General features: G+C 34.3%; 1 pseudogene; it reads left to right on the forward strand.

Annotated features, from left to right (window-relative positions):
- The first annotated feature begins 23798 nt into the window (after nucleotides 1–23798).
- LOC149546748 (ketol-acid reductoisomerase, chloroplastic pseudogene) lies at nucleotides 23799–78608 on the forward strand (annotated as a pseudogene).
- The last annotated feature ends 65571 nt before the right edge of the window (nucleotides 78609–144179 follow it).

The raw sequence follows: 144179 nt of genomic DNA on the forward strand, positions 1-144179 counted from the left end.
CTATCTCATAGTATTTGCATATTTTTCAAGCTTATAGGTGGACAAAGCACTTGGAATTCTTCTTCCTCTTCTTGTCTATATTCTTCTTATTCCATCTACTTCTTCTTCTTCTTGTGGGAGATCTTGGCCATTTTTTTTTTTTAAAGAAGAAAAATCATACACACTTCTTTTTAGTGCTTAAAATGAACCCCCAAATCATACTTAAATCCATTAAAAAATTAAAAATTTGCAAAAAAGAAAAAATCTTTTAACAAGTGAAACTAAACCAATCTAATCATTTGCATCCTTGCAACATCAAGGTTTTAGATGCATTCATGCAAAGTTAGGAACACTTCATTTTTGGGAATTTAAAAAGGACTTCAAGTTTCCATTTCAAAAGGTTCAAAATCAACACTAAGTGCACACTAAATCTAAATCAAACTCAAAGCATCAATCAAGGATAAAATGAACCTCATTTGCAAATATATTAAAGTTCTTTTAAAAATCTCATGAAAACTAAGAGTCCTAAATGGTTGCCAAAATTGTCCTAAAAAGCTTTTTTATTTGTTCCAAACAAATGTCTTGTTGCAAAATCTTGAATGTTTCTTAGGTTTTTTATGCATCAAAACAATCTAGGAATATCATTTTTGGGCTTAAAACATGCAAACTAGAACACAAAATCTTGAATGAAAAGCAAAGTCCAAAGAGTCATTTTCACTTTTGAGTCCAAAAACAATCTTGAATGATCTAAGGTTAAAACAAAGCACTTCAAAGTTCTTAAAACAACACACAAAATCTCAATCTTGAATGCTCAAAGGAAAAAACTTGAATGTTTAATCACTTGTCTTTGAATGCATGTTGCTAAAATCACTCTTGAGTGCCATGGATTAAAATCAAAGTTTGTTTTTTTATGAATGCATGATTAAAACAACAAATCCAATCTTGAATGCCATAGATCAAATAATCATCTTTTGGAGCATAAAAAGAATCTACATTTTTGTAATCTTTTAAGTTATAAAAACAAATAAAAATGCTTTGAGTGAGTTTGTCGTTGGACTCACCCTCTTTAATCACCCATCAATTTAACCATTGGCTGCAATTTCAGTGCCATCTATGGGGATGGGTCCACCTAAGAGGGTGTTAAGTGCTCCACGCAAATCAAACTCCACTCACTTGGGTTTTTAGTGGTTTTTCTAAGTTAGAAAATTCTTTGAATGTGCATTAATCTCGCTCACACTTCATTTCAGCATAAAAATTGGACAAATCTTGACGTGGAGGTCCTCCGGGCGAGCGCTTGAAATCGAATCTCACACACCTTTGTTTTGGGCTTAAAATAAACTCACACTCAATCTTGAATGCCTTAAAGAAAAATCAATCGATACTTGACGTGGAGGGCCTTCGGGCACACGGGTTTACCTTCTTGTTGACCCTAACTCTTCTTCTTGTTCGCATTCTTCGATCAATTTTATTTTTGTCAACGCTTCAAAGTTGGAATAAACATTGTATCTTAAACATGAGTGCTTGCAAAGTCTAGATCAGAAAACTTAAGAGTCAGTTGGTAAAAGAACAAGCATTTTTTTTAGCCCAAGGTCATCCAAGTCTTCTCTCCCCTTGTCGTCTTTCGAGGCCATCTTGGGTGCATAAGATTAGGATCCAAAACCTTGTTTCTTTTTAGGAGGCCTACTTGGGGATTTCATCACCCCTTGGACGACCTCAACTCCAGCGTTCTGGCAGAGTATAAGAATCGGGAGGTGAATCAAAAGACACCTCTCTTGGGATCAAAATTTTGTCACTCGGGCTAAGCCTCAAGGAACTTTATACCCTTGAGAAGTGAAAGAGGAGAAGTGGGTTACCGCTCCTCTCAGCTGTGTGACATCTTTTTGGTTTGATCTACGGATTTGGGCCTCACGTACCTTGCGTATATCGAGGACTCCCTAGCTAAACCAAATTTCATCCTTGTAGAAAGCTTCCTAGGATGTTGGTGTGTTTGACGTGCTTGCTGAAAACTTTTGTCTGCTTGTTTGTTCATAGCTTTTGAATGAATGTTTGCCAATTTTGGTCGAAATCCCAAAAAAGTAGAAATCTCCTAGCTCAAGGCATACTTAGCGTAGTCATTGCCTTATCAAAAAATTATCCAAGTCCCCCGCTGCAACTAAATCTATCTAGTTCCTTGCTTTAGAACAATCCCAAATCCAAAGTCCATCCAAATCATCCCCCTTAGCCAGCTACCAACCCAATCCAAAATCACACCCAAGTCTTTAGAGAGTTGTTGTCATTTTGCTAGAATTTTCTATCCTATCAATCCGACCAATCAACTAGCCTCACCAAGGTTATCCCTTTGACAGAGCTTTCTCTAGGGTAATCTAGCTTTGTCACTTGTTATCCCTCATCACCTTGAGCTAAAGGTTGGGATCCATAAGTGGTCAATCTTGTGTCATGCCATAGGATCACTAGTCTATCCTTAAGTTGACACAATCTCCACCAATCCAGTGCATAGGAAAGCAAAACTCTCACTTTTTGACAGCATGCCCTTGAAGTCTTCCATCCACAGGAAAGCCAAAAATCTCCAGCCAATCCTCCTTAGGTCTATCATATAGCTTTGACTCTCCCTAGGAAATCCTTCATCAGCCAATCCAAAATTTGCGCTTAATCCAAATCCAACCATGAGCTTCCGTGTTCATCCATATGCAAGACCCCATCCCCATCTGACTCATCATCAAAACATGAAATACCAAACCTATCATGATGTGTTCGGTCGTATTGTCCTTGCTCCTGCCACCTCCTATTCCAATGATGATGAAAATCTTGTTGACTATGACGAGTATATTGAAAGCCTTAGAAACATTCCCCCAAGCATCCCACAAAATCCAAGAGTTATTCCAAACTATCTAGTCATGCCATCTGATATCCTAGCTTCTCCTCCATCACCCAATCAAGCAAGCTTCCAATCTTCCACCCTCATCACACCAGCTATTCCTATCAATCCACCACCTCCACCTCCGACACACAAGTCTCCAAGGAATCTCCTAAAGGAAATACAAGAAAAGCCACCTCCAACAGTCGATAAGCCATGTCATCTAATCCAACCATGTAAAGTAGTTAGTAATGAAGCTTCCCCATCTATAATATCACCCCCATCTCCCATAGCTATCATCCCCATACCATCCATCAAGTTTCTTAAAATCCTTCCATTTACCCACAAGCCTTATGTCTTTGCATCCATTATCTGTCAAATTCCCACCCACCATTCCACTTGTTCAATCTAATTCTTTTTCATCCATCCTACCAACATCTATGAGCCAAAAATAGCTGAAGAAAGCCAAAATCATTCTAGCTAAGTCCAAAATCAAAAAGTCAAAAAAAGAAGAAGAAAAAAGTAAAGAAAAATAAAGCGTCCACTGGTGAAAACTTGGCAATTCAAGCGCCTTGGACAAGTACCATGATGAAAACTTGGCAAACAAGCATCATGCATAATCTAGCCATCCCCAGCTTAGCCTATCATCCTCATGCTTTTGGTCACATCTTGTCATCCAGCTCCATCTTTCAATTTATCCACCTATCTTTCATCCTCTAGCTTTTATCTATCACTATCCACCTATCTTTTATCCTCCAGCTTTTATCTATCACTATCCACTTATCTTTTGCAACCTCACCCCATCATCCTAGTTATCATCCATCTCCCTAGTGCCTTCAGCTTTTCCATCCTAGCTTCAATCCTATCACATCCATCATAAGACCTCCTTCTGCATGTTATCTTCTGATTGGGGGCACTATATTCCTTGGAGATCTTGTCTTGTCCATCTTCCCTTGTCATTGGTATCTAGCTCTAGGCTATCCTCATGCAAGTCCAATGTCATCTCTTTATATCCATCATAATCCTAGCTATCTACCATCCTATCCAGCCATCTCATCCTGCTCCTCTAGCTATCCTTGGTCACAAAATCTCTCATCATCATTGGATGCATCCTGCCAAATCCATATCTTTCGCTATCACCCCACCCTTAGCTTTTGCATCTTGCACAACATCGAACCATCCCGCTATCCTATCATCCTAAGCTTTTGCTTGCTTGTAACTATCTTGGTCAGCTTCAGCTTGTAAATATCTTGGTCTGTCAGCTTGTACATCCTCTTTAGCTTTGTACCATTGTATCTATCCAGTGTTCGTGTCAGTTCGTCCTTGATCAGCATCTTGCACCCATCACACATCTTGGTTAGCTATTCCAACGCATCCTTTAGCTAGATTTCCTATCACCAAAGTGTTATCTTTCTTAGTTCAGCTTGCCAGACGCATCACTCATCCAAATCCACCAGCTTCGGTGCTCTTCGATAGGTCCTTGCAGGATATAGCTTTCCTCATGTCTGATCTTGGTCCGTTAGTACCTTGTCCTACCCATCTCATTGGCAAACAACTCTCTTTTGGATTTTCACTTTCTTTTGATTTGGGATCTTCCCTTTTGGGTCTTGAAGTATCTTTTCCAAGCAATCTCCTTGTTCCCTCCTCAAGGTTGCCACGATCTTCCATATCATGGTATGCTGCGAATGGGGCAATTAGAGCGTAAGGTCTTGATCAGGTCTTTCATTTGTTTTTCTTTTCTGCTTGTGGGTTCTCCAGTGTCGTTTCCACGCTGCTTCCTCTAGGATTCATGTGTGATGCTGGGGCAATCCTTGCGTGTTTGTTTTGAGTTAGTTTGTCAGTCCTTTGGACAGTTGGTGAAAAGGCCTTGATGTTCTTGGTAACTTTGGAAATTAACCAATAGTCCTATAGCAAATCTAGTGCTCAACTACATGGTGGTACTTCTCTTTGAAGTATCCCCCCGCTCAAAAAGCTTCAATGGTTTTCCTTCATCTCCATTATCCCCCATCCATATCCAGCATCCGTCTCTCCTACCCCAGCTTATGCATCAATATCTCTTTGAATCACTCCTCACCTTTAGCTTTAGGGATCCACAATCCTAGTCTTAGGGATCTACCAATCCAAATCAATCCACCAAGCCTCATCTTTCGAGATCCACAATCCTAGTCCTAGGGATCTCTGAAACCCATCTTTCGCCAATCTGACTCTTTGAAATCCTATTGCATCAACTTTTTAATCCCCTCATCCATCTCCCCATCCTAGATTCCTTTTATAATGCTCCACTCCTTCATCCTCTGCAAATCCATGAGATCTTAAGCTTGCTTCCTCTTGTGCCTCTAATTCTCCCTTTATCATTCTCCCGTAGTGAGAGTTTGAGCTAACCAAACCACTTCTCTTAAGAAAATCTGAGTCTTCTTGCTCATCTCGGATTCTTGTACTTTTCAAGAAGTCGTCGAGCCTCGCTTTCTCTCCCCACCGCCTTCTTGAGGGGGCATCTCACAGTCCATTCTCTCCTCTTCTGCTCTAGCCTTGGGCATCTTATTTTCTTATCTTTGATGCCATGCCACTTGTGGCATCACATCAAAGAGGGGCAAAATGTAGACACCTAAAAATCCTTTAGAAAATAAAGTATTTTTATTTTCTGAAAAAGTCCTGATGACATCATCATTTATTAATTAATTATTTATTTAATCAATTTATTTATTTTTATGCCATTAAATCCCTTTATCTTAATTAAAAATATTTAATTAAGGAATCCCTCCCAAAAATGTTTAAATCTTATTTAAACATTATTTCCTTATTTATTAATTATTTAATTAATAAATTGACCAAAAATTCTAAAATAAATAATTTATTTATTTTTTTCCAAAAGTTGGCCAATTTCCTTAAGACCAATAACCTCTTCCAAAATCTTCTAATCCTTCTTTAATTTCGATTAAAGGCTAATCTCATCATTTCCTACCCCTAATCCCAACTCAAAATATTTAATTAAGATTAAATATTAATCCTCATGTTTATTAAAAAAGTTTTAATAAATATCTCCTCAACCCAAACCCTTGAAATAAATAAAACTTTATTTATTTCTTAAAAATCTAATTTATCCTCATCCTAAGAAGTTCTAGACTCTTCTAGAAAGTCTTCATCCTCATCCTAGAAAATTCTAGACTATTCTAGAAAGTCTTTATCCTCATCCAAAGTCTAGACTCTTCTAGAAGATGTCTTTAAACCTAATCCTAATCCCCTCCTAACCTTGTCACATTCCCTAAACATGGGTTAAGACTTACTAACCCAAGCCAAAGTTAACAAATATCTCCTCCTTCACCCACCCTCATTAAATGCCATCCACTTGCCTATCCCTAAGCTAATCCTAAACCATCCTAATCCATCCTCTAATCATTTGTACAACCCTAAGCAAGCTTAAAACCTTCCTAATCAAGTCCAAGTCAAAATTGCTCTCATCACCCTCAAAATATCTCAACCATAAAACTTTATGAAGTCCACTAGGTCATAAATGACTCTTACAAGCCCTTTTATTGCTCTTACAAGTCATTATGAGGGCCTTTATGAAGATTTTATCCCTTGAGCCTCCTTTGTTGACTCATCCTTCCCCTTTCCTCCATCCTCTCACCATGTGACATGTGTCACTCCTTGATTGGCTATAAGGAAGCACAATCCATGTGCTCTCTTCTCATGCAATCTGAGCCTTCCATGAGCTTTTTCCCATCCTTGCATCTTAGCCCTCAATCCCTCAAGCCTCTTGCCTATAAATTGGATCCTTCCCCTTTGCAAAATAACACAATCCATGAAGTAAAGTTATAATGCTATTTTGAGAGCCAAATCCATACTAAAGCCATCTATCCACACCAAAAATCCACAATCATCCATTGAAGCCTTTGGAAGCATATTGAGCATACATCCTATCCATTTAGATAAAGCCACTCAACAAGAGAGCTTCTCATTGAGAGAGTCCATTAATGGCTCATATTCTCAATTGAGAGCTCATCTTAGTCTATCTTGAAGTTTATGAATTTTTTTTAGTTTCTAGAAGCTTTATTTAAATTTGGTTTCTATTAGCATACTAACATTGCTCATATACTGCTGCCACATATTCTACCTCTTGTATGAATTGAGATGTACAATTTTTCTTATTTCTTGTCCAAGACACTAGTCTTTTACAAAGAAAGAATGCTCCACCACTAATGCTTTTTGTGTCATCAATACTTCCTACGCAATCAACATTAGTAAATACTTTCAAGTCCAAATTGCCTCCAAGTTTATATCATAAACCATAGTCTTCAATACCTTTGAGATATCTCATGATTCTTTTGATTGCCATCATATGATTTTCTTTAGGATTTGCTAAAACTCTTACCACTATTCCAACTGATAGATCAATATCAGGCCTTGTGTGTACTACATACTACAATTTTCCAATCATTGATCTGTATGTGGTCTGATCTACTTCTTTGGAATCATCATTTTTGGAGAGCTTATGTCTAGTAGCCATAGGGGTTCCAATTGGTCTTGAATCTTCCATTCCAAATTTTTTTATTATTTCCTTGATATACTTAGATTGAGTAATGTAGATACTATTTTTGTTCTACTGTATTTGTAATCCAACAAAGAATTTTATCTCACCAAACATAAACATCTCAAATTCTTTATTCATTTCTTCTAAAAATTCTTTGCATAAGTCATCATTTCCTGTAAATAGAGGATCATCAACAAATATTTTTGCCAACACAATCTTCTTGTCTGGTCCTTCCTTGATATATAGAGTACTGTTATCATTTGTCCTTTGAAAGCTAATCTGTACCAAGTAATTATGAAGTCTTTCACACCAAGCTCTAGGAGCTTGCTTGAGACCATATAATTCTTTGTGTAACTTACAAACCATGTCTCTTTTGTTGGGATCTACAAAACCTTCTGATTTTTCAATGTAGACTTCTTTATCAAGAATTCTATTCAAGAATGTAGTTTTGACATTCATTTGATATACTTTAAATCCTCTATGTGTTGCATATGCTAGTAAAGTTCTAACACCTTCTAGTATTGCCATAGGAGAAAAAGTCTCACCATAATCAATACCTTCTTCTTGAGAATAACCTTTGCACACCAATCTTGCTTTGTTTCTTGAAACTTTTCCATCTTCATTTAGCTTATTTCTGAATACCCACTTTGTACCAATTAAATTTTTATCCTTGGGTTTAGGAACAAGAGTCCAAGTTTTGTTCTTTTCTATCTCTTCTATCTCTTCATTCACTACTTCAATCCAGCTTTCATTTTTCAGAGCATCTTTAACACTTCTAGGTTCAAATTCGATAAGTAAAAATGCACCTTTTAATTTTCTTCTTATCATTGTTCCATTTGATTTATCTCCAATGATTTGATCAGGTCCATGATGCCTTCTGACATATCTTGCTAATTAAAATTATTTGGGCTTTGAATGAGTTCCACCATCTTCATCTTGAATTTTAGTTTCAAGCTCAGGTCCTTCTATCTATGACTCAGGTCCATTAGGCTCGGCTTGAACTAGCTTGATAGTCTCTAATTGTGACTTGAGTTCTGCTGACTGTAGCTTAGGTTGCACTATCTATAACTTGGTAACTATTGGAGATTTTGGGGACTTCAGAGATGAAGCTTCCTTTCTTTTAGATAGATTTGGTAGGGTATCAGGTTCATAGTAAACAAATCTTCTGTAATCTTCTAGCTCCTTGTTGCTTTCTTCTTCACTCTTTTCTACAAACTCATCAATTCTAACATGTGCACTCTCTATATTTTTATGAGTAGAAAATTTCAAACATTCGTATGCTTTACTTTTACAAGAATATCATAGAAATATGCCTTCATCACCTTTTACATCAAATTTTCCTTTTCTAGATTCTTTTAAGATATAACATTTTTTGCCAAATACTTTTAAGTAACTTACATTAGGTTTGTAGCCATACTATAGCTGATGAGGAGTTTTGTTTGAGTCTTTCTTCAACTATACTCTATTCAAGGTATGAACTATAGTGCTGATAGCTTCCTTCCAATATTTGAGAGCAACCTTTTTTTCAATCATTAGGATTCTTGCACAATCCATGATAGATCTATTTCTTCTTTTAGCTATACCATTCTACTATGGTGTATTAGGAGCTAATACTTATCTTTTGATTCCTCTTTCAATGCAAAAATTATTGAATTCATTGGAGATGAATGCACCACCTCTATCTGATCTTAAGAATTTCAACCACTTTCCAATTTCCTTTTCTACTCTTGCCAGATACCACTTGAATTTTTGAAAGGCTTTTGATTTTTCTCTTAGATACATTACTGTCATCATTCTAGAATAGTCATCAACAAAAAGAATGAAAAAATTTTCTTCACTATAACTTTCTATTCCAATAGGACCACATAAGTCTGTATGAACAATTTCCAAGACTTTTTTTGACTAATAGTTTTTTCTTTTGAAACTAGTCTTTCCCATCTTACCAATTTGATAATTCTTGCATAGACCCATGTCAGGTTTTCTTCAAACTAGGAATACCTCTTACCCTTTAATTTTTTATCATCTTAATTAAATTATCAAAGTTTACATGACATAGAATTTTGCGCCATAACCAACTTTCCTCTACTTGAGTAATAAAACATGAACGATCACTAAGATCAAGATAAAATGGATTACCTTTTGTTTGCCTACCAGGTCCAACCAAATTTCTTTTTCCATCTAGTAGTTTGGCCTGCCTATCCATGTGTAATACCCCAAAATTGGCTCATTGCCATTATACCAATTCTGGTTTATTTTTGATAATTTCTAAGTCCTATTCTAATAGGCAATTCTCATTTTGCTATTCACTACTTGGCTTAATTGTCAGATGCAGAAGACCCTAATCTATATTCATCATATTTCTTATTTAATTCCTATAGTACGTACTCATGTTAGTCACATTAAACCTATTGATTAATATTTAATTTAATTACTAAGTATTTATACTTTAAATTATATCCTAAAGGCTAATGTACTACGGAATTAAATTTATTTAATTTAATAAATACGCCTATCTTGATTAATTAAATGTAATTATTTAATTAAATGGGAAAGGTATTTCTAATTAATCAAACGAAATTATTTAATTAAATGGAGTACTTACTTCTAATTAATTAAACAAAGTTATTTAATTAAATAGGAAGCCATTACTAATTAATTAAATGAAGTTATTTAATTAAATAAGAAAAGTGTCTCTAATTAATTAAAGATTATTTAATTAAATAGAAAAAGTAATTATGAGAGCATATCTCATTTTATTAAATTAAATATCTCAACAAAATCTCTCTTTAGTTCAAAAAGGGAAATTTCTAGTTCACTATTGATAAAAAATGAGTTAAATGAGTTAACTCCTTTTTCTACTCAAATTGAATTAGTTAACTCCTTATTTTTCTCAAATTAAATCTGTTAACTCCCTTTAATTTGGGAATCTCCCTTTATGACTGAACTTCACCTTTAATCCTTACCGTTGATTGAAATCGATCTCAACCATTGATGGATTCTAGAAAAGTCTATTTAAGAGACCCTCATCTCTTCATTTTGGGAGGATGAATTGATTTTCTATCGAATTGCTATTGAAATTCATGCTCATATTTACTTACATTTCTTGCATGTATTCTCATTCTTAGTTTAATCTCATTTTAGTTTAATCATGCATATGCTTAATCTAGTTTGCTTTATTTGTTCTTAGATTACATTGCATCTTTCATTCTAGATTAATCTACATAATCATATAGATTAGTCACATTATCTTTCAAATCTTTCGTTCTGAGAGGGTCTAGTTGCTTAAACACCTCAAATCTAAGGATATCTAATAAGCAATTCCCTTTAGATAGAAGGCAACAGGTCACTTTGCAAGGCAAATTTTGGATGGATAATTCAATGTTCATTTCAGGATGAATCCACATAGAAAGAGCATGTTGAAGTGTGTGTGTTAGTAGAGGCCGCATATTCACGCATACATTTTTGGCACCCACCGTGGGGCCGAGAAAATCAACTTTTCTAGCCTCTTTCTACATTTTAAAATCATTTTTGTGTTTTCTGTCCGTACAGTTCTATACAAATTCTAGAATCTTCACGCAAGGATCATAATCTTCGTGTGAAGATTCTGTATGTATCGCACAAGAAAGTGTCTAAGCACACGAAACTTCACGTCGCCACTTTTTTCTTCGCGCGAGCCGTAAAATAATTTCATGTGGGCTTGAAATAATTTTGCACAAAACTTGTTCCTTCGTGCGACACTGTGCAAGATTTCGTGTGAGCATTAACAAAATTTTGCACGATCCTAAAACAATTTTGCGCGAGACAGAAATAACTTCGCACGAGACTCTGCTGACAGATGCTATTTTTTGCATTAATTTTCATGTTTTCTGCTAACTGCTCACCGTTTCTAGTTTTTTCTGTGTTTTCTAAAATTTTGCAACAACAATACAGAAGACCGTTTTTTTTCCAATTTTCTAGATAAAATAATGTAACAAAAAAAAAGAGAGAGTATAAAACGAATTTTGACTTTTGATGTTTTCATAGGTTTTAGCATTTTCTAAGCTTTTTTATGGGTATAAAAATGAACAAAAAAAGTTAAATTTTATTTTCCCATAGTTAAGCTTCAGTTTTCACTGAGATGCTTTCTCTTAAGCATCTTTATTTTCATTTTCTTGATTTTTTTTGCAGCATAACAGCAATTTGCGGGACAATTGGAAAAGCGTGATAAAATTGCTAAAAACAAGTAAAACATCTACTAAGCGCATTGCGAGGATTACCAAGTAATTCTCTTTGACTGATAACACCTCATTTGGAACTAAAACGAACATCTCTTGTGTCAAGCTTGTGTGTATTTCCTTCCATGTTCTCATTTTACAACACATGCATAATTTGATACTAGGTTGTGATCTCTATTGGTTTCACCTAGCAGGCTTAGTTATTAGTGATAGATCTAATTAGCTATATTGGGTTATTGGACTCGCTAATCCATCGGCCCCATGTTCGACCCTGTGGTTGCAAGATCAACACCACGTTAAAAGGGGAGGGGTCTATAGGACATAAGCGTTAAATGCTCCACAAGGCAACTCTTTTGTGCTTTCTAGAACTCACTAGTTTTTGAGTTGTGGACTCATTTTGGCTTGTGTGAGGGGTTAAATGTTCCACATCTTTGGACTCACCTCGCATTTGTTAAAGCGTTAAGTGTACCACCTTGTGCTTTTTGATTTCTTTTGGATAGATTTGCTTTGGAGAATTAACATCTGTACACACATAGTAATTAGGCCCCCATGAACACTATTCGTGGATCTTGAGGGAGTGGGTTCCTAGTGAAAATCCTCTCTAAGACAGATTCCTTGTAGGTGGGGAGGATACTTTGAGCATCTTGTAGATAAATGAGTCTTCAACTTGTTGATTGAGGCACCCTTTCTCCACAGAGGTTGATAGATCACTAGGAGATGATATCATAGATCTTTAAGAGATACTCTTAGTTTAGCGTGTCAGATTAATCTGTCTGCTTTGATTGGGATAAAAGTGAAAAGGTGTCAAAAACTTGAATCTGGAAGCTAAGTCCTCTTGTGGTATACTATTGTAAGTCGGTCACCTTTAGAGAGGGTTAACCATAGTAGGCAATCCCTCTACAGGGAAAATTGCGTTGACGAAACCTCAAGCGGTAATAGCCATTTTTGCCATGGTAGTGACAATCACTATATAAATGTCCTTGTGGAAGAAATCTCAATGGGTGTGGTTCATTGTGGGTTGTTAGATCTCCATATCTGCTCTTGAAGATTAAGTTCTTAGACTGTGTCAAAACCTCGGTGCGTTGGGATTGGAGGTCACCCCTGTGAGTCATAAAAGTTGCAGAGTCAAACCATTACTAAAAACCTTAGAGGCCAAAATTTTATTTTCTAGGAATGTGTGCAATGATTGCAAAATTCTTTGAAAACATACACAATTAGCTCTCTTAGGAATCAGTGCATACTAAGTCACTTGATTGTTCATGTGCAAGGTTACTTTTGCCCTTGCTCATTATTTTCAGACATACTTGATATCACCTACTTGCTGTTCTACATGCCTGTTTATCTACTTGCTTACAAAAACAATCAAATTTGTTGTCTGTTAAATTGAACTTGTCTCGAAAATCTACCCAATCTGTCTGAAAAGTCCAAAAATCTTGCCAAAATCAATCACTATTTTGATACTAATCTACTTTCTTGCACGAAAATTTTTTCAGTCTCGCGCAAAATTATTTGGTCCTCACACGAAATCATTTTGTCCTCGCGTGAAATTAAAATTCTATCATGAGTCTTCGCACGAACCTGTGAGCTTTCTCATGCAAAATTAAACCACTATTACTAACTTTTGTGCGAGACAGAAACATCTTCACGCGGCCTATAAAACTTCTTCGCACGAACCATAAAAGTTTTTCGCGCGAGACTTTGTATTAGCATTACCAACTTGGGTCTATTCTAGCTATTTGCGGCCTGCACGCTGCCCTTTTTTGTGTCCTTTTATTACTCTCTGTCTGCAAATAGTCCCAAACATAGGCATCCTACTTAGCTTATGACAAATCCATTTGATCAGTTTTCAAACGTGATTCCAAACGCAATTTGTAACTTTTTACTGGTGTCAACATTTGCAAATTTGTTAGTACCCCTGTTCGTGGTGTTATAACTTGAAATTCATGATTGGAAAGATCAAATGAATTGTACCACTATGTTTTCCTCTGAAAATATTACAAGTGTGCAAATTTTTAGAACTTGATGAATTTGTCTTCACACTTTAGCAGGTCAATTCCATTCGCAAAAAAATGCTTTCTGTCAATGTTTCCAGTTTGCAAAATTCCAAGTAGCCCACTTTGAACGTCTGCCATTTGCATCCTATTATTCGTCATGACACAACATCATAGATTCATAATGTCCTCATGATAGAGAACCAATTTACCATTTTTCATTTCCCCATGTGCTCATTTGCCCAGTTTTCAAAGTCGAATCCAAACCTAGTTTGTTGTTTTCTGACATGTTCTTGTGTAGGTAATTTTGAAGGGGCAACTTTGATGGTCAATATCTTTTCACCCTAGATTCATCATGAGATGAGATCTGACAGGGTACAAGAATGTGGTATAGAGAGTCAGTGTGCCGATTTTCAAAGCATGGTCAAAGGTTTGGGTGAGTTTTCAAAGGCAGTCAATGACCTCCTGACACAAAGTCGACAAGCTGCAAGAGAATGACAAAATGAATCTTCAATAACAAAGCATAGATTGAGTTTGCATCCACTCGATGTCAAAGGTTTAGTAGGTCAGTTTGAGAACTCAGTTGTTCAGAAATGAATTTTTTTTTAGTCAGACCCACTTTGGGCTCGACTGATTCCATCAGGTGAATCCGAGTTTTGTAGAATCTTGAAGGTTCCTTGATGATGTAAAGATGGGGTAGTATTGTGAAATGACCCCCAATCTATACGATGAGACACAAAGAAGCCTCATCAAACATGGGCAGTCAAGGGGTGTCCTCCTCTTTACAAAAACATTGTCCTCAAACAATTAAGATTTCCAATAATTCTTCGTTGCTGTCTCTTGTCATTCCTTAAAAAAGGTCTCCAATCCTAGCTATCCCAGAAAGATATCCTGATGTCCCTCACCCAAAAATTTATGGAGAATCAACAAAACCTATAGTGACAAGCAAGACATATATTCTGTGATTATAAGAGGTCATTTTTTCAAGTCCTTTGGGCACCGACACTATTAATTAATTAGAAGTAGTGGGAGAAAAAGCAACTATGTGTGCAACAAAAAGAAAACGTTAAACTATAGTTCTTTTTCCACCTACTTTGAAGCTTTGTATAAGAAAATTTCAAAACCAATATAAGTGTATTGATTAGCAATGGAAATCTGCATCACTAGAGTGTGTTTAATGCACATAGCCTCAAAGAATAGGAGCAGGGGCAGCATAAGTTTGAAAGGGCATATTATCTAAGTAGAGGGAGGCATCCAAGGTGGCAATGGTCACAGCATATAAAGCCATGTATCCCACACAAGAGACAAAAGAGCTCCCACAGAAAACAATGACTCAGTCTCCCATATTTAAAGAAGTTCTAGGTTTTAAAGACATCTCATGCCATGATCCAATCAACAAAGCACGTAGAATAGAAAGGAATGCTCATGTGTTTGCTGAAAAGGTCTCCACATCTAAAGAAAGGAGACTACAGGCATTCCACATGCTCAATCTGCATAGACCATAGACCAGTGAAATTGCATTCGTATTTTGGTGAGAAGGGTCTCATGCTCAGCGGAGATCTAACACATTCACTAGCTAGCACCTCATGTTTTAGCTGACGCAACTCGCATGGGATGAACATAGTTTAAAGATCAAATGAGCAAGAATCCATGCATAATGAAGTGAGGAAAGAGTCTATGGAGATGGATAGGGGGATCTATGAGGCAAAGATGAATATTTACAGAGGATCAGATATGATTGTGGAAGCCCTAGCAAAGAAGCAGAACTCGGTATGAGCAGGGGAGATAGATCAAAGGTAACATCTATTTGTAGGGTCCCCACGTTGAGAACAAAGTAGTCAGCACAATGAACAAGGAGGTGCAAAAGCTGTAGATAGAAAACAAGAGACCACACCAGAGGTAAAGATAAAGATGCCATTTTGAAAAAAGGAAACTCCATGCTTATAAAAAGGGAGTTCCCCATGATAGCAACAACCCATGAAGTAAATAACGCATTCAACTGCCGCATTTTAAAAGACTCCTCATGCATTAAAGAAGGACACCTACTTTTAAAGAAGGAATCTGAATTGAGATGAGGGGAAGTTGGAAACAATGAATTCTACATCAAAACAGAGCAGGGCAGTTCATGTGAAAGGCAACGAAGCTCACAACCATTCAACGCCATTGAAGATGCCTTGTATGGAGGGTGAGTCGTGAGTCAATTTTCAATGGAGAGGAATCCAAACCATGAGAGGAATAACAAGGGGGTGTGGATGAAGGCGGCATGATGAAAGATCTACAACAAAAAAGGGAAAATCGCAATTCAATCCCTTTATCCCACATTCGATGGGAGTGGAAATTAGGAAACCTTTAAGTACCTTTCCTTACAAGATAAATTGTGTCTTAAGAAAAAGGCTTTTGGAAGCCTTTCCTGAATGCGGGCCCAGTTACGTCAGCTAAGGATGGCAGTGCAATAATTTTACATGAAGATGTAGGCATGATGACATGGCGCTCAGACTGGAGATGCAACAAAATTGCGACATGTGTCCAGATCGAGGGAGTGTCGCTATCTCGCCAAATGAAAGTGCTCGCTAGTTAACCATGGTGACATAGCGAGGATAGAGGTGATGATGACATGTGGCAGGGGGTCTCACCATGAGATGATGTGACAAGAATTACCATAGCAACATAGCGATGCTAACATGGCGCTGACTGGTGTCGATGACATGTCATTGTGATGGTCAGAGCAAGTCAGAGGTTGACAAGTGACATTGCCTGATTATCTGGAGGATATAAAGGGAGATTTTTAATTTAAAAATATTCCCATGTGTGCATGTTGAGTCAAAGTTGAAAGTTTTTATTTTAGTTGTTAAATATTCTATAGTTCAAACTATAGATTATTTTTAATTTTTCAATTTTGCCATTTTAATGTGCAAACCTGTCAACAGAGGTATAAATTTTAGAGGAACATAATCGGGGCAATTTTTGTCGAAAACTAGCACTCCAATATACTGTTGGAACTAAGAGAATTCAATTTTTCTATTTTTGGAGTTAGATTATGCACAGGTGCTCACTAGTTCGAGCTATAAGCCATTTTTTTGAGCCCTAGGGTTTTCTTAGTGGAATGAGCAGATTTGATCATGGAGCATTAGAGTTGGTTGTAGGGCAGTTTTGAGAATCTTTTGAAGCCTAAAAATGAAGAAAATCAATTCTTAAATGTTTTATTGGCTTCTTGAAGTCATATTGAACTGATTTTTACTTTTACCTGGTGACTCATTTTAACATTAGGAATCAATTACGTTCTCATCACCAAATATCTAATATTCTTTGTGCTTCTAAGAGCCAAAATGATGAGATTTGATTTTTAGTTACAGAGAGAAGGTAGAGAGAGGTTTCTTCTACTTCTTGGGAAGGATTTCTGAGTGGATAGATGTCAATTGCAGATTGAATTCGGGAATTCCTTCTTGCTATATCTATCTTTTTCTTTCTCTTTGTAAGGGTTCCAATTTTTGCACTGTGAAACCATTCTTTAGCGTTTCTTCTTGTATTGAACAACATTTTGAGTTTTATGCAAATAGTTCATGTCTGTTAGGTGATTTTTGAAGTATTCTGTACATCTTTCATGTATTTGGTTTCAAAGAAAGCAAATAAAGAGCGGCAATGGTTTCAAATTCAGCCTGAATCTTGTCTCCTGTTTGTGGATCTGTAATCTTTTCTAGTTTATGATCAAAGACCACAGATTAGGTTGCATCTCATTTAGTGATGTATGTGATTGAAATACCTTGCTTATGGAACCAAGAGCCATGTAACCACTTGGTGCTTATCACAGGGTTTACTGATTGCACGATGGGATATTCTGAGTATGAGATTCATTTTGATGCAGATGTCAGTTCACAAAGTGAAGGATAGATCAGGGATCTTGATGTAGAGATATGTCTGAGATTTCCAGGAGATGTATGGTTATAATTCATTTAATTTCCCAATATATAAGGCATTGATCACACATAGGATCATTACATTTTTTTGCTCATACCTGGGTCTTACTGTCATCAATCTATTAAATCATTTTCATTTTATTGTTGAAAGGTATTCAAAGTACAACCTGCACTTAGCTTTTCAATTTTATGAGTCATGTCCTTAGCTATTTCATGCTTGTGATCTCCTGGTTAAGCATAGAAGAATTAGGTGTTTCATCTACTTTTATAGATCCTAAATATGGTTATTGCATTGGTCACATAGTCAGATCTAAAGAGGTTCACCCGCCTAGGTTTTGCAAAGCCTGAAGAAGAAGAAGGGTCATGCCTTATAGTTGGCCCCGTGTCTGAAATGATATGTTGATAATGGTAGTTAGCTACCCTAGATGTGTCATATTCTCATGGGGATAATTGGAAATGGGTAACATTTTCAAACACCAACAAAATGGCGACTCTGCTGGGGACTATATTGAATCAGATTTAAGACAAACCTTGAAAATTTGAAAAGAAGAGATTCAATACAGCAGGAGAAGTGCATTAAAAATTTTTAGCAGTAAGTTCTCTGATGTTCTTTCGAGTTTTCTTACTCCAAATCATGCACCCTAGTAAGTTTTATCCATTTACAATAGTATTTTTCAAGGTTGAATATAGATTGTGTTGCTAAGAGTGTTCATCTTCATTCATGTCAATCGGTTGTTGTTTTCAAAACATTGTTGTAATTCAGAGTCAGAATTGGTTAAATATGTTTTCTCTCTTTTAAATATTTTAAAAAGTTTTATGAGTCAGTTCAGATCTGTAGTGTTATGAATCATGTTTAAAATATTTCTCACAATAGTGAGTGGCGAATCTATCTAAAGGATCTTTGAATCATCGTAGATTAGTGATGTATAAATTGTTTTCAAGAGTTTTCAGTGGAATCAAGCAGATCTCAAAGTTAGATGAATTTGCAAGCAAGAAGAGAGATCTATTATAAGTTTCTGACAAATAAGTCTGGAAGTGTTGTTTGATCTATTGTCATAAGCATTTGTAATGATAAAGATGAATCACAGTTGTGATTTCATTTCTCTCTTCAAGGAGATGGCAACTTTGAAGGTTTGATCAGTGGTGTAAAGAATTCAACTTAGCACCAAGCCAATCAGCAGATCAGTGGTTTCATACAACAAAACTTGAGGTATTTTATACTTTCATGCAATTTTCTTTCCCATGAAAGTTAGTTCTACATATGTATTCTCCATCACGTGAAGTTCGAGCACTAAAAAGGAGGAGAATAGTTTTGTGTTTTATACATTTCACTGGATTTGGTTTCAATTGTTGTTTTAAAGTTGTGAAGTGTATTTGAAACATTCATTTGGTAGAGGGTTGTGAAGAATCTGCTACAAGTTATGAATTCTGAAAGTATTTAATGGTGAATGAGTCTTGAGTTGAAGAATGTCGAGGTTCATCTCATCTAGTATGCAGCCTGTTAGTGAAGTTCCTAGATCCATCTCTACCAGGAGGTATATGCCATTGAATTTTAATGGTATTCATGGTTTTCCAAATATTATGCCTTATGATCTCAAAAAGTATTTACCTAAGTTTAGTGGAAACCATGAAAATTCAGCCAGTCATCATGTTTAGTTGTTTATTGACTTGGTTGGTGATTTTGAAATTGCTCATGAAGACATTCAGATGAAATTTTTTGTTCAAACTTTAGAGGATGATGCTAGGGACTGGTTTTCATTCCTACCAGAATGTTCAATTTCATCCTGTGATGAATTAATGTCAGCCTTCATGATGCAGTTCGGGGAAAGAGTAAGCATCTCTGATTATTTTGATAAGTTTTTGAAAATTCAAATTAGGAATGGTGAGTTAGTTCCTAAATTTAATATCAGATTTGCAAAGATTTTGAGTGAATTTCTTGAAATTTACAAGCTGGATGAGCAAATGTGTCTAGTGGTTTATCTCGGTGCATTTGATAGGAAGATGAACTATCTATTGAGAGGTAAATAACCCAAGACTTTGCATCAGGCATTCATGAAAACTATAGAGATTGAGAATAACATAAAATATGGCTTAACCCGGAGTCACTTCTCTAGAAATATTGGCTGGCAATATGAGGTGCAAAGCACAAGTCAATATCATAAGGAGTGTTTGATTTCAGATCAACAAATAAGCACTCCTACTGTTGTAAATAGTTTTGTTGAAGCCTCAGAAATAAAAAAATGTGAACATGAAATCTCTCTGTTGCAAAGAAGAAATGATTCCATTATTGATGAATTAAATGCACATTTTTATGGTATTACAACATTAGAACATAAAGATAGTTCACTTGATGAATTGTACATGCAAGAAATAAATTCAGTTGTTTCTCCTCCTATTGATAATATGCCTTTGGTTGAGAATGTCGTAAACTTTGAAGTTGAAGGATATTCATCTCAGTATGAGGAGGAAGAAACCAAAAGTGATATATCAAGTGATAGAGGTGAAATTGCTGACCCGACATGCCATGGAGAGATGACACAATATAAAGAATGTAAATCATATGTATCTCAGTCATAGTTAGAAGAACTAAGCTCATATGTTGATAATATTTCAGCGGTAGAGATGCATTCTCTTGACCAACAAGATAGGCAAGAAATGAATGATCTCATTGAGAGATTGCATCATGTTGAGAACATTATTAAATCTAAAGTTGAAAGACAATCATATCAATGTGACTATGATAAAGTTGAGAGTCATCTTTCAAGTGATAATGAAGTTGCTGATCCAATATATTATCAAGAGGTGTCATATGAAGCTGATGATGAGAGTTATTACTCAAGTCAAGAAGAGGATAGTGCTAGCGTGTGTCCATCTTCATGTGAATCAGATGCTGATTGGGAAGAAGAGAGCAATGATGGAAGTGAGTGTTCTCTTGCTAGTAAAGGTACGAATACTATTTCTAAATCTGAAAGTGAGTTTCCATTTCAGAATTGTGTAAATCAGTTCAAGATTGAAAGTTATGAAGAAAATGTGTCTACACAATATGAAGACAAAGAGGTTATCCATAGAGACGTATTACCTAATTGTGTAGAAGAGTGTCTTGAGGATGAGTGCAGTGATGATCAGTACGTGATTGATCTTGAGATTAATGCATCAACACCTATTAGTAAGATAAATGATGATATGCTTGCAAGACATTGTAATCACCTATATGGAGACAATGAAAGTAACTTTGATTTGTATTCTACATGCTTCATTGACGGAGTGGATGTTGAGTCTTCCTATGATTTTGATTTTTCTTCTTCATATGCTGAAAGTCTCCATGACAGTGATGTTAGAAATGGTTTCAAAGTTTTCACTAATCCTTTATATGGTGGGGAGTTTGATGTTGATCAGCACATCACTTGTCCTAATGTCTACAAAGGCACTTTGCATGGAATTATTAATCCTCTTTTTGAAGAACACATGGACAATTCAGATTTAGTTAAGAATGAGTCTAATGATGATACCTTGTCTTACTACTGTAAGAGATCAGGATGTTCTTCTTTCGAGTTTGATAGTGAAACTAATAATTATGTAGCATTTGAGGAGGTAAATGACAAGGTGTTTGACGAAGTTGTTTTTGAAAATCAGCATGCACCTTGCAATGAGATTTATGATGAACTCTCTGATGTGAAAACTAATCTATTTGCTGATTGTGAAGAACCATTTGAAGATTATGGATTAGTTTCAAGTTCTGATGTGGATGACATTTGTGAATATCAGTTAGATTGTTCATTTTATTCCTATCTGGTTATGCAAAGGGATACACATTTTGAAGGTGTGAGTGGTCTTTTTCCCTAGGTTGAATATGAAGCCTTCATATTAAAAAATGATAGCATGTATGAGTCATTAAATGAAGAGAGTTTTTAGTTTCAGTCTAATATGTTTAAGCATGCTGATCAGTATCTTCATATTGAGCTAACGGTTGAAGATGAAGTAAGTTTTTATATGCATTATGAAAGTAAGAGTGATAATTTTTTTTTGCCGAGTGATTTGTCATATGATGATAATCTGATTGGTGAGATTGATAGAAGTAGAATTTTCAGTTTACCTCATGAAATTTCAGATGAGAATCATGTTTATGATAGAGGTAAACAATTTTGCTAAAGTTCGGTGGCCCGGGGCCATCGTGTGTACATAGTCTTGGTAGTTGTAGTTGTTTCCTTGCTTTCAATAAGCTGTTCAAGAAGAGTTTTGAAGTTTTTGGGAATGGTCTGCTTCCTCCAGAGATCTAAAATCTTGCCATGAACACAAGGGACATGCATCCCCAGATAGAGCCACTGTTGGCACTCAAAATTGACCATGCAATTTTGAGCACCATTGAAAAATTGAGCCCTACTAATGCTTTTAATGCCTATGTACCCGGCTGTCCATCTGAGATCCCTAAGGTGTTTAATGCTTCTAGCACTTTTCATTCAGCATGCCTAAGCATTTCGTGAAGTTAAATTGAGTTTTCGAGTCATTTGGCAAAGTCCTGTTTCGAGCTAGTTTCAAATCTGCATTTTACACCAAGTGTCAAACAGTGATAACAAGCCCTGTTTATGTCTTAATATCTTGCACCCAGATTTGTGTCATGACTTTCCAATTTGGGAGTGTCTAATATCCATACCCAAGAACCTATGTTTCAGATTTCAAGCTATTTTGAGCTCATTTGACTAGGTTTTGAATCCCTCAAAGTTGGTCAGTTACCGTTTTCATGTTTTTGCAAAGTATTCAAATTTTTGGGAAGCCCTGTTTTACATGTTGTAAGTTTTGACCAGTTGACCCAAATGAGATTTTTTTTTTTTGCGTTGCATTGTAAAAATAATTTTTTTTTATGTTTCAAGTTTTAGCTTATGACAAATCCGTTTGATCAGTTTTCAAACGTGATTCCAAACACAATTTGTAACTTTTTACTGGTGTCAGCATTTACAAATTTGTTAGTACCCCTGTTCGTGGCATTATAACTTGAAATTCATGATTGGAAAGATCAAATGAATTGTACCACTGTGTTGTCCTCTGAAAATATTACAAGTGTATAAATTTTTAGAACTTGACGAATCTGTCTTCACACTGTAGCAGGTTAATTCCATTCGCAAAAAAATGCTTTCTGTCAATGTTTCCAGTTTGCAAAATTCCAAGTAGCCCACTTTGAACGTCCACCATTTGCATCCTATTATTATTCATGAGCCAACATCATAGATTCATAATGTCCTCATGATAGCGAACCAGTGTCCCAGTTTTCGTTTTCCCATGTGCTCATTTGCCTAGTTTTCAAAGTCGAATCCAAACCCAGTTTGTTGTTTTCTGACATGTTCTTGTGCAGGTAATTTTGAAGGGGCAACTTTGATGGTCAATATGTTTTGACCGTAGATTATTCATGAGATGAGATTTGACAGGGTACAAGAATGTGGTACAGAGAGTCAGTGTGCCAATTTTTAGAGCATGGTCAGAGGTTTGGGTCAATTTTCAAAGGCAGTCAATGACCTCTTGACACAAAGTCGACAAGCTGCAAGAGAATGACAAAATGAATCTTCAATGACAAAGCATAGATTGAGTTTGCATCTAGTTGATGTCAAAGGTTCAGTAGGTCAGTTTGAGAACTCAGTTGTTCAGAAACAAATTTTTTTTTAGTCAGATCCACTTTGGGCCCGACTAATTCCATCAGGTGAATCTGAGTTTTGTAGAATCTTGAAGGTGCCTTGATGATGTAAATATGGGGTAGTATTGTGAAACAACCCCCAATCTATACGATGAGGCACAAAGAAGCCTCATCAAACATGGGCAGTCAAGGGGTGTCCTCCTCTTTACAAAAACATTGTCCTCAAACAATTAAGATTTCCAATAATTCTTCGTTGCTGTCTCTTGTCATTCCTTAAAAAAGGTCTCCAATCCTAGCTATCCCAGAAAGATATCCTGATGTCCCTTGCCCAAAACTTTATGGAGAATCAACAAAACCTATAGTGACAGGCAAGACATATATTCTATGATTATAAGAGGTCAATTTTTCAAGTCCTTTGGGCATCGACACTATAAATTAATTAATTAGAGGTAGTGGGAGGAAAAACAACTGTGTGTGCAACAAAAAGAAAAGGTTAAACTATAGTTCTTTTTCCACATACTTTGAAGCTTTTTATAAGAAAATTTCAAAACCAAAATAAGTGTATTGATTAGCAATGGAAATCTGCATCACTAGAGTGTGTTTAATGCACATAGCCTCAAAGAACAAGAGCAGGGGTAGCCTAAGTTTGAAAGGGCATATTATCTAACTAGAGGGAGGCGTCCAAGGTGGCAATGGTCACAGCATATAAAGACATGTATCCCACACAAGAAACAAAAGAGCTCCCACAACAAACAATGACTCAGCCTCCCACATTTAAAGAAGTCGCAGGTTTTAAAGACATCTCATGCCATGATCCAATCAGCAAAGCACGTAGAATAGAAAGGAATGCTCATGTGTTTGCTGATAGGATCTCCACATCTGAAGAAAGGAGACTACAGGCATTCCACATGCTCAATCTGCATAGACCACAGACCAGTGAAATTGCATTCATGTTTTGATGAGAAGGGTCTCATGCTTAGCAAAGATCTAACACATTCACCAGCTAGCACCTCATGTTTTAGCTGAGGCAACTCATAGGGGCTGAACATAGTTTAAAGATCAAATGAGAAAGAATCCATGCATAATGAAGTGAGGAAAGAGTCTATGGAGATGGATAGGGGGCTCTATGAGGTGAAGATGAATATTCACAGAGGATCAGATTTGATTGTGGAAGCCCCAGCAAAGAAGCAGAACTCGGTATGAGCAGGGGAGATAGATCAGAGGTAACATCTATCTGCAGGGTCCCCACGTTGAGAACAAAGCAGTCAGCACAATGAACAAGGAGGTGCAAAAGCTGCAGATAGAAAACAAGAGACCATGCCAGAGGTAAAGATAAAGACACCATTTTGAAAAAAGGAAACTCAATGCTTATAAAAAGGGAGTTCCCCATGATAGCAATAGCCCATGAAGTAAATAATGCATTCAACCGCCACATTTTAAAAGACTCCTCATGCATTAAAGAAGGACACCTACTTTTAAAGAAGGAATATGAACTGAGATGAGGGGAAGTTGGAAACAATGAGTTCTACATCAAAACAGAGTAGGGCAGTTCATGTAAAAGGCAACGAAGCTCACAACCGTTCAACACCATTGAAGATGCCTTGTATGGAGGGTGAGTCATGAGTCAATTTTCAATGGAGAAGAATCCAAACCATGAGAGGAATAAAGAGGGGGTGTGGATGAAGGCGGCATGATGAAAGATCTATAGTGAAAAAGGGAAAATCGCAATTCAATCCCTTTATCCCACATTCGATGGGAGTGGGAATTAGGAAACCTTTAAGTACCATTCCTTACAAGATAAATTGTGTCTTAAGAAAAAAGGCTTTTGGAAGCCTTTCCTGAACGCGTGCCTAGTGATGTCAGCTGAGGATGGCAGTGCAATAATTTTATGTGAAGATGCAGGCATGATGACATGGTGCTCAGACTGGAGATACAAAAAAATTGCGACATGTGTCCAGATCGAGCGAGTGTCGCTATCTCGCCAACCAAAAGTGCTCGCTAGTTAACCATGGCGACATAGCGAGGATAGATGTGATGATGAAATGTGGTAGTGGGTCCTGCCATAAGATGATGTGGCAAGAATTACCATAGCGAGATAGTGACGCTGACATGGCGCTGACTAGTGTTGATGACATGGCATTGTGATGGTCAGAGTAAGTTAGAGGTTGACAAGTGGCATTGCCTGATTATCTGGAGGATATAAAGGGAGATTTTTAATTTAAAAATATTCCCATGTGTGCATTTTGAGTCAAAGTTGAAATTTTTTATTTTAGTTGTTAAATATTCTATAGTTCAAACTATAGATTATTTTTAATTTTTCAATTTTGGCATTTTAATGTGCAAACCTATCAATAGAGGTATAAATTTTAGAGGAACATAATAGGGGCAGTTTTTATTGAAAACTAGCACTCCAATATACTGTTGGAATCGAGAGAATCCAAATTTTCTATTTCTGGAGTTAGATTATGCACAGGTGCTCACTAGTTCGAGCTATAAGCCATTTTTTGACCCCTAGGGTTTTCTTAGTGGAATGAGCAGATTTGATCATAGAGCATTAGAGTTGGTTGCAGGGCAGTTTTGAGAATCTTTTGAAGCCTAAAAATGAAGAAAATCAATTCTTAAATGTTTTATTGGCTTCTTGAAGTCATATTGAACTGATTTTTACTTTTACCTGGTGACTTATTTTAACATCAGGAATCAGTTACGTTCTCATCACCAAATATCTAATATTATTTGTGCTTCTAAGAGCCAAAATGATGAGATTTGATGTTTAGTTATAGAGAGAAGGTAGAGAGAGGTTTCTTCTACTTCTTGGGAAGGATTTCTGAGTGGACAGATGTCAATTGCAGATTGAATTCGGGAATTCCTTCTTGCTATATCTATCTTTTTCTTTCTCTTTGTAAGGGTTCCAATTTTTGCACTGTTAAACCATTCTTCAACATTTCTTCTTGTATTGAACAACATTTTGAGTTTTATGCAAATAGTTCATGTTTGTTAGGTGATTTTTGAAGTATTCTGTACATCTTTCATGTATTTGGTTTCAAAGAAAGCAAATAAAGAGCGGCAATGGTTTAAAAGTCAGCCTGAATCTTGTCTCCTATTTGTGGATCTGTAATCTTTTCTAGTTTATGATCAAAGACCATAGATTAGGTTGCATCTCATTAGTGATGTATGTGATTGAAATACCTTACTTATGGAACCAAGAGGCATGTAACTGCTTGGTGCTTATCACAGGGTTTACTGATTGCATGATGGGATATTCTGAGTATCAGATTCATTTTGATGCAAATGTCAGTTCACAAAGTGAAGGATAGATTAGGGATCTTGATGTAGAGATATGTTTGATATTTCCAGGAGATGTATGGTTATAATTCATTTAATTGTCCAATAGATAAGGCACTGATCACAGATAGGATCATTAAATTTTGTTGCTCATACCTGGGTCTTGCTATCATCAATCTATTAAATCATTTTCATTTTATTGTTGAAAGGTATTCAAAGTATAACCTGCACTTAGCTTTCCAGTTTCATGAGTTATGTCCTTAGCTATTTCATGCTTGTGATCTCCTGGTTAAGCATAGAAGAATTAGGTGTTTCATTTGCTTTTATAGATCTTGAATATGGTTATTGCACTGGTCACATAGTCATATCTAAGGAGGTTCACCCACCTAGGTTTTGCAGAGCCTAAAGAAGAAGAAGGGTCATGCCTTATAGTTGGCCCTGTGTCTGAAATGATATGTTGATAATGGGAGTTAGCTACCCTAGATGTGTCATATTCTCATGGGGATAATTGGAAATGGGTAACATTTTCAAACACCAACAAAACCTAAACCAAAGCATGATTTCACACCTTTGGGAAAATCTTATGAATTAACCTTGGAAGAACTTCTTGAAGAAAAACTCATTACTTTACCTAATCTCACTTCGGCGGGAGTTTCCTTTATGAGTAACTATTGTGTCTATCATAGAAATAATTTACATAAAACTTCCCATTATAAGGAGCTGAAAAAAAAGATCCAAGATTTCTTTGACAATGGTATAATTCAAAAATCTAAGCTCTCAACTACTAAAGATTCTACTCTCAAGAATGATCAACCTCATGAAACCATGTCTAGTAACAGTTCAAACACAACTTCTACTTCCTTCGACATACATCCACCTTCTAAATTATCCAATCTTTCCAACCCATATTCACCAAAAGAACTCACTACTCCCCTAGTTGACTATGTGTACCCTCAAGGACTACCTTTAAAGGAAACTCAAGCTAATCTTGAATTAGTTGCAAACCTCTCCCATACTACACAAAGCAAAGATCCAAAACCTCCATGTGTTGCTCCTCCTATTATCCCCAATCCAATTATTTCTTCATTGTCCTTTCAAGAGCTTATTATGGAGCCTCCAAAAATATATTTGAATACAGATTCAGATACTCCCTTATCCTTGGATTTGGTTTCATGTCAAGAGGACCACTTAAATGATGAAGAAACAAGTGTTGATCAAAACCAAGATTCATTCATCCCCTTTCAAATCTTCCAAGATCTCGTGCCTCCATCTCAAAAGCCACATAGTCCTCCATCTCCCATGTCATGTACCTTTACTAAGCAAGATCAAGATATTCCTTCCACCAGCCTTAAGGAGATTATAAAAGATCAAGAGAAGGATGCTTTTCCTATGTTACCCAAATTTATTTTTGAAGAGAAAAGTGTTCCCTTGCTCTCTTATTCTACCTCGCTACATTCACTTCCAAACTATGCTCAAGCTTTAAATACTCCTGTCAAAGGTATTGCTCCTATAATAGTTCCTCATAAATCTATTGATGGCTTTGGTCATTTTGCTCACTCTAAAGATGCTGATATCCATACTCATGGTCCATTCATATCTGCTAAATCTATTCTTGGTCCTTATCAATCTAAGCTAAAACCTTCAAGTCTTCCATCCATATTGGGACCTTATGTTCCTCAGTCTCCTACTTCCATGCTCAACTCATTACATGTTCCTCCTACCCTACCCCAAGATCAACAAAGATGCACATACTTGAACTCTTCACATTCACCTTTCCATCTAAACTAGTCATATTGGCCTCATTCATCCACAAGTCCCAAGTCCTTTGGAAGAAATTTGGATGATCAACTCAAACACAAGTGCATGAATCCATCCTCAAAAGTTCACTATGTCTCCCCTAATCAACATGTGAATGTCAAAAAGGAAAATATGCAAAAGAGACCGCAAAAGTCCACTATTCAAAGAGCTCAACCAAAGAAAGTATGGGTTCTTAAATCTATTATTGAAGAAATGCATTCCAAAGCATCTAATGAAAAATCAAAAGCTATATGGATTCCCAAGTCTCTTTTGAAGGACTTGAATATTGAAAACAAATCAAAGTTGACATTCAAACTTCCAAAGGCTTCCACTCCATCTTCTTCCCAACATCTTCCTAAAAAGGTTTCAAAACCTTCTACTCCAGCATCCTCCAAAATGGCTTTGCTACCTCATATATCTAAGCCTCAATCTATTTCATCCATATTTCCTCCATAATTCGACTACCCTTCAAGGTGTGTGTCAATGTTATCTTTCCTAATATCTCATCCACCCTCATGAGATCCTCTAAATCTTATGCCTACTTGCCATCCTTGCTTGTTTCAATCTTCTAAAACCAACAACCTTATCCTCCATCTACCTCTCATTTTCCTATCTCCCTTCCATTACCCTATTAGCATCTTTAAGCATACCTTTCTATGATCTTGGCTTATCATAATTTATCCTTGCAATAGGAGCACTATTCAAATTGAAGAAGGCTTTAATTCTTTCCAAAAACTTTGAAAACCCCAAAAAAAGAAAAAAAGAAAAAAATGTGCCTCGGTGAAAACCTGGAAACATGCACCTTGGTAGAAAAAGTAAAGATAAATAAATCCGTACTATGGTGAAAACCATTTCTTGTGGTGCCTTGGATAAGTACCATGATGAAAACTTGGTAAATAGGCGTCATGCGTGATTCTTCCATCCATGACATCCTATCATGATCTTGCTTATCCTTCAGATGTCCTCATTCTTGAAGTCATTCACTCATAACCTCCATAAAAAACTTTGCTGTCCTATTCAGTTAATCCTTTGGTCTTGATCAATGAAAGAAAGAAGAAAAATCAGTTCTTGGCAATCTCTTGACATGGTCACTTTCTTAGATTACTTACGTGACACCCTTCATTACACCATGAGCTCATATTGTTATATCCTTTTCCCTAGCTTGGGTAATCTTGTGAAGACTTTCCTTGAGGGTAACATTCACTGCTTCATACTCCTTGCCTTTCCATCTCTACTTATTCACTCGCTTGCTACTACATCTCATCCTACACCTTGCTAGACATTGGAACAAAATCAAGGTAATCCTTCTTGAGAGCTTGTAATCTCTAAAAAAAATCTAAAAATCAGAAAAAAGTCCTGAAAAAAAATTGTTACCTTGGTGAAAACCTAGCAATAGGTGCCTTGGTAACACCAAGAAAAGTAAAAAATAAAAAATACAAACAAAAAAAAAGAAAAAAAAAGAAAAATACAAAACAAAAAAATAGTGCCATTGATGAAAACCTACAAATAGGCATCATGGTAGCAAAAAAAAAAAACTAGAGAATCTTGCCAAGAAAGTGAAAACCTGGTAAACAGGCACCTTTTGATCCCAATGCTCCATCTTGCAGTGCATCTTCTAGCTATTTTGTACAGTCGCTTTCATGCTTCCTACTCATGTATCCATGGATTGAGTCTTGTCACAGCTCGAGGGAATTCCCCCTTAGTATCACTCTTTTCGAGGTTCTCCTCATAGAATCTCCTACGTGATAGTCACCAATAATTCTGAATACATCTACCTTTTGTCACCAGTGTCACTCTTTTTGAGATTCTCCTCATAGAATCTCCTACACTACAGTCACCAGTTGTTCTAACTGTGTCTGCCTACTATTGCTAGTGTCACTCTTTTTGAGATTCTTCTCATAGAATCTCCTATGTGACAGTCACCAGTCATTTTGACTGTGTCTGCCTACTATCACTAGAGTCACTCTTTTCAAGATTCTCCTCATAGAATCTCTTTCACAATGGTCACCAGTTGTTTCAGCTGTGTCTGCCTATCGTTGCTCCGGTCATGTCTCAAGATTCCTTTTTGAAAGATCTCTTTTGCGTCAGTCACTAGTCATCTTGGCTGTGTCTATCTACTATCGCTTAGTCCTTCTTAGGTGCTTTATTGTGAAGATTCCTCTTTGACCTCAGTCACCAGTCATTTTGACTATGTCTGCCTACTATTGTCACCCTACTGAAGAGATTTCTTTCTTACATGTTCTAGACATTAGCACTTGACATCAATCTCGAAAACATTGAACTAAAAAAAATGATATACTTGTTTGGATATGCTGAGCATTTTCTTTGTTTGCTTTGTTTTTCTTTATCATATCTCCTTGAGCAACTTGATGATGTCATCTTTGACTAGAGAAGTAATGATTGGGGGCATGATCTTTTTCTTTGCTTTCTATTTGCAGTTTAGTTCCAATAAGTTGATCTATTCCTATAAGAGGGGTGTCCACTATAAGAGCCTCCATCTCGTATTGGATGGCCATGTGTACCTTGACTCCTTTTATATAGATACGTCAATGACATTAGTTTTCTCCTTTTTTGTTGGAGTGAACTCTTCATGCTATAGTAAATACTGATACTCATCCTGCTAAGTGAATGTATGGGTCACTGCGAGTATATCTAGCACACTTCTGTTTGAGGTTAGGAACGCAAGGGTCATTGCAGACAGAATGAATACTGAGTACTTAGCATAAGAGGGATCTCTCGTGTGTTTGGTGTGCCTGTTATACAAGCAACATTCAGGTCATCCTAGTGTCTATGCTTTGATGCTTATGTTAACTTGCTACATTAAAGGGACAAATGTTCTGGTCATTTTGGCTTCTTGTGCCTCGAATGCTTACATTTAATCCTGAAAAACCAATAACATATGTTATATTCATATTTACATGATTGCAATGTTAGTGGGAATTGTATGACCTACGAGCTTTGTTCTATATTTGGTGATGATTAAATATCGAGGCTCAGTAACCAGACCTAGGGTTGCATTTAACATAGTCTTGCATTACATACTTCACTTGCATAAGCATGCGATTCAATTGCAAATATACTTTCACCTTCTCTGATGAGGGATTGCTGATCTCTTCAAAGTATCATGTTCTTTCACGAACTGCACAATGATTGATTAATCACCCTCTTGGCTACTTTGGTTGCTTTGAACCCATTTTTCGGGATCAAATTCAAAATCTGACACACTTAAGTGGCTCAAAATGCATTTAAAATTTTTTTGTGCAATCCAAATCTTTCTGATACTTTGCAATTCTTGGAATCTTTTCAACTCAAACTTGGTCTTTTGAATCTCAAAATCACTTCGAATCAACCTCCAAATTTCTTTTGATCATTCTAATCTCTCCAAATTTCTTCAGATCGTTCTGATCTCTTTATATTTCTTTAGATCATTCTGATCTCTTCAAATTTCTTTAGATCATTCTAATCTCTCCAAATTTCTTTAGATCATTTTGATCTCTTCATATTTCTTCAGATCATTCTGATCTCTCCAAATTTATTTAGATCGTTCTAATCTCTTTATATTTCTTTAGATCATTCTAATCTCTTCATATTTCTTCAGATTGTTCTGATCTCTTTAATTTCTTCAGATCATTCTGATCTCTTTATATTTCTTTAGATCATTCTGATCTCTTCATATTTCTTCATATCGTTCTGATCTCTTCATATTTCTTTAGATCGTTCTGATCTCTCCAAATTTCTTTAGATCATTCTGATATCTTCAAATTTATTTAGATTATTCTAATCTCTTCATATTTCTTTAGATCATTCTGATCTCTTCATATTTCTTCAAGATCTTTTTGATCTCTTTGTATTTCTTCAGATCATTCTAATCTCTTCATATTTCTTTAGATCATTCTGATCTCTTCTTTATTGTTCAGATTGTTCAGATCTCTTTTACATTCTGTTGAATCTCAGATTTCTTCTGTATCTATTGCTATATTGCTTCACATCTATTTCTGGTGTGTCATCTTTCGATTTCGCTCCCGAGGGGGTAGGATGATTACATCATTGAATACCTATTTCTTGGGGCATCTGGTTCTCATCTTATTTCCTTATCACTTGGGGCATCTCATCACTCGAGGCATTTTGTTCTCTTCTATCTGGCATCTTTGCTATCTATCTTATCTTTTCATCAATTGATCAATCTTATATCTTATCTTTTCATCAATTGATCAATCTTATAACAACTCTTGTCAGAGTTTGATAGACAAGTATTGGGACAGTCTAAACCCTGACTCTTGATGATCAAGCCTCGTTCTAGGGATGATTCTACGACTCATGATTGGACCTTGTTATCTTTCTTTTATCAATCTTAGGTATCTAGGTGTTCTATCTAGATCCTTCAATATTACGCTTTGTTTTGGAGATAATCTTCTAAATGCTATTACTCTCGGGTATCTAGATGTTCTATCTAGATCCTTAAAGGTTAAACTTTGTTTTGAAGAAACCTTTTAAATGCTTATCAATTTTAGGTATCTAGACGTTCTATTTGGATCCTTAAAGATTACGCTCTATTTTGGAGATAGTTTTTTAAATGCTACCAATCTTAAGTATCTAGGTGCTCTACTTGGATTCCTTGGGATTAAGCTCTGTTCTAGAGATAGTCCTTAAAAGCTTATCAATTGGTCTCTGTGTCATCAACTTCAAAACCAATCTCATCTTGACATCATGCTTTCTGATTTTCTTTGAATTGAACATGCTGCTCACACATTCATTCAAAGAGGGGAAAAATGTAATACCCCAAAATTGGCTCATTGCCATTATACCAATTCTGGGCTATTTTTGATAATTTCTAAGTCCTATTCTAATAGGCAATTCTCATTTTGCTATTCGCTACTTGGCTTAATTGTCAGATGCAAAAGACCCTAATCTACATTCATCATATTTCTTATTTAATTCCTATAGTACGTACTCATGTTAGTCGCATTAAACCTATTGATTAATATTTAATTTAATTACTAAGTATTTATACTTCAAATTATATCCTAAAGGCTAATGTACTACGGAATTAAATTTATTTAATTTAATAAATATGTCTATCTTGATTAATTAAATGGGAAAGGTATTTCTAATTAATTAAAAGAAATTATTTAATTAAATGGAGTACTTACTTCTAATTAATTAAACAAAGTTATTTAATTAAATAGGAAGCGATTCCTAATTAATTAAATGAAGTTATTTAATTAAATAAGAAAAGTGTCTCTAATTAATTAAAGATTATTTAATTAAATAGAAAAAGTAATTATGAGAGCATATCTCATTTTATTAAATTAAATATCTCAACAAAATTTCTCTTCAGTTCAGAAAGGGAAATTTCCAGTTCATTATTGATAAAAAATGAGTTAAATCAATTAACTCCTTTTTCTACTCAAATTGAACTAGTTAACTCCTTATTTTTTTCAAATTAAATCTATTAACTCCCTTTAATTTGGGAATCTCCCTTTATGACTGAACTTCACCTTTAATCCTGACTGTTGATTGAAATCGATCTCAACCGTTGATGGATTCCAAGAAAGTCTATTTAAGAGACCCTCATCTCTTCATTTTGGGAGGATGAATTGATTTTCTATCGAATTGCTGTTGAAATTCATGCTCACATTTACTTACATTTCTTGCATGTATTCTCATTCTTAGTTTAATCTCATTTTAGTTTAATCATGCATATGCTTAATCTAGTTTGCTTTATTTGTTCTTAGATTACATTGCATCTTTCATTCTAGATTAATCTGCATAATCATATAGATTAGTCGCATTTTCTTTCAAATCCTTCATTCTTAGAAGGTCTGATTGCTTAAACACCTCAAATCTTAGGATATCTGACAAGAAATTCCCTTTAGATAGAAGGCAACAGGTTGCTTTGCAGGGAAAATTTCAGATGGATAATCCAATATTCATTCCGGGATGAATCCACATAGAAAGACCATGTTGAAGTGTGTGTGTTAGTATAGGCCGCATATTCATGCATACACCATGAATTCTACCTTGAATCCAAGGTTATTCAATTGTGTCACACTTAGTAGATTATGCTTTAGTCCTTCAACCCAATATGCATTGTCACATAAAAGTTCTCTAGTCAGTGAAATGCATCCTTTCCCTTTTATGTTATAAGGTTCATTGTTTCCAAATCTCACACTACCTCCATCATAATATTCCATGTGTTCAAATTTTGTTTTTTCTTCAGTCATATGATGTGAATAGCCATTGTCAATAATCCATAGATCATTTTTGCTAACATGAGAGATAAGTTCCATTTTATCTCCTTCATCATTAGATTCATCTTTCACAGCAAATTTTACCATTTCATCGTCACTTTTATCAGAATCTTTAGCTATAAAACAAGATTTCTTACCTTTGTCCTTGTAGTTTTTGTAGTTTTTAGAATTCGTCTTGCCTTTATGCTTATTGCTTTTCTTTCTCATCCTTTATTTCCTTATTTGGACACCTAGCAACAATGTGACCAACTTCTTCATAGGAAAAGTAGATTAGAGGAACTTTACCTTTGTACTTTTCTCTATGTTTGGAATACTTCCTTGCAAGTAGGGCTTCCAAAACTTCAAGATCACTGTCTAAACTTTTTTCTAATGTTCCTTCTTCTTTACTTCCTAATTGACTAGATTTTGATTTCTTACCCTTTTCTTTTAGTGAGAGTTTAGCTTTAAAAGTAGATTCAATAACCTTTGAACTAGGAACATAGTTATCAAAATTATCTAACTCAAAAGCTATCAATCTTCCAACTAGAGCATCCAAAGATATTTTATTATTTGGATCACATCTCATTTCTTGAATAGCAGATACTCTAATTGCATAAATAGGAAGAAGAGTTCTAAGTACCTTGCTTACAACTATTTTCTTTTCAATGTCTCCTCTAGATTCTTTGATTGCACTTACACTTGCTTTGATCCTTTTCACATATTTTGCAATGTTCTCATCTTCTCTCATTCTCATATGATAAAAATGACCTCTAAGACTTTCAACCTTAGCTCTTCTTACATTTTCATCTCCTCCATATATATCTTTTAGTTTGATCCACATCTCATAAGCTATCTTGCAATCTTTGACTTCATCAAATACAACATAACTAAGAGTAGATACAATATCAATCATCATGATGTTATGATTTTTATTTTCAGAAATATCTTCAACAAATAATGTTCCAGTGGGAGTCTTGTATTTAGTATCAAGATACTTGCATCCTAAGTCACTAATGGTAGCCAAGTGTAACCACATAAGTCCTTGCCATGCTACAAAATTGTCTTTGTTCAACTTAGGAATTTCTCTTCTGTAAGACATTTTGATCTTTAGCTCAGGTCCTTGAAACCTTCTCTACAAGCACCAAAAGATTTGATACCAATTGTTGAAAATATAAGAGGAGTAATTGAGAGGGGAGAGGTGAATTAGTTACTACTAAAATAAATCCTAGATCCCTTAGATGATAGTACAAAATGCAAACTAAAAACTAAATATTGCTGAAGCTCGATAAACGCATACATAATATTATAACTTGGTAAAAGCTTGAAATATAAAGTTTAGATGTTATCTATGATTATGATTACTTTAACTTGGTTTCAAACACATAAAAGAAAATAGCTTGAACACATTTGACACAAAGATTTAACATGGAAATCACCAATTGCAATTAGTTACTGTTTTTAGTCTTCTGATGTGAGCATTGTTAGGAGCCAACCCTATTAAAGATTACAAAACACACTATTAGGTGTGACCTTGTTAAAGGATTTAATCACCCTATTGGGAGTGGCCTTGTTAGATGACTTTATATAATTCAATATAATTTCCACCTTGTTAGAGGATTTGCAAATCGCTATTAAGCCAACTTTATTAGGAGATTTAGATCACTGCTACAATGGTTAGAGAGTAATAATGAGATGACCTAATTTGAATGTAACTGAATTTTTGATTACAGATCTCTATTCTAGCTTGTACTTGATCCTTCCTGATCAAATCTAGCTTTTCTACTTCACAAGGATATTCTACTTATCCTTCAAATTTTCTTCATCTTCTCATCATTAGATCTTCAATAAAATCTTTATGCACTGCATCCAAACCATTGAAATCACAACTTGACCTTATACTTATATCTTCCACTTTGTCAAGTCAGCTCAAATACAACTTAGAAAATAATTAATATTCATTACCTTAGTTGGTTGGAATAAATAGATAAATCAATTAAGCTTACTATGCCAAAATAAGAAAATCCTTCATTAGCTGACCTAGCTTGGTAGAAACTAACTCAAAAATGATTTCCTTTGTTAACTAACAGAAGCTTGGTTAACACTGCAAAGTTCACAAAAATCCTTTAGCAACCAAGTGAGCTTAGTTAGCACTAGTTCCATCCAACTTTCCTTCATTAACCAAGTGAGCTTGGTTGACACTCACTTTCTGCATGCTTTTCTTTGATACCCGAGTGAACTCAATAGAAACTGCCTTTTAAACTAGGCAATCTTAGGAACACTTGGTAGACATAGAAAACTGTCTTTACTACCCAAGTGAGCTTGGCATACATTGGTTGATAATGATATGACATTTTTGTAACATCAAAGACAACACACAAATAATCAATTGTATTTGACATTGATGTCATCAAACTTAACATCATTGAGGACAAATGAAATCTCAATCATTAGGCTATTATGATTTCTCTTCTTAGTCATTTGTTTAACAATCACAAGAGAGATAGGTGCTATGTGTTCATTGTACAACAAGTGTGTAGCATTATCTTCAATTCAAAATAGATGTAGCCTTACTCTATCTTTCCATTAGTATAAATTCCCCTTGTTCATCTTTTATACCTCTTACTTATATATCTTTTAATCTTTAGCTCAAGTTCCTTTAAACTTGTTTCTCCAAGCACTATACTCTGATACCAATTGCTAGATAACTTGGGAGAGTGGGGGGTGAATAAGTTATATCCAATATTATATAGTCCCTTTAAAAGAAATTGTGCTAATTAAAATTTCATAAACATCAAAATAAATTACTTGGTGACCGTATTCAACTTCATGATTAAATCTTATAATCAATCTACTCCCAACTAGTAAATTTCTATTCTTATTATTACCAAGTATCAAAAATATAAAGTTACTATTACCGAGATGTTATTGAGTTGTAGTAAAAAGTAAACATCATAAAAAACAATTTGAAATACAAAAACATTCACATATTTGACACCATGATTTTAACATGGAAACTTTATAAAGAAAAAAACCACTTGGGAATGACAACTCAAATAATTTCACTCTTCTGAAGTGAGCTCTTCTAGGAGTGAACCTTGTTAAAGGTTTACATACACATCCTTAATGTGACTTGGTTAGAGGATTTACACTATTCTCAAGTTTTTACAAATTTAGTAAGTCTCTAACTCTTCTTTCTAATAACCTTCACCATTTTCTCAAAATTTACATAACCCAACCTATTATTCCTGAACCATACATCTTCAAATTTAGAGGGTCAAGATAAAATAGATTATCTTTTGTTTTCATCCTGCTCCAATCATATTTCCTTCATCATCAAAGATTTCAACTTTTTTGTTCTAAAACTCCAACTTGTGACCTCAATTATTCAACTAAGCAACACTAAAAAGATTACACTTTAGTCCTTGTACCCAGTAGGCATCATCACATCTGATTTTATCATTCAACATCAATGATGCTCTACCTTTCACTAGAAATATAAAATCATTTCCTAACTTAACTATTCCACCATCACCAATTTCATCAAAATTTTCAAACTCACTTATGTCTCCATTCATGTGATGTGAGAATCCATTATCTATAATCCTTGCACATCATTCTTGCTAACATATGAAATAAGGAAAGTTTCAGTCTCATACCTTTCTCCATTAGGATCTTCCTTGATAGAAACATAAACTATCTCCACTACTTCCTCTCATTATCAATACTAATCTCAGTGTGCTCCTCTTCAACAATGTAGCATGATTTCTTTCCTTTTCCTTTATAGCCATTATTTTTCCTATAACCATGATCTTTCTTGTCATTTCGATCACTTTTTCTTCTATTAGGACATTTAGCTACAAAATGATCAACTTTATTACACGAAAAAAAAACTAGGGGCAGTTTACCTTTACCTCTTGATTACCTTCTTACAAGAAGTGCTTCAATTTCATTTAAATCATCTTTAGATTTTGTCTCACTCTCATCTTTACTTTCTTATTTTTTTTGAATTACTAATTGTTAGTGAATAATTAAAATAATTTCCAAGTGTAATCATTATCATAATTTCAATTCAAATGCAATCAACCAACCAACTAAACCATCGAGTGACAAAACATTTCTAGGAACAACTCTTATTTCTTGAATTGCAGAAAATTTTAATCATAGATAGGAAGAAGAGTTCTAAGAAATTTACTTACAATTTCAATGTCACTGATAATACCTCCAACAACTTTTATTTCTCTCACAACCTCTCTAATACAGTCCACATACTATGTAACATTCTCGACTTCTTTTATTCTCACGTCATCATACTTGCCTCTTGGATTTTTTTCTTTAACTCTCACCATATTTGGATCTCCACCATGTACAAGTACCAATTTATCCCACATATATTTATCATTAGTGTAATTCTTGATGTCATCAAACTTGACATCATTGAGGGTAGATGCAATCTCAATCATCAAGTGATTATAATTTCTCTTCTTTGTCATTTGTTTAACAGACATAGGAGCAACAAGTGCTGTGCATTCATTGTCTAACTAGTGTGTAACATTATCACCAATTCCAAATAGATGTAGACTCATTTTATTTTGTCACAAGGATAAATTCTCCTCATTCAGCTTTGGTACCTCTCTCTTATACATTTTCTAATCTTTAGCTCAAGTTCCTTTAAATTTATTTCTCCAAGCACTATGCTTTGATACCAATTGTTAGTTAAATAAGGGGGGGGGGGGGGGGGGTATAGTCCCTTCAAATAGTATATTACTAATTTAAACTTAATATACATCAAAACAAATTACTCAGTGATCTCATTCAACTTCACAATTAACTCTTATAATCAATTGACTCCAAACTATTAACTCGCTATTCCTATTATTACCAAGTATTTAAAACATAACCTTACTATTACCTAGATGTTACCGAGTTCTAGTAAAAAGTAAACATCATAAAAGTCAACTTGAAAAAAAAATTCATACATTTGACACCATGATTTTAATGTGGAAACCCTATAAAAGAAAAAACCACCTAGGACCAAAAACCCATATAATTTTGATCTTCTATAGTGAGCTCTACTAGGAGCCAAACTTGTTAAAGGTTTACATACACATTGTTAATGTGACCTAGTTAAAGGATTTACACAAAAAGATCATCTAGACCTTATCAATCCTTGATCCCATCTAAAGAATTGATTTCTCTAGAGGAATTACACAAATCACTAATTGATGTTACCATATGGGATTTCACATACTTGTTAGGTTCACTCAATTAAGAGATTTTTTTTGTACAATGGTAAGAAAGTAACAACCAAATGATCTATTAGGTTTAGCACTACATTTCTTATTCTAATATTTCTTCTTCCTTTTGTTCTCTACTTGGTTGATTTAGTTCTTCACACTTTCTCTTTTCTCATACTATGATTTGATTTTCCCTCTGCTCTATTCAGCCTAGCTTTCTTCTTTCATTCTTTCTTCTTTGCACAATCGCCAACTTAACAATACCAATTAGCAATCAAAAACTTGCTCAAGCATCTCCTTAAATAGTAGCCTCTTTGCTTCTAGATTCTTCTAGATTTTTCTACTTAAACACATCCATAGATCTTAGATTCATTGTACTTAGTCACTTACAAAATATAACTTTCATTTAACTTTGTGCTCATCCTTATCACATTTTAATCTCGATCATCAAATCATTGTTGTATTTTTCTTGCCATAGATCTTGTAACAAAATTTGAATCATACCTTTGAAATTCTTGAACATTCTTTATTTTTAGCAAACATTAGCCTCAAATTCCATCTTTCTTTACTTGTTCTTATAGCTCATACTCAGTGAACATTAACTCGCTCAGTTAACAGTAGACTTACTTGGTTAACACTATAGTAGCAAGTAAGTCTAGTGTTAATTGAGTGATGTATTACCCAAGTGAAATTTAATGTTCACTGAGTGTGAGCTATAAGAACAAGTAAATAAAGATGGAATTTGAGGCTAATGTTTTCTGAAAATAAAGAATGTTCAAGAATTTCAAAGGTATGATTCAAATTTTGTTATAAGATCTATGGAAGGAGAAATAGAACAATACTATACTCCTTTCATCTTCCCACTCAGTGTAGCTTGCATAGCTTAGTCAATACATAACTTCATCATTACATTAATGTAATTACTTGATTATTAAACAATAAAAAAAAATTACATTATCAGTGTCTAACTCATTCAATTGCCCATACAGTATCGTACTTATCAACTCTTTCATCAACATACATTCTTCAAATCCTCTTCAATCATCTTCATCAATAAAATGACATGGCACTCTACTAAATTAGCGTAATGTCTAGCCAACTAAGACTTGACATCAATGAAAACATAACAAACAATATGACTCTCTCACATACATTCATAACATTCTCAACTACATCATCTATTGGGGCTAACAATTGTAATATTAGATTTAGAGATATCATCATAGGGTCATATGGTGCTAGGTACATGTAGGATCATGGTGGAAAAAAAATTGTCAATTTGAAAAATTAGTCCAAAAATGCCCAAAAGTGCTTTAGAAATCATGCTGACATTTTTCCTCTAATCTTAATATCAAAGCAAAAAAACATTACCTAATAAAATCAGACACCCAAAGGATTAGGTACCTAATCCTTTGCTTCCCATACAAGATGAATCCCAAGGAAATTGGAGGGTTTTGATTCAAACTTAGTGAGAGGTTGAGATTCTCTCCTCCTTGATCCATGTGATTAATATTCAATTGGTCAACTCTACACCTTTTTGATTGTTATAGAATGAGACAAATCAAAAAATTTGTCTTTTAATTCTCTTTTTAATTACAAATTGTTACATATATTTAATATTATGAGTTTATAGCATTTATATAAAGGATAATATTATATAATAGATGATACTATTATATTACATTATATATTATATAGTATATAATATTTGTTACAAGTTGTTGTGGTTTCACAATGCATTCCCCATTCCCTAATAGGAATGGGGACCCCCTATTGAAGTCTTTTGGATCCAAGGTTCCCAATCTAGGATTCAGGAAGATTAATGGGGTCTTACCTAGTCCCCAGAGTTGCATCTTAGGATCTTGGAAAAGAGTCAAATTTTTGAAAGGATATGTCTTTTCAAACAGGTCTAAAGTCAAAAAATTTCAAAAATAGAATTTTTTTTTTTTCGCACCCATGTACCTGAAGTGGTATTTGGAGGGTGCACCACCCATCGTGATGTGCTAGTGCGCACCTACACACTTGCACATGTGTGCACCACTGCACAACCAAGGGTGGGTGGGGCTATATAAGCCTTGACCCCCCTCCCATTTACCCATCTTGCTTTCTTATTGCACCATCTTCAAAACTTCACAAACTCCTCTCCTCTGCATATGACCCCAATTACCTCCACGTGCATGTTCATACCTCAGTGGGTGTGCATTTCACCTTCACACCCATTTCCAAACATAGAAAAGGGGTGTGCAGATGTGCATCTAATCTGGTGCACTATTGTGCACCCACCCTTTGCATATACTTTGAAAGATAAAAACAAAAAATTACACACACCTATTGCCATGTATCCACTGTAGTGTACCCCACTGCTGTGTATCCACTACCACATATATGACTATTACGTACCCCACTACCGTGCATCTGCTACTATGCACCTGCTACCATGCATCCACTACCATGCATTCCATTGCCATGCACATGCTACCATGCACCTGCTACTGCACACTCCACTACCATGCACCAATTGTTGCGTACTACTGTGCCATGCACACCATATCCAAACTTTCTGCTCCACTTTGTAAAACTAAAACTTCATTGTGTGAAACCCTTGTATATGTAAAACAAAAGGGACACACTGTCATGCACCCGCTTTGGTGTGCAACCGTGCACCTCGTATATACAAACCCCTTAAAATGAACAAATGCAAACTTTAGGATGAGGTGCACAATTGCACACCTAGACAAGTGCGCTGGTGTGCACCTCTATTCATTAGAAATGTTTAAAAACTTAAAAAGAAAAGGGAAGAAATGTTAAGACTTAAAAGGAAAAATTCAAACAAAATGTCTGGTGCACATCTGCACACTTAACATGATGTGCAAGTACACACCTTATATTTTCAAATTCATTTAAAGGGAATATTAGGTGTTTGTCATGTATTTATTTTTTTGGGTTTTGTTTTGAGTAAGATTAAACACTTTCATAATCTTGTCATTTTGAACGACATCATCTTTTTTCACATAGATATTATGGCATCCTCATCTGGCGATAAAATGACACCTAAGCCTGTGGTTTTCAAGTTCCAAGGGGTCCCAACCAAGTCAAGATTTCAAGATGACTATGTAGAGATAAAAGACATTGATTTGGGACACACAAACTTGGGAGAATTTATAAGAATCTGTAACAAACCCACAAAGAGATCAACCTTGGTATATGCTTTGATTCAATCAGGGTTGGTGAGCATAGCTTCACACCCAACATCAGTACAATCATCTGAGCTCATCATGACACTGTCACAACACTTTTTTCTAGAGGAAAGGGTGGTGAAGAGCATGAGAGGAGAAGTTACACTTAACTTTCAACTCGACAACATTGAAAGGGTCTTTCATCTCCTGAGGGCGGATCAGTTCATAAGACTCTCTTATGAGGCTATAAAAGGTGGTATAGAGAGCACCTAAAAGAGGCAACAAATATCATTCAATCATCATATCTCATTGAGAAGACTCCTCTAGGAAGGATAATAGGAAAGGTGGACATGACAAGGGGGTACATGAAGGAGGATATTGGCTACTCTATTATTCTTCTGAGTAGGGTCATGGGTCTATCGGCAGCTAGACACTTGAATGTTCTCATGGTGAACTTTATTGAGACTATCAAGATGGAAAAAATGCCACTTGATCAAGTAGTGACATTACGAGCTACATGGAGTGATTCTTCAAAATTTACCAAAAAATTAAAAGAAGGTGACAACCCACTAAGATCCCTCAAACTGATTCTCTCATCTGGTCAAGCAAGTGATCGGTAAACAACCTTCGTGAAGATTCTAAATGGATGAATTAGGAAGGGTAGAAGATTGTTTCCATGTTATCAAAAAACTTTGATAAGGCTGCATCTTGAGCTGTCAAAGGGAATGAACATGTAATGCCCCACTCGGAGATCCTTGGAAACAAAGATGAAAAACAAGCAAGATAAATTTTTCTTGTTTACACAAGTGTAAGCGTACATGATAAAAATATACACGGATTTCAAAAATCACAAAGGAAGAATGACAATCATCCAAACATCAATGGATCTCCAAATTCCACAACTAACCAAAATAAACAAGAAAACATAAGAGATCAACCAAGTTAAAAGACAAAAGCTGACTCCTAAAAATTGGCTAAGTTTGAAATCCTGAAGCCTTGAAATTTGGCTAAGTCTAATTTTTTGAAGCCTTGAAATTTCCTAGAATCTTTATCTTAGCCTGTGGAGGTCTGGAACCTATATCAAATGAATTGTCACATATATTAAAATATATCTTAAGTACAAGGAAATAAATATATGTCAACTTATACTTAAACAATATATTTAAACCCTAGAGGATTGACTATGGAAAAACACACAACCAAAATCAAAATGCAAACCAAAGGATTGAAGAACACTGAAGAGGGTATCCGAAACAACTTCAAAAAAGTTTGGGTCTTACCAAAAAGTGCCTACTACCCACTACACAAGTTTCTATAATTTCCATGTGATAATTTAATACAACATTGGGAAATACTTTCCAGTACCACGTGATACTTCTAAAGAAGTAGGGCGACATCTTCAGGGATTCAGTGATACTTCTCTAAAGGGCATGTGATACTTTTCAAGTATCATACGATATTTCTCAAAAGGGGTTGTGATACTTTCTAGTATCACATGATATTTTTAGCTTAGGGGTGCGATACTTTCTAGTATCACACAACAAGATCCTAATGGACATGCGATACTTTATTGTATCACACCATGCTGACACATGGTTTCCTAGGAAACACAAGAAACACTTAAGGAAAACACAAAAGGGGAAAAACAAAGAATAAAACCTCCACACTAGGGAGTACCAGATCCACATTTCGAGGCAAGATCACTCAAACCAAATATGAAAGATAGAAAGAATAGTAACTAACCATCTAGCAAATAGTAAGTAGTAAAAGTACAGAAGGGAACATCACAGTCTACTAAAAACAACAACAAAATAACACAATTAATATTTCAATGAAAAAAACAACTAAGTACACTATTCCTCCCAATCATCAATGACATCATAAGACCATCATGGGCCTTAGCCATCCCGCATGAGTAACATCCCAAACCACCAACTAGATCATCGGTGCTTTCGTAATAGGCATGTCACTATTAAACATGCTACAATCATAAGCATAAGGAAATCTAACATGCTAGTGGAAAGCATAAGATAATCCTAAAAGTAAATAACATCACCTATCACATGCTAATTATCAATGTAAGGAAATGAATCAAATCTAACATCATTTAAAAATGATATATAAGCATCCCAATGAAAGCATAAGTTACCAAAAAGCATACTCCAAAAATTGAAGTAGCAAGTGAAACATCCAACCATAGTCACACTAGAGCAATAGACCGTCTATGTACATTGGTCCCTAGCAGTGGTGTAGGTAGCCATGCCTCTAAACCACATGGCACCTGAAGGTCCACACCCATTGTGCTAATGGAGATAATGATCTAACCAAAAACACACAAAAACAACATCCATGTGTAATACACATGCTAACCAATATGATGATTGAATCCAAGATATAGATAATGCATAAACTATAGGTCCTGGTCAAACATCTCAATCAGGGTTGGTATCTGCTTTGATTCAATTAGGGTTGGTGAGTGCAACTTCATACCCAACATTAATATCTACTTTGATTCGATTAGGGTTGGTGTTGTTGAATTAAGGTTGAAGATAGAAAGGGATGATTCAAACTCTAATTGGTTCAAATAGGAGGGGTCTTCTTAAAGGGTTGCTAAGATCATTGTTTGGTGTGAGAGTTTCTATAAGTTCTAAAAGAGGAACACAAGGGATGTTCACCAAAGATCAAATCCAAGAAATGAAACTGATATCCTAGCTACACAGTCTAAGTGTAGTCAAGATACAGAATAAAGAAAAAAAAGAGACAAAGAAAAAGAAAAGGATGATCTTAAGATTGAAGGATTCTAAAGATTTGAAATAGAAAAAAGATAAAATTTCAAAACAAAAAAAAATCTTCATCAAGTAGTTTCATTACAAGCTACATGGAGTGATTCTTCAAAATTTCCCAAGAAATTAAAAGAAGGTGACAACCTGTTAAGATCACTCAAACTAATTCTCTCATCTGGTCAAGCAAGTGATTGGTAAACAACCTTTGTGAAGATTCTAAATGGATGAACTAGGAAGGGTGGAAGATTGTTTCCATGTTATCAAAAAACTTTGATAAGACTGCATCTTGAGTTGTCGAAGGGAATGAAAATTTAATGCCCCACTCAGAGATCCTTGGAAACAAGGATGAAAAAAAAGCAAGATAATTATTTTTTACACAAGTGTAAGTCTACATGATAAAAACATACACAGATCTCAAAAATCACAAAGGAAGAATGACAATCATCCAAACATCAATGGATCTCCAAATGCCACAACTAACCAAAAAAAAAAGCAAGAAAACATAAGAGATCAACCAAGTTAACAAATAAAAGCTGACTCCTAAAAATTGGCTAAGTTTGAAATCCTAAAGCCCTAAAATTTGGCTAAGTCTAAATTTCTGAAGCCTTGAAATTTCCTAGAATCTTTATCTTAGCTTGTAGAGGTCTGGAACCTATCTCAAATGAATCATCACACCTATTAAAATATATCTCAAGTACAAGGAAATAAATATATGTCAACTTATACTTAAACAATATATTTTAAACCCTAGAGGATTGACTACAGAAAAAAAACACAACCAAAATCAAAATGCAACACCAAAGGATTGAAGAACACTGAAGAGGGTATCCAAAACAACTCCCAAAAAGTTTGGGTCTTACCAAAAAGTGCCCGCTGCCCACCCACATAGGTTTTTGCAATTTCCAGGTGATAATTTAATGCAACATTGGGCAATACTTTCCAGTATCGTGTGATACTTCTAAAGAAGTAGGGTGACATCTTTAGGGACTAAGTGTTACCTCTCTCAAGGGCATGTGATAATTTTCAAGTATCATATGATATTTCTTAAAAGGGCATGCAATAATTTCCAATATCAAATAATATTTTTACCTTAGGGGTTCGATAGTTTCTAGTATCACACAGCAAGATCCTAGTAGACATGCAATACTTTATAGTATTGCACCATGCTGACACATGGTTGCCTAGGAAACACAAGAAACACTTAAGGAAAACACAAAAGGGGAAAAATAGAGAATAAAACCTCCACACCAGGGAGTACCAGATCCACATTTCGAGGCAAGATCACTCTAACCAAATATGAAAGATAGAAAGAATAGTAACTAACCATTTAGCAAATAGTAAGTAGTAAAAGTACAGAAGGGAACATCACAATATACTAAAAACAACAACACAATAACACAACTAATATTGCAATGAACAAAACAACTAAGTAAATTGTTCCTCCCAATCATCAATGGCATCATAAGACCATCATGGGCCCTAGCCATCCCCCATGCATAACATCCCAAAGCACCAACTAGATCATTGGTACTATCGTAATAGGGATGTCACTACTAAACATGCTAGAATCATAAGCATAAGGAAATCTAACATGCTAGTGGAAAGCATATGATAATCCTACAAGTAAATAACATCAACTATCACATGCTAATCATCAATGTAAGGAAATGAATCAAATCTAACATTATCAAAACATGATATATAAGCATCCCAATGCAAGCATAAGTCACCAAAAAGCATACTCCAAAAATTGAAGTACCAAGTTAAACATCCAACCATGGTCACACTAGAACAATAGACCATCTCTATACATCAGTCTCTAGTAGTGGTGTAGGTAGCCATGCCTCTGAACCACGTGGCACCCACAGGTCCACACATATTGTCCTGATGGAGATAATGATCCAACCACAAACATACAAAAACAACATCCATGGGTAATACACATGCTAAGAAGTATGATGACTAAATCCAAGATATAGATAATGCATAAACTATAGGTGCTGGTCAAATATCTCAATCAGGATTGGTATCTACTTTGATTCGATTAGGGTTGGTGAGTGCAACTTTGCACCCAACATTAATATCTACTTTGATTCGATTAGGGTTGGTGTTTTCAAATTAATGTTGAAGATAGCAAGGGACAATTCAAACTTTAATTGGTTCAAATAGGATGGGTCTTCTTAAAGGGTTGCTAAGATCATTGTTTGGTGTGAGAGTTTCTATAAGTTCTAAAGAGGAACACAAGGGATGTTCACCAAAGATCAAATCCAAGAAATGACACTGATATCTTACCTACACAGTCTAACCGTAGTCAAGATATAGAATAAAGAAAAAAAAGAGAAAAAGAAAAAGAAAAGGATGATGTTAAGACTGAAGGATTCTAAAGATTTGAAATAGAAAAAAGATAAAATTTCAAAACAAAGTATCTTGTACTAAAACATTGCTTCATCAAGTAGTGACATTACAAGCTACATGGAGTGATTCTTCAAAATTTGCCAAAAAATTAAAAGAAGGTGACAACCTACTAAGAGCCCTTAAAATGATTCTCTCATCTTGTCAATCAAGTGATCAGTAAACAACTTTCATGAAGATTCTAAATGGATGAACTAGGAAGGGTGGAAGATTGTTACCATGTTATCAAAAAACTTTGATAAGACTGCAACCTAAGCTATCAAAAGGAATGAATATGTAATGCCCCACTCGGAGATCCTTGGAAACAAGGATGAAAAACAAGCAAGATAATTTTTTTTTACACACAAGTGTAAGTGTACATGATAACAACATACACATATCTCAATAATCACAAAGGAAGACTGGCAATGATCCAAACATCAATGGATCTCCAAATGCCACAACCAACCAAAAAAAACAAATAAGAAAACATAAGAGCTCAACCAAGTTAATAGACAAAAGTTGACTCCTAAAAATTGGCTAAGTCTAAAATCTTGAAGCCCTGAAATTTGGCTAAGTCTAAATTTATGAAGACTTGAAATTTCCTAGAATCTTTATCTTAGCCTGTAGAGGTCTGGAACCTATCTCAAATGAATCATTGCATATATTGAAATATATCTTAAGTACAGGGAAATAAATATATGTCAACTTATACTTAAATGATATATTTTAAACCCCAGAGGATTCACTACGAAAAAACACACAACCAAAATCAAAATGCAACACAAAAGGATTAAAGAACACTAAAGAGGGTATCCAAAACAACCCCCAAAAATTTTGGGTCTTACCAAAAAGTGCCTGCTTCCCAACTGCATAGGTTTTTGCAATTTCTAGGTGATAATTTAATGCAACATTGGGGAATACTTTTCAGTATTGCATGATACTTCTAAAGAAGTAAGGCGACATCTTTAGGGACTTAGTGATACTTCTCTCAAGGGAATGTGATACTTTTCAAGTATCATATGATATTTATTCAAAGGGGGTGCAATACTTTACAATATCACATGATATTTTTACCTTAGGGGTGCAATACTTTCTAGTATCGCACAACAGGATCCAAATGGACATGCGATACTTTATTGTATCGCACCATGCTGACACATGGTTGCCTAGGAAACACAAGAAGCACTTAAGGAAAACACAAAAGGGAAAAAATAGAGAATAAAACCTCCACACCAAGGAGTACTAGATCCACATTTTGAGGCAAGATCACTCAAACCAAATTTGAAAGATAGAAAGAATAGTAACTAACCATCTAGCAAATTGTAAGTAGTAAAAGTATAGAAGGGAATATCATAGTATACTAAAAACAACAACACAATAACACAATAAATATTGCAATGAACAAAACAACTAAGTACACTGTTCCTCCCAATCGTCAATGGCATCATAAGACCATTGTGGGCCCTAGCCATCCCCCGTGCATAACATCCCAAACCACCAACTAGATCATTGGTACTATCATAATAGGGATGTCACTACTAAAAATGCTAGAATCATAAGCATAAGGAAATCTAACATGCTAGTGGAAAGCATAAGATAATCCTACAAGTAAATAACATCACCTATCACATGCTAATCATCAATGTAAGGAAATGCATCAAACCTAACATCATCTAAGCATGATATATAAGCATCCCAATGAAAGCATAAGTCACCAAAAAGCATACTCTAGAAATTGAAGTACTAAGTGAAACATCCAACCATAGTCTCACTAGAAAAATATACTGTCTCTAGACACTAGTCCCTAGTAGTGGTGTAGGTAGCCATGCCTCTAAACCACATGGCACCTGAAGCTCCACACCTGCTATGCCGATGGGGATAATGATCCAACCAAAAACATACAAAAACAACATCCATGGGTAATACACATGCTAAGCAGTATGATGACTAAATTCAAGATATAGATAATGCATAAACTATAGGTCTTGGTCAAACATCTCAATCGGGGTTGGTATTTGCTTTGATTTGATTAGGGTTGGTGAGTGCAACTTCACACCCAATGTCCGTATAGTCATTTGAGCTCATCATGACACTGGCACAACACTTTGTTCCCAAGGAAAGGGTGGTGAAGAGAATGATAGGAGAAGTTGTATTTGACCTTTGACCCAACAACATTGAAAGGGTCTTTCATCTACTAAGGGTGGATCAATTCATAAGACTCTTTTATGAGGTTGTAGAAAGGTGGTATATAGAGCACCTAAAAGAGGTAAAAAATATCATTCAATCATCATATCTCATTGAGGTACATGAAGGAGGATATTGGATATTTTATTATTCTTCTAAGTAGGGTCATGGGTCTATCGATAGCTGGACACCTGAATGTTTTCATGGTGAAATTTATTGAGACTATCAAGATGGAAAAAATGCCACTTAATTGGCCACTACATTAAGTGAAAACTTGTGTGAACAATTGGGGACAAGCAAGGACAAGAAGAAGTTCTATATGACTTTCTACATGTAGCAAGGGCATAAAATTATCTTGGATTGTACAAGAGGGGAAACATGCAGGATCCTAATGCATGACCTTATATTGTCTACTATCAACTAGTGAGGAAATAGCTCTTAGGATAAAGCAAAGAGTATATAATAGTGAATGATGAATTCATCTTTGCTATCATCTGATTTATTGAAGGAGATTATACAAAAAGATTATTTGATGATGCAATAACATATCTAACATCTCTTGTGGCCTACTACATCTGGTTTAAAACATTCACATATCTACAGGTAGTTGGTGCCACTATCAACCCAGAGAAGCTCCCTAGATATCCAAGTGATAGACTAGTTTAGTTGGAGATTGCACAACAGATTGAATCTGCATATGACAAGGTTAGAAAACATGAAGACCATGTTGGACATGAACCCTAGTCATAGGACCATTTTAGGTGAAGAGGAAGCAAGATATCTTGTCTTTTGAATGGGAGTGGGAGTAGTATTCTCTTGAGGAGTACAACTCTCCTAGGCCATATTTTAATAACATTGGCAAAGTTGAGAGTCTAGCTGGCAGAGAATTTAATTGCAAAGGGACCATTTAGGACCACTAGATGAATGCAAAAAATGAATACGATGTCCATATTAGGGACTATTGTAGGATGAATTTTTATTTGTCAGAGAAGGCTCTCAAAATAAGCATTCCAAAGGAAATACTTCAGCAAGGTTTTGGGGACCTACTAGATCCCCTATTTAACTTAGACACAATTGGAGAGAGACTCATAATGAATGCTGAGGTTTATAGGGAGGAGGGTGATGACATTAATCATTGGGTAAGGCAAGTCATCACGATGACAAAGGAATGGATCATGAAACCCTTTCAACTTGATCCAATGCCTGGCACCATGATTTTTCATGTGCAAGCCCTCCTAGAGAAGGGTAGAGGAAAGAAAGTTATAATACCTACCTTTGTGGCCTAGTCTCCCATTAGGCTAGAAATAGTATGCCAACTTGACCACCCAGTTGGATACTACCACCCTATGGAGAGGAAAGGAAAAGGAAGGAGAAAGAGGAGCTCTCCTCAAAGGTCAATATAGAAGAGTGTCAAGAGCAAGAACCTCCTTAGCAACAGGAAGAAAATATACAAGGGTCAGAGGAAACTCTCAATTGCCTCCCTTTGTGTCTAGCCAATCAAAAGAGACAGAAATTCAATAGGTCTCTATCCCTGCACAAGTAGAACCAACATCCCATTCTACCTCTATGAAATAGGAAAGGATTAAGATTCATATGAAGAAGAGGCAAAGGGTGACTAAAAGAATGGTTCCTTGCCCGTCTATCCCTGAAACTATTCCTGAGGGAGAAGAAGAAGAAGAAGAGGAAGATGAAGAGGAACATGTTCCTCTATAGGGAAGAACATGACTAGCTAGAGCCATGGAACAACAAAGTAGAAGAAATTCCACAATAACACTACCATCCACCCTAGAGGAACCCTTGGAAGTCTCTTCTTTAGAAGATGAAGTACAAAAATTGGTGGATGAGTAGAGTGAGGAGGGTGATGACATATTCAAAATGTTTGATTTTGATTTTATGCCTGTGGGGACAGAATTGGTTGTGGACAAGATCAGGGATACCCCTATAGGTGAATCCCAATAGAAAGACTAGACATTGATGCCACTAGAGTCATAGGGTCTCAATCTTACTCTCCCATTTCCACCACAAGTCATGGTGGTAGATAAAGGCTTGGTTACTCCTCCACCCTAAAGTTTAAAAGAAGAATAGGTTAAGAAGCAACCTTCATAGGAGGAGGAGCCACAAAAAATAGTGATTGATGAGGTGTTGAAGGAGGGATAAATGGTAGAATATTATCAACCAGCTTCCCAAGACACTTAGGTGCAAGCTACAAGGTCTACAGAGATAGAGGCCATAGAAGAAGAGCCCTCACAAAGGGAAAGTACTTTTAGGAGGAGTGATAAGGGAAAGGAGGTAGTAGAACATACTTCTTCATCCTTGAGAGCCAGATCTTCAACTAAACAGGTCCCAAGGTGGCTCAAAAAAGAAATAATGAGGAGTAAAAAAACCTCAATTCCATATAGACCTTAAGATATTTTTGAGTTGGTTGAGATCTTGAACAAACTTGAATCCCCATTACATGAGGCAAGACCATTGGCATTTGTCAAAAAAACCCAAGATCAAGATTTGTTTGCTCAAGTGGTCGTCCCTCCTCATGATACAGATACATAAAGTCTCAGTGCATAAGATTATCAAATCAAAGAGGTCATGCTTAGGAGGCCCACAAGGGATACAACCAGATTAATGGTAACCATGGGGATTAAGGAAGTTTTCAAGAACATGGAGAAGGAAAAGGTCAAAATTCAAACATTTTGATGACAAAATGAGATCCTAAGAGGATATTTAGTTGAAGTGGTTGGTCCTCTAGATATCAAGCACCATGAGGAGACATTGAACACTATACTTAAAGAATGGGGAGCTATGCATGTAGACCCAATTTTGAAAGCCTGTCAACAGTGGTGAGAATGTTTTGAAGAGAAGGGCATTTTGATTATCTAGGGGAACCTAAAGTTACTACACACTACATAGGAGAATGTGAATAAAATGGTGGCAATTTTGAAGTAGGACTTCAACATTATGGATGAAGTAAGGGCCTAGAGCAAGGACTTACAAGTTTTGCAAGCAATAAAGGGGCAAAGATACCAGATTTTGGTAGATTTATATATAGCAAAGGAATTGGATTTGATTGATGATTAGATAGAGAAAATTGTGGATAGTAATAAGGTAATGGAAACATTACACAGAGAGATCCCCTTGCTCAAGGACTAAGCTCGAGAGCAAATTTTGGAAGCAAAGAAGCATTACAACGATACATGCTTAGAGATTTTTGAAGATGAGGAATGGAAGAAGTTGTTTCTTGTAGAGGTAGTAGTAGAGAGTTTTGAGAAGATTAGGAAGCTACTAATAATGAAGACATCCCCCAGGATTTTAGAATAGAAGAAGCCTTATTAGAATTGTATACCAAACTCGAAGATTTTGTTGAGACTCAAATTGAGGTAGACGATTATAGACAGAAAGTAAAAGATAAATATGAGGCTCTAGATTTACCAAATGTAGCTAAAGTTTCTGAGATTATAGAGAAATTCAAGGGCAAACATCCAAAAAATTTTGGGATGAAGGGAAACAAAACCCAGATTCTAGAATTTCAATTTTGACACTTAGTAAAATTTTGAGATTTTAGACCATTTTGAGGTCCATAGATCCATAGCTCCACAGGTGCGCAGGTGCATAGGTTTTCTTTTCTAGAGGTGCGCTAATAGTTAACTATTAATTCTAAAAATAGAGCTTTCTATGCATCAGAAATGCATTTTTATGATAGTTTAACTCTAACAAACACCTAGTGAAGGATTAGCTACCATTTTTGGCACTTCCAAACACTGCCACTTTGACTCAAAGCTTTCTCATTCTTTCTCCTTTCATAAATTCTTTGTCTCTAACATGTAATGGCTCATGCATCTAATTAATGAATAAAAAAATGGATGGAGTCTTGCTTAGCACCCATTAGATTATTAGTTTGTGTATAATTAGTTTGTTTTATTAATTAAAAGTATTTTATTGCATTAAGATATCTCTCACTCTCAACACAATTTGTGGAGATGATTTCTTATAAATACTCCATTGTAATATGTAATTGGGGCCATTGTTATTTTGCAATAAAATTATACTTTTGGTGCTCAAATTTGGAGTGTAGTAATTCTTGCCTGAATGTGTCATTATTTTGTGAATTTATGTTCATGGGATTATGATTGAGCCAAATGTTTATTTCTTTGTTTCTAGTTGTACAATTCATTAGTGTTGGTGTTTATTATGGTTTTGATGAATTCCACTAACGTAACTAGCTTGAGAAGAAATCATCGAATTGTGACTACATAACTTTTTGTCTCACATGAACGCACTTTCCATGGCCTTGTGATTTGATGAAGGTTGAAATATCATATGATCACTAAGTCTCTCACCAATGATTGCATCAGTGAAATCAAGGAATTGTTGCTCCTTTCATTGGTTATATACTAATTTCTTTGAAAGCTTAACTCATAGGTGTGTCATTTTCCATAGCTTATGTCTATTAGGATTTCAATTTCATTTTATTCACTTTAAAGTTTTGTTATTTGCTTTGCTAACCCCCCTGTTAGAAATAGGAATTCATACTAGTTGCATTGTTAGATTGCATTCATAAAAATATAAAAAATACAAAAACATAGTTCTTTTTTGTGTTATTTTGAAGTAGCATGCATGTTCTTTATCCTATCTGAAATTGAAATGAACTAGCAAAGGCAACCTTATAAAAAATCATATTTATCTTCAACTGAATGAATTCTAGTAGGTCACACGATAAACCCAAAATCTTGGAGTTGATTCACAAAATTATCTTTTCAAGAGAGGAGTTTGTAAGAATTCCTACCATTTAGCATCGTGCATAATCATAGCTCAACATGAGCTAGAGTTGCCATTGCACCAAAAGATTCAATCGTTAATACCCAATACAACTACTAGACTTATAGAACACAAGAGGTAGTTAAGCCATGTCATGAATCTTGAAGGGGAGGGCTAGTGGTTAGTCCAACAATATCGTCCTCAACATTACCTAAGAAGATTTGAACTCATGACCAAGCTTTGATGCCACTTGTTACAAACTAGAGTTGTTGTTGCACCAAAAGATTGATATGTAATGCTTGATACAACTACTAGACTTATAGAACACATAAGGTAATTAACCCATGTCATGAATCCCAAATGGGAAGGCTAGTAGTTTGTTCAACAATTCCCTCCTCAATGTTACTTGAGAAAATTTGAACCTATGACCAAGCTCTGATACCACTTGTTACAAACTAGAGTTGTTGTTGCACCAAAAGATCGACATGTAATGCTCGATAAAAGTACTATACTTATAGAACACAGGGGGTGGTTAAACCACATCATGAATCCTAAAGGGGAAGGCTAGCGGTTAGTCCAACAAGATATATTATATCATACATTATTATATAGTTTAGTTTATATAGTATAAATTTAACATACTATATACATATATTATATAGTATGTACATTAAAGTATAGTACTTATTAAATTATAATATATATTTAATTATAGGGTACTTACTATAGTATATTGTATTATAGTATATATTAAATTATAACTTAGTAATTAAATAGTATGTATTATGATAATTATATACAGATATATTTTATTTGTTTGAATGGGTTGAAAGGGGTCATCTTGCATCCTATGCCCTCTTTTGACCCATTCCATGAAAACTTACATTATTAGGGATCCTAGGACCCCTAGGGACAAATATAATGTGATTGAATGAGTTGAAAGGGGTCGTAGTGTACCTATGACTCCTTTCAATCTATTGCATGATGACATATGTCTTTAAGGGTCCAAGTAGCCCTAGGATAATATCTCATTTGTTCAAATGGGTTGGAAGGGGTCATATGACATCCTTTGACAACTTTCAACCCAATTAGTGACAACATATGTCCCTAGGGGTCCTATGACCCTTAAGGACACATCTCATTTGTTCAAATGAGTCGAAAGGGGTCATAGGGTATCTTATGACCTCTTTCATCCCATTCCATGACAACATACATCACTAAGGGTCCTAGGACCCATAATAACATATCTCATTGGTTCAAATGGGTTGAAAGGTAGCATAGGGTATCCTATGAACCCTTTCAATCTATTTCATGATAAAATACATTCCTAGAGATCTTAAAACCCCTAAGGGCATATCTTTTTCATTTGAATGAATGTTGTGGTTTCATAATGCACACCCCATTTCTCCTTGGAATAGGGATCCCCTAGTTTGAATTTCTATATTAGGCTCCTAGTCTAGAGCCCAGGTGATTGTGGACTCCCTTAGGAGTCTAGGTGAAACCCTAGTCTTTGACTAGGAAGAGTTAGGAAACTAGAGAGGATCAAAAATCATGTTTAGGGGCCCTATTGTGCTTTAAGTGTACACTAGCATAATTGTGCACATGCACATATGCACATGTGCACTTAGTGCACTTGTGCATACTACACCCCACTCTAGGGATGCACAACACCCTTGGAGGGTGTGCACCCATGGGGGTGTGCATTGTGTCTGGGGTTTATATAAGACCCCAAACCCCTCATATCCTTGAATTATTTGTATCCTACCTTTGAAGAGCACACCACCACACCCTTATGCCCTACAATCCTCCACTTTTTCTCTCTTCTATATACAGGATAACTTAGACAATGTTCAAACTAGTGGAAGGTGCACACATGCACACCCCTCTGGGGTGCACAAGTGTGCTCTCCATAACCTAAAACCATAAAAATACAAATAAAACCTAGTAAAAGCCTTCAAAGACTTTGTAAAGGTGTGCACATGTGCACCTCTGTAAAACTTAAAGCTAACAAAAAACTATCACACCTATGAAGGTGCACTCATGTGCATCTCCACACTTATCAAAAGGAAAGATAACTTAACTTATCCCCCCAATTATGCACTGCACATGTGCAGGTGCACAACTATAATAAGATATCCATTTAGGGGCTATTATAGTGCACTAATGCACCTATAAAGGTGCACTAGGTATGAAAATGTACATATCAGACCTATTGGAGGGGGATTATCCTTTTGCCTAGTTTTGATCATTTTCTTTATAGGTTTTGATAATATTTCGAGTCTTGTGGAGTCTATTTTTTGGTCAAGTTATACCTTTGGACTAATGTTTGCCTCTCTCATACAAATTAGATGGCATCCTCATCCTCTTCCATGGTGGAGAAAATGGATCCAAAACTGGTTGCATTCAAACATCAAGGAGCACCCAAAAATTCAAGATTTCAAGATGAACATGTGGAGATTAAAGACACAAAACTCAAAAATATTGATTAGAAAATCTTCCTTATAATATACAACCAGCCAAAGGAAATATTAGCTATGGAATCTACACTCATGCACTCTAGGCTAGTGAATGTAACATCTCACCCAACATTAGTTCAATCTTCAAAACTGATAATGATGTTAGTAGAGCACTATGTATCTAAAGAAAAGGTCATCAAGTGCATCATAGGGGAGATAGTCCTGGACCTCCAACCCTAAAATATAGAAAAGGTGTTTCACCTCCCAAGGGAAGATCAATACCTACGGATCTCATATGATGGGTTAGAGAGATGGTATAGGGAAAATGAGAAAGAGGAAAATGAAATAGTGCAATCCTCTTTCCTTATTGACAAGACACCAATGGACCATAGAGTGGGAAAATTTTATATGAAAAGGAGATACATAAAGGATGGTATTAGATATGTGATTGTCCTATTAAGTAAAGCTATGGGTCTCCTAGTAGTAAGTCACCTTTAGACTTGGATGGTCCATTTCATTGAAACCATTAGAATAACAAAGATACCAATTAACTGTGCTACCATCCTAAGTGACAACTTGGATAAGCAACTTGTAGCTATCAAAGCTAACTCATGCTTCTATATGGCATCATATACGGTTTATTTACTAGTAGCAAGAACCACATGTTACCTAGGATTCTACAGAAAGGGAAACATGTAGGAGACAAATGCTTGGCCCTATGTGGTATACCAACAATTGGTTAAAAAAGAAGCTCCCACTAAAAAGTGTGGAATACATAGTGGTAAATGAAAATTTTATCTTTGCAATAATTAGTTTTATTGAAGGTGGTTATGCAAAAAAAATTAATAGAGGCAACAACCAAAATCATAGAGATTGGCACCTATTACATTCAATTTAAGACCTTCACATATCTTTAGGTAGTTGCTACTCTTGAATTCACTAAGAAGATTCCAAGATACATGTCAGATAGGCTCATACTCTTTGAGATTGCACACTAACTTACTTTTGCATATGACAGAGTGAGAAAACAACACAAGAAGACATGGGTTTGGCCCATCATAATTGGTGCCTTTTATTAGAGTAAATAATTATTATTTATGCTTTTACTTAAGTTTACTTAGGTTGATGCATTTATTCATTAGTAGTGGTCTAGGAGTTGTTGACAACATGGGAGTTTGTTCCTATCTATGTCATACTTATCTCCTCACCTTGATCGAGGACATTCCACCTTTTTTGGATGTATGCTTAGTTGTCATTCTTATCTCCTAGAATCTTCTAGCTTGTTCTAGATGTCTCCTTGAGGCCTTTATATTCAAGCTTTCTCATTGTATTTCTCAACTCATATCATCATTCATCTCATATTGTACAAAAATACATTTTTCATTGTTGCGATATTTCCTCTCTTAGTTTGTTTAGTTTCTCCAAGCTCCACCCTTCCTTCTTTGGTTTCCCTTCAACATGTTATTTGCATGCAGGTGATCTTGGTGAGCTATGAAGTTGGCTTTCATCAACTTCTACATGGTATCAAATCCTCCCTACTGCTTCTTGGCTGAAGGATTTTTGAATCCATGATTCAGAGACACAAACTTTAGTTTGTTTGTGATTTTTTCCTTCAATCAAGGGGAAGAGTATTTTCTCGGAGCTACATTACGGGGCTCAGTGTTGAGGTTGGCACACTTCAGAATGGAGATTTTTCTATGGTGCGTTAATTAAAAATGATAGAAGGATACAAGAATTAATTAGTAGTTGTGAGTGGGAGACAATTGTCATCATTATTACTTTAGAAACAACTATCTTTTCTAGGTAGATTGGCATGACATTTTTTATGATGTCAAAAATCAAAGCTATTTTTGTGCCTGATAGGATACCAATCAAAAGCTTCACCATTGTATACCTCTAATGTATAATTTTTTTGCTTGTTTCTCATTACCTTCTCCTAATGCAAAACATGTTTGAGTCTGGCAAACAAATACTTTCGTAATGCTACACAAAATAACAATGCAAAATTTCCTCTAAATCTCATATTTTGGCAATTTTAACTCTCATGTTAACACTTTTTTAACATTGTAGAAGATTTAACTAGATGAATATTGCTAATATTTGAAAAAAAAATCTTTTTTTGTAGAAATTGATAAAATCTAACTTCATAGCTTGCCAATACCACCTGCATGCAAATAACCTATTGAAGGGAAACCAAAGAAGGAAGGGTGAAGCTTGGAGAAACTAAACAGATTGAGAGAGAAAATATTGCAACAATGAAAAATGTATTGTTGTATAATATGAGATGAAAAATGATATGAGTTGAGAAATACAATGAGAGAGCCCAAATATAAAGGCCTCAAGGATACTTCTAGAACAAGCTAGAAGATGCTAGGAGATAAGAATGACAACTAAGAATACATCCACAATAGATGGAATGTCCTTGATCAAGGTGAGGAGATAAGTATGACTTAGATAGGAACAAACTCCCATGTTGTCAATAACTCCTAGATTACAACTAATAAATAAATGCATTAACTGAAGTAAGCTTAAGTAAAAGTGTAAATAATAATTATTTACTCTAACACCCCCCCTTAAATGAAACTTAGGGGAATGCACTTAAGCATATGAAAAGCTAAGATGAAATGTAGAATGGGTCTTGTCAATGATGCCAATGTTAGGTACCCATGTAAAAATGCAAATAAATGCAATACAATCTCTGTAAATCAGAGAAAAAAGAGAAAACCTAGTGGGAAAAACCCCTCTCCAAAAAGAGATAACTAAAAATCTAGGACATTCCAAAAGTTGGAGGTGACTTCAGTCCTTCACCAGATTTTGAGTTATCTCTTTTTGGAGAGGGGTCTTTCCCACTAGGCAAAGAAACACAAGCATCCACATGAAAAAATAAAATCTCATGTGAGAGAGTATAATCTCATGTGAGCAAACACATCAACAACCAAGGAAAACAAAAGATGAAAAGATAGGGAAAACAATTCCTCCACACTAGGGAGTAGTAGATCCACAAATCGAGGCTTGAACAATCAAACACAAGAAAGGCCAAATGGAAAAGCAACTAACTATCATAAACATAACAATAAAGGAAATGTACTAAAAGAAATATCACAATGTACAAAAATAACTAAACACTCGGGTGGTTCCTCCTAACCATAATAACATCATGAGACCTCAAAGATTATAGCCGTCCCTTGCATGTGACATCCCAAACTACCAACCAGATAGCTAGAGTTGTCTTATGAGGGTGTCACTACAAAAATGCAATAACATCATAAGAATAAGTAAATCTAACATGCTAATCTAAAAAAGTAATATATACTCCAAATAAGTAAATTACATCATCTAATCATATGCTAAACATCATAATATAGGAATGGGTAAAATAAACTAACATCATCTAAACATGATATCCCAGAGTTCCAATAAAAACATAAATCACAAGGAAGCATACTCTAGAATCCCAAATATACCAAGTGAAACATCAAGCACTAGTTGCATTGGTATAATAGACCATCTCTGTACACCAGTCCCTAGTAGTGGTATATGTAGCTATCCTTCCAAACCATGTAGAACCAATATGTTTACTCCTATTGTGCTAATGGATAATATGATCCAACCACAAACACACATAAAGAAAACATCCATGGCTAATACTCATACCAGATAGTAATGATGACTAAAACCAAGATCGTGAGACAATGCAAGTAGAAGAGTTCTTAATCAAACACTTAATGGGTAACTATGTAGGGACTCACTTGGAGGGGAAAATACTTGGCATCTGAAGCCCAAGCTAGCACTTTGCTGAATCAACTTCCCAATAGAAGGCTCATGCACTGTATCCTTAGACTAACATGAAGTGCTCACAAAGTATTTTATTATCTTAAATTTATTACCTAGTTAATTTATTTAGTTATCACTTGTTAAGCCTTCTTTCTGCCAACTTGGGAAATGTCACCAAGGTTGCAATAGAAGCCCCTCCATGAAGCTACCCTACCCTACCCATGCTCATACAATGATGAGTTTTTGTAGGCATGCATATTCCCAACCCAACCCCAATGAACATAACTCAACCAAAATATAATGGGAGATCAGGCCTTGCAAGTCATTTGACAAATGCACATGCACATGCTCATGTGTGGGCACACCACCATCACAAATATCATAAGACAAGGCTAGATGAGAACATAAGAAAAATAACACTCAATTGAAACCAAGCTTAGGAGGATGAATTTAGCACACATCCCAATGCAACTTAAAAGTGAAATAATGGTCTAACTAACATCCTACAGATGATCCAAGTCCATGACCATCATCATGCTAAGAAAACTAGAGAAAACTTAGTGACACAAATTAAGGTAAAAACCTCAAAACTCAAAAACTTAAAAATTAAAACTTTTTTGGTCTTAGGGTACAAAAGCCACAAAAATCCATTAAAATTTAGGTTTAGACACCATATGTAAAAATGACCAGCATAACCATGTGAAACCCCAAACCCTCATTCCAAAAATTGGGAAAATGTTCATACCTATCCAAACAGGTAGAACTAACAATCAGAAACAAAGGAGAACACTAGTTCTCAGCCTCCTAATAAAAAAATACCAAAAATGAAAGTAGTAACAAAGCTGAAACATGAAAATGGGAGAGCCCTACCTAACATCCAAAGGGCTAAAATAGAAATCAACGAGATAAAATAAATATCTTGTGGAAGTTGTTGAAAGTCATGGCAAACTAGGGTCTCCCAAAGATGGATCCAACAAGACCAACCTCATGAAGATCCCATGCCCTTAGCTCTTAGAATGAACATAAATTCAATCCTCTAGAAGAGGATTTTGGAAAAAGCTCTCAAATTTCTAATTTGTGAAAGTGAGAAGTGAGGAATTAGTGTTCTCTTTGGATACTTATTCACTTTTTGAGTAAATAATCATTTAGGGGCAATGATAACTTAAGTGGCTAATATTCGCCAATTGGCTAATCTCACTCATTGGGGACCCAAGATTTGGCTAATTTTTTTGAACTTTTTGGGTGTCCATATTGCCTGCACTTTACCAAAATTGGGTCCCATGCTTAGGCTAATCACCAACAAAAATACATAAGTATTTATCTTTTAGTGATGACTTCACCAATGAAATCTAATTTTTCTATGTAGTAAATTAAATATTTTTGCCTACAATTTTCAAGGCTTTTCTTAATTGATGGTCATATTTGCCAATATTTGGTAAAATTTTAAGTTACACTATAGATTAAGTATGTAGATTTTATATGTGTCTCTATTTTGGAGACTTTTCACGAAACTTTTTATCCTTTCTCACTTTTCTACAAAATAGATTTGATTGGGGAAATGTGTTTATACTTTGGGAACTTTCTTTAAAACTTGGTATCCTTTTAAAATTTTGGCTTGAAATAGGATTTAGGCATTTGATTTAGGATCATCTGATGGTTACAAATTAATAGGGGTGCTTCCTCCAAACCACCATTCAATAATTTGAAGGGAAATTGCAATGATAAAAGTGGGTTAAATTTAACCTTAAAGTTTGATAATTAATTAGGCTCCATATAATAATAATACTAAAATCATTATTTCTAGGTTGTGTACTTTTTTCCATGATCCTCATCAATAATGAAAGATTCATCAAGGTTTTATAAAAATTTTATATGATTGAAAAACTATTGCCAATAAAATTAAAAGATTTCCTACTTCAAAAAAATAAAATTGCCAATAGAAATTAAAATTCTCCTCGAACCAATGTTTGATTCACCAAAATTTTGTACTTTTTCCTAAAGGAGGTTTTCTTAAAGTTATCCCTGATTAGGGGAAATAACCTGATGACCTAGTTAAACCCCAAATTGACCCAAACGAAAATAGGCTATTCCAAGTAATTGGAATTCATCTATGACAAAGATGCCAAAAATTAAAATCAATTAAAGATAAAGAGAAAAAACCCAAAATCAAAGAAATTACTTAATTACTTTCATGACAATGTGAACCTCTAAATGCATAGACACATTCATAGGTCTAATCACATAATGCAAATGAGTCTGGATTTAATCAAATCACTAGAAGGTTTAAATTAAACACTTTAAATAAGATACATTGACCATACAGAGGTGGCATAGGTTAAATATGATTGACTGAGTCACTAACTCTATGTGCCACTGCTAGGGATATAAATCTTGCACACTAAAACACATGATCAATTGCAATTGCATATAATAACATAGCTAAAGCAATAAATGCATTGAATACCCTAATTTAACCATTTATTTAATTATACCAAAATAATCCATTTACATCACTCACGTTTGCATAAAGCATCACAAGAAAGAATAAAGTAAACAATCATAACAATAAATCCAATCATATAACCAAATTAGAGATATGTCCAAATATTGGATAGCTCGATATCATAATAAACCTACTGTCATCTCAAAATGGAATCATCATGCAAGTATGATCAACTAAACATCATAGTAATCTAACATCTATGATATTGAAATCAAAGTATAACATCTAACCCTCAGGTCATCTCAAATGTAGAAATAACATGAGTAGCAAGTATCTCTTAGATCAAACTACAACAAGGTATAGATTGCAAACATGAGAGGCAATATATCCTCCCCCACTAGGCATAAGATTATTCTTGGAAGCTTGCAAAAAGATAGAGGTACAAATATCTCAACTGTGTAGCATCTTCCCAAGTATCAGAAGTCTCATCACTTGGGTCCCACTCGACCCTTACCTACTCTATGTCCCAACCTCTCAAAGTCAATCTCCAATTCTAAAGGATATGAATGGGCTCCAAAGAAAGCCTCCCATCCTCCACCTACAAAGAATCCCAATCAAGAACATGGGTCACATTGAAAATATATTATCTCAAAATAGAAACATGGAAAACATTATGGATGCATGATAGGCTAGGTTGCAAGACTAGTCAATTAGAAATTGGATCGATCCTCTTGATGATCTCAAATGGCTCAACAAAATGTGGTGCCAACTTAGAGACTTTCCCATAACAATGAGGCCCTTCCTTAGAAACACTATCAAAAAAAACCCTATCACCAACAAAAAAGTGACAATCCAACCTATGAGAATTTGCACACTTCTTATGCCTATCCTAAGCAGTAACCAAATGCTCTTTAATATGAACAACCTGCCTCCATATGTTGAAGCATCTCTAGACTTAAAAGTACACAGTCCTCCAAATTATCCCAACTTAAAGGGGTATGACATGATCTACCATACAAGGCTAGAAAAGGTGACATTCCAAGAGAATTATGATACCCACTATTATAAGAAGAGTCAAAAAGGTATAAGTAATCCTCCCACTTCACATGCTTGTCCATCACATACATGCAAAGTATATCTTCTAGAACCTAGTTCACTCTTTTTTTTTGACCATTAGCATCTAGATGATAAGCTAAACTAAAATTGAGCTAAGTGCCTAAAACATGCTGGAGAGACATCCACAGTGCTAAAGTAAACACTAGATCTCTATCCAAAATAATCTGATGAGGGATCCCATGCAAATGAACAATATCATCCAAGAAAACATGGGCTATAAAAGAAATTGTGTAAGATGTTCTCATGGGTGAAAATTTTTCTATCTTGGACAACTTGTCCATTATCACCATAATACAATCATGTCATCGTGATGACATAGGTAACCCCATGATAAAATTAATAAATATTTTATCCCATTTCCACTCTAGAATGGTATGTGACTACAAAAGACCTACCAGATGCTGATTCTCTACCTTCATTCTTTGGTACTTGAGACATCAAGTAAGAAAATTTGAAACATCAAACCTCATTCCTACCCAAAAGTACATTTTTAAAAGATTGACATGCATCTTCTTGATGCTGGGATGTGTGGAATATGGTGCACAATGTGTTTCTGAAAAAACCAAGGTACAATGATCACCTAAAATTGGTACATAGATACACCCTAAGCATTACAGTAGTCCATTGGACTGAAGAAAATAACTAAAAACCTCCCCTTAAGGGTACATCCAAATTTGATCTCTGCCCTCACCTCCTGATACCATGTGTCACTAGGCAAGACCTCCAAGATACAACCTTGCAAATCCACTCCCAATGAGAAAATTGGCATCTCATGTTGCCTCCTACTCAAGGAATCTGTGATGATATTTTCTTTCCATTTAATGTAATGAACATCAAAGTCACACTCACATAGGAACTCTATCTAGAGATACTATCATGCATTTAGGTTTAGCTGAGTAAAAATATACTGCAAGCTTCTGTGATCTCTATGCAACTCAAACCTATGTCCCAAAAGGAAATGCCTCCAAAAAACAAGAGTATGCACCACATCTACAAGTTCCAAAACATTAATGGGGTAGTTAAGCTCACGGTTCTTGAGTTTTCTAGACTCATAAGCAATCACCCGACCATCCTACATCAACAACACACCCACACCTTCCAATAAAGCATTTGTGCAAACCATAAAATTGCCTACAAAATTAGGCATTGCAAGGATTGGTGCACTGTTCAAACACTCCTTAAGAGTAATAAATTCTACTTCACATTAATTTGACCAAATATAATTCTTCTCTTTTCATTGAAGAGAAGTTATGGGATGAGCTACAGATGAAAAATACTTCTTGAAGCAACAATAATAACCCGTCAATAAGATGAAAGTTATGAACCTCAGAATAAGATGAAATTTATGAACCTATGAAACATTAGTGGGTACATGCCAATCCATGATAGCATGTATTTTCTCTAGATCCACCACAATACCATCACTAGTGATGATATGCCCCACAATTTACCTCTAATAGGAAGAATCCACATTTACCCAAGTTTCCATACAAATGATGATCTTGTAAGCACTGCAACACCTAGTGTAAATGGACCTCATAATCCTTAATAGTCTTAGAATAGATCAATATGTCATCAAGAATACAATGACACACTGATTGAGGTATGTGCAAAATACTCCATTCATCAAACTCATGAACATCAATGGTGCATTGGTTAACCCAAAGTGTATAACCCTAAACTCATAATACCCATATCATGTATGAAAAATTATCCGATGAATGTCAACTTATTGAATACAAAGTTAATGGCATCTTGAATTAAGATCAATCTTCAAGAACACTCGTGCTCCCTTCATCTGATCGAATAAGTCATTTATCCTGAGCAAAGGATATCAGTTCTTCACTATCACCTTATTTAACTTTTGGTAGTCAATGCATAAATACAAAGACCCATCTTTTTTCTTTATGAAGATGACTAGTGCACCCCATGAGGATACACTAGGATGAATATGGCCCCCGACCAATAATTTCTCCAACTATAATCTTAGCTCACTCAACTCTTGAGTAGTCATGTGGTAAGGAGCTTGTGAAATCAGTTCTACTCCTAATATGAGGTCAATCTAAAAATCAACGTTATGCTATGGTGACATACCAGTTATCTCATCAACAAACACATCTGCATACTCACAAAGGAGTGGGTGGTCATCAAGTGTCACCATATGGCTCTTGGCTTCCTCAAGATCACTAACATAAATAATGAACATCTAACATTCCTTCTACACACTCTACTTTAGCTAATTAGCTAAGATTATCTAAAGTGAGATTGGTCTTTGGACCATTGAAAGCTCCACCTACCCACATTTATCATCAACATATTGTACTAACTTACAAGAACAATCTATACTTGCCTGATCGTCAGCTAACCAATCCATGCCCAAAAAACTGTCATACGATCCTAACAGTAGGATACAAAGGTCCACTATGGTGGTGAAGGTACCCAAGTTCAAACTAAAACCACTAACCAAGGAGTCTACAACCACTTTGGATCATGTGACTAACTATAGTTTCCACCTATTGACTTGACATGCTACCACTAGCCCACATCGCTAAACAAGCAATGAGGAAATAAAAGAATCTAAAGCACCTGAGTGAAATAATTTTGAAGATGAAATACCATGCAACATACCTATAGCCTTGATCATGGTACCCTGGTGCTCAGCTTGATAGTTATCAACTACTGTGAAGACTTGATGGCTTCTTCCTACATCTTCCACGATAGGATCTAATCTAGCAGCACCTCTACCAGCTCCTAAAGGAGGCTTAATAGGAAATCTCAATTTTTTATGACCAGGATGGGCACAAGAGTAATAGCCTCTCACAAAGCTAGAAATAGTTCCATGACGACCCTAAGAAACACTAGAATATGGTGCACTTCCCTTGCTAGAGTTTTACTAAATACTTTGAGGAGGGTTATCCTACTAAGACTTTTGTGCATGACTCTGGTCATTCATTTTTATTCCAAGGCACTAGAATTTAGTCCACTCTTAGACAATAGATAATGACCCTGTCACTTCTAGTTCCCTTCGTCCCCTTGTAAGGGTGTAGATTGAGTTTGGCCCTTTGTTGTAGATTGAGTAAAGTATGCATTCTTTCCTAAGGTCCATGCACTTTAGTTCTAAGAACTGGATTTTACACTAAACCCCCTAGCCACATTTCTCTCAATAATATTTTCATTCTCCATGCCAAGTGCAAGCATCCTCGATTGGTGACCACATAAATCTCTAATGATAAAGCCCCCTAAGAAAGTGTTGTGTGATGAGAGCTTCATCGTGATGTTAACTCAAATATTACCTCAACCAAAGAAAACACTACTCATAGTGATACATTGATATATTCCCTTGCTTGAGCTCATAGAATCCATCAGTATAGACTTCACAATACTATGGAGAAAGGAATTTCTCTTTGAAAATCTCCTCAAAGATCTCCCAAGTGAGATCCCCTACATCGATATGGAGCTTTTCACTCTCCATATCCCACCATATAGATCCATGGTCTCCCAATTGTGTGATAGCACAATGGGCCTTTACATTACTTCTATAGGGTAATAAGGAAAAGTAACACCCCATATCTAGTAACCAAGTCTTAGCCTTGAGCCCTATCCCTTTGGCCATTAAACTATGGTGGCTTAGACCTTTGGAGTTCTTGCATCATCTCCACCTAGGTGAAGTTATCGTCATCCCAACCACGATCCCTTCATTGATTCCCTCTACCACCAGGTGGTGTATGAGAAGATTCATGCTTATGACCACACTCCTTTTCTTCCCTATGCTGTAACTAATGGGAATCTCCATGATGAGATCCCTCTTCTAGGCCATGGTCATGTTGGTTTTCCTCTATATGAGGTCCCAAGTGAGCTATGATCTCTTGTATCAAGGGCATTAGTGCCCCAATGCCACCCTAATCATTATTACCATATTCTCCCCCACCATCTTGATGCTCCTCCTCATGGTGTTCTTCTTCATAGTTATTTCATCAATTACTACCCTAACCACCAGGTCTATGTGCAAGAAGCATCACTATGGGAGAAAAATAGATAAGGTCAAAATCACATGTCAAAACATAAAAGTCACCAACATGAACCAAAATGAGATATCAAAATAACAAATATAAGATAACACCATACACATTAAAAACAATAACATAGTGGGAGCATAACACAGAGATCCCAATGTTGCAATATGGGCTCTAATACTAGATGTCATGCCTTGCCCAAAGATCCTTAGAACAAGAATAAATAAAAACCAAGATATTTAGGAAAAAAAAAACAAGTATGGATGTAGACGAATATCAACATGCAAGGAAAACAAAGATTGCAATGAAAGACTTTAACCAACAACCTTCACAACCATCAAATCTCCAAATGGAACTACCAACTAACATACTCAAACTAAAAGGAAAAAACCAAAGAAAAAAATAGAATGAACAATATTTAATTATTCAAAGCCTAGAAAATTAAGCAATCCCAATAGGTACTCAAAAATCCAAATTGCAATCTCCAAAAAATAGTGGAGATACCCCTTATTTTCCATGCAAGAAAACATAACTAATAGTCTTGTGTGAGGAAGTACACCAAGACATGCAAGGAACTACCTTCTCAAATGAAGGAATTCTTGGCCTAGCCACCAAAAAAACACTACACTAATGCCAAGGCTCACATGAGAAAGTGCAAGAAACCACGTGAAGAAATGCAAGCCTCCAAGCGAAACAACAAACTCTCGCACAAGGAAACACATAAGAAACCAAGGAAAAAAGAAGATAAAAAGATAGGGAAAATAATTCATCCACATCGGGGAATACTGGATCCACAAATTGAGGCTTGAACACTCAAACTAAGAAAGGCCAAATGGAAAAGCAACTAACCATCAAAAACATATCAGTTAAGGAAGTGTATTGAAAGCAACATTGCAATGTACAAAAAAAAAAAAAAACACTTGTGTTGTTCCTTCCAACCATAATAGAATCATGAGACCTCAAAAGTCCTAGTAATCCCTCACACGTGATATCCAAAACTAGCAACCAGATAGTCAGAGCTATCTTATCAGTGTGTCACTACTAAAACATAATAACATCATAAGAATGAGGAAATCTAACATGCTAATTGAGAAAAGCAATAGATACTCCAAATAAGTAAATCACATCATCTAATCATATGCTAAATATCATAAGTAGCACCTACTTAGACATATTTCCATTTCCCCTCATCATGCCACCACTAAAGAACTGACTCCAAAAGATTACCAAATCAAGTAGGTAATTTTGGGAAGGCCCACTATGGATAAAACCAAAGTGATGATCACTACTGGCACGAAGGAGGTATTTTGACATATGGATCATGATGAGTTAGAGTTGATTGCATTGCAAAGACATAAAAAATTATTAAGAGGCTATTTAAATAAAGTAGTGAGCCCCATTAACCTAGAAAATCCATAGATCACTCTTGTAGTGGCACTAGAAAGAAAAGGGACAAATACAAGAATGCAGTTGGATCCATTTTTGGAAGCATGTTAGAAATGACATGAATGTTTTGAAGAGAAAGGTGTGTAGATTGTATAGGGAAATTTGAACCTATTGCACTACATCTAGTCAAATGCCAACAAATTGGTTTCAATAGTAAACCAAGATTTTGCGCTAATGGATGAAGTACATACCTAGGTTAAAGACTTAAAGGCATTAAAATAAATAAAAGGCCAAATGTATTGAATGTTAATAGAAGTATTTGCTATGGATGAGCTAGTTAAGTTCAATAATTAGATTGAGAAGATAGTGGTAGGTAATAAGGTAATGGAGGGATTTCACAAAGAAACCTAGTGGATAAAGGATAAGGCTCAAGAGAAGTTTTTGGAGGTAGAGAAATACTATAATGCCACATGCCTTGATATTTTTGAGGATGAGTCCAAGACTGAGATTTTTGTGGTGTAATTAGTGGTTTAAAAACTTAGAGGGGTATTTGAAGAAGCTTCATTAGATGATGACATCAAAAGAGCCTTCAAGACTAAAGAAGCATTGTTGGAACTCGACACCAAGCTTGAAGATTTTGCAGAGATAAGGATAGAAGCAATTAATTATTGAAAAGTTGTAAAGAATAAGTATGAGGCTCTAGATTTATTAGAAGTAAGACAAGTAGCTGAGATTATAGAAAAGTTCAAGAATAAACATCCATACATCATTTTGGTGTAAAGGGGAAAAAAACCTAGATGCGAGAATTTTAGTTTTGACACTTAGGAAGACTTTTTGGATTTTTGGGTCCTATCACCAAGTTGTGAAAGTGTATTTTTCATAGAGGTATGCTAATATTTTTGAAGAAGCAATGCACTGATAGTTAATTGCCAATTGCTAATTTAGAGCATTCTATGTACCAAAAATGCATTTTGACAACATTTCAACTCCCTGAAACACCTAGAGAAGGCCAAGCTTCCATTTTTAGAACTTCCAAAAATTTCTAGATCATCCCACAATTCCTTCTTCTTACATTCTTATTATTTTATGTCATTTAAAGGTTCATACACTCATTAATTGATATAAACAAGGGTGGAGACCTACTTAGCACCACTTAGAGAGTTAGTTCAAGTATGTAATTAGATTTATTTTATTAATTTTTAGTATAAGTTTATATTCTAAGATCTCTCACTTCCAACACAAAAGGAAGAGAATATTTCTTATAAATACATGGATGTAATATGTTCTCCAAGTCATTATTTTGATGCAATAATATATGATATTGGTGCTCTCATTCTGAGTGTAGTTATTCTTATTGGACTGTGTTATTTTTGTGAATGCATATTCATAAATAATAATGGAGCCAATGTTATTATTGTGTTGTTATGATTGTGTGACCTTTTAGTTTTGGTATTTGTGTCATGTTAAAAAATTCCACTGATGTAATGAATTGGAGAAAGGATCATCATTATTCTTGCATAACATCTTTTCTCGTTTGAGCACACTTTTTGTGGCCTTATGATTTGATGAGACATGAAATATCTTTTGAGTTATTTTAAGTTCCCATCGATGATTGCATTAGTGGATTTAAGGAAGCACTGCTCCTAATTTCATTGGTTTCCTACCTGATCCCTTTGACAATTTAAATCACAAACATGTTGTTTCTATGGTTTATGTCTATTAGGAATTTCTTTATTAGTTATTTTCTTTGATCTCTTATTACCCTATTTTTTAAATTTTCTTTTATAACATTTGGTTAAGATAAGAATTCATATAGTTGCATTATTAAACTACATTTCATAATAAAAGAAGAAAAACAAAAATATCTCTCTTTTGTGGTTACACTTTTCAAATAGTGACATATTTATCTGAAATTGGTTTGAACTAGAAAATGAATCATCATAAAAATACACATTTATCTTCAATTGAGTGGATTACATTAGGTTGTAAGATTTCTCAAAACCTTGGAGTTAATCCTTGATTAGCTTTTCAAGAGGTGAATTCAAAAGTATTCCTATCATTCAACATCATGTAAAATGACAACTCAACAATGTTTTGAAATGGGTCATAGGGTATCCTCTGACCTTTTTTGATCCATTCCATGACAAGATACATCCCTATGGGTCCTAGGAACCATTGGTACATATCCCATTCATTTGAATGGGTTGAAAGGGGTCACAAGGTATCATATGACACCTTTCAACCCATTCTTTAACAACATATGTCCATTGGGGTTTTAGGAGCCCCAGGGAAATATCTCATTTGCTTGAATGGGTCAAAAGGGGTCATAGGATAACGTATGACCCCTTTTGATCTATTTCATGAAAACACATCTCCCTAGGGGTCCTATGACCCCTAGAAACATATATAATTTATTTGAATGTGTCAACTATTCTGTGATAACATACATCTCTATGGGTCGTAGAACCCTTAGGGACATATCTTATTCATTTGAATGGGTTGAAATGTGTCATTGTGTATCTTACGACCCATTTTAACCTCTTCCATGATAACATACATCCCTCGAGGTGCTATGTGTAGTGCCCACCTATAGTTTACTTTTCCATTATAATTATCAAATTCTTTTTATGCCTATTTGATGCATGTGTTAGCATCAAGGGTATTGGATTTATAATTATGAAATAATTTCATGACTTGGATTACATCTATATCAATAAAGAATTACTTAGTTGACTATATTTCATGTGTTGTTTAATGATTATGGTTACTGGTACATTAATAATGCTTTAATGATGATTACTTCATATTCTTAATGATGCATTATTTTATCTGAGCACTTGATGTTTGACTTATAATTATTATGGTACTTACCCCATACTTGCATGTCTATGGTGTGCATGTTTGTTTTACTTTTCTATTTGATGTGTTTGATGTGGTTAAGGGAGAGAGTCATAGTCACCTACTAGTCAAGATCTACATGATGTACCACTCACCTTCATTACCTATTTAGTTTATATTTATATACATGTACATGCTTGTCTTTGATGTAGAATGTAGGTACCGAACATCAACTTCCTTGAATTACCGAGATGAGCATGCCCTATCACAATAACTTAATGGTAAGAATGGGGAGATAATGTTCAGGTCCAATCCCAACCATAGCCTAAATACTTGTCTTGCAAGGAGGACTCGTAACTGACTTTCCACTATTTTAAAAACCCATTAGTTTATTTTTGTCTATGTTGTTTGATTTTGAGTTTCGGTCTATTTTGGTAATGTTGCTTATATGTAGATTTTGCTATGTGATTTATTTGGTAAATGATTTAACTATAATATTTGGGTTAATCATATAATTAAATATTATTTGATTAAAAAGAAATTATTAAAGTATAAGACTATTTAATTAATTAAAAAACTAATTAAATATGTACTTTAATTTAAAAGTTTAAATTTAGAAAATTTTTAAAGAGAAATTTGAATATGATGATATTTAATTAATTATGAATTAATTAAATATGTACTTCAATCTAAAAGATTCAATTTAAGAAGTTGGACAAAAAGAGAATTAAAATATTAAACTATTAAAGATTTAATAATGCTTTATTGTAATTATTTATTTAATAATAATTAAATTAGAGTTGCATTTAAACAATGAGCTTTGGTTATTAATCATTAATTTAAATAATAAGCTATGCTTTAATTAGTGCTTGCACTAATCAATAAACTAAAGGAAAATAAAATATAAAAGAATGAAATTTAAAGATAAAGTTCTAGTTCTAATTGTGGCATAGTTATATTTATTTAATTTAATGATAATTATTTAGGAGTTTTATTTTAATAATAAATTCTATATAATGTTATTAATTAAATTAATAAATATATTATTAAAAATGCTTCGAAAATAAATTAATGAGAGAAAGCTAATTAATTAAATTAAGATATTTTGTATTTAAATATCTAAAAGAGTTGTGCATGAAAAGGTAAAAGGTAATAAAGTAATAAATAGTAATTGATTAGTGAGTTCACTCTCGTGATTACATAGTCAAAGCCCCAATTTAGGGGAGAACTTTTTATCAGAGATCTAGAGCTCATTTTGCAATTACATAGATTTTGGGAGCAAAAATTTAGAATTGGATCAAAAGAATTGCTGAAAGTTTTAGAGGGTTTGGATTTGCATGCATTCACATATTGTCTCAAATTTTAGCAGTGGTTTTGAGGTAGGTTTTGAAAACTCATTGTAGAATTTTATTGAAAGACCTATCCACTTCATGTCTTCATAGGTGCTTGTATTATTCTTATTAATTTACTGTATTAATTCTAAATGAAGAATTATGTAGTAGATTTTGAAAAAATGTAAAACTTATTAATCAAGAAAACTTGACTAAGGAAAATTGTAGAAAAATTGTAAAAAATTGTTGTAAAACCCCTTTCTAATATAATTAAAATTTGATTATTGAAAATTGGAAGAAAATAATAAATTGAATAGTTAGGGTTTCACCTTTAAATTTGTCATTATAACTATTTGATTATCATGATTTTTTAAAAATATAGATGAATATTCTTCTTACATCTAAAATAATTTAATTGCAATATTTATGTGGAAAGCAAAAGCTTAATTGAGAGGAAAGGATGTTGTAACTAAATGTATACATGCATGTGAAAACAAATATGCTAAAAATAGAAAACTAAGTATAGTATAGTTACATGCATGTGAAAATAAATATGCTAAAAATAAAAAACTAAGTATAATGTGATTACATGCATGTGAAAATAAATATGCTAAAAATAGAAAACTAAGTATAGTGTGGTTAATGCATGTAAAAATAAATAAGCTAAACATAGAAAACTAACTATAGTATGGTTTCAGGCATATGAAAATGAATATGCTAAAAATAGAAAGCTAAGTATAGTAATGTGACATGCATGTGAAAACAAATATGCTAAAAATAGAAAACTAAGTATAGTATGATTGCATGATTTGAGAGATCAAAGAGATGCGAAAATACTAATTACATGTTTATTTTAATTTTATAAAAATATTATTTATTTATTTATTTAAAAATTAATTTTTTTTTTATTAATTTCTAAATGAAATAAATATTATCCATTTTTTATAAAGTGAATGTTATTATTAGTGATTATTTAAGTTTAATTAAACTCTTAATTGCATATAAATGATTTTATAATTATTAGTGCAATAGGGAAGTAAATACCTCTAGACACATAAATGGAAGTTGGAACGGAATTTAGTTGCCTAGATCTACTATATCCATCACACACTTTTTATTTGCAAATATAAATTAAGCAAGTCCTTGACCTTTATACTATCATTTCAGGTCAACAAATCAATACTCCAAAATCAAAAGTTTACATCTTCTGCACCAATGCAATCCTTTTAGACAAGATTGTTAACATTTTGGGCTTCCAACAAGAATTGTTACCATCAACATATTTAGGAATCCCCTTTTTTATGGGAACTAACAAGGCTGTGTATAGGAAATCAATCATTAATATAATCAAAAGTAGAGTATCAACATGGAAAGTTAGATGGCTTTCCCTCACAAGTAAAATTTACTTGTTAGATCTTTCCTCTCTGCTATACCAAACTATTTCATCTCTATGTTGCATGCTCCCTCTTCAGTGATTAAATAGATTAGACAAATAATTACTAAATTCTTGTGGTGTGGAAATATGTCTAGACATAGAAAAATCTTGTTAATTTCATTAGAGGACATGATGCATGACAAAAATTGTGGTGCAGTGGGTCTCCATAACTTGGCACTTAGAAATAAAGCTTATGGTGGAAAGCTAATTTGGTAAATGATCCACAAACCAAATAGTTTATGGTGTTAGATTATGAAATTAAAATATCTTGACTCCTTAGATCCTCTTTGAAACTTAACTACTTCAAACTTACCTTGAGGCTCTGAAATATGGAATTTTATAACTGTGTCTAGGCATGTGATACTTGATTATGTTTCTTGATAAATTAATAAAGGATGTCGAGCATTATTTTGGGAAGATTCATGGAATGACCTACCTCCTTTGGTTTCCAAACAAGAGTTTTCAATTTTTATTCAGATATTTAAAGATAATTGGGGAGACAAGGTTATGGATTATGTGTCTTGAGTGGACCCTCTCTCTTACAAGGTCAGTTGGAAAGATCCTTCCAATTTTCCTATACTAGACCATATTGCTCTTCTATTCAATCAAACTATTAGTGATAGGGATGTATTCTTTCTTGAACAAGAAGATAGGATTTTTTGGGCCCCTACTATTAATGGATGCTATTCAATCAAAGATGGATATTTGGCTCTTAGTAGTTTGGAGAATATTTTGATAAAGAAAAGGGCTTTTTTTGTTGTTGGAATGATTGTACATTGCCTAAAGTAGGCCGCTTCTCTTGGCTAGCTCTTCAAAAAAGGCCATTGACAAGTGATAGGTTAGAAAAATTCAATATTTTCCAACGATTTAAATGCCTTCTATGTGGGAAATTTTTTGAAGATGTTGATCCTGTTTTTCTTTAGTGTGCTTTTTCTCAAGATTATTAGTTGTTTCTTCTTGCCAAACTTAGTTTTTCAATGCCGCTGCCAAACTTCTTGTGGGATTTGTTTGAAGCCTGGGTAGTGTTACATGCAAAATCTCGCCTAGCACCCATTTGGAAAATTTCCCCATCCTTGGTTGTTTGGGCATTGCGGTGGGAAAGGAACAAGTGTATCTTTAGGCAAGAGCAATCTATAGTTAGTGCTGTCACTGACATAATTGAAAAATCAATTTCTAAACTAGTTATAACTAATATTAGGAAGAGGTCTTCACAAATTGGCTTCTCTAATTGGGATAATCAAATTCTCAAAAATAGGAAGCTTATATCTATTCCAAATCTTTTAAGCCTCGCATATACATTGAAGAAAGAAAGATTGAGTGTGAAATGGCAACCTCTAGTCCAAGGTGTTATTAAGATAAACTTCAATGGTGCATCTTGTGGAAATCCAAGGATGTCTGATATAGGTGTGTGTTTATGAAATCACTTGGGCATACCTCTATTTATAAAATATTCACCTATTCCATGGGGCACTAACAATAATCCTGATGTTTTAGCTTTACTCCTTAGCCTTGTCACAACATTACTTATGAAGATACCTTGGCTCCAAGTGGAAAGAGATTCTCTTATTATTATTTAGGCTTGTATTAATAGACAAATTCAAAGAAAAAGTCTAGCATATAGGCTAAAATAGGCCTGGTGCCTAATCAATGCTTTTGAAAATTCCCTCCTCAATCATACTTATCGTGAAGGTAACCAATTGGATGACTACCTTTTAAACTTAGGATGTGATGGAAAGGAACTGGATAGTTGGGATCCAACTACACTGGTGGAGCTATATCCAAGTTTACTAGATATCATTAACAATGAAACAAGTTTGTCATGATTTATCATTTGGCACTCTCCATGTTGCCATTTAGTACCTTGTGCTACAAATTACTACTACACTATGATTGATGCTACTGGCCATCATGATTTCATTAAGAATATGATTACTAGAACTATATGTATAGGGAAAAGAGATCAATAGTGTAGGAATAAACTCTAGTTTTGTTGTTCATCAGGATGTTGATGGGAAAGCAACTGATGTTACTTTAGGTTGGTCAGTTGCTTTAGGTTTTCCATTTACATTTGTACTACCCTAGAGGATGAGTACAAGAGCGATATATTTGGAGGGTGTGGAATTTTGTTATAGTTGAAGCCCTGATCAGAAGATATTCTAAACATGGAATGAATGAAGAACTTGCTTACAAAAACACTATGGAAGGCATAACGAGGATCATATCAAAAACTATTTCCACAAAGGGAATGCTTGCTATACTCAATTCTTTTAGTGAAGAAAGCAAGAAAGAATTTGAGATAGCATACAGTCCTTCATATTATCCATGCATGGAAATCTTGTACTGGTGTTATGAGGATGGGCATTGATTTGTCAAAAAGGATGGTCTTTTAGCATTTCCAATAGGAAAATTGATCAAACTTAGATGTGGAGAGTTGGTGAATAGATGCGTGTAGTTTGACCTACTGGTGATTTGGGTCCTCTTAATCTATTTAGTATTGGTGTTTATGTAGCATTGATGATGGCACAATTTGAGATATTGAAGAAGAAAGGTCATTCATACTCTAAGATTGTTAATGAAAGCGTTATTGAGACTGTGGACTCCTTAAATCCTTTCATGCATGCTTGTGGTGTCTCTTTTATGGTTGACAATTGCTCAACGACAACAAGGCTTGGGGCAAGAAAGTGGGTGCCTCGATTTGATTATATTCAAATTCAATAGGAATTTGTAGCTATTGATGGAGGCTTAGCCCATTAACAAAGATCTCATTAGCAACTTCCTCTTAGATTCAATGCACAATACTATAGAAGGTTGTGCAAAATTACAGCCAACTTTGGACATAGTTGTTACAACTGATGTAGACTATGTTAGGCCAAAATTATGACAGTGAACCCTACAAAAAATATAGGCTAGCTATTTGCCAAGGAGGCTACTAATTTCACATCTCAGGTTATCATCATGAACCATCTAGACCAGATTGGAAATGGGTGTGCACTAGTGCTGGATTGCCACACATACCATATTGCTATGAAGTTTTTTGAGATCATGACCTTATTGAGATTTTGTATGGAATCTTCAGGCATCTTTGTATTGGGTGATGATTTTAGGTTTTCTTTTAGGTTCTTTCCCGAATGAATCCTTGAACTTGTTTTTATTTTAAATTTTATATATAATGCCTCCATCCATTTTTTTTTATAAAATAAATAAATAAATGAATATTTAGAATTTTATTATATTTTAAGAGAAGTTGTGGTAGAGTTCACTTTGTAATCATTTAATCATTTAGTTAATAACTATTTGACTTTATGACATAAATTATAAATAATTAAATTAAATTTATAATTTTATCTCTAGTTGCATTATGAATTAAAGGAAAAGTAAATATTAATATTGGACTTAAATAGAAGTCAAATTTTTTTTTTACAAAAGAAATTGATATTAGTATGTAATCTAATAATATACATTTATATTATTAATTAAATAATTTATGATTTAAGATTATTTAAATTAACAACATGATAATATTGCATGATATTTTATATGCACAAAAAGATTGGATATTTAAATACTTATTATTTTAAATAAGTATATTAGCATAACAATTTATATTAACATGTATATTCTTACTTTATTTCTACACACATCCTTATGACCGAAACTAAACAAGAGAAATTGGTGGAATTAAATCATGTGGTTGAAAACTACATGTTTTCTTATATTTTATGTATAGTCTTGTGATGTTTATTTTCTTGATAGTTTTTCTTTGTGGGTTGTTTAGTTGGCCAAGTTAGGATGTGCACTAGAGGTGTTTTTGAGATTTCTTTTATGATTATTTGATTGGATGTCATGATAAACTTTATGATTTGAATTAAGATTTAAATTTTATGAGCTTTATACTATTGAGCATTTATGAGAACTTGAGTTTCAAGAACCAATGTTATTTTTTTGGGTTGCCTGTTAAGGAAGCAAATTCAATCAATATTACTCTTGTGGTATGGTACACTATTGTGATTTGTGATTTTGGGAAGGTAGTCTAGGTGCATTTCTATGAGAGTGGTTAGTAGTGAGTACCGGGGCTCAAAGTGGCTACCAAGGTAACTCATTGTAAGTTGTGTAACAAGTGATAACATAGTAATTAAAATATCTTGCCCATCCATTTTCCTTGAGATACATTAAAAAGATAAGTTAGATATTTTTTCTCATCCATGCCTTGAGTGCTTGTATAGACTAAGGATGAGATGAAGATGATACCTTGAGAGGTATGACTAGTTTCCTCACCTTCATAAGAGGGTATCCTAGTTTTTCCTAGAGTCACTAGGGGGTTGGGGTCTTGAGAGACTGCCAGGGTAACCTTAGAGTTGGCTCTTGTGATGATGCTTCATAGTATGTAGCTTGAGTCTCCTTCACAATTTTTTTATATTTACCTCTAGTGGTGTACTTATTGGATATTACTTTTGATGGTGCATTTGTTATGAGTTTTTACTCATTGATTAGATGTTATTTATTATTAATAGTTAACTTTTATTAATGAATGACTAGTTATTCATTGGTGGCATTTTTATTGTTGGTGTTAATGATTGGTAGTTTACTTTTATTGATGATAGTTGTTTTCTATTGGTCATTGTACTTGTGACACTTGACATTGATTTCAAGGTGGTTGTATATTTTTGGTCTTGCTATTTATATGTTGATTTGGTATGAGATGTTAGTATTGGAATGAGTGTCCTTTCGATTTTGAGTATCTCTTCTTCTTGAGTAGTTTGTGTAACCCTTGAGGTAGTTTTGGCTATCAAGATTCCTTTCCTAGAAGATTATTTTATGATTTTATTATCTATGTGTGGATCATACATTATCTCTCCTGCACAGTAGGAGTGGGATCTTGATTAGGTGACCATACGATCAAGAGGTAGTATATTTTTACCATTTGGGCCCCCCTTAGATTGATAGATATTGAATGCTTCTTGATATAGTGGTACCATTATCATTCTTCCTCTTATCTTGAAGACTTCTATTCATTTGATGTATCTATGTATAATGTGTTTTGAGATCCTATGGGATATTGTATTATATATTGATGTACTGGTATCAATTTTCACATATCTTGTGACATGTGCAGTGGATGTTATTCATTAGAAGTGATTTCATATTATTAGTTGTACTTATGCATTTTCTTACATGACAATGTATGTGTTTATTCATTTTATGATTATGGACAATGTAATGGAGACTTAAACTTATTAATAAAACTTTATTAAGTGTGACTCAATGTGAAGGAACCCTTAAGGAATTGAAATAGTATTTGTAATTGATTATGTGTTCTCGATGTGTATGTATATATTGCTTTCACATTATTATTACTTTGATGTTATTTAAACTTTTAAAAAAATAGTTCAGTAAACTTTGTAACATATTAGGGTTTTTTCTTTTAGGTTCCCAAGGGGGCATTACACAATGACCCATATGGACCTATCCCATTTTTTTGAATGGGTCAAAATGGGTTATAGAATATCCTATGACCCCTTTCAACCAATTCCATCACAACATACATTCATAGAGGTCCTAGGACCGCTAAGGACATATCTTATCAATTCAAATGGTTCAAAATGAGCCATGGGGCATCCTATGACCCTTTTTGATCCATTCCATGATAAAATACATCCCTAGGGGTCTTAGTATCCCTAGGCACATATCACATTCATTCAAATGGGTTGAAAGGGGCCATAGGCTATCTTATGACCCCTTTTGGCCCATTCTATGGTAATATATCTCCCTAGGGGTTGCTTTAGGCCCATTCAAATGAATGAGATTATTAGCCACATATATTTTCATCAAATGGGTTAAAATGAGTCATAAGATACCCTATGATTTCTTTCAACCCATTTAAACATATGTGATATGTCCCTCAGGTCCTAGGATCTCTAAAAACATATATTGTCATTAAATGTGTCAAAAAGGGTCATAGGTTATCCTATGACCCATTTCCACCCATTTGAACAAATGAGATATGTCCCTAGGGGTCCTTGGATATCTAGGAACATATGTTGTCATCAATGGTTTAAAGGTGTCATAGGGTACCCTATAAACTCTTTTAACCCATTCAAACATATGAGATATGTTCCTATGAGTTGTAAGACCTCTAGTAACATATGTTATTATTGAATGGGTCAAAAGGGGTCACGAGGTACCCTATGACCCCTTTTGACCAATTTAATAATAACATATATGTTTTAAAATGAACCCTTTTGACCTATTTTAACATATGAGATATGTTATAAGTTATATGTTAATCTATGAACCCTTTTGACCTATTTTAACATATGAGATATTTCCCTAGTGGTCCTAGAACCTCTAGGAATATATGTTATCCTCACATGGGTCAAAAGGGGTTATAGTGTACCCTATGACCCCTTTTGACCCATTTGAACATATAAGATATGTCCCTAGGGGTCCTAGGACCATTAGGAACATATGTTATTATTGAATGGATTGAATAGGGTCATATAATACCCTATGACTCCTCTCTACCCATTCAAAAAAATGACATGTTGATATCTAATTGAAAAGATCATTTGATTAGAAAGATTGTTGACGAAGACTATGTGTTTCAATCATTATTTTATCATTGATGTCAAATTTTCTATTTGTTGGTAAGACAGTTGCTTATATGTTTCGAGTACTATCACTTAGTTGATTGATGAGGAGGATTTGATCAATAATATGTAACAAAAGTACCTAAAGGAAAGGTTGAGTTATGATTATTAAATGAAGTACAAGAATCAATTAAGACAATGATAACATAATGTATTGATGATCTACTTGAGGTTACAAAATGGCTAGCTACCTTAGAAAGTTTAAGAGAATAAAGTTAAACAAAGTTCATTTTCCAAGCTTGACTAAGTGGATAGTAGATGCCAAGAAAAGTTAGTTCAAGTCAAGCAAAAAGTTAGTTGGAGCCAAGTGAAAGAAAATTCTAGTGGATGTTGAGCAAGTTAGTAGATGTTAAGTAACTTTTCAATTGATGTTGAGCACTAATAAAATCTAGTTGATGGTGAGTGATTTTATAGTTGATGCCGAGTGATGTAGCATGTGCTGAGCTGCTACATTATGTCAAAGATCAAAGATTCACCAAATCAAAGTCGACGAGTTTTTTTTCTTGGAACTTTTCAATTAAGAGGAAGATAAGATTGATGAGCTAGTGGCACAGAATCTTATATAAACTATTTTGGAGGTGAATTCAAATGGATTCTAAGAGAATTTTGTAGAAAAAAAAAAGATATGGGGTAGATACATTGTATCCTACCCGATTCATCAAAAAACTCTAATTTTGATGATGGATAATGAGCAGGAAAATATTCTAATTTCTTGTATATAGGAATGTCTGGTCATGAAGAAAAAGAGTTAGAGAGTTTGGGGCAAGAATCTAATAAGAAGAAGGAAAAAGGGTTTTTCTTCATCAAGTGACCCAAGAGAAGAGTCTACAATGGCATACTGAGCAAGAAGGCTTAAGAAGATGAATGTTTAAAAGGTGAACAAGTTGTCAGAGCTAGAAGGAATGGAAGCCAAGTAGACTTTAGGACTAAATAGAGATCTGTAATTAGCAAGTAAGGTTGTAAGTTGTATTAGATCAAAGCTCTACTGTTACTTTCTAACAATTGTATCAGTCTAAGGTAAATCCTTTGGAGTAAGTTTGACTTAATAGTCATTGGAAAACCCTTTAAAAGGGTGGCATTCCAAGTGAATGGACTAAAGTCATCTAACAAGTCTCACTTTTAGTAGGGTGACTAAAATACCTTAATCGGGTCACATTTAACAATATGTATTGTAACCTTTAATAGGGCATCACTTCAGAAGAGTGAAAAAGGAGTAGCATGTCATTGGTGGTTTTTTCCAAATTGGGTTTTCATATTAAATAATTATGTCAAAGATGCTAATGGATGTGTAGTATTTCATGGTTTACATTGATGCAAGTTGATTTGATAGTAACATATAAGTTTTAGTTGATACACTGAATGCATGCATGGATAAGGATGTTTTATGAGTTCACTAAATTGTGAAAAGTTTTATTTTTACATCTAGACCTTGAATAACTGATTCACCCCCTCTAAGTTATTCTAAAAGAATTTCAACAATTGGTATCAAAGCCATCTACTTAAGAGGATTAGTTTTAAGGTACTGGAAGCACAAAGATCAAGATGTCAAAAAGAGAAGCACCCAAGCTCAACAGAGATAACTTTCCTACATGGAAAAGTTTGATGATGTTACACCTTGGAGGACTTGGAGATCATGCACAATCTTGCATTTTAGTAGAGCATGCTGATCCAAAAGAAGCCCTAACTACTAAAGATATGAAGAAAAAAGAAGGAACACAATTAGGTGATGTTGGAGATTTCCTTTGCCCTAAGCTATGCCAAATTTGATGATATCAAAGGTCTTAATAGTGCAAAGAAGATGTGGGATGCTCTGGCCACCATCTATGGAGGAGACAAAAATGTTCAAAGAGCCAAGTCAGAAAGCCTCAATGGTAAGTTTGATGACATAAGAATGGAAGAAGGTGAGAATATTGCTCAATATGTTGCTAGGGTAAAAGAACTTGTCAGTGCAATAAAAGGTGCTACTAGTAAAATAGATGATGATATTGTGTTAAGGAAAGTTTTGAGGACATTATTACCTATCTATGCCATTAGAATATCTGCAATTCAAGATTCAAGATGTATACTAGGAAATGATCTAACTCTTGAAGGTCTAGTAGGTAGACTCACTACTTTTGAGCTATCTAATTTTGACAACAACAAACTAGAGAGTATTGAATCAGCTTTCAAAGAAAAATTATTATTGAAGTATTTTGAGGATGTAAAGTAGAAGAAGAAGAAGAAAAGAAAGATAAAATATACATCCAGTTGCATCAAAACAGATGAGGAAGACATTGAACAATTGGAAGCATTGTTCGCAAGAAGATTTCACAGAGGAAAAGGCAAGTTCAAAGGCAAGTTACCCATCATTTGTTTCAATTGCAATGAAGTTAGTCATATTGCTACAAGATGTACATAGAAGAAGAATGATTGAGAAGAAAACAAGCATAAAAATAAAAGAGAAGATGATGGAAGAGACTACAGAGACAAAGGAAATAAGTCATGCTATATTGGTGATGAACATTACTCTTGATGAACATGATGATGAAGTGGTATATGTTACAATGAAGGATGAATTTGATGAGGATGAGGCAATTGCCCTTGTGATTTGTGTGAACAAGAATGAAAAATGGATTATTGATGGTGGATTCTCACATCACATGATTGAAGACAATATTAAGTTCATTACCTTAACTTGTTATGATGGAAATAGTGTAAGGTTTGGTGATGATGCACCATGTTTGATTAAAGGAAAATGGTCTATCAAACTCAAAGACAAGATTTCATGTGACAATGCTTATTATGTTGAAGGATTGAATTATAACTTGTTAAGTGTTTCACAATTAAATAATTTGGAATGCAAAGTTGAGTTTGAAAATAAATCTGCCAAGATATATGACACAAATAGAAACCTAATTGGAAAAGGTGATAACCTAGAAGCAATTTGTTCTATCTAGATATAGAAGATGCTACTTGTCTTATTGCCAAATTTGATGATGTATGGCTTTGGCACAAGAGATTATGTCATGTTAAGTTTGATAATTTGATTGGTATCAGTAACATGAAAAGAGTTAGAGGTTTTCCCAAATTGAAAAAACTAGATAATATGGTATGCAGCTAGAAAGGAGTTAAGTACATAATGCTATTTTTTGATGATTATTCTAGGATGATGAAAGTCATGTTTCTAAAATTTTTTTTTGATGCTTTTCAAATGTTTAAGAGGTACTTAGCAAGAGTTGAAAAAGAAACAGGTAAAAGTCTAAAATGCTTGAGATTAGATGGAGAAGGAGAATTCACTTCAAATGAGTTTGAGATGTTCTGTAATGAAAAAGGAATCAAAAGATAGATATTTATACCTAGGACCCCTCCACAAAATGGAATTGCTAAAAAAAGATATAGGTCTATAATGGAATGTGCTAGAGCACTCATGATGGAGAAAAATGTTGCTCTAAAATACTTTAGAGAAGCTGTAAGTACTACAATATATACCTTGAACTATGTGCAAGTCAAGAAAGGTACTCATTCAACACCTTTTGAACTATGGTATGGATATCCACCTAAATGAAATACTTTAAGGTATTTAGAAGAAAATGTTATATTCTTAAAGATGTTAGGAGTGGATAGTTTGATACAAAAAGTGAAGAAGGTATATTCCTTAGTTGCTGCACAAGAAGTAAAGCTTACAAGTGTTCAAATACTAACACTAATAAAATTGTCTAAAGTGCAAATGTGAATTTTGATGAGTTTAAAAAAGTACATGAGGCTAAACCTACAAAGGAACAAGAAGAATAAAAATCATTTGTATACTTCTATGAAGGAATGCATGCTAAAGAAGATGCTACAAATCAAGTTGAAAATGAACAACAAGTCTCAATAATTGCCGAGTCACAATCTGTGAATGCTGAGTTGCATTCAAGAAGTGAGCTGCATTTAGATGTCAAGTTGCAGAATGAGGAAAATGCACATTCTAATTTTGAGATTAGTACACATGAAAAAGATGCTGAAACGCTTGAAAAAGATGTAAACAGTGACACTGAAGTTGAGAGACAAAATGTAGTTTTAAGAATTGAGCCTAGATTGTCCAAATATGCTAAAAGACATCATCCTATAGATAGAATCATTGGAGACAAAGATGCAAGGCCAATGAAAAGAAATAGATTGAGAAGTGGATCATGTTTGTTAAGTATAAAGGAACCTAAGATAGTGAAAGATGCATTGGAAGATGATGACTAGTACAAGGCTATGGAAGAAGAAATTCAACAGATAGAGAAGAACAAGACATGGAGTCTAGTCCCTAGACTAGAAGAAAAGAATGTGATTGACACCAAATGGGTATTTAGAAACAAGCTAGATGAGAATGGTGAAGTGACAAGAAACAAAGCAAGACTAGTTTGCAAAGGGTATGCACAAGAAGAAAGAATTAACTATGGTGAGATATTTTCCCCTATTTCAAGAATGGAAGGAGTGAGAATTTTTCTTGCTTATGCTGCATACAAAGGTTTCAAAGTTTATTAAATGTCTACATTTCTTAATGGCATATTAGAAGAAATATACATAGAACAACCAGAAGGTTTTTTTGATAAAAATAATAAGAATATGAATGTAGACTACACAAATCCCTATATGGATTGAAACAAGCACCAAGAGCATGGTATGAGAGACTTCATACTTAACTTGTGAAGATTGGATTTGAAAGGATAGATGATAATAATAATTTATACATGAAGATAGATAAGGAAAAAGGTATAATGTTATCTAAAATATTTTTTGATGATATCATATTTGGATGAAATGATGCTCTATGTAAGAATTTTGCAAACTAGATGAACCAAGAATTTGAAATGTCAATGTTTGGTGAGATCAAATTCTTTGTGAGACTAAAAGTAATTAGATGAAATTTGGTGTATATATCACTTAGTCAAAATATGTCAAAGAGATATTGAAGACATTTGGATTAGAGGACTCCAAACTAGTAAGTACACCTATGGTGACAACACTCAAGCTATCAAAGAATGATGATTCAACTAAGGTAAATCAAACATTATATAGATCCATGATTGCTAAATTGCAATATGTAGTACATAATAGACCTGATATTGCATTAGCTATGGGGATAGTTGTAAGATTCTCTGCTAATACCAGAGAGAATCACTTGATGGCTATGAAAAGAATAATGAGATACTTGAAAGGAACATAAGAGTTTAGTTTATACTATAAGAAGAATGAAAAGTTTGAATTGAGAGCCTATACTGATGCTAATTGTTCTAGAAACATTGATGATAGAAAAAGAACTAGTGGAGGAGAATTCTTCATAGGAAAAAGACTTGTTACATGGACTAGCAAGAAGCATAGTTGTACTTCCCAATCTAATATGTTGCTACTGCTATTAATTGCACAAACATTGTATGGATCAAACAACTACTTAAGGAAATGAAAGAAGAGATCACGAAACCAGTGACACTTTATTGTGACAATACAAGTGCTATCAATATATCAAACAATCCTATGATGCATACAAAGAAAAAGCACATTGCAATCAAGTATCATTATGTAAGAGAATTGATTCAAGATAAAGAGGTGAAGATTTAATATATTAACACAAAGGAGCAAATTGCTAATATCTTCACAAAAGCATTACCTAAGGATACTTATGAGTATCTAAGAGGTAAACTAGGGGTGATACCCCTATCAAAGGCTATATAAAAGATAGAGGGAGTGCCCAACATCAAATAAGATGACATTCATTTAATACAGATTGATGCAGTGGATCTTACTTTAGGAATTGCCTAAAGTAATCATAGAACTGGAACTACAAATTAGTCACAAGCAAGGTGACAGAGGGAAAAGTTGAAGAACCTGCAAAAGCCTATATCTGCATTTATTAAAGATGACAAGTGTTGAGTATATCTCTTTGGCATTGTTGTCAAAGAGGGAGAAAGTACACTAAATTGATCAAGTGCAAGAGGAATAATGGAGAAAGTACATCACTAGAAGATCAAAAGATCAAAAGAAAGAAAGAGAGAGAAAGTAGAAAAAAATCAGAGCAAGGATTAGAACAAAGAAGGAGATATTTTGCTAACCAATTCAGTATGAAAGAGAGAAGATATAGAAGGAACTTAGAGGGAGTTATATTTTGTAACCTTATTAGAAGATGGAAGTTGCAAATAGAGGGAGAGATTTCAATACAAGTTTTCTTTTTGGTATTGTCATACTCTTTTAACCTAGTTAGTTTGATGGAACAAGATGTTCATCATTTGTTTGACTTAGTTGATCAGTTTGGTATGCCATTAATGCCAAAGAGGGAGATCGTTGATATCTAATTGAAAAGATCATTTTATTAGAAAGATTGTTGAAGAAGACTATGTGTTTAAATCATTGTTTTGTCACTGATGTCAAAATTGCTATTTACTAGTAAGACAACTACTTATATGTTTCAAGTACTATCACTTAGTTGATTGACAAGGAGGATTTGATCAACAAGATGTAACAAAAGTACCTCGAGGAAAGGTTGGGTTATAATTATGAAATGAATTAAAAGAATCAATTAAGATAGTTATAACATAATGTATTGATGATCTACTTGAGGTTAAAAAATGGCTACCTACACTTAGAAAGTTCAGAAGAATAAAGTTAAACAAAGTTCATTTTCCAAGCCTGACCAAGTGGATAGTAGATGCTGAGAAAAGTTAGTTTAAGCCGAGAAAAAAGTTAGTTGGAGCCAAGTGAAAGAAAATTCTAGTGGATGCTAAGCAAGTTAGTAGATGCTGAGTAACTTTCCAGTTGATGCTGAGCACCAGTAAAATCTAGTTGATGTCGAGTGATTTTACAGTTGATGCCAAGTGACACAGTATTTTTTGAGCATTAGAATACTGATAATGCCAAACTACTACATTATGACAAAGGTCAAAGATTTTCCAAATCAAAGCCGACAAGTTTTTTTTCTTCGAACTTTTGAATTAGGAGGAAGATAAAATTGATGAGATGGTGGCACAAAATCTTATGTAAACTATTTTGGAGGCAAATTCAAATGGATTCTAAGAGAAGTTTCTAGAAAAAACAAGATATGGGGTAGATACATTTTATCCTACCTAATCCATCAAAAACCCTAATTTTGATGATGGATAATGAGTGGAATTTTTTTCTAATTTCCTGTATATAGGAATGTCTTATCATGAAGCAAAAGAGTTAGAGAGTTTGAGGCAAGAATCTGATAAGAAGGAAAAAGGGTTTTGCTTCATCAAGTGACCCAAGAGAAGAGTCTGTAATGGCATATTGAGTAAGAAGGTTTAAAAGGATGAATTCTTGAAGGGTGAACAAGCTATCAAAGCTACAAAGAATGGAAGCCAAGTAGAGTTAAGGACTGAAAAAAGATCTGTAATCTACAAGTAAGGTTGTAAGTGTTGAGATAATGGATGTTGCACAAATTGCATAATATTTTTTATATTGTATTATTTTATTTTATTATGTAATGTTGCATCTAGATGGATTTGTAACATGTAAAGATTCCCATGAAATATAATTGATGAGTTGTATTGTAAAATTGTGATAATATTTGATGTAATTATTTAATATTGGGAAAAAGAATTAAATGCTCAATATTAAATGTAGGGTCAATGGGTTAGGTAGCACATGGTTTTAGCACATGGTTTATGTAATATCACTTGGTGATTTTGTGGGACTTGCTACTATATAAGTAGCCACAAGGGTAGTTGCTGTAGTGACAAGAAGAAGGAAGAAAGGAAAGAGTCAAGTGGAACAAGGCTTGATAGTTTAGTTAAAGGGAGCATTTGTGAAGGTTGGAAGCATGGTATGGGATGTGTGGATTCATGCTTGTTCACATAGTTTGCTTGGTTGTGGCTATGGCTTTGAAGACTTCCATGGTTGTATTACAATGGTGTTTTTGCTAAATAATACATGGTGATGGATGCTTTTGGAGGCTGGGTTTTTTCCTCAATGAGGGTTTCCCAGAGTATATCTTGTGTCACATTTTTGTGGGTATGTTGTCTATTCTTTTACATGTGGATTTTAATTCTATATTTATTTTAGATCTACAATGGGTTATGTGGAAACAATTATATTCTTTGTTGCAAGTTTCCTTACAAGTGGTATCAAAGCTATGGTTTTATTATTGTAACCTTAGATTGAATCCATGGGAATGCATGAGAGGATAATAGAAATGGCAAGATATATGAGTCTTTATTGCAGATTTGAGGGTTTTGGGTTTGTTGTTATGATGGGATGTTAAAAGATTCGGGCATGTGAAATTTTTGGACAATAGGGTTTTTTAGATGTTTCATTTAAATGAGGTTTTAGGGGGTAGCTTGCAACAATGACCTCCTGGGTAAAAATAAACCTCACCATTGGATCCGAATCGTTGTTTCCATAAATTTTGACATATAATATGCCCTAGCTTGGCCATGTTCAGAGAAAATGAAAGAGTTTTTAGTTTCAGCCCGTGATGGTTGTCAAATTTAATCCCATCAAAATTTTTGTCACAAAAAAATGAAAAATCATAGTGAAAATGGTAAAAAGAATATCTTAGTAAAATGACCATAACTTTCTCTCAAGATATCAAATTTTAGACTTCTTATAGGCATTGGAAAGCTAATTCAAAGCACTACAACATGATGTAGGTTTGGTTATGTGATTTTGACATTTTGTCACATTTTAAGAGCCCTAAAGTTAGATGTTATTTATTTTGAGCATAGATTAGTGCATTACATGGGCATACAGAGTCAGATTTTGGACTTCGAGTAGTGAAGGAAAGCTCTTGGAGAGCTCTAAACATTGGTTTAGATTTGGTGTAGGTTTGGCATGATTTATTTGGTGATATATTTATCTAAATAGTTTATGATATATATTGACTATGGTAACATTGTGAGTTTATGAAACTGTATATTTGGATTTGATGTCATTGTATACTCAGTTCATATTTCAAATTAGTCTCATGATGATATGATTATTAGTGTTTGGTTTGGATATGTATGATGATTTGTTGGGTCTATAAGTTGTGTAGTGTTCTAAGTGGTCTATACTTATAGGTTGCATTTATGGCTTGGTTATGGGTTGTCTTTGCCCATTAGTCTTTCATTATTCATGCATATTTAGATTGGTGGCTTGGATTTGGGTTGTCTATGCCCTAAGTCACATGATTTGTTTATTTTTCTTCATGTGAAAGGGATGAGATGTTGTTACTAGGTATAGTCATGGTAGATGACTGTGGTTGACTAGTTTATGCTGACAGGTTGGACACTTTAAGAGCTAGATGCTCGGTTCATGGATGTGATCATGGTAACATAGATTTTGGCATGACATGATTGGATATATAGGTACATCCTTGATGTTCATTGGCTTTTATTTCTAATTTAGTTATGGTGGTATATATGTTCTTGGTTGAGGATCATGGTCATTTGGTTTTCTTTTGAGGAGCTCATGATGTGCAGTTTTAGTTCTTTGATGGTTTGATGCCTTGATTGATTCTCATGGTTAGAGGATGGTTTTTCATCATGATGTCATGGATAGCTTGGATACATGGTTTAGTGGGAGCTTATGACAGTGATGAGGTGACAATACAGGATTAGTTCCTAGTTTGTGTTGGGGTTTGAAACTACTGAGCAACAAAATGCTCAATACTAGGATGAAAATACTCACATAATCTAAAGATTAGCCAATTCATACAATAAATGACACAATTAGATCATCTAGACCCAATTGCAATGAAACCAAGGATGGTTTCCTACTCTTTAGGCCCTGCTAAACCAAGGCGGGTATACCTAGGGATAATTCTATTTGCAAACTGTGGTATGAAATTATTTTAGTCTCATTCTGATTCTCATCTTTTACCCTCAGGCACATACATAGTTTACCAATTTTATTTGAAGCTCTCAAATATATATGCATCCTATATAAGCAGATATGGCCATAATTCTTCTTGAGTTCACAAGCGTTCCTAGAAACAACAGCTATTTAGGATCCAAAAAATTGAATGTAAACAAGTGGTGACCAGCATTACAACCTTGAACAAAATAGAAAAAGAATGACTCTAAATTTATAATTGTTTTGACATGTAAAAGCAAAATCTACTTTCAATCATCTCTGATTTATATGACTAGTACGTTATCCATTGGGAAGAGAATAGGCTATTGGTGGGAGATATAATTCAAATAACTTGTAAATGAATTAATCAATTATAATCACCCATTTCTATTCTTATGAAAATCCCTTTTATAAACTCACAAACCCCACTGGTTTACTGAAGCATTTTTATAATTCCTTGAACTAAAAGCAACAATGAAGCGAACATACAATCCATACAAATTGCATTTAGCCAATTTAAAACTTATTTAAATAACTTCAAAGTAAAAAAGCTCATAAAATGGAGACAAAAATTAATGACACAAATATATTGTAAATGCCCCCTTGTATTATCCTTTTGAATTTGACTAATACAATAACCAATAGAACTTAAAGAAAAACCCAGAACATCTTGCTGATTTTGTCATTATACAAGTTTTTTGGACCATCACATTGCCTTGAAAACTCATTTATATAGGCATGAATTGCAACAAGCAAAGGGCAGATGTGATTGACAAGTGTCCTTCAAAAGGTTTTTACATACACCTACACAACAAGACAAAACTGTGAATAACAGAAAGACTGGTACATTGAAAATCCTTTTGTGAGTCCGCTTCTGTTATTCCCTTTGGAAAGACTAGGGTGTTGCTAAATACTATCCATTTTTCTTTCCTCAGTTCTTGTTCTTGCAAAGTGTAAATATTTCAGATTATATCCTCTAAATAATAAACTTCTTGTACCATGCAAGAAGCTTTCACCCTCTCTCTTAAGAGGTCATAGAATCCTTTAGGATCAATAAATTTGGCATCAAATTTTTCAATGTTATATCTATCTAGAAACAAATTCAGGTGCTTCCACCCTTTCCTCACAAAGACAAAATTGTGTACAATAGTAACAATTGGAAAAAAGGTACCCTTCTTAGACAATTCCCTCTCATCTATAGTGCCTATTTACAATAGGAGCTCAACTATCCCTATCTTCAAGGGCACATGAAAAGGAAAAACATGTGGCTTCCCCAAAAAACCATATACTCTTATTACAGTTGAAACATTATAAGGGATTATATCCCCCCAATTATGACTAACCAATAGTCCTTGTGCATGGTCCTTAGGTCTGACCAATTCTAACAATGCTTGTGGAATTCTAGGGTTGTCCCCTTTCAAAAGCAACCTAAGCTTTGATGCAAAGTATCTATCAAATCTTACATAACTAGCATCTGTAGCTTCTGAAGTCATATCTACACTCCATAGTTGCACTGGATTCCTCTCTCCATCCCTAGTCATTTCCAGCTCCATACACTTGGAGAAGAAAGTAAATCCCTTGTACAAACATACATGCATAAGCAATGAATACCAAGAGAATGGTTTGTCCACTTTTCCTTGTGCTATCCCCACCAAACCATTGTGAATTTATTTTTCAAGGAATGTAGCAAAATCCATAATAGTGCTCATCCCAAATTGAAGAGTTTGAGCCATGAAAAGGACAATAAAGCTTGGGATTTGATCAGCTTCATCCATCCCAAAATTTTTGCAAAGAGAAAAATATAATGCTTGAGCTCTAAGGTTGAAATACCTTCTCAACAATGGCTCTAGTGTACTGGCTGTAATCATAGGCAAAATGCCAATTTTAGCAGCATGCTCTTGCAGTGGCCCTATTCTTAGGTAAATTCTTTGTGCATCATACCTTTCCTGAAGGTCATCCATGTCAATATTTTCTTGCATAGCATGGTTAGAATTGACGTTGAAAACCTCACTAATTAATTCAGGGAAAACCCTAAAAAGATTCACTCCAGCATGGTTCTTTACCCACCCTATAATTGGATCATATTTCTTGGCCAAACCCATCAATAAATCACTATCAAAGAAAAATATGGGGACTATTAATTTACCAATGTCAAACTCCCATACATTTTCTCATAGGAGTGTCCAGTTTTCGCTTTGAAAACCATTTCTTAAACAACTCCAAACCCCCCATGGAAACCTGGGCATCTCTTACCTAGTTAGCCTTGTCATAGAAACCCTCTACTATAGCTACCCCAGGGTGTTTAGGAATCAACTACCTTCCCTTAGTTATATCATGTATAGATAAAGGAAATTGTTTGAGAAAGTCATCATGCATAGAGCACTTCAGATGATCAGTCTGTCCAGTAAACTCTTTACATGGAGGCATTTTGAGATTTTTTAAAAATTCCTATCTCACCAAATTCTTACTACTCAAAATTTTAAAAGAACTTACCTGCAAAACTTTACTTCACTCTATGAAATTCTTCGCTACGACTCGCCAAATTTCTTTGTGAAATTCTATGCCCTAGTTCCGAAAACTTTTTGTGTTTTGATAACCTTTTGCAGTTCTGTGGTTCAATAAATGGCAAGATCATAAATTATATTCGAGCATTGAAATCACATGAATGAGCTCTGAACCATATTAACTTCCAATAGCCATTTTTTCTCAAGTTGCATCAGAATTTCAAATCTTATCCATGGATTTCATCAAATTGGATGGCTTTAATTCAAAAAGGTAACAAGCTTTATATCCTTAAGAGTGGGGCCATGTGTCTCATTATCACTTATTCACATTCCTTAAATTTCTTGCATCTTAAAATTGTGGGTAAGCGCCAACCGTTGATCAAGAAAAGATCAATGATTACACAAATCTATAGTCAAATAAGGCCCAGTCAACCATTTTAACCAATAGAAAGTCTCCATATGAGTCTGTGCCTTCTGAAGACCTCCACAAAAGTGGGTCCCATACCACCTTCTAAGTGAATGAGTACTTGATGTTATTCTTTCCACGTGTCAAGCTGGCACATTCTCGCTTTCCTTATTTAACAAGCATCTTCAAATTGTAGGCTTGCACCAATTTTCGATCTTCGAAAGATCAAAAGTGGAAATGCTTGAATTCTGTAAACCTTACAAGATGGGAAAAGTGATGTTACCATGGACACATGTCTACATGGTGCATTCCCACTTTTTTAAAACTTCACTCAAGTTCTTTATATAGGAAAGTGCCCTTCATTGATCAAGATAGGATCAACAGTGTGAAAAATCTCTGCACTTTATGATTACATCATCCACTTGGACCAATGAAATGAATCTGCTCAACCCTCGTGCTCTGACCCACCTGAATATTGCATTAATTTTTAAGGTTTTCATGCCCATAGCATAAGTACTTCTAGCTAAGCACAAGTGGTGGACCACATCGCATGTTCTTCCACAATTTTGCCCCACTATGACATGCGTTACAAAGGCACATACCTATATTCCTTATTTGATGAGTAGCTTCAAATTGCAAGATTGCACTAACCCTCAATCTTTCAAAGATCTATGGCTGATAAGGCTTCACTTCCATTTGGTAGACAAACTTCTTCAATGGCACATCTGGCAGTACATATCAGCGATCATTTTACAGTGTGGCACACCACAACATACAATTAGAGATTCTCAACCCCACTTTTCCATATGTCAAACAACTGCTTGCCTACATTATTTATCTCTCGTGCAGCTTCAAAATGCAAGCATGCACTGGCCTTTGATCTTTGACAGATCAATGGTTATAGAATCATGTGTCTTAAATACCATGTTGGATGAAGTGACGAATAAAATATTTCCATGCATTCCAACTCATCTGACACTTGTCACAGAAGACATCTCAACATCATCCTTGAGAATGGCAGGCCCATCTTGTCAGATTGTGCCACTTGTCCCATTGACACTTCCTCACATTATTTATTTTATGAGCATCTCCTTCTTGTAGGAAAGCGCTAGCCCTTCATTTAAATGAAATCAATGGTTGATGCTTCTTGGTGATAAAGGCATATCTCTCTTAGTAACTCAACCAATGACATTGTAAGAAATCTAGAACGTGCATGAAAAGTACTGACAAACCTGCAAAAGTTTCTGACAACTTATGACTCCCCACAAACTTTACAGTTTAGTGAAACTTAAAAAGGCATGGGCTATGTGTCACCAAGTCACATGCCCACATTATTTAAAAACCTTGCATCTCAAAATTGTGGGAATGCGATACCTATTGATCTGAACAAGATCAACGATTATAAAGACTTTGTATCATCAGAGGTATTTCTTAATAGAATGATCAAGAAATTTGTAGGCCAAGCATGATCACGTAAGGTTTAGAAAAAATTATAATGAATTCATGCTTACGGAAGCCCTTCCTTGGGGTAAAAGTAATAAATTTTTTCGAGGGTTTTCAAGGCTAAGGTAAAACTTAATAAGGCTTTTAGGGTTTTTCAATTGATTTCTCTGATGACCAACTTTAAGAAATTGATAAAATTTCAACAACATAGAGATCACAACATGAACTATGACAATCTAAGAAATTTAAGAAATACAATGAGCAAACCCTAAAAAGCATAATAACACCCACAAATGAATTTTCACTGATTTTTTCAAAATTTTCTCTGTACTATGAAAAATCAAACCAACAGTGGCTCTATCTAGGGATGATAGACTACTTGAGTCTATGCAAGAGTTCAGAATATTTGGGAGAGTAGACCACATATTTTCCTTTGAATGACAACTTCTTCAAGGAGCACAAAACAACACACAAAAATAAGAAACTAGATTGTACAAGGATATTTACAAGAATTTACAACAACAAACTGTACAAGAACACAAGGGAACCTAAACTACTATTCATGGAAAATAGATACTTTAGGAAAATTACCTCTTCAAAAATTGTCCATGAACTGGTAATTCAAGAATATTTCCAGTTAATTCCTTCAGAAAATATGAATCTTCTCCGTTTGTATCACAAATGTGATATGGGCCAAGCCAGATTAGGTCAAATTTACCATGCTTTCCTTTATCTTCCACTCTAGCATTCCACATCAATACCATGTTACCTATTTCAAATTTCCTCTTAGTGGCCCTTTTGTCATATAAGTGCTTCATTTGTGATTGTAATTTAGTATTCTAAATAGAAGACTCTCTCCTTGTTTCTTCTAATTGCAAGATATCATCCATTCTAAGTTGCATCTCATCAATGATATCATCCTCATATAGTTGAACAAATTTTTACATCTCCTTTAGGTTATTTTGTGGGAGTCTAGCTTGTATACCATAGACCAAATCAAATGGGGCACATCCAATAGCCTTTTTCACAGTAACCCTATCATCCCATAGGGCTAATGGAAACTTTGAATTCTAGGCCCTCTTGTTTTCCCCCAAAATCCACTTGATGATTTTCAATACTCTTATTACTAGATTCAGCTTGAACACTACCTTAAGGGTGGTAGGGTGATGATGTGTATTCTGTAATGCCATACTTTTTACAAAAATCTTTATATTCCTCTAATCTAAAACACATGGCATTATCAGTTACAATCTTCTAAGGACATCCAAACCTAATTATAATATTATTCAAGATGAAATTAATCACCACCTTGTTTGTTGCATTCCTAGTAGGGATTGCCTCAACCCACTTGCTGAAATAATCAGTAGCCACCAAGATCCAAGAATGACCTCCACTAGACTTGTTTGTGATTTTTCCTATAAAATCAATTCCCCATTGTTGGAAGGGTGCTTGCACCAGGTCTTAAGGGTAGATTTCCAAAAAACTTTAACTTCCCATTGAATCTTTGACAAGTATCACATACTTTCAAAAAGTTATGAGCATCTTAAAAAAAATTTGGCCACCAAAACCTAGCCCTCATAATCTTATGAGTAGTAGTTTTAGCCATATAGTGATCACCACATACACCTTCATGCATATCTTTCAAAATTCTTCTAGACTCAGTTTCATCCACACATTTTAAGAGGACTCCTTCCATGCTTCTCCACCACAACTATCCTTGGACTATAACATATCTCATAGCATGCAACTTAAGGGATCTCTTTTGATTATCAGTTAACTTTGATGGAGATTTCATAATTTGCAAATAATAGATTACACCTTTGTACCAATCAGAGTTGTCCATATAATAGAGGTCTTCTTTGCAATTATCATCCAATTGATTAATTTGGTTTGCCTCTATATTTTCTTTTGTCATCAACTTGGCCAAACCTTGACCTCTAACCAATTTAGTAATTTGGATGTCAATATTGAATTCCTGTATTCTATTGATCCACCTACACCTCTTGCCAGATACCTCTTGTTGTGAGAAAATGTCTTTCACAGTAGTAGTAGGGACAAAAGAAATAACTAAAAGCCCCATTAAATAACATCTGAAGGCCTTCACTCCTTTGACCAATGCATATGCCTATTTTTCATTAATATCATACTTTAGCTCAGCTACTTGCAATGAGTTGCTAAAGAATGCAATCGGTTGTTCATTACCCTCCTCATTTCTTTGTAACAATACTGTAGAAACAGTGTGAAAAGAGGCAAAATAAAAAATATGCCTTGGTTTTCCATAATCTAGTGCTCTAAGAACACCTGAGAATCCTTGATAGCTTGCTTAATTTTATTGAATGCAGTACTAGGCTCGCCATCCCATTTTATCTCAGACCCTTTCTTCAACATCCTTGAAATAGGCCTACTAGCTTCTCTAAAATTAGTTACAAACCTTCTAGGAAAATTTATTAGGCCAAAGAATGACTGAATACCTTTAACACTCTTGGGTTTCTATATCTTATCTATGGCTTCTACCCTTTCAGGGTCAATCCTAACTCCATGTTTACCAACTAAGTGTCCCAATAATCTTCCTTTAGTTACACCAAAATGACACTTTCTGGGGTTTAAAGAAATACCATATTTGAGAGCCCTAATGAATACCTTCTCCAAATTTGTGCAATGGTCATTCTCATCTTTTGAGTAGGTAGTTAAATCATCCTGATACATAGCCAAAAATTTGTCAATAATGTCAACAAATGCCACATCCATTGCATGTTGAAAAGTAGCCCCAAAATTAGTAAGCCTAAAAGGCATCCTAACATATACATAAGTCCTCCATGGAGTAGTGAAGGCAGTCTTATATTGTTCTAATTATTTGACAACCACCTGATTATAACCTGAGAATTCATCCATCATAGACATAAGTTTTGAACCAGTAACCTTTTGCAACATAGCCTCCATGTTTGGCAAACCATAATTATCTTTTAATGAAGATGTATTTAAATTCTTGAAATCAACACATAACCTTATATCTCCATTTTTCTTTCTGATAGGGACCAAGTTAGACACCCAAGAAGAATGTCTAATAGGTTTTATAATCCTAGCATCCCTTAATTTAATTAATTCTTCTTGCATCTTAGGGGCTAGGGTTGGATTTATTGGTCTTTGTTTTTGCCTAAAAGTCTTTGCATTTGGTTTTAAAGGAATCTCATGCTGGAATAGATCCTCTCTATAAGCCTTCAGGTCATCATATGATCATGCAAATGCATGCCTATATTTCCTTAGCAAATCTATCAAATTTTTCCTAATTTTAGGAGACAATTTTCTACCAATATACAATCTCCTAGGTGTTTCCTTAGTTCCTAGATTCACTTCCTCTAAATATTTGGCATCATATTTACTAACATCAATTTGTGACCTATCTTGATTGTCAAAAATAGTCTCTAAGGCTACCAAACCCTTTGGGATCTTATTAGTTTTTAATTGCACAACTTCCTTCCCAAAAATTGTATCTTTTCCATTTATATTCTCCACATAAGTTGCACAATCAATTTCTTGTCCTGACAACATACTTTTACAGTTCAAAAATCTCAAAATGTCCTTGTTGTCTTCAAATACTTGCCAATTTTGGACATTGTTAGGAACAAAAGGCTTGATCTAAGTTTCAATTTAAGATATACCAGCAAATGTAATATCATTAGGTTTTATTGCTATATTTTCTAGCAAATCCACCATCTTATTGTTAGATTTGTCCTTCCAAATTATCCCAAATGCATCAAAGCACTCAATCATGTCCCATACTACATTTCTATACTGTTTTAACCTTTTATTCTTTGACACATAAACATTTCTCACCTGGGATACAATTAAGTCAGAATCCCCTATTACATCTATATGTTTTATCCCATGCTTATGAGCTAGTCTAAGTCCTAACAACAAAGCCTCATATTCTACTATGTTATTAGTACAAGTGAAATTCAATGTAAATGAAAATTTGTAAGTTATCCCAGCAAGAGAAATTAATAAAATACCTACACCTACTCCATCTTTGTAATAAGCACCATCAAAGAACATGGCCCATAGGTCACGTTTATCTGTCTTTGTATCAACTTCCATTTCTATCTGAGATTTTTGCTTGCTTTTCTTCAAAATTAGGACCTCAGCTATGAATGCATTGACATTTGTATCCAAATTTTTTTTATATCATCCTCAACTTCTTCTACTATCATATATATGCTTTTTGGCTCTCTATTGATCTTTACAAAATTTCCATCAATATTAAAAGTAGCAAATGATAGGTCACATTGTAAACTTCTTCCCATGGTAGCACTCCATTTTCTAGATAATAGCATACCATATTGAGGTGGTATGTCAACAACCAATATGCTCATAGTGAGTTCTTTATTTGGAAAGGCTGTCAATCTATAGGGAAGGGCACTAATAGTGCCTATGACTATAATTTCCCTTTTATCCATAGCACAACATCTTTCTTGAGTAGTGTCAACCTTCAGACCTAATTCTTTCATTATCTCAAAAGGCATAATAGTACTAGAAGCACCAGAATCAATCATACAATTCTTTAATGTCCCACCATTCACTAGGATACTTAAGAAAAATGGCTCAACATTCCCTAAGCATTCATTAACAGACTTATCCAAAAACATCTAAGGAATCTAAGACACAACCACTTCAGTGTCCTGTTCCTTCACCTTTTCCTTTTTCACTTCTTTAGGAACATGATTTTCATTAGATTATTCACTTACCTTTACATTAGTATTTCCCAAACATGCTATGGCTTTATCTCGGTGCTCTAGGATTCTCAACAACTCAGACAGAGGAACCTTAATATTAATTTGAGAAAAAACAACAAACATATCTATAGAAGAATTAGAAGGGTTATCATTATTCACATTCCCTTTCTCATCATGCTTACCCAAAGTGTTTAAGGGATTATGATGACTCTTATCTTACTTAGTGACATTCTGTGATATCTTCCCATTTCTTCTCTTGGAGACATTATTTGAGAGCTCTATATCCTTAGGGTTACCCTCTTTCTTTGGTTCCCATTTTTTATTTGCAAATTTAACCTTCACAACATGAGACTCTTTAGGTCTTACAATTTCCCCTTTCTTATGGTCGGTTCCTTTTATGAAAATACTAGCTACCTTATTCCCCTCACTTCCTTGAACCATACTTCTAGTCTGAACCTGAGCTACCATATTAGTAGTAATTTGGTCAATTTCTTCTCTAGAGGGTTTTCTCAGGGTCACTTCTTCCTTTGAACCTACCATGTTACACACATTATCCTCAACATCACTTTCATCAAAAAATACTTGTTGTTGATTGACACTTTGAAATTGTCTCTGATCATTTACATCTCTATTATACCCTTCCTTGTTAGAATAATGTGAATCAAACATGTTACATCCGACATCATCATTAGTTTCCTCCTGTTCCTGACATTTTTCTACTATATTCTGATTCCCTGAACATGACAGTGCTACTTGACAGGATTCAAGAGAATGAGGTAACTGACATGTGAAACACCAAATAGGCTCAGCAATAAACTCAGGGTCATCTACCAAATTCACATAATTTTTTGATAAAGGATCAGGGGTCATTTTATTGATGTTGTTCTTAGGAGGGGGAACACTAGGCTGACCATCCTTCCAAGTAGTATTATAGGGGAAATTCTGCAATCTATTCTATTTATTGAAGTTAGATTCATAAGGAATCCTATTGTCAATGGGATTCCTATCATTCTTTACTTGAGGAAGACTTAAACTCTTTATGGCATTGAGAACTTGAGTTATCTCACTAGGCTCTTGTTTCTTTCCACCTACAACTTTATGTTCGTCTCTCCTATTTCCCTTATTACCAAACAATCTAGGGTCATCCCTTCTACTTTCTAGTCTACCTGAAATTCTCAAATTATTTTCAATATTAATAGCAACCCTAAAGGCTTCCCTTAAAGTTCCAAGCTCCTTGTCCCTAAGTTGATATGCTACTTTACCATCAAAAGCATTCAAATAAGTGATCAAGCATACCTTGTCATCAACTTGCATGGCTTGCATTAGCTTATACATCCTTTTTTGGAACCTATTTTTGAACTCAGTGACATATTCATTTGGAAATCTCTTGATGTTATTAAATTTAGTCAGAATGTAACTCTGATTTAACTTGTCACCATATTGTTCCTTGAAAAAATATTCAATATCCTTCCAATCCATAATAGACAATTTAGGAAGTCTTTTAAACCATTCCCTAGCATCTTCAGTAAGTGATTGAACAAACAACTTCATTATAACATCTTCTGCTTCAACCTCATAGTCACTCATCATATCTAGAAAACTTCTTAAGTGATCTTCACAAGTAATAGCATTATTTCTAGCAAATTTAGGCAATCTTTTTCTCATCTCTTGTGGGATAGGATTAGGGAAACCAGTAATTCCATCAAAACATATTTTCCTATAGCCTTCTAAATGGACAAGTCTTCTTTGCAAATCAATCCTAGGATGCTAGAGAGAATTTCTTTTGACATTATCATTAGCATTGCTAGTATGAGCATGACCAAGAGGCTTATTCAGATCTACCATTTGTGAAAAAGAAGATAAAAAAGGAAGAGGTACTTGAGTGGTATCTTGATCTGCCTTATCATAACCACCATCTACATTACCCCTAGGCATAACTGTAGATTGCTTCTTAGCAATTTCTAGGAACTTGATCTTATTATTGATCTCAGCTATAGTAGCTTCATTTTCTACAATCTCCAATTCCTTAGCTAAAGAATCTCTCTCTTTTCTTTTCTTTTCTAGCTCAATATCTAAAGGTGACACATAATCATGAATTTGGACAACTTGTACTAGTTCATTGATCCTAATACCAACTTCCTTCTGTTTTCCTTTATCTTGAAAATCAATAGCATGTCCTATATCTCTCCTAGCTTCTATAGCCTTATAACTCTTGATCTGTTGTATTACAGGACCCTCTTGGTTCATGTCTTGATTCTATAATAATTTTTTCTCTTGTAATCTAAGTTGCTCAACTTGACCCACAATCTCAAGTTGCCCAACACTAGCCGCTATCTCATTTTTCTTTTCTAAAGCAACAATTCACCTTAGTAATTATTGTTTTTCTTCATAGTTCTTCATAATCACTTCTTCCCTTACCTTCTAAATCCCCCTATCAATAGCTTCTTGCTCAGCACACATCTCTCTCAATATTTTCATCTCATTATGATCAAGAACAGTAAATTCAAAACTAGTTGTTCTATCTTCATTAAAAATTTTAGGCTCCAAGTATTTGGGTCTCACCTTTTTAGGTGAATAATTTGACATGAAATGGTTTGTACTACATTGGCACATATTTTTACTATTTCTATCACCTAAACCAAGTGCACGAGGTTGTACAATCTTTTCTTGATGTATCATTTTAGGCATATTATAGAATTCATCATCTAACAAGCCTAGGTGAGATCTAGGACCTTTTGAGAAATGTTCCTTATCAGAAACAAGATGATAAGGGTTGTCTTTCCTTATTATTTTCTCTTGAGAATAATTTCCTTTCTATACCTCATCTCCTTTCACAGCCCAATTTTTCCTTCTCCTAGGAGGGAGATCAGTTTGTAACTTGATTCTAGGATTTTGCTTCATATTTTCCCATGTATTTTTATTATTATTTGTCATCGTTGAGAGAAAAAACTTGCAAGTATTGACACTGGTTAAACCTTTTGAGTTTCCACACTCTTATTTGAATGGGAAAATCACTAGATATAATGACAAATGCTTTACTAACAGGTCCGACAAAATGTGCACAATTTCTAAATCCATGAGTAAACTTAACATGAAAAACTTACCTTAGACTCTTCCCAAGGGAGACACAAATCTTAAATGACACTCTTATTTGATAAAAATACTAAGTGTCCCCAACAGAGTCACCATTTTGTTGGGGTTTGAAACTATTGAGCAACAAAATGCCCAATACTAGGATGAAAATACTCACATAATCTAAAGATTAGCCAATTCCTATAATACATGACACATGTAGATCATCTGGACCTAGTTGCAATGAAACCAAGGATGGTTTCCTACTCTTTAGGCCTTACTAAACCAAGGCAGGTATACCTAGGGATAATTCTATTTGCAAACTATGGTATGAAATTATTTTAGTTTCATTCTGATTCTCATCTTTTACCCCCAGGCACATACACAATTTGCCAATTTTCTTTAAAGCTCTCAAATATATATGCATCCCATATAAGTAGATATGGTCATAATTCTTCCCGAGTTCACAAGCGTTCTTGGAAAAAGTGGCTATTTAGGACCGAGAAAATTGAATGTAAACAAGTGGTGATCAACATTACAACCTTGAACAAAATAGAAAAAGAATGACTCTAAATTTATAATTGTTTTGACATGTAGAAGCAAAATCTACTTTCAATCATCTTTGATTATATGACCAGTACCTTATCCATTGGGCAAAGAATAGGCTATTGGTGGGAGATCTAATTCAAATAACTTGTAAATGAATTAATCAATTGTAATCACCCATTTCCATTCTTATGAAAATCCCTTTAATAAACTCAGAAACCCCACTGGTTTACTAAAGCATTTCTACAATTTCTTGAATTAAAAGCAACAATGAAGCTAGCATACAATCCATACAGACTGCATTCAACCAATTTAAACCTTATTTAAATAACTTCAAAGTAAACAAGCTCATAAAATGGAGACATAAATTAATGACACAAATATATTGTAAATGCCCCTTTGTATTATCCTTTTGAATTTGACTAATACAATAACCAATATTACTTAAAGAAAAACCTAGAACATCTTGCTGATTCTGTTATTCCCATATATCCTCAGGGAGTACAATTGGAAGAAAACTCAAAATTAAACAACTACATGCTATTGGAATAGATTGTGTAGAGATTTATAATGCTAAGTTTCTGGAATAGATTGTGTAGAGATTTTTCATCAACATTTCAAATCACACTACATGATCCATCATCAGGAAGAGAGAGAAAGAGGTGTCAAACAATGTAAGATGTAGATTTGGCACAGGGTCACTAATTAAAGGAGACCTGGAAGAGAGGAATTGCACACGCCCCAACGCAAGTCAAAATAAGTAAAATAAAATAAAGAAAAAAAACAAACAAACACGAGGGAGAGACTAAACCCACCAAGACACAAAGTGAAATCACCAAGAGAGATAACAAAGAAAATAAATAGGACAAGACAATAAACTACAAAAAGGAAACAAATGGTAAGAGTTAGTATATGTAAAAATATAAATATATAGTAGAAAAATATATTACCTATATAAGAACAAAACTAAAACCTATACATAGTGTCAACATATGAATATGCCACATAAATGTAAGAACATATACAATATAATACTACCAATTAATAATAAAAATAAAATTTAAATAGGTGCAAAAAAAATAAAATAAATCAAAATATAAAAATAAAAATAAAAATAAAAAGACAAAATTAAAAATAAAAATAAAAATAAAAACATAAAAAACACAAACAAACATGCATGCATGCATACATACATACATACATACATATATATGTATGCAATATATATAAAAATTATAAACAAGAAAAACTAATACATACATATGCCAACATGTAACATAAATAAATAAATAAATAAATAAATAAATAAATAAATAAATAAATAAATAAATAAATAAATAAATAAATAAATATATATATATATATAGAATGTGTCCATATACACAACTAGATGAATATATATGCAAAAAATAATAAACAACCCCCATACACAACCAACATATGGAAATAGATACATATGACACAAAAAGCAAGAGAATGCTAAACATATATATATATATATATATATATATATATATATATATATATATATATATATATATATATATATATGAAATATACTATCATATATGTAACAAGAGAAAATTGTATATATGTACGAGTGTATTTTGAATAGTGAATATAAGGATAGAAACACAAAGTAAGGAAGAACTCCAACAAAAGAACGAAGGACAAAAGAGCAACACAAAAGGCAAAAAGGCAAGGAGGAGGGTGCAACTAACCCAACAATGAAGACCCAAACTCTGAAGGAGGAGAAGAGTAGCAACAAGGACCTAAAGAAGACTAGATAAAAAGGGGGGGGGGCAGGGGGGAGGGGAATCATACCACTCATGAAGAGATGAAAACAAATAAGACAGGAAAGAATGAGGAGGAGAGAGGAAGAATCACCAAAGACACAAAAGAAGTGGCCAACCTGGGGGAAGGGTGCAAGACACCAGAGGAGAGGAGAGGGGCAGAGAGGACAAGAACCGCAGAGAGGGGGAGCAACCAAGCAAGAAGGTATGGAGAGAGAAAGAGATTAACCAACACAACGAGGGTGTTTCTCTGCAGAAGTCAACAAAGGATGCCACGAGGGGTTGAGAAGCCATCCATCATCACGATTGAGGTTGATGGGGTGGTTAATAATTTCAACGGCTTCTTTAAGCTTCCTCTTAAAATAGTTGTCCTCATAGGAAATGATTTTTGTGTCCTCCAAACATATGTGATGTTTGGTCAAGAAAGAATGTTCAGCTAGTGCCGATTTGTAAACCCTATCGTGTCTAATGTCTACCACCTACTCCTTGATATGGGCATGGAAGGAGCAACCTGTTTCACCAATATAGGGTGTGCCACAAGAGCAGACCACTTTGTAAACCCCTGAGTTGGAATACGAATCTATGGGGTCTTTGATTGGTGGGACATGATTCTTGAGCTTGAAGAGGGGCTTGAAAGCAACATGCAAACCATTTTAATAAATCATCAAAGCCCTATAACTTATTTAATAAATCAAAGATTTTTTCTATTTGATGATATGTTAGCTGAATAATAGATATACACATAGCAGTGATATCTTCATTTCTCTCTATCCATTTCTGTACAATGGGTATGAACATAGCTTCATTTCATTTCAATTCATCCTTGATAGCTGAAATCCTTGCTAATTGATCAAAAAATGTGGGCCATTCTATCCTGTCACTAAATACATGATAGCTTGCCTCAATTTTTCTTCATATTGATTATCAAGGTCTACATGCATTGCATATAACTTATTTTTCTCCTCTTCAAAATCCTCTGCAGTATAGAACTAAGGCCTTTCTGGGGTATTAGGTATCTCAATAATTGGTGTTGATTTAAAAAGCTCAATAGGTGGCCGTGGGGGGTATGGAACCCTAGGTTTACCAGTCTCTCCTAATTTTCTTTTTCGAAGAATCTTCTCTATTTGAGTTACTTTATTTTCTAATGATTGTATCTGTATACCCCTCTCCTCATATGCTCTCAAAACTTCTTCAAACCTAGCATTGAGTTGGGAAAATTTATCTTCCTCTTGGCCAGACACCTTGCTACCAAATTTTAGATCCTCTGATGCCATCCCAATTATTTATTTAATACCTATCTCACCAGCCTTGAACACTATCAATGTACCACTATGCTCTACAGTGGAAATCTCATGCATTCTGGTATTGTTCCTTTTTTCCATGGACCATATAACAAGGGCTTGGTGGTCATCACTAAACCTGACTCCTCTATGAGCATTTAGTATTTCTTCTGCAGTTCTTAGTTGAACATCCCTCTATTTCCTTACTGAATAAAAAATAATGGCATTTGCTATGTCCCATTCTGGTAAAAGGAGGACTCCTGACTATCTAACTATCTGTCCTAGCTTCAGGAGTAAATTGAGAAAAATCATTCAAAAATTTGGACTTCACCTCTTCCTTAATATCTGAATCAGGTTTGTCTAGCTACTCTACCTTTATCTTCTCACAAGTTTTCTCAAAATTTCCCATGTTTAATCTCCACAAAAATTGAGAAAAGCCCTAGATTTTACAAAATTCTCATCATTAATAAACCTTTCAGAGGCTTGGGCAACTATTGGATCAATTTTCTTACCTTGGTAATCAGTAATGGTTAAATCCAAGGAAGCCATAGGAGGTTCTTGTGGTTCTCCAATCTCTAGATGTTTTGAGGTAATAATTACATCCCATTCTCCACCAATTTGTCTAAACTTCTCCTTTAAAGATGCTTCATCATCTATCTAGATTGGGGACTGGCTTGGGGAGTATTGTTCTATTTGAGAAGAAGAAGACCCTACTCAAATTTTTTCCTTTTTGGAGAGCCGGCTATAGATGGACTTCCTAGTCTTGGCCTCTGATGAAAGGGTGCCTATTGCACACTTTGAACCCTTACATAACCTGCCCTTCTCTACAAGGTATACTGGCCAGTAGCCACTATATTTTTTCTACTTATCTTCCTTTGTACTTCTATAGCCTTGTCTGGATATGTCTCAACATATGTGGCTTTCTTTTCATTCATAGTTTGGATGATCACAATAAAATTATTCATTAATGCTTGCATTTTGGCTCTCCAATATTTTTAATCTTTCTATGGGTCATACTAGGGGTAAAAAGCATTAATAAATTCTAGGGTGTTGCTAAATACTATCCATTTTTCTTTCCTCAGTTCTTGTTCTTGCAAAGTGAAAATATTTTTGATTATGTCCTCCAGATAATAAACTTGTTGTACCATGTGAGGAGCTTTCACCATCTCTCTTAAGAGGTCATAGAATCCTTTAAGATCAATAAATCTAGCATGAGATTCTGCCATGTTATATCTATCTAGAAACAAATTTAGGTGCTTCCACCCTTTCCTCATAAAGAAAAAATCATGTACAATAGTAACAATTGGAAAAAAGGTACCCTTCTTAAACAATTCCCTCTCATCTATATTGCCTATTTGCCATATGAGCTTAGCTATCCCTATCTTCAAGGGTACATGAAAAGGCAACACATGTGGCTTCCCCAAAAAACCATATACTCTTATTACAGTTGAAACATTATAAGGGATTATATCCCCCCAATTATGACTAACCAATAGTCCTTGTGCATGATCCTTGGGTTTGACCAATTCTAACAATGCTTGTGGAATTTTGGGGTTGTCCCCTTTCAAAAGCAACCTAATCTTTGATGCAAAGTATCTATCAAATCTCACATAATTGGCATCTGTAGCTTCTGAAGTCATATCTATAGTCCACAACTACACTAGATTCCTCTCTCCATCCCTGGTCATTTGTAGCTCCATACCCTTGGAGAAGAAAGTAAATCCATTGTATAAACATACATGCATAAGAAATGAATACGAAGAGAATGATTTGTCCACTTTTCCACATGCTATCCCCACCAAACCATTGCAAATTTCTTTCACAAGGAAAGTAGCAAAATCTAGAATAGTGCTCATCCTAAATTGAAGAGTTTGAGCCATGACAAGGACAATAGAGCCTGGGATTTGATCAGCTTCATCCATCCCAAAAAAAATTTAAAGAGAAAAATATAATGCTTGAGCTCTAAGGTTTAAATTCCTTCTCAACAATGGCTTTGGGGCACTGGCTATAATTATAGACAAAGTGCCAATTTTAGCAACATGCTCTTGCAGTGGCCTTGTTCTTAGCTAAATCCTTTGTGCATCATACCTTGCTTGAAGGTCATCCATGTCAATAGTTTCATGCACACCATTGTTAGAATTGAGGTTGAAAGCCTCACTAATTAATTTAGGGAAAACCCTAAAAAGATTCACTCCAACATGGTTCTTTACCCACTATGTAATCAAATCTTATTTCTTGGCCAAATCCATAAACAAATGACTATCAAAGAAAACTATGGGGATTGTTAATTTACCATGTCAAAATCCCCTACATTGCTCATAGGAGTGTCTAATTTTCGCTTTAAAAACCATTTCTTAAGCAACTCCAAACCCCCCATGGAAGTTACCTGGGCATCTCTTACCTAGTTAGCCTTGTCATAGAAACCCTCTGCTATGGCTACCCTATGATGTTTAGGAATCAACTCCCTTCCCTTAGTTATTTCATGTACAGATAAATGAAATTGTTTGAGAAAGTCATAATGCATAGAGCGCTTTAGATAATCAGTCAGTCTATTAAACTCTTTACGTGGAGGTATTTTGAGATTTTTAAAAAATTTCTATCTCACCAAATTCTTACTAATTAGAATTTTAAAAGCACTTACCTGCAAAACTCTGCTTCACTTTATGAAATTCTTCACTGCAACTCGCTGGACTTCTCTGTGAAGTTCTGTGTCCTAGCTCTAGAAACTTTTTTTGTTTTGATAACCTTTTGCAATTCTATGGTTTGATAAATGGTGAGATCATAAATTATATTCGAGCATTGAAATAACATGAACAAGCTCTAAACCATATTAGCTTCTAGTAGCTATTTTTTCTCAAGTTGCATTAGAATTTCAAATCTTATCCATCGATTTCATTGGATCGGACAACTTTAATTCAAAAAAGTAACAATCTTTATATCCTTAAGAGTAGGGCCAGGTGTCTCATTACTGCTTACCTGCATTCCTTAAATTTCTTGCATCTTAAAATTGTGTGTAAGCACCAACTGTTGATCAAGACAAGATCAATGATTACACAAATCTATAGTCGAATAAGGCCTAGTTAGCTATTTTAACCAATAGAAAGTCTCCATATGAGTTTGTGCCTTCTGACAACCTCCATGCAAGTGAGTCCCATATCACCTTCTAAGTGAATGAGTTCTTGACATCATTCTTTCCATGTGTGAAGCTAGCGCATTCCTACTTTCCTTATTTGATGAGCATCTTCAAATTACGAGCTTGTGCCAGTTGTTGATCTTCAAAAGATCAATGGTGGCAATGCTAGAATTTTGTAAACCTTACAAGATGGGAAAAGTAATGTTACCATGGACACGTGTCTACATGGCACATTCCCACTTTTTTTAAACTTCACTCAAGTTCTTTATGTGGGAAAGCACCCTTCGTTGATCAAGACAGGATCAATGGTGTGAAAAATTTCTGCACTTTATGATCACATCATCCACTTGGACCAATGAAATGACTCTGCTCAACCCTCATGCTCTAACCCACCTGACTATTGCATTAATTTTTGAGATTTTTGTGCCCATAGCATAAGTACTTCTAGCTAAGCAGAAGTGGCAAACCACATGGCGTGACTCAGTGTTCTTCCATAATTTGGCCCCACTATGACATGCATCTCAAAGGCACATACCTGCATTCCTTATTTGATGAGTAGCTTCAAATTGTGAGATTGCACTAACCCTTGATCTTTGAAAGATCTATGGTTGATAAGGCTTCACTTCCATTTGGCAAACAAACTTCTTCAGTGGCACATCTACTAGTACATATCAGGGATCATTTTACAGTGTGGTACATCGTAGCATATAGTTAGAGATTCTTGACCCCACCTTGCCATATGTCAAAAACTACTTGCCTACATTATTTATCTCTTGTGCAGCTTCAAAATGTGGGCATGTGCTAACCTTTGATATTTGATAAATCAATGGTTATAGAATCAGGCATCTTAAATACCATGTTGGCTGAAGTGATGAATAAAATATTTCCATCCATTCCAACTCGTCTGACACTTGCCACAGAAGACATCTCAACATTATCCTTGAGAATGACGGGCCCATCTTGTCAGATTGTGCCACTTGTCCCATTGATGCTTCCCCGCATTATTTATTTCACGAGCATCTCCTTCTTGCGAGAAAGCACTAGCCCTTGATTTAAATAAAATCAATGGTTGACACTTCTTGGTGATAAAGGCATATCTTTGTTAGTAACTCAACCAATGACATCATAGGAAATCTAGAATGTGCAGAAAAAGTATTGACAAACCTTCAAAAGTTTTTGACAACTTATGACTCCCCACAAACTTTACGATTCACTAAAACTTAAAAAGTCAAGGGCTACGTATCACTAAGTTGCATGCCCACATTATTTAAAAACCTTGCATCTCAAAATTGCAAGAATATGATACCCATTCATTTAAACAAGATCAATGATTATAAAGACTTTGTATCATCAGAGGTATTTCTTAATAGAATGATTAAGCAATTTGTAGGCCAAGCATGACCACGTAAGTTTTAGAAAAAATTATAATGAATTCATGCTTGTGCAAGCCCTTCCTTGGGGTAAAAGTAATAATTTTTTTTCAGGGTTTTCAAGGCTAAGCTAAAACTTAATAAGGCATTTAGGGTTTTTCAACTGATTGCTTTGATGACCAACTTTGAGAAATTGATAAAATTTCAACAACATAGAGATCACGACATGAACTAGGGCAATCTAAGAAATTTAAGAAATACAACGAGAAAACCCTAAAAAGTATAATAATGCCCACAAATGAATTTTCACTAATTTTTTCAAAATTTTCTCTGTACTTTGAAAAATTAGACCAACAGTTTGGTTTGTATCTACTTGGTTTGGAGGTCTTGGTTTCACTTGGTACTGACACTTTGTTTGTGTATAGACCTAGAGGATCTTCATGTAGGAGATGGATTTTATGATGCCATAGGTGACTTGGTACCATGGCTGAGTGGGAGATTTTGGCATTGATATATTTATTGAGTGTTTTTAGATGTTGGAGGTTTGTCTTAGATCCTGTTGCTGCTGAAGAATCTTTGAAATTTGCATGGTGCACTTGATATCTTCATGGTGTGTGAAGATGGTTAGATCTTGAGGAATCATGGGGTTCTTGGTTATCTTTATGGTGTGTGGAGATGTTTTTCCATGGTTTATAGAGATGTTTTCTTCATGGTATGTTGAGATGGTTGTATCTTGAGAACTTTTAGAGTTCTTTGTAAAGGTGTGGTTTGTTCTTTTATTTGGCATGTTTTCCTTGGAATGAGGATAGTTTTATTATTATGTCATGGTATACTCTTGATATGCATTTAGAGCTGTGACATGTTATGGTATGTTCATGTGGAGCATATTATCTCTTTGGTTGAGATGGTTAGATCATGTTGTCATGTTTATGTTCCTGAGGCCATGGTTGGAAATTTGACATTGATCTTGGTATAGTTTCTTGGTATTGAGTACACTGATAATAAGCTGGATACTTCATGACATTGCTATGTGGCATTTGGAGATGGCATGGATTGATTAGTTATAAGTGCTAATGGATACTTAGAGATGGTGGTGATGGTGATTTCTCTTGGATTAGAGAAGTATTTTTTGGAACAATTGATAGTTTCAGCGGGAAGTTTGAGGGGCAATCACCTGATATTGACTTGAGAAGAGATTGTTCTTAGATGAGTCTTGGTTGGAGACTTGGATGTCTTGGTGAGCATTCTCATTTCCCACTCTTGGTCTACTCAGCAGTTTTCTACTTGAAAGGTATAGCTCATTTTTTCTCAAGTGCATTGTATTTATATTTATCTTTCATGGTTATGGATCTTGAGCTAGGGTACATGAGTTAGTTCTAGAGGGTTCATTTGAGAGATGGTTCAGCATTGGTTATCTCCATGTGCATATGTTGTTATGTTGGTTGAGTTTGGGAGATGGTTTTATATTGGGCATATTTCTTGGTTTAGGAATGGTTATTCCTTGAGTTAGGAATAGTTTATGAATTTGATCTTCTAGTGAGAGGCTTACATCAATGATTAGTTATATGGTATGGTTTGGGTGTTGTTGAGGCTTCTTGTTGGGGTTTTATGGAGGAGATCATACTTGCACAATTTACATCTAGAGGTGTGTGTAGAAGGACATGATACAAGTTATGATTTGCATGGTTTCTCTCTGGTCTTGGTTATCTTCTTGGATGTTTGGTTTCACTTACATTGGATTTGAGATTGGTTAGAGATTGTGATCACTAGTTTATGCTCATGTATGTCATGTGAGAGATGACATGGTTATTACTTTATCTCTTTCCTCTATTGGTAGTGGAGAGCTTGGGAGACTATTGGAGACCTTTTATAAGAGTTTTTCTTGCAAGTTATTGGTTTATGTATTGTGGATTTCCTAGAGATTACATGGATTCACTTCTTTGAGATGTTGTGAGTGGATTGGTTATAGATTTGACATTATCTTTTGTAGTGGGAGATTCTTGGTATACATGTGGCAGGTATTGCTCTTGAGGCATGTGATTGTAGGTTATAGATTGGATATGTTGATGATGTGAGATTCACTTGGTATATACCTTTGAAGGTATGGATAGTTGGATGGGTTTGACATTTGTTGTGGGTGCTATTTTAGCTATTGATATTTTGACAACTATAGATACATGTGATTATCTTTGGATTAGGTTTTTTGTGCTTGGCATTTTAGTTGGTACAAGATTTTATGCTCTTGTAATGTGACAGGTTGGGTAGTTTTCTCTTTGGATGGCTTCTATGTATGTCCAATGGTAGTGGCATAATAAGAGGTGAGATCATTCATGTTTGAGATGCTGGATACTTTGATTTTGTTGCAGGTACCAGGATGGAGCACTTTGTTTACTTTGATCCATGATGGTGGATATGAAAGGAGGGATTTTTCCTTACTATTTATGTGGCTATGGATTGACCCTATCCAATGTATACAACAAGTGGGAGATTTTTGAGATAAAGGGTGTTGCACACATTGCATAATATTTTTTATATTGTATTATTTCATTTTACTATGTAATGTTAAATCTAGATGGACGTGCAACATGTAAAGATTCTCATGAAATATACTTGATGAGTTGTATTGTAACATTGTGATAATATTTGATGTAATTATTTAATATTGGGGAAACGAATTAAATGCAAAATATTAAATGTGGGGTCAATGGGTTAGGTAGCACATGGTTTTAGTACATGGCTTATGTAATATTGCTTGGTGATTTTGTGAGACTTGCTACTATATAAGTAGCCACAAGGGTAGTTGTTGTAGTGACAAGAAGAAGGGAGAAAAGCAAGAATCAATTGGGATAAGTCCTGACAAGTTAGTCAAAGGGAGCATTTGTGAAGGTTGGAAGCATGGCATGGGATGTGTGGATTCATGCTTGTTCACATAGTTTGCCTAGTTGTGCCTATGGCTTTGAAGGCTTCCATGGTTGTATTGCAATGGTGTTTTTGCTGAATAATACATGGTGATGGATGCTTTTGGAGGCTGGGTTTTTCCCTCAATGAGGGTTTCTTAGGGTATATCTCGTGTCACATTTTTGTTGGTATGTTGTCTATTCTCTTGCATGTGGATTTTAATTCTGTATTTATTTTAGATCTATGATGGGTTATGTGGAAATAGTTATATTCTTTTTTGCAACTTTCTTTATAGTAAGTTGTATCAGATCAAAGCTCTATTGTTACTTTCTAATAATTGTATTAGTCTAGGGTAAATCCTTTGGAGTAAGGTTGACTTAATAATCATTGGAAAATCCTTTAATTGTTAGGATTAAACCACAGACAAAAAATAACAATTACATGCAAATATAACCAATAATAGAAAATAATAGATCACACAAAAAAGAACACAAGGCTCCAAGGTTTAACATGGTTCACCCAATTCCTAGGCTATGTCCACCAAACAACAAGTTTGATATTATTAGGATCCAGTGATAACAGCCTAATTACAATCTATAATCCCTTGCAGCTCAAAACTATTGCAAGAACCAATTTCACATCACAACTTAAAATGAAAAATACCTAACCCTAATCCCTTTTATACAAGTAATTTTATGCCACTTAAGGGTTACAACATGTTGGCCATATGTCGGCCACAACGTCAGCCATGATCCAAATTTTTTTTTAGGTGTGATGCCCTGAACCCCAAAGAATTTATGAAGTATGTACAATACTTTCCTGATCAATCACCACAAACTAATATTAATAGGGTGGCATTTCAAGTGAATGGCCTAAAGTCATCTAACAAGGCTCACTTTTAGTAGGGTGACTAAAATCCCTTAACTGGGTCACATTTAATAGTGTTTATTGTAACCTTTAATAGGGTTGGCCTTTAACAGGGCATCACTTCAGAAGAGTAAAAAATGAATAGCATGTTATTGATGGTTTTTCCCAAATTGGATTTCCACATTAAATCATTGTGTCAAATGTGTTGATGGATGTCTTGTGTTTCATGCTTTATATTTCTGCAAGTTGATTTGACAGTAACATATAAGTTTTAGTTGATACACAATGAATGCATGCATGGATAAGAATATTTTTTGGGTTCACTAAATTGCGAAAAGTTTTATTTTTACATCTAGACCTTGAATAACTAATTCACCCCCATGCCCCCCCTCGCCCTCAGTTATTCTAAAAGAATTCTAACATGACATATGTCTCTAGGGATCTTAGGATCCCTAGGAACATATGTTGTCAACAAATATGTTTAACATATTAAAAATATGGTATATTAAATATATAATATATAATCTAAATTATATAATATACTATAATATGTACTATAATAAAATTTATACTATATACAATTATTATGTACTATACACTGTAACATACTAGAGTATAATATATACAATAATATATACTATAATTATATATATTATAACTTAATAATACTATTATATATACTCTATATTAAAATACATATGTTGTACACTATAAATATATATGATATAATTAGATATATAATATATAAGTGGTTAGTATATGTAATTAGAACCCTATATTCAATTGTAGAAACATAAAAATTCATTGGGTGAAAATATATTGGGTATCTGATAAATCAAATAAATTAGGTATCTAATAAATCAAATAAATAAGGTCTATGATATAATGGGCATCTGATATATTGGGTAACTGATTAGGCTTGGTAATTACCAAGCCTAGTTGGTCAACTCAAAAAACATGATTTTCTCTATTTATGTGACTTCTTGACTTTGAGGAGGTATCTAATGACTTTTGATCTAACCAATTTTATTCAAATTGAAAATGGTTTCTTGAGGATGTTATCAGCTTTCCAACAATATAATTGTTGTCAAATATGAGTTTGATAAGTAATTATTACTAAATTTTAAATGAAGATATCTATAAAGTGTTGATTTACATATTGATTGCAAAATAACTATACCTTTCAAACCGTAACACATTTTTGAAATCCAAAAGATGCATCACATTCTATGCTTTTCCTACAATACAAAAATGAAAAAATAATTTTGATAATGTTTTGAATTAGTTAAGGTGGTTAGACATGAGCCTTTTTTTTTTGAAAAAAATGTTGTAGCAAAAAATTCATAATTAATTATTTTATTGGAATAAAAATATCCAAAAATATGTGTCACATTTGGCATGATTCTACTTCTTATATCTATAATCTTATAGAAAATATTATTATTTGATTTTGATTAAGGTGGTCCAACATACACTTCTTATTTATGTTCTAAAATTTTTGTACTACTACACTAAAATATTATTTTTTGACACATCAGATTAAATTATTTTCAAATAAGACCTAGTACTTTAGAAACTAAATTCAATTTTGTACAATTTCTATTCTTACAAATTTTTAATATAAACTACATAACTAGTTCAAAATTGCACCCCAAGTTGATATAAACATGATTTGCTGATTTTACACTACCAATTGAGGGTATAACTTGAAGCACCATGTTTACCCTTCCAAAAAAAAAAGAATAATATTATCACTATTTTCCCAAACACCTACTCAATCACTTGTAATAAAGAAATATATCAAATATATGGACAAAGAGAAATGAACATGTAAGAAATAAAATAGAAAATCCATATTTCTCCTCATGATTGGGAGCCATTTCTTGAAATGTCACTAATTAGATGTGATGATTGTAGAATACAATGGAAAAATACTCCTATAAATCAAGTTATTAACATAATTGTAAGGTCTACGGACTAGTCGATCTTCACTAGTGTTAGATAACACTTTTTCCAAGTCTCCTAGCAAATCTCGTATGAAGAGTCTCTTGCACAACACAGGTATATAAAATCTATTTGGTTCCACCATGTTAGTCATCGCTGGAAACAATAAAGTGAAACTAAGAATTAAAATTTATAAAGTCCAATCCATCTATTCTCTTAGTGGAAAATTTATCTACTGTTACTTTGCCTTTAAGATAAGTATGCTTGAATTCACAATCTTAATTATTTTTAATTCTAATGCTTTCTCATGAAAGGAATGTAGTTTCCAATTGGGAGTTTGACGTAAAAAGACTACATTAATGACAATTTAAGAATCACCTTCAATTTCTAAGAGTTTGATATTCAAACTTTTGCATAGCTTTAACCCTTTATTAAGAGCCATAACCTCATTTGTATTGTTCATGGTTTCACTTAAAGGCTTTGCCAATTTGGCTATTACTTTACCTTTATAAATATGGATTACACCACTAATTATTTCTTTACATGGATTACCCTTGGATGCACCATCTAAATTAAGCTTGTACCAACCTTTCCTCAATTTCGTTTAGAACTACCTTTTCCAAATTGAGGTGGAATTATGAGGCCAAACTATATCTTACATATTATACCATCCATAATGGAAAAAATGCCTTCTATGTTGTTCTGATTTTGGATTTTATTGTTTAAACTTTCCATAATACTAGCTTTTATTAAATTGCAAAGCATCTATGTTGACATTTCTTTATCTTGAAAAATATGTTTGTTATGTTCTTTCCAATGTTTCCAAACTATGATGGAATGAGAGATTTTCCAATTTTTTGATAAAGGCCTTCATGTACCTAGGCAAAGCATTTTTTAAGTTCCCCACTAAATTATGATACATACCTCTTTTCTAGTTTAATTTAGAGCCTATGTCTAACCAACATTGATTTGCATATTGACAATTAAGAAAATTGTGCTTGGAGCAACTAATTCTTAATCATTTTTACATAAAATACATATTTTTGTAAATCTAATGGGAAAGTTAGATATGTTGATCCCTACCATTTTTTGTCTATTAGTGTCAAACACTTAGTCATCTATTTGGTAGAGTTGGTCTATTAGCACTACAATTGAGCCATCCAATGAAGGCCAAGAAAAGTATTTAGACTTGTTCTTATTTCAGTTAAGGCCAAACAATTGTAGTAGGTATATTGGATATATTAGCAAGTCTATTCCATCTTAGTGTTTGTCCTCCCCAAAATTTATTTTTCCAAGCAAGTCCATGGTTGGTGAATACTTCTATATATGCCAAGTGAAACTAAAACCTATTTATGCCTAGTAAGATACAAAGTAGTTTGGGTCAAGTTAAATAGAGTTAGTTAATGTTGAATTATATAGTGAATGTTGAGCATTTAGAAATTGGGCGACATCATGAATACTAGTCATGACTGAGCGTCAAAGTGTTCATGTGCTGAGAAAGTGATTATTAACATATTTGTTTGAAATTGCACAAACACTAAGATAAACCATTTTTGTATGACTTAATGCATGTTTTAGTGATTAAGGAGTAATTTAAAGAGATAATTATGAATTTTTGGCATAGATCATTAATCCCTATGCAAGGTGTTCAATCAATCGAAAAAATGGAAGCTTTAAGAAGTAAAAGGGAGAAATCTGGTTCAATGATCTTGATCTAGAACCTTCTCTAATTGTTTATAAATGATGGATCAAAATCCTATTTTTATGATGGTGAGTATGTATGCATGAGAAGAAAAGTTTGGATGACAAAAAGTAAACTTCTGAAAGAGAATTAGACATAGTGATCAAGTAGAGTAGTGAAGTGCATAATAGAGTTATATTAGATTAGAGAAAGGATCATAGTTTGGAAAGAGGAGACCTTTAATCAATCATTAGAGTGCTAACCAAAGGATTAGGTACTGATAAAATCTAGTGAATTAAGGAAAATATCTAAATAGAGTGGTCTTAATATGCTTATGTAAATCTCTTAACAAAGTGCTTACTTTGTTGTAAGTTTTGAATCCTTTAATCAAGGTAGACTAAATCCATCTTGTAGCTCTTAATAGGGTAGACCCCTCATAGGGTACATATCATCAAAAGTGATCAAATTTGTAGCCCTAACGAGAAAACCTTTTTGCTGCAATAGTAAATATTTATGGGTGTTATCCCCACTCCAATTTTACCTTCACCTTGGAGGGTTTCTAGGTTACCAAATCTTTGTTTTATGTGTTGATCATTTTACTTTCATGTTTATGGCTATGATAAATAGATTAGATCTGATACATCATTGTAGAATATCTTTATGTAATTCATGATATTTTTGAGATAAGTGTTAGTGGTGATAGATATCAGCTTAATAATTTTTTCAAAGGACAAATATTTTATAGATTCTGATTAAGCCCCCCTCTCAGTATCTTTCTTTCCCTATAGACTTCCAACAACTGGTATTAGGGCATAGTTCTCTTAGAATAAGTCTAACCTCTTGAGAGTCAAGATCTTGGAGATGGAGGCTTATAAGTTGGGAATGATCATTAAAAATTAGAAGCCTGATATATAACTTGCACTATAGTAGCTTGAAGTAGCAAGAAAGGAATTGAAGAAATCCTTAAAGAAAAAGAAGGAATTAGCAATTTAGTAAAATGACACATTTCAAGAAGAAGACACTGAAGAACTAATTGACGATAGAAATTCTAGTGAAAGTGATGCAACAATAGAAGATCTCTTATAAATGAACAATCTATTGAATGATGAGATAAAATGACTAAAGAAATAACATGAAATCCAACTAGTAAGACTATGTGAAGTGATCTCTTAGAAAAAGAAAGCTAAGAAAAATAAGACAATGGATGACGAAGACAAGAGAAAAATTACCACAAGACTTGATGAAAGAATATATGATGTGCAAAAAATTAGAGATAAGAAAATTGATATGCTCAATCAATTGCTAAGTGCAAATCAAGAACTCAGTATAAAAGATGTGGAGATGACAAATCTAAAATCTGAGAATGATCGTGTGAGGAATAAGTTGAGATCTAAAATGGAATTCATTAAAAGATTGAGCAAACATAAAGAATTTGTGAGATACTATGAAGAGGTGATAAGATCACAATAAAGACCCCAAGATAAATTTGGTCTAAGCTATGCTAAGCACCTATCATCTACCAAGGAAGAAGAGTCATCAAAGAGTGGAGAATCTATGGGAAACTAGGTCATACAACAAACATCTACAAAAGAAAAATTGTCAAGAAAAGATCCCAAGATTAAATTCAAAAAAGACAATTTCAATTACAAGAAGCAAGGAAATCAAGTACATGAGTGTAGATTCAAAATTATCAATACATTGGATACACCTAGATTTGAGGGTGATTTCTATAATTGTCTTAATTATGGACATAGAGCTCAAGAATGTAGATCAAAGGCATAACCTAATTAGACAACCAAGAAGAAAGGTAACTCCTAAAATTGGAATTAAAATACATGGTACAATTTTCATTATTGTGGTGAATATGGTCATATTGTAAAAATTTACATTAGAACACATTTTAGAGGTAAATCCAAGAGTTGGATGAATGACAATATGGTTTTCTATAGTTGCCATAATATTGGACATTTGAGTAGAAGTTGTAGGACCCAAGAACCAACACCAAGAAATGAATAGAAAATAAGAAATGAAAAATATTATGTAGAACAGACAAGAAATGAGATGAATAAAACATGGATAAAGAAGAATGAAGGCAACAATAGTTTTAATGCCCCATTTGAAGATCCTTGGAACATAGACTCAATACAATCCAAGATATATATAATTTTTACAAGTATGAATGCACATGACAACATCATAGAGGGATCACAATGATCACAATAGAAGACATCATCAACAATCCCAACAACCAATGGATATCCAAAAGTGACAACCCAATTGAAACAACCAAACTAAAGAATGAAAATCCAAGATGACATTAGAACACAAAATTTGCAATCTGTCAAATCATGGAACCACTAGCATTCTTAAAGGGTACTCAAAAGTCCAAATTGCATTCTCCAAAAAATAGCAAATATGCCCCCTTTTTTCATATGAGAGAATAACAACTAATAGTCTCATGTAAGGAAGTACCTCTTCATGTGAAAAAGTACAATTAGCGACATGAGGAAACACCATCTTGTGTGAGGAAATGTTGGGATCAATAGTCAAAAGAACTACATTGGTATGGGGTATTTTGCAAGGATCCACCACAAGCCACACAAGAAAACCTAGCACACCATACAAACAATTGCATTCTAACATGAGAAAGTATATTTTTTCATGAGGATACAAATCAAAAAGCTAGAAAACATAAAAATAAAATGCTAGGAAATAAATTTTGTCCACGCCGGGGAGTATTGGATCCATAATCAAAGCAAAGACACTTGAATGAAATAACTAAAAGATAGAATCTACATCTAACCATCTAACATAGTAGTGAAAGGAATCAACTAAAAGCAACATCATAGTGTATAGAAGCAACATCACAATGTACTAAAATAGAAAACTAAGTGCGTAGTTCCTCCCAACTATAATAGCATCATGAGACCATCTTGGGTCCTAGCCATCTCCACACGTAACATCCCAAACCATTGAATAGATTCTTGGAGCTATCTTATGAGGATGTCACTAGTAAAATGTACTACAAGATAAGAATGACATCTAACATGCTAGAAGTAAAGCATAGAATAATCCTACAAATTGAACTCATCATCTAACATATGCTAAACATCATACAAATAGGAAATGTAACATGCTAGATTAAAGCAATGGATAGTCCAACAAAGAAATTCACATCATATAATCATATGCTAAACATCATAATATAGGAATGCATCAAATAACTAACATCATCTAAACATGATATCCAAGCATTCCAATGAAAGCATAAATCACAAGAAAGCATACTCTAGAACCCAAAGTACCAACTGAAAACATCTAGCAATGGTTGCACTAGGACTATAGACCATCTCTGTACACCAGTCCCTATTAGTGGTGAAGGTAGATATGCCTCCCTACCATGTGGAACCTATAGGTCCACTACTACCATGCTAATGGAGATAATGGTCCAACCACAATCACACATAAAGAAAATCTCCATGGCTAATACTCATGCTAGAGATTATGATGATTGAAACCAAGAACATAGACAATGCATAAACTATAGGTCTTGGTTAGACACTTAATGGGATACTATGTGGGGAATGTCATCATGGAGAGTCACTTGGCATCAAAAAGCCCAAGCTCAGATAATGTGTTTCAACTCCTCAATAGAGGGCCCCACACACACATTTTATTATCTTAAGTTTTATTACCTCTCACACATTTTATTTAGTTATCACTTGATTAAATCTTTTACACACCAACCCTTAGGAAATAGACATTAGGATATAGAAAAGAAGCCCCCTCCATATGCTACCCTACCCTACCCATGCTCATCCAATGATGAGTGCCTATAGGCATGAATATTACCAACCCAACCCTAATGATCATAACTCTTGGAAATACCATGGAAGATTGGGCCTCACAAGTCACCTAACAAATATACGTGCATGTACTTGTGTGTGGTGCACCACCATCATGAAGATCATAACACAAGAAAAATATCACTTAGCCAAAAGCAACTCAAGAGGATGAATTCTACATGAATCCTAAATAAAATAAAACCATACTTCATGAAGCCACTCAATTGGGCTCAATTTGAGAGTATGGAATCTACACAAATCTCAATGATGCAAACAATATCAAACATCATGAACTCAATCAACTAGCCTCAATCTAGGAGTAAGGATTCTACACAAATCCTAGCATCCACAAAACAATAACAAAGGTCCAAAAGAAACAATATCACCAGATATAAAATCACTCAACCAAATATAAGGATGGGAGTATATATGTGACATGCATCACAATGCAAACATAAAAGTGCAACAATGGCCTGACTGACATCTTATGGAAAATCCAAGTCCACAACCAAGATCATGCCAAGAAAACTTGAGAAAACTAGGTGGCATGAAAAATGAGGTGAAAAACCTCAAAACTCAAAAAAATTGAAATTAAAACCCATTTGGTCTTAGGGAACACAAGCCACAAAGTCCCAATATAATCTAGGTATGGAGTCCATATGCAAAATGACCAGTATAACTATGCAAAAACCCAAGCCCTCAACCTAAAAAATAGGGAAATGGTCATACCTACCCAACTAGGTAGAGCTAGCATACAAAAATAGAGGGAAACACTAGTTCTTAGCCTCCTAACAAATGACTACCAAAAATAGAAGTAGAAATGGAGCCAAAACAATGAAATGGGAGAGCCCTACCTCATAGCTAAAAGGGAAAAATGAGAATCTAAACCATAAAATATAAATCCCATAGAAGTAGCCAAAAAAATTAGCATTCCAAGGTCTCCCTAAGAAAGACCCAATGAGACCAATCTCACAATGATCTTATGCCCATAGCTCCCACAAAAAACAAAACAATAAATCCTTGTGAAGAGGATTTTGGGTTTTACTCTCAAACTTTCTAATTCAAAAGTGAGAAGTGAGGAATTAAATTCCTCTTTCAATACTTATTCACTTTTTGAGTGAATAATTGATTTGGAAAAATAACCAACCAACCTAGTTAAACATTGAATCAACCCAAATGAAAATAAGCCATTCCTAGTTGTTAGTGTAGACATGTATTAACTATTTACACTTTACTTATGTTTACTTAGGTTAATGCATTATTTTATTATTTATTTGGTGAGAGACTTAAGAGTTTGCATACTTTTATGAGTTTTCATGTTGAAAATATAGAAGTAAGCAACTCTAATTCAGCACATGGTGTCTAAAACATTATTTTTCATGCTACAGCTTTGTAGGCTTATCCTCTCATCATCGCACTTACTCCAGTGCTTACTGGAGGATAACCCACACCTAGTGGGCATGTACCTAGTTGTATGACTTATCATGTTGTTGATTCCCATGCATTTTAGAAGCATTCTAGAGGCCTTATATACATGCATTCCTAGTGTACTTTTACATTGAATCGAATACATATCGATATTTTGATCATACTCTTTTTGGTCTACTATTGTACTTATGCTTGAGTTCCTTGATCTTGGGTGAATTTTTCCCTAAGGAAAATTTTAACATGTTATCAGAGCTTGGAGAATTTCTCTTCAGATAGTCATTTGAGACCATTGTTTCTTCAACACCTTGACCAAGATCTAGAGTATCACAGTCATTGGAAGCATCTAGAGCCAGAATGGACCTTGACATTCATCTGGAATGTTGATTCGGTGAAAGTTGACTATGAATTTGCCTACCCTAGGCCAAAGTCAATTTTGAGGCAAATTTTTTTTGCAAACTAGTACTCGAAGGTATTATTTGCAAATTTGGGTATGATCTATTAGGTTTGCAATTTAATTTAATTTAGATATGTTATTTAATTTTCTGTATATTTTTGTTAGTATTTTTCTTCTATTTTCAAAATTTTTTAAGGTCAGGTTGGCCTGTAGAGAAATTTTTTTTGTATAGGCACCACATAGTGTCACCTCGACCCTACACCTTGCAAGGAATATTTGGTTTAATTAGCGGCATATTCCTTTTTTTTTGGGTGCATTTTAGCATCAATCGACAGATAAATCTGAATTCTTCATCAATTTTTGGTAGCCAGAATTTGGCCAAGTCTCCAACCTAACGGGTAGCTTGAGTTTACATTGCACTGTGAGGCATTTTGACACTCCAAACTTGGCTTATAAAATCCTTGTGGGACTAATTCCCGCAATCTCCTAGTAGCCCTATTTGGAACTTTGACCCCCATCGACAGCCAGTGTGAATGGTATCTAGCCCCTGCTGTCGTTAAATTGACTTTGCCAACGTCATGTTTCCCCTCTGGCCACCACAAATCAGACTTTTGGTAGATGTTTTCCCTTATGTACCCTTCACATAGTTAGTAGTTCTACCTACCATGTGTCCAACAACTAATTTGTAGGCCCTAGTACAGATTAGCAATACGATCATTCACCTATGAACCTGCTGACCCTCCACTTGTACTTTTCCTTACTAATCCATATAGTATGGCTCTACCACATCACCAGGCAGTTCTTTTTTTACTAACATTAGCCAAAAATAGTCTTAAAATTGACAACTATTTGACCATCATTTTTAGGGAATTTTGAACTATTGTGATGACCATTTGACCATCAAATTCGAGCTCACAATTTTCTACCTAGACTCCTCTGCAGATGTAGTTTTGGTTTGACAGTCTAACTTTGGGAGGCCATAATTCAGTCATCTAGACTTCAAATTAGGTGCAATTATTTTTTATTTTGGATAGAATTTCCTAAAAATTTTAGTGGTGGTGTTCTTTTCTAGTTTTGGTGCACGAATTTGTCAAAAATTGTATTTTTTGGCAACTACACCTATTTAGTCATGCATTTTGCAACTTGAAATGCTCCATACGGGCTCTTCTAGACTTGAAAATAGGTTTCATTTTTTCAAAAATGCTTATTTTTTCATCTACTTTTAAGATCTACAATCAGATTATAGTGTTTTGTGGACAAAAATATCACTTTCAAACTTAGGGCTTTTTCTGCATTATATTACTTTGATTACTTTTCAAAATTGTTGTACATCTAAGCTACAATGCTTAGTGACAAATTTGATCCTCAAAAGATAGTTGTAAATAGAAAAATTAGAAGTCCACTTTGTACATTTTGACAAGTGGCCTATTGTACACGCACTACATTAAAGTGCCAAAATCATCTTTTTTTTTTGGGGGGGGGGGGGGGGGGGGGTTCTTTAAATTGAGTGAAAAGGGTGGGTGTGTATTGTGTTTTTATGTCTCTCTTTTGTGCTCTTTTACTTTTTTGCATCATGGGTTCACCTAAAACTCCACTTCTAACTTCACAATATTATTCTACATGGAAAGATATTTATGGAGTAGATTAATGGAAAAAGATTTAAATCTTTATTTTTGATGGTACAATTCCCAAACCCACTAATGCTACAACACTCTCTGATTGGAAAATTAAAGACCAATAGACTTTAGGAATTATCTAGACTTGTGTACATAGAGATCTCTTCTTCCACATTTCTAGTTTCAAGGAAGCCAAACCCACTTGGGACAAACTTCAGTCATTGTATCGTAAGGTGGATGAGGAAAAGGGATACCATATTGAAGATGACCTACTTCTCTTGGATCCAAAGAATTTTGACTCAATTCAAGATTATATCAACAAAGCCAATGAGTATAGAGAACTACTTAAAAATTGTGGTAATCCCATGAAAGATGATAAGTTGATTCATCACATCTTGAAGAGGCTACCTTTAGAGTATCCTTCCTTTGTTTCAAGTTATAACACTCATAGGTTAACCATGTGAAGTGCTTTCCAAAAGCCTACATTTGTAGAAATGTTGATGATGGAACAATCCAAGTTGATAGATATGAGACTTCTCATGTCATCAAAGACCAAAGCATTGGTGGCTAGTGATGGGAACCAATCAAGTAAAGGAGGAAAAAGTTCTAACAATAACAAGAAAAAGAAGTGGAAGAAAAAATCAGAATCTGAGACACAACAATCCTCCTCATAGAAAGGTTATTCTTCTTCCAACAAGAACGAAAGTAATGAAAATAAGAATTTTTTTTTTATGCATATTGCAATAAACCAAATCATGATGAGCATCATTACAAGACTAAGAGAATCGATGAGTTGGAAAACCTACTCAAGAAGAACAAAATTCAAGTGCCAAATGCTTCCAAGGATTCAACTCCGACCACTTCAAAGGGGAAAGGGCAAGCACTTATGGGTAGTTCAAGTTCTTCATCAGAATGGATTCTTGACTCAAGTGCCTCATGTCATATGGGTTCTTCAAAGGGAGACTTTTCTTCATTGAAGCAGTCACAGGTACCACATATCTTTGTGGGAGATGATACAAAAATGGAAGTTGAAGGGAGAGTATATGTGGAGATGGAAAATGGGGAATTCAAAGACATTCTCTATGTTCCAAACCTTAGCTCTAATCTCCTCTCAATTTACCAAATCACTCACCTTGAAGATGGCAATAAAGTTGAGTTCCTTCTAGATTTAGTAATGATGCATAGTCTCAAAGAGGATTCATTGGTTGTAGTGGGGAAATTCAATCATGACAAGAGGCTTTATTCCTTCTCCCACTTTGTGCCTAAGTTTCCTTCACATGCCTTATTGATTCAATCTAATTCAAAAATAAGATTATGGCATGAGTGGTATGGTCATCTTGCCTTCTGATATCTTCAACAACTTTTCTTAAAAAACATGGTCAAAGGTCTACCTATAATCAAATTTTCTAAGGGTGAATGTTTAACATGTTTAGTAGATATGTATCTTGAGGAGAAGATTGATAAAGGGAAGTCTTCAAGAGCACCAATTGTTCTTCAGTTGGTTCACATGGTACTAGCAGGTCCTTTTGCAGTGACATCATTTAGCTAGGGTCACTGCATCCTCACTTTCATTGATAACTTTTCATGCTACACATGGGTCTACTTTCTTCATCATAAGAACGAAGTGGTTGACAAGCTTCAAGCCTTCAAGAGTCATGTTGAACAAATATCAATGAAAGCCATCAAGGTTCTTCAAATGGACAATAAAAGTAGATATGTGGACACGAGACTTAAAGAATTTTGCAAACTTGAGGGTATTGATCTTTAGAATCCACTAGCATTTAGTCCACACAAGATAAATGTTGTAGCACTAAGGATGTGAACTCTTAAGTCAATGGGAAGTTGCATGATACAAGCCAAGTCTCTTGATCCAACACTTGAAGTCAAAGCTATAAGCAGTGCCAATCACATACTTAAGAGGTCTCTTCATAATGCCTTAGATGGTAAGACTCCTTTTGAGGCATGGTGTGGCATAAAACTAGTTGTGAAACACTTCAAAGTCTTCAGTTGTCCACCATGAGCAAACATATCTTCTAGGGGATGCAAGGCACCACCACCTAGGCCTTGTACTTTCATCGAATATGAAGATAGTGTTAAGGCATACAGACTTATGGATCTCGAGACTCATGATATCTTTGTGGAGAAGGATGTTCACTTTGAGGGAAGTTCACCCAGGTTATCCTCTAATCCTCTTTGCACTTCATACACTATGGAAACTGATAGTGAGACCCATGATAGTGATACAAAAAACTCAGATATGTGGGATCCTATTGATAGGTGTAGAGAGAGGTCACATCATTAGCACATTCTACATGCATACATTTCCATAGTGATAGGTCTACCACAATAGGGTATACCTTGTCTTCTAGCTCCAACAATAGGGGATGACTACATAGAAGAAATTTTAGGTTTGTTTGTGGAGTCATACATAGTGGATTTGGGGGACATCATTGATGATATACATCTTCTCTTTGATGATGGTGATCCTTCTTCAATTGTTGCAAGGGCTCACTTTGAACCTCAAGTCCATTCTCTACATCATTGATCTTCATAGGTTGATATGATTGTGGATCCTTATGTATAGCAGTTGTAGGAGATCTCTTTATCATTTTAGGAGATAATAGGTTCTTTGGGACAGGTTCTACATCCATTCTTGTCAAATCTACACTTGTTCTTTTTAGTAGTCTTGGAAGGGGTGACCATCAGTATCAACACAAGGATAGTTGAGTAGGTTTTAGAGGCATCATTGATCATTAGGATTCTTTCTACACATATGGGAAGCATCTCACTTGTACTTTTACCATTGATTCTTCCAAAGGGGAGGGACATTATTTAGCACTCATGGACCATCTTCTACCTTGGAGTATCTATCACTTATTGACACTCTTCATTTAGGGGGAGGACTACCTTTTCTCTTTCTTCTTCTCTTTTATGGGGGTGAATTTTTCCTCTTATGGGGTTTTATCCTTCTCATACTTCACTTTTGTATATACTTGATGTATGTTATAATGGGAGGGTCTTGATTACTCCATCCATCCATGCATCTTGTTTTTCATCTCTCTTTTTGGGGGAGGGTTTTTCCCATGAGGTTTTCCCTCTTTCTCCACTTTATGAGATATTTCATTTCATTATGTACATGTGTACCTAATATGGCCTAGTAGTTGGGACCCATTATGCATTTCATCCTATCTTTTGTAAGCTTAAGTGCATTCCCCTAAGTTGCACTTAAGGGGGGGTGTTGGTGTAAATATGCATTTACTATTTAAACTTTACTTAAGTTTACTTAGGTTAATGCATTATTTTATTATTATGCATTATTTTATTATTTATTTAGTGAGACACTTAAGAGTTTTCATGCTTTTATGAGTTTTCATCTTGACAACATAGAAGTAAGCAACTCTAATTCAGCACATGGTGTCTAGAACACTGGAGTTTGCATCATTAACTGAGTTGTCATGTACACAACACAATTATTCACTCCTATTTTAGCACATGGTGTCTAGTTATTATTTTGTGTGCTACACCTTTTTAGGCTTATCCTCTCATCATCATACTTACTCCTGTGCTTAATGGAGCATAACCCTAACCTGGTGGGCATGTGACTGGTTGTATGACTTATCATGTTGGTGATTCCTATGCATTATAGAAGCATTCTAGAGGCCTTTATATACAAGCACTCCTAGTGTACATTTACATTGAATTGAATACATATTGACATTCTAATCATATTCTTTTAGGTCTACTATTGTGCTTGTGCTTGAGTTCCTTGATCTTGGATAAATTTTTCCCTAAGGAAAATTCTTAGACTAGTAATAGGAATTGATCTATGGTAAAGCTGGCAAAAATTAAGAACAATAAAAAAACAAAGCTCAAAATTCCAAAGTCACAGAATTTTCCTTAACAATTTTTGCGACAATGTGAATCTCTAAATGCATAGACATGCTCATAGGTCTAGGCACATAATGCAAATGAGTCCAGATTTAATCAAACCACTAGAAGGATTAATTAATCAATTAAATAAGGATGCATTGACCATATAGGGATGATATTGGTAAAATATGAATGGTTGAATCACTAATTCCATGTTCCACTACTAGGGATATAAATCCTATACCCTAAAATACATGATCAAGTGCAATTGCATAAAATAACTTAGTTGAAGTAATAAATGCATTAAATCACCCAATTTAACCATTTATTTAATTATACTAAAATAATCCATTTATATCACTCATGTTCGCATATAGCATAATGAAGCAAGAATAAATTAAATAACCATGGCATTAAATCCATCACATACCATAACCAAAGATATGTCCAAATACCAGATAAATAGATATCATCATAAAGCCTACTATCATCTCAAAATGGCATCATCATGAAATTATGATCAACTGAACAACATATTAGTCTAACATCTATGATACTAAAATCAAAGTATAAAATCTAACCCTCAGGTCATCTCAAATGTAAAACATCGCATGAGTAATAAGTATCTCTTGGATCAAAATATAACAAGGTATATATTCGCAACACATAACCAATGAATCCGGCATGGACAATCCATTTGTAATTATTTAATCATTTAATAATGGTTTTTTAAACAACATAAAGAGGCACTTAAATACATAAGTGAACACAGTCATAAACATGACGATTAACCACTACTACAGGAACCTAGTCGAATGTAGCAGGGTAATAATACATAGTGTAATCTCTACACACATCTCAAAGTAATCATTGAAAAACATCATGATACGACATCGATCTTGGTAACCACTGGCACAAGCCTTAGTGAACCATCTAACACATCATAATCTCATAAATTAGGTATAAGAATGATCAAAGCAATTAATATGGTAACATAAATCCAATCATCTCAAGGGTGTAGACCACTCATGGTCCTAATCATGATTCCTCAGCAAGAAAGATCATAAAGGTTGCATCCATCAGGATGACTTACAAAATTCAAATGGGAGAGGCACTAAAATAGTAGAAATGGTGAAGCTAAGATCACCCAATCTAATGGATTAGGTGATTGCTCTACCTCAAACTGAGAAAAAAAGGTATGCAAAGAATTGTATACTTAAATGTTACATCTTAAATTAGTTCCTAACATAAGATGTGTAAAAGTCCATATTTGCATAAGATGAGACGTATTAGGATAGTAATGAATAACTAATCAAGAAAAAAAAAATAGTGATTTAGATCTTAGGTAATGCCAAGCATTAGTAAAGATATATATTATGATCGAGTAATTATATTGATGAATCTCCTATGTGGATTGAGCTATGATTGAGAATTGGTATGTTATTATTGTTAGATACAATTGTCTAATTTTTTGTTTTCTTTGATGTTACAAAAATATCATATTAGTTGTCAGTCAGTGCTTACTAAGCTCACTTGGTCAACAAGACAGTTTTCCTTGTCTATCAAGCATTCCTAAAGATTACTTTGTGAAGACAGTGCCTACCAAGCTCACTTGGGCGTCGAAGGAATTTAGGTAGGAAATAGTGTTAACTGAGTTCACATGGTTAGTGAAGGAAAGTTGGATAGAATCAATGTTCACTGAGTTCACTCAGTTGCCAAAGGATATTTTTGTAAGTTTGCAGTGTTAACTAAGCTTCTGTTGGTTAACATAGAAAATCATCTCAGAACCAGTGTTTACTGAGTAGGGTCGGCCAATGAAGAATTTTGTTGTTTTGGCATAAGAAGCTTAATCATTTTAAGTATTGTTTCTAGATAACTATGGTGATGATTATTTGTTATTATTTGAGCTAACAATTTGGAAGGTATAAATGAAAGGTCAAGTTGAGATTTTTAATGTGTGTGCAAGTATGTTGATTAAATTGAGAAGGAAAGAGTGAAAGAAAACTTGAAGGATAAGTAGGTATCCTTGTGGAGGAAAAAAATGTTATTCGATCAGGAAGGATCAAGTATGAAGTAGAATAGAGATCTCTAATTAGCAATTTAGTTGCATCACAATCAGGTCATTTCATTGTCACTCTCTTACCATTGTAGCAGTGATCTAAAATCTCTTAACAAAGTTGGTGTAATAGCCACTTGTAAATCCTCTAACAAGGTAACAGTTCCATTGAATTATTTTAAGACCTCTTGCAAGGTCACTCCTTATAGGGTGATTAAATCCTCTAACAAGGTCACATCTAATAGTGTGTTTTGTAACCTTCACCTGGGTTGGCTCCTAATAGGGCTCACTTCAGAAGAGTGAAAAATAGTAACTAGTTACATTGGTGGTTTTTCCCATATTGGGTTTCCACATTAAATACTAGTGTCTTATGTGTTCATGTTATTTCTCTTATACTTTCAAATTAATCACTATGAATGTTTAAGATAAGATAAAAGTAAATCACACTCTGCATTTATCAAGTTACAACATTTTTTGTGTGTTTACTGAATAACAAAAACAATCTAATTTCTTAGTTTAAATTTTATTGTTGACATCTAACGGATCTAGGATATATTTTAGTGCTAACTGACTCACCCCCCTCTCAGTTACTCATTCTATATTTTCAACAATTGGTATCAAAGCTTTTGGTGCTTGCAGGAAAGGTTTCAAGGACCTAAGCTAAAGATCATGATGTCTTATAAGAGAGAGATTCCAAAGCTAAATAGAGACAAATTTTCAACATGGCAGGGATTCATGAGACTTCATCTAGCCTCCATTAGTGATTCAAGCTTGAAATACCTTGATTAAGAATACATAACCCCTACTGGTACATTATCTATTGGAGATATTGCTAAGAAAAAGAACCATAATATCATATGATTGATATTGCATCTGCTCTTAGCTATGATGAATTTGATGAGATCAAGGACCACAAAACTACTTTTGATATGTGGAACAAGCTAAAGGACATCTATGGTGGTGATGATAATGTGAGAAGAGCCAAAGAAGAAAGCCTTAGATGACAGTTTGATTAAATGATAATGAGAGAAGATGAAAATATTGCCAAGTATGTAGAAAGAATTAAAGCTAGTGTCAGTGCAATCAGAGCCTCTAGAGGAGAAATCAAGGAAGAAACTATTCTAAGTAAATTTCTTAGAACATTGCTTCCTATGTATGCAATTAGGGTATCTCCTATTCAAGAAAAAAGGTGTGGGCCAAATCACAAGATAAGTTTGGATACCTTAGTGGGAAGATTGATAGCTTTTGAGCTAGACAACTATGACAGTTATGTTCCAACTTTCAAGAATATTGAATCTGCATTTGAGGCCAAACTTTCACTCAAAGAGAAAGGAAAGAAAATAAAAGAAATTGAGTCAAAAAGTGAAGAGGAATCAAAGGAAATTTTTGATAGTGATCTTGAAGTTGTTGAAGCTTCACCTAAAAAGAAATATTCTAGAAGTAGAGGAAAATACAAAGGTAAAGTTCCCCTAATCTATTTTTCATGTGAAGAAATTGGTCATATTGCTACCAAGTTCCCAATCAAAGAAAGAAAGGATGAGAAGAAAAGTGACAAGTTCAATGGCATGAAGGATTTCAAAAATAAAAAATGATTCAAGGACAATGGTAAGAAGACTTGTGTTATAGCTAAAGATTTTGATAACAGTGAAGATGAAATAGTATACATTGCTATGAAAGATGAATCTGATGGAGAAGAAGATAAGATGACACTTATCTCTCATATCAGTAAAAATGACACATGGATCATAGATAGTGGATGTTCACATCATATGATTGGAGATAAAAAAAAGTTTGAACACTTTGAAGACTATGATGGAGGTAGTGTAAGGTTTGGAAATAATGAACCTTGTTGCATAAAAGGGAAAGGTCAAATCTCATTAACCAAAGAACTTGTATGTGACAATGCCTATTGGGTTAAAGGGCGAAAACATAATCTTCTAAGTGTAGAAAAACTAATCAAAATTGGATTCAAGATAGAATTCATGCATGGCAAGGCAAGACTACTGGATGACAAAGGTAATATGATTGGATCAGGCAAACAAACAAGAGGTAACCTATTTTATCTTGATCTTGGTGATTGTTCATGTCTTATTGCTCAAATGGAAGAAATTTGGTTATGACATAGAAGATTATGTCATGTAAACTTTTATAATATGGTCAAGATAAGAAAATTCAAAAAAGTAAGAGGTATTCCTAGTTTGAAGAAATTAGATGTTGGTTTATGCAAGAATTATTAGATAGGAAAAATGGGAAAGACTAGTTTAAAGAGAAAAAACTATCAGTCTGAAGATGTCTTGGAAATTTTGCATACCGACCTATGTGGAACCACTGGAATAGAAAGCTATAGTGGAGAAAACTTCTTTATTCCTTTTGTTAATGACTATTCTAGAATGATGACTATTATGTATCTTAGAGAAAAGTCAGAAGCATTTGAGAAATTCAAATGGTATCTAGCAAGAATAGAGAAGTAAATAGGGAAAAGAGTAAAATGTTTAAGATCAAACAAAGGTGGTGAATTAATATCCAATGAATTCAATAACTTTTGCATTGAAAGATGAGTCAAAAGATAGGTATTAGCCCCTAGTACTCTCAAGTAGAATGGAATAGCTGAAAGAAGAAATAGATCTAGCATAGATTGTGCAAGGACTCTAATGATGAAAAAAAATGTTGCTATCAAATACTGGAAGGAAGCCATTAATACTGTAGTTCATACTTTAAATCGAGTACAGTTGAAGAAGGACTCATATAAAACTCCCTATGAATTATGGTATGGCTACAAACCCAATCTAAGTTACTTGAAAGTGTTTAGAAGTAAATTTTATATCTTGAAAGAATCTAGAAAAGGAAAGTTTGATGTGAAAGGTGATGAATGACATTCTTGCAAAAGTAAGGCATATAGATGTTTGAATTTTTCTACTCATAAAATCATAGAAAGTGCACATGTGAGAATTGATGAGTTTGCAAAAAGGACTGAAGAAAAAAGCAAAAAGGAACCAAAAGATTACAAAATATTTGTTTACTTCGAACTTGATACATTGCCAGACACAACTATCAATAAGGAGACTTCACCTACTGATTCCTCCTTAGTTACTGAGTTGTAAGAAGTTCAAACTGAGTCACAAGGACCTGAGTCACATTCTGAAGCTATCGAGCCAATGCCTACTAAATCTAAGCAACCTAAGCTAGAAGTTGAAATTCAAAATGAAGATAGTGTAATTCATTGAAAAGGCAAAGAACTTGTATTGGCCAAGTATGAAAGAAGGCATCATGCACCTGATCAAATTATTGGAGATAAATAAAAAGGTACTATGACAAGAAGTAAGCTAAAAGGTACATGTTTACTTGCTAATTTTGAACCTAGAAGTGTTAAAGATGCATTGGAAAATGAAAGTTGGATTCAAGCTATGAATGAAGAAATAGAACAAATAGAGAAGAAAAAACCTTGGACCCTTGTTCCTAGGCCTATAGATAAAAATGTGATTGGAACAAAATGGGTATTCAAAAATAAGCTAAATGAAGATGGAAAAGTGTGAAGAAATAATGCTAGACTGGTGTGTAAAGGCTACTCTCAAGAAGAAGGAATTGATTATGGTGAGACTTTTGCTCCTGTTGCAAGATTGGAAGGTGTTAGGACTCTTCTTGCATATGTTGCTCATAGAGGATTCAAAGTATATCAGATGGATGTTAAATCTGCATTTCTTAATGGTATTGTTGATGAAGAAGTATACATTGAACAACCAAAAGGTTTTTTTGATCTAGACAAAAGGGACATGGTTTGCAGATTACACAAGGCACCATATGGTTTGAAACAAGCTCCTAGAGCATGGTATGAAACATTGAACAACTACCTTATATGGATTAGTTTCCAGAAAACTAATGATAACAGTAGTTTGTATATCAAGGAAGGGCTAGATAACAAGATTGTATTGGTAGAAATATTTGTGGATGACACTCTATTTATAGGGAATGATGGTCCATGCAAAGAATTTTCAGAATAAATGAACAAAGAGTTTGAAATATCCATGTTTGGTGAGATAATTTTTTTTGTTAAACTATAGATACAACAAAGCAAGAATGGTATCTACATTACTCAATCTAAGTATATCGAAGAGATACTCAAGAAATTTGGAATGGAAGATTTTAAACCAGTTGGAACCCCCATGTGTACTAGACTAAAGCTTACCAAAGATGATGATTCAAAAGAGGTAGATTAGAGCTTATACCAATCAATGATTGAAATATTATAGTATGTAGTTCATACAAGGCTTGATATTGCTTTAGTAGTTGAGATAGTGGCAAGATTCTTAGCTAAACCTAGAGAAAATCATATGATGGTAATCAAAAGAATTTTGAGATATTTGAAAGGTACTAAAGACTATGGTTTATGGTACAAACTTGGAGGAAACTTAGACCTAAATGTATTCATTGATGCTGATTGGAAAGAAAACCTTGATGATAGAAAAATTAAAAGTAGTGGAGCATTATTTCTTGGTAAAAGATTCGTATCTTGGACAAGCAAGAAGCAAAAATACACATCCCAATCTACAACACAAGTAGAATATGTTGCATCAACAGTAAATTGTTCTAACATTGTTTGGTTCAAAAAATTGTTGGAAGGAATTAAGGTTGATATCAAAGAACTAGTTGTCATGTATTGTGATAACACCAATGCAATTAACATATCAAAGAACCCAGTGATGCATTCCAAAAGTAAGCACATTGCCATAAAATATCATTTTGTCAGAGAACTGGTGCAGGACAAAGAAATTAGATTGGAATATGTTCACATAAAAGAATAGATTGCAGATATATTTACCAAGCCATTACCTAAGGATGAATTCCTATATCTAAGAAGTAAGTTAGGGGTCATTCCTCTATCTGAAGCTCACTAAATAAAGTTTTAGTGATGCATCAACAGGAACCAAGTTGAAGATCAATTAGTTGATGTAACATAGTCAAAGGGAATATTGCATATGAATCAGTACTCAAAGTACATTGATAATAATTTGGTATGTGTTGTCAAAGAGGGAGAAGATTTCTGTCATATCTTTCTAGAATTTGTTTACATCTTTCTAAGGGAGAGGTATACTATCATAGAAGTTATCTAATTCCTTCATAGAGGAAGATTATTGCATGAATGAGAAGAAATATTTGGTGAAAATATAAGAGGGAGAAAATTTCTATTAGAGAAGATCTTGTTCTCAAATTTCATTGTGCTATGACATGTTGTGTTGTCATCAATGCCAAAGAGGGAGATTGTTGGATATAATTGTCTAATTGTGTGTTGTCTTTGATGTTACACAAATGTCATATCAGTTTTTAGTTAGTTTCTACCGAGATCACTTGGTCAACAAGATAGTTTTCCTTATCTATTGAGCATTCCTAAAGATTACTCTATGAAGACAGTGTCTACCGAGCTCACTCAGTTGTCAAAGGAATTTAGGCAAGAAATAATGTTAATTGAGTTCACATGGTTAGTGAAGGAAAGTTGGACAGAGTCACTGAGTTCACTTAGTTACCAAGGGATATTTTTGTAAGTTCACAGTGTTAACCAAGCTTCTATTGGTTAAAATAGGAAATCATCTCAGAACCAGTGTTTACCAAGCAAGGTCGGCCAATGAAGAATTTTTTTTTTTTTGCATAAGAAGCTTAATCATTTTAAGTATTGTTTCTAGCTGACTATGGTGATGATTATTGGTTATTATTTGAGCTAACTTGAGAATTTGGATGGTATAAACGAAAGGTCAAGTTGAGATTTTTAATGTGTGTACAAGTATGTTGATTGAATTGAGAAGGAAAGAGTGAGAGTGAACTTGAAGGATATGTAGGTATCCTTGTGGAGCAAAAAAGTGTTATTCGATTAGGAAGGATCAAGTATGAAGCATAATAGAGATTTGTAATCAGAAATTCAGTTGCATCACGATTAGGTCATTTCATTATTACTCTCTTACTATTGTAGCACTGATCTAAAATCTCTTAACAGAGTTGGTTTAACAACCAGTTGTAAATCCTCTAACAAGGTGATAGTTACATTGAATTATTTTAATACCTCTTGCAAGGCCACTCCTTACAGGTTGATTAAATCCTCTAACAAGGTCACACCTAACAATGTGTTTTGGAACCTTTAACCTGGTTGGCTCCTAATAGGGCTCACTTCATAAGAGTGAAAAATAGTAACTAGTTACATTGGTAGTTTTTCCCATATTGGGTTTCCACGTTAAATCTTGGTGTCTCATGTATTTATATTATTTCTCTTATACTTGTAAATTAATTACTATGAATTTTTAAGATCAACTAAAAGTAAATCACACTCTACACTTACCAAGTTACAACATTTTCAGTGTGTTTACCAAATAAGAGCAACAATCAGATTTCTTAGTTTAAATTTTATTGTTGACATCTAAGGAATCTAGGATATATTTTAGTGGTAACTGATTCACCTCCCCTCTCAGTTACTCCTATATCTCCAACCATTATGACTAATTTTTTGTCTTAACCAAGCCTATGAATGGAGTATGAATGTTGATTTGTCTTCTAGATGCCAAGATAGGTGTAATATAGTTTGAATCTACCCACTATATGTACATAACATTAAATACAAGGGAATTTTGACCATTTAAGGGTATATAGTTTTTTTGTATTCATTTCTTTATTTCACCCAATGATTTAGAATTTTTGGAGCAATTCAAAGGTGATTCTAGAGCAATTTGTGCATAGTTTGCAGAGATCTTGTGCATGTCATCAAAAAAAGTAAGTTAGAAAAGTTTGTTGGAATAGAGTTGGCTACTTTGTGAATTCATTTTAAGCTTCAAAACCTTAGTTAGATATGGCATCTTCTATACCTAGAAATGGAAAGGAGGAGATATTGAAGGAAAGTTAGGCCCAAATTATGCATAATAATGCATGTCCTCTACCAAAATTTAGGGCATACCCTAAGATCACAATGACTAGAGATGAATCTGGTGTATTATCATCTATTACACTATGAGTCATCATGGTACATGATGTGTGATCCTAATACATGTGCAAGCTTAGAGAAATTGGAGATTTTGAGCTGAGAAATGCTTATGACAAGTTATGTGAGAATGAATTTTTGAAAGATGAAACTAGAATAGTTTCCTAAAAAGGGGTTACCTATGCCCTATATTTTCCTAAGGTCTTCAAAGTGTAATGGATCAAGATAATTTTGAGAGGACTATATGACATGAAGTTGTGGCTGGAAAATGGACTAGTGAATATCAAAGAATTGACCATCCAACAAGTCAATGGATACCCTACCCTAGACCCAGTAAAGACTATGCAATGCCAAGCCAGAAATATCATTAAAGAAATTACCAAGGAAAAATGGAATGGCTATAGGATGTTAATTTATGATCCTATTATTTAATTTGTAGTTTGAGTGATTTCTCACATATTCTATTAGTTGAGCTAATTGAATAGAGTGACTTGTGTAGAAGTTAATTTCGGTTATACAATTCTATAGAAGGATCATAGTTATGATTTGGTTGAGTTGTATTTGATTCAACTTGTTGAGAATATGGGATCCATCAGAAAAGAAAAGAACACTTCATGTAAGTTTGGCTTACTCATATTCTACATATTCTCTTATTTAAAAAATTCATTTTTTACCATTGGTGAAGTAGTATGGGACAAAACTAGCTCTCTAACTAAGTAGATAAATGGTTACATTGAAAAATTAGGAGATAATTTTTAGGAAATTTTAGATGGTTATTTTGATGAGTTTAAAGGAAATATGATGAATAGGATGAGCATACCTTAGTTATTTGTTGATCATTATTATGATCACATTTGTTCCATGTAGTCATTGAATACTCCTATGCTCAGGCTATTATGTTGAGAGTTGCATGGTTGAGATTGATGTAAAATGAAGTTATTGTTGATAAGGTGTCTATAATAGTTATTGTATTACTGTCACATTTAATTAACAAGAATGTTGAGTGATTTGACACATAAAAAACTACAAAGGTCAAGATGTTGATATAGGAAAATGTTCTAAAGATGGATAGAGAGAGAACAAAAATGATTGAAAAAATAGAAGGAAAACTTGGAGAAGCACCCTACAAATTATAGAAGGTAAAGGGGAAGATCATGAGAGTGATGAAGATGATGATTCTAAAGGAAAAGAGTTAGTGGATGTTGAGCCCTAGGAACCTAAAAGGAATCGGTTTTAATTATTGATCCAGGTCAAGAGGAGTTTGAACAAAGTGGTTAAATCACCCTCTTCCATAAAAAGAAGAGTAACAAGACATGGATTAAAGGAAGTACCCTTGCCACTACTAAGACCAAGAAAGGAATTGTGAAGATTACCAGGCTAGTTAAGAGAAAATCTCCCAAGAAGAGGAAAATAGAGGCAATAGGGACTAGGAAATGTCAAAAGAAGACATTGAGGAGGAAGTTTATTGTAAAGCCTAATGATGAAAAGGAGCATGATGAAGGAGAGAGGACATAATATGATGATTTAAGTAAATTATAGATTGTACCTAGATAAGATCCTTAGGATATAGACAAGATATGTGAAAATACTCAAAGTTCAATAGAATTTTTTGGATTCAAGCATGTAAAATATGATTATTTAGATAATAGAGATAAAGATAAAGTAGAACAAGAAGGTTTGGATATGATGGTAAATTTTAAGTATACTCCCATTGAGTTAGGTAAAGCATTGCTAGAGGAGTTGATTCTAAATGGAAATGAGCCTTTTCTACTGAGAGACAAATAAGGGAAACAAATCTAGCCCCAAAAATGCTAGATTTATGGAAGAACTAGAAATGTCTATATCTCTAAGATATTTTGCAAATAAATTTATACATAAAACTAGAGCGTACAAAATTTTGAGTAACATAATTGAGGAGGTAGTACAAGAAATAAAACTTGTATGGAAAAAAATATTTGGATTGTTGGTACCAACTGTAGAAGGGGAAAAATTTGAACTAGATAATATAGTGGATCTATTTAATGATGCATAATAGTTATTTGGGACTGTGGAGAAGATAGCTCAAGACAAGGAAAACTAGATAGAGTTAGACGCTATTAAGGATGAACCCCTAACAACACATTGCCCAATGTGACTCCGGTATCAAATAAGCCAAAGGAAATAATGTCTACTAAGAAAGAGAATGGGAGGCAACTTCTAGATCCATCAAAGACATTTTATTTGTATCATCCAATCTATTTCTCATTCAAATCAAGGAATATCCTAAGATTGGAGAGAAAGTAACAAAGAGATAGGTAACTATATAAATTACTAAAAAAACCTATTGTTACTATTGACTTCAATGAACAATTGGACCAAATGCAACAAAAGACTTTGATCATAGATGCCAAGGAACATAATGGATCGATAATTGAAGAGAAGAAATGTGAAGAGTCTACTAAGGTAGATTAGGCCATAGATGGTTAGATTAATGGGATGAACACACAAGTACATAATTATACTATTTGTGAGATACAAGAATCAATATTAGGACCTCTTGTAGAGGGAAGTAAGGAGATAGAAACACAAAGTGGTACAGTGATCGAGGAATAAGGTTAGTAGAAGAAGACAATAGAGGAAAAGAGTGGACTGAGTATAGAACCTTCTACACAATCTAAAGCTAAGATAAGTGATACACCTAAACAATAGGTGGTAATAACTCAAAAGGAGTTGGCTTTAGAAGGAAATTATGCTAGTGGAATACAAGAACCATAGAGACTAAGTGTTGATGTTTTATCACACTCACTTTAGCTATCACCATTGAGAAGCAGTACACCAAGGAAGCATATATTGAAGAAGAAAGTAAGGTCACCTGATAAGCCTATAACATTATATGAGGTTATAGTTCTTCCAAAATATGAAAATGATAATATGACATGTGAGAAAATGAAAATATTGCAAGATTGTTTGGCCAGGAAGACTAAACAAGAAGAACTAAGAAGGGAACATCAACAAAGACATGTAATACATGAAATTAAAGATATTTTTCTTGATGCATGTGATTTTAAAGATGTTGATGAGAAAGTTCTAATCATAGACCAATTAGTGCATATTGTAGAGAAGACAAATAATGATTATATAGATGCACATGATAAATTATTGCACTAGTTTGAAAAGAAATCCAAGAAGAAAGTTTTGGAGAAAGTGTCAATAGAAATTACTATACAAAAACTTAAACTTTCTAACCTTATAAATAATATAGAAGTAGTGAAGAATATTCAAATTTTATAGAAAACATTATGTGATTATCCAAGGTTCACATAAGATATTTAGGATCAAATTGAAAAATATAGTTAGATTTGAAGACTACATGATATTCTTTTAGCATGGACACAAGTTCAAGCACTATTCATTTCAATAAATTAATTTTTTCACAAGGGAGATTGGCTAAATTACAAGCCACATATAGAAGGATGAGAGATAAATTTATTTCTAGTTAATAAATGTTGATACCCCATTTGGAGTTGGTGTAGAGAGAGTTAGCACTTCCCAAGGAGATAGAAACAGAGATACACATCTCTCTATTGTAGAAAGTCTAGTTGACCTAACTGCTTAACTAGAGATTAAATTTTTAGTTTTGGAATATGTTAGGTCTAGGTGGGATAATGCACTTGCCATGGTTATTGTTGGAAATATAAGAGGAGTAATTGAGAGGGGAGGGGTAAATTAGTTGCTACAAAAATAAATCTGAGATTCCTTAGATGTCAGTACAAAATGCAAATAGATAATTGAGTATTACTGAAGCTTGATAAACACACAGAATGTTGTAACTCGGTAATAATTGGATTAGCTCAGTGAATGATTAACATATAAAACATTAGATGTTATTTGTGATTACCATTACCTTAACTAAGTTGTAAACATATAAAAGAAAATAGCATGAACACATTTGACACTAGGATTTAACGTAGAAACCTAATTTGGGAAAAACCACCAATTGCAACTAGTTACTAATTTTTACTCTTTTGAAGTGAGCCTTGTTAGGAGCCAACCCTATTAAAGGTTACAAAACACACTGTTAGGTGTGACCCTATTAGAGGATTTAATCACCCTATTAGGAGTGGCCTTATTAGAGGTCTTCAGAACAATTCAATGGAATTGCCACCTTGCTAGAGGATTTGCAAATAGCTATTAAGCCAA

This window comes from Cupressus sempervirens, chromosome 7, assembly GCF_028749045.1.
Source record: "Cupressus sempervirens isolate cs-2001-9-10 chromosome 7, ASM2874904v1, whole genome shotgun sequence".
NCBI lineage: Eukaryota > Viridiplantae > Streptophyta > Pinopsida > Cupressales > Cupressaceae > Cupressus > Cupressus sempervirens.